A 136976-nucleotide genomic window follows, 5' to 3' on the forward strand; every position below is an offset into this window, starting at 1 on the left:
TACACTCTGCATCTCGACAGAAAAAAATGAAATGTAAACAAGAAAAAGTGAAATATCACATGGTCACAAGTATTCAGCCCCTTTGCTCAGTATTGGGTAGAAGCTTCTTTTGAGCTAGTACAGTCATGGGTCTTCTTGGGAAGATGCAACAAGTTTTTCACACCAGGATTTGGGGATTCTCTGCCATTCTTTCTTGCAGATCATCTCCAGTTCCCTCAATGTGTCCCTTGACACGCCGGCGGACTTCAGCGCAGCAGCGAAACCTGGTGAACTTCGGGCGCACTACCTTAGTGAATCGCCAGAAGACACGAATCAGCGTCGGAGAACCCGCGGCTGGATTGCGTATGGGCCGGGTAAGTAAATCTGCCCCAGTGCCTACAGAATTGGGTTGCACGTCCAATGTTAAAGGTGCACCAAAAAAAAGTTGGTGCATTCTGCCGGAGAATTGCAGGAGGCACCAGATTCTTAAAGAATGTGCCACACATTTCATGAAACTGTTGCACGCTGCACACTCCACAGGCAAACTGCACATTGCACTATTTTTCATAAATCTGGCACATTTACTAAGAGCTGTGTGCCAATTTTCTGTTATACTTTGCACATTCTTTTTGGCACAAACTGCTTGCACAGGTATTTAAGAAGTGTCTGCACCACATGTGTGTCACACCTGACCCTTTTGTGGCGCAGCTGCACTATTCTCCATGCAACACAAATTAGGGGGCGTTCCAGTGCTTAGTCGGACCGTACACCGAGATTTATCATGCAAAATTGAATAGAAGTGTATCGCACACCCTTTGTTAAAGGTGTTGGTGCACTCTGTAGGGGCAGTGCAGGGAGCGCCAGATTCATGAAGAACGTGTGTTCAAAATCCTGAATCTGGCGCACACTACACAGGCAAACTGCATTTAGTGTTTCTTCAATGTGGCACATTTACTAAGAACAGTTACTAAGAACACTAAATGCAGTTTGCCTGTGTAATGTGAAGAAAGCATCAGATTCAGGATTTCTGGCACACATTCTTCATGAATCTAGCGTCCCCTGCACTACCCCGACATAATGCACCAACTTTTTTTGTGTGCACCTTTAACGTAGGGCTTGCGACACAATTCTGTCAGACTTTGCATGATAAATCTGGCACACGGTCCAGCTGAGCACCGGAAAGCCCCCTAATTTGTGTTGTAAGTAAACTATTGCAGCTGCGCAACAAAAGGGTCCGACACAATTGTGGTGCAGGAACTTCTTAAATACCCGTGCAAACAGTTTGCACCTAAAAGAACGTGCAAAATCCGACAGAAAACTGGCGCAAGGGCCTTAGTAAATGTGCCACAAATTGTCTCACAGAAAACAAAATAAAAAAAAAGCTTTTTGGGAGGAGAGGTAATGATTAATATAGGTCCTGACACCAGATACATAATACATCCTAGTTCATATATGATTTTTTTAATCTCACAAGCGCCAAATTCCAGAATCTATAACAGATACGTTTGGTAGGTTAAAATAGAAAAACTTTGTCAAACTGCACGACACAAGAGTTCATGACAGGTCAAGAATCGCCTCATCTGGGATGTGACATCATCCTCGCACTATTCTAACTCTGCGTAGGCTGTTTTGAATCAAAAGGGGGAAAAACTTAAATATGCAAGGTAACAATATAGAAAATTACACTTATATATACAAGCTAGTTTCAATTACATTAATCAGTATGAAATCCCATAATGAAACTCAGATAGTCACAAGCGTGATTGTCATAAGTACATGAACTGTATGATTATATCTGAATAATAGAGGATTCTAAACTTGCAAATGTCTAAGAAGTTTTTAAAGCCTATTGCAGGACATCATATGTAGTCTTGAATAACCAACTAGAGTTACACAAGTTTCCATGACTCCGGCATTTCTTAATATGATGGAGCAATGAAACTCCAAGGAAAATCCTTTGGTACTTTTCTCAGCAGATACAACAATAGGCAAGTAGTGAATGATGCCTCCCCCGCCCCCTCTCCAACCTCACTGCCTCTCTGAATGGGACTGTGAAGAACAGTGACAACAGACACTGAGCTCTGAGGTCTGGAGGCTGCTTCCCAGTACACAGATCATCACATCTCAGGACCAGCAGGAGCCTTCCTGTGCTCAGCACACATCTTGGGACTGCAAATTAACTCTGCTTCTACTTATTTTGTTCCTATGGTGGAAAAGTTCATGAAAATACAGAAAGTTACAAGGGGATCTTCATGATCCAGAGCTTTGGGGACCATAATCAAAGTGAATAAGTGAGGTAAGTAAAGTCTGCAAGTTTTTTGGCTTATGTAATGACTATGTACTTGTTTCAAACGCTCTGTGATAACTTTTTACACTTTACAAGGGTCTCAATCTACTCACTATTAGGGTATTTGCACAATACTTTAATCATCATTATATAGTTTGTTTTTGGTCCATTTTGTTCTTACGGTATGGTAAATGATGATTATGTACACTTTCAGTTTGTCTGTATATTAACAGTGTATAACTTTTTCATAGAAAATGTTAACTTATGGATATTCCTGATGTTCACTATGTATATAAATGAAGCAGTCATGGTATATGGAGTAGCCTCGCTTGTGCTGACGTCTATCTTCAGTTAATGTGATGCATTGATTGCTGGAAAAGTGATAAATGATCCTACCGCCTACTATAAATCTTACATAGCTATACGCTGGAGTATAATTTACACATCCCTTTGTATGCAGTGATGATAGTCAACAACAGCCCTTTATTAACAAAATTGTAACATTTTTTTTCTAAACAATGTAGAATGTGGCAATTTTGTATCCCAACCCTTCTACTTCTGGAGATTGAGCGTATGTTTTGATTGAAATCTTTTCTCAAGCTCTACACACAATAGGATAAACATTGTTTACCCTAATAATATCTACCTGGCGGCTGTTCCCATGGATATCAGTGTGAAATGCTCAGATGTTTTTTTGTATATATAAAATCTAAGGTAGACAGATGCCTTCAAGTAAGCAAACTCCTGGAGCAGACAGATGTAACTGATTGTTCTGAAGCGTCACTACAACTTTACAGGACATTTTTTTGTATTTTTGGAATATTTGAGGCTTTTGTAGGATACAAGTTGTGACTTGTGGTTCTGTAGTCCAGTATATGATAGTGTATATGAGAGATACAGTGACGTTGTTTGTGTTTACACCTGCTGGAGGACAGCTGTAGAGTCCGTCACAGTAGCGCAGCGCTCCAGCCACAGCCCACTGCCTGGCCAGTAAGAGGTGGAAACACTTTTTTTTGGCAAAAACAAGAAGTATCTTGAGCAAGGCATGGAAAGTGAATTAGAGACACCCACTGTGTGGAAGCAGGTGTAAAACACATTAGGCCTCTCTAGTTTTCCAATTAGAATAATGGTGAATGGCTGGTGGGTAGTAAATGAAGAGCATATTTCATGTGCAGAACTGAATCAGGATCAGTTATGGAAATTTATTACTACAAATAAGGCCAGCGAATATTATATTTTACGTAAGAAAGCAATATATACATATATTTTTTTTTTCCATTTGTTACAGATCGTTTTGCTTTCTATCCTGACTAGCGGGGAGGGGGCAATTTACCAGAGATAGATTGTGCCTCAATAGCAAATTCGAATTTGATGTGTCTCAATAGCCCAAAGGGGGATGTCTGGAACGCAAAACTAAAGGTCTATGCTTTGGACAGCTCTCCATTTGGAAGTTGGAGGAGCTCCAACAACCAGGCCCCACACCAGTCAGCTGTTTTCTGCATGGAGTCAGAAGCAGATGGCGCCATACACTGTGCCATGGCCATGATGTGTTATTGCAACTTGTCTCCTATTAAAGGGAGCCTACCACCAAATCAGGACTGTATTCAAATGAGCCTGAGGGACTCCAGGCACCATAGGTGTTAATGGAGCCCCTCAGGCTCATTTGCATACAGTCTTTCATCCTGGTGGTAGATTTCCTTTAATTGAATTGGAGATAATTTGACCAAAAAAACGAGACCACCACACAGTAAGCAGAGCCTTCTACTCCTGCCTCCATACACCAGGTAGGAAACACTTACTAGATCCCCACTGATCTCCAACTACTGACCTATTACAATTACAAATGACAAATTCTTTTATTATATTTTCCAGTTCTTTAAAACTCAATTCTGGACAAAAAGAGTGACTTTTACCAAAAAGTTAAAATATCTATTGGTTGAAGTGAAGTTTTTTAAACCTAAGGATAAATTAATAACGTAAAAAAAAAAAAATACTCCTTAGTTTATCTCTAATGTTATCCCAGCTTTCTTTATATCTCAAATACATGGCACAGATTTAGGCCTTTATTTTACTTGCGGTACCATGAATCTGAGGGTCTTAAAGAAAATACTTGTTTACATGATGATGAGATAATCTCTATATTATCCAAACAATGTCCATCTTTAATCAAAGACTTCCCATTAATGTTTCCATTCTTTTTACAGTATTTATAAGCATCTTAAATACTAAATGGGGTTGTCCCATTTAGATGTCATACTGGTACTATGCCAGAACCACTTGGGTATTCTCTACCTATTTTTAGAGAAATATGATTTATGTAATACTGCATTAATGGTACGTAGCTTCTTAAAGCAAGGAAAAGAGAAGCAGGACCTATGGTAATCATGTATAAGGGGGAACGTGTCCCAGTAGTGCGATCTGCAGGTAGCATGTTATAGAGCAGGAGAAGCTTAACTTATTCATATATTGTTTTTGTGGGGACAGATTCAGGATCAGACCTTCTGCAAATGAATGTATAATGGTATGAGTGCTAGCTGCATCCCAATGTCTTTCTACAGGCTCATGCACCCCGCAGTAGTTCCATGACCCCGTGCATGAGCCAACAGAAACTCAAATTATAGAGCAGGTCCTTTTCTTCCTTGTGCCTCGAACAGTCTCTGCTCAAGTCATCAGTTTGTGAGTGGATCTGATGTGCCGATGACACGCAGGTCGCAAACAACGGACCACTGGCCCTTTTTTATGGCCCAAGGAAACCACAAGTTCATATGCAAGGAACCTTAATTTGTCTATTTATATTTCTGCTGTCCTATCAGTGATTGACAGCTTCTCCTCTATGACTGTGAGAGATATATGTTAATCACTGATCACTGACCGACTCCCTGACTTTTCAAAATGACCAGTGGTAGGGTATAACCCCTTGCCCCACTCCCTGTCCCGATCCCTTAACACCTCTCCAACAATCCCCTTAATGTTTTGACAATGCTAATTTGCAGTTGGTTCCGCCCATAAAGCTTCTTTGAATTGGATATATGGACAACTGACAAGTTATACAGAATCTTTTTCCACAGCCCTACATAACAACTCATCTCCTCCTGTTCTATAACACACTGCCTGCAGTTCTCTATAACTACTTAATAATAATTTCTCATATCTTCTTCCATGTGACATTCTATTTATTTCTATCTTTGCCACTTGGTTTGGGGTGGGGGCACAGGCATAAGGCAAATGGTTGAAAAGGGTTAACCAATTTCTTCCATTTAGATGTGTTAAGATGCAGAATGACATCAACACTACACATGATCTTTTAGTAGATCTTCTTTTCCATTGGGATCTATTTATTTGATGCCTTTCACATAACTGCTGTAAGTAATTTGCAGATGTTAGGGAGGAGCAATTTGTGGCTATATTTGCTTACTCTGATGTCTTTGAACCGTCACATAATGTGCACAATTTGGGGTCTGACATAAATCTCATTCTATAGACTGATTTTTAGGATGCACAGTATATGGCACATGATAACGTTTGATTTATAGGTTAGGGATATCTTCGGCAATTAACATAGTTGGATATTTAACGTTTCTAGTTCCCTGTGCTTAGAAATGCCTGGCCTTTCTTATCTCATTCGGATATGTGTTCCAGATTCCATTTACACAGGATTACAATTTTAGCAACCAAGATACAATGTGGATGGTAGAAGAACATTTATTCCTGTTCTGAGTAGGTTTTGGTAGCAATAATATGCACTAGAAGGGAACGCTTTCTTCTTTGATCCTCCTAGCTGAAAAGGTTAATCCAGAGTTAACAGGAAGCTGATCATGAGATTGTTACATCCAGTTTTGTTATTTTGTAATCTGATTATGCTGTGCTTTAGCTAACAATGTGATTTAAGGGGGTTACAAAGGTCTCTGATATTGAAAGCCTATCTTTAGGATAGGTCATTAATATCAGATTAGTTTGGGGTTGGACTACTGGCACGCATACCATGAGCCCCCTTCATTGTTTAACAGCCACATCTTTGTACAATTTGCAGTGGCTGTGCTTGGTACTGCGGCTCATTTCTACTCAAGTGAACAAGACTGAGCAGTTCAGGACACAAACATTACCAATTCATCAGATGGGAAATTAATGGAGAAGCTGTAAGTTCACTGAGGTGCTTACAGGGGCGTAATAACAGCGGTAGCAGCCATAGCAGCTGCTATGGGGCCCACAGTATCAGGGGGCCCCGGCATCAGACCTGACACACTAAAGAATGGAGCACTATTATATACATATTATGCTGCACTTTGTACAGTATTATATGTATGTAACACAGCACATCTTCCACAGTACACAGCATAAATCGGCAGCTCTTGTAGGAAATGAAAGGGGAATGGAGGGTGCAGCAGAACGACAGCACTAATTCCTGCCATTTACTTCCCCAATGCAGACAGCAGCTACTTGGACAGATCTGTGTAAGTGTACAAATGTGTATATAAGTCTGTGTATAAGTTTGTGTATAAGTGTATAAATGCGTCAATATACAAAAATATATATATTCTGAGGTAGTAGGGGGGCCCAATCAGAAGTCTGGAGTATGGGGCCCAGCCTCTACTAGTTATGCTCCTGGGTACTTGGTATGGGTAAGAGTCTAGGTAGTCAAAAACAATATGTGGCATTTACAGATTTCTTCTTTACCTTCCATCACAAAGGCGGATTACAACATATACACATTATCCCTATTTTCAGTATATAGGATAGATGGGTGACAGTGAACAGACCTAGAGTGATGAGACATTGAATAACTTGTAACTTCTAATAAACATAGGCTACATTCACATCCTGTTATTGTCCTTTGTTGTAAGAGTATGTTGGGTGGATTCATAGCATTCCCTTACAACAAAGGGCTATGATGTATCCCACTGTATGCTCATATTGTGGGACATATCCACCTCCCCACTGGAAGCGTGTTTATGGTGGTTCCACAGTGATGTAACTGCCCTTATATGGATAATTAAATCATTGGGGACCTTCTAAAGCATATGCTCAGCTTAGGGCGGGGGATGGTTGCTATACTTTGCATCTGTCCCCCATAGGCTATTATGACCTCTGCTGAGTTTATACATCTTTCTACATGAAACATGTATACTTTGCAACATCTTTCCATCCTGTGTTTCATTTATGCTTGATAAATATCACACAGAGATGAAGAACCTGGTTAATATTCCCTTGTTATTATGAAGAATAGGATAGACTGCCTGGCTATAAATTACAAACACATCTTAGATATAGGAAACCATCAGCATCAGGAGGGGAACATCAATTTTGCATTTATTATATTAGTTTTAGTATTGCAGATCATACAGAATGAAATCAACACTTTTATGGAGCCACTGAGGAAATAAATTGAGCTCAGTATAAACATTTAAAAGCGCACCATGATGTTTCTGATCATTGATCACGTAAATTAGTTTTTCAATATGAAACATGATTTGATGCACATAATGATTTTATCTAACATACCGCAGATAAACTGATGATGAGAATGTTAAATAAGAGCCACAGGCATCAGAGAGCAATATCATAGAAGAGTGATTATTCCTCATTCATATAAAGCAGAGAATGAATGATTATTCTACGCCCAGAAGAGGCAATCTCAGGTATCCACCTGTCAGATGTCTTTCTCTTATTTCTACATTTGTTATGTGGTTTCCAACTTTGGTGAATTTTTGCGAAAGTACATTTCATAATAGAAATGGCAGTCAAAACGCCTAGTTCCAGTTTACCTATTGGCGTCTTGTCACATTCACTGGGCTCCAGGTAGATGAGACACAGATTCACAAAAAACTACATTTTCTAATGCAAATGAAATTTTTCCTAGAAATCACTTCTTGATTTAGACAAAAACTCACACTGGGAATATGGTTGCAGAAGAGTCATGGGAATCACTTAGCATGTAATTGGAAAAGAATGTAATTTTACCAAATACATAGAACTTCATAATAGGACAGTCTATTATACTTCCTCCACCCGGATCACTTTACCAGTAAATGAGTCTTGATTTCCAAGGAGATTCTGCGTGCGCTGCCTTGTACAATTGAAGCTATGAGAGCATGACATCTAGAGGCAGCCGTGCATGGACACCATTTCAGCCCGCTTAAAGCTGCTTTGTCAGAGGTCACTTTGAAGAAGATACCTGTTAAATCAGCATTTCTACTAAACACACGGCTTTCTCGACATAATGTATCCGTGTTCCTGATGAGAGAAGCGTCACGTGACCTACAGTAAATCTCACTTTGCTGACTTTTGCAGGAATAGGAAAGACATTGGGGCTCATTTACTAAGGGTCTGTCAGACGCATTTTCATCGGGTTTTTATGATGATTTCCGTTTTGCGCCGAATTGCCCCGGGATTTTGGCGCACGCGACCGGATTTTGGCACACCGGCTTGCACACGTCAGAAATCGGGAGGTGGGATTCGGACAAACCGCGGAATTTAAAAAAGGATTTCGGTCGCAAGATCCTGCACTCACATACACCAGGAAGAAACTTCCCTTCTGATTTAATATCTAGGCTCCTGGACAGAAGCCATACCCTGCAAACTTACAATTTAAAGGGGGTGGGGGGGGGCAGTTTAGTCAAAGTCCTGCTAAGGTCTGATCCCATTTTTCACAATCCTGCTGCTACCTACAACAATCACAAAGATGTTGTACACAGCTGTGTATGGTCAGAACTGATGGTAGACTCCCTTTAAGGAATCCATGGTTCCTTTCAGATGGCTATTAGATGTTTGACATATTATGAATCTGGAAAAGATAATAAGCCCCTATATCGAGAGATTACTACAGACAATAAGACATATATGCATATGTAATGTAGCTATATAAACATGCTATGAAAATCTTGAACTGACTTCTAAAATCACTCAATGCAACCAAGTCTCTGTCGGCTGACAAAACATGTGTAGTAGCATTTAAGTGACAGTCATACAATAGAAGCATCATTAATGGCTGACTGGTTATAGTGCCCATGTGAGCTTCGTTCTTCTATGGTGTTGTAGTTTATAGGTCAGTGCAAATATATTATAGTGCAAATGTATTGTTCCTCTGTTTTGGTGTCAGAGAACAGTCCCTTTCTACTTCTTCTATATCACTGTCACTCATGACACTCGTGATACAACAAATCTAACGTTTATGAATATACAATATGGTACACTGCTGTACTTTTTCACAGTATCTGCTGTCTGTTGTACCGAACCCTAGAATTTATAGTAGAGGATGTAAATTCTAGTATGTTTCCAATGCATTTTGCCATAGAATTATGATTTACTGACACATTTGGCTCATGTCTTCTAATTTCCCATGTGATCAGTGTAAATCACAGTACTCTTTGGTCAACACACTTTTATTTCTGTAAGTTTATATTTGGTAGCTATGTCACATGAACAAATAATAATAATTATAATAATAAAAATTTGTTTATTTATATAGCACCTACAGATTACACAGCGTTGCACAGAGCTTGCCAAATCGGTCCCTGTCCCCAATGGGGCTCCCAATCTAATCAACCTACCAATATGTTTTTGGAGTGTGGGAGGAAACTGGAGGACCTGGAGGAAACTCACACAAACAAGGAGAGAACATGCAATCTCTTTACAGATGTTGACCCTAGGACATGTACCCAGGTCCGCAGTGCTGAAAGGTTATAATGCTAACCACTAAGCCACCGTGCCGCCCCTTAACAAAGTGGATATAATATAAGATTTGTCACAATTTACCCATGTGACCCACATATTTGAAGGGTGATTTAATCTTGGTATAGGAAAACCCCTCAGTCACCTATTCACATTGTATGATTGCTGGAGATGTAGTCATTTAGAACCCACAATCAAGAGAGTAACACCGCTCCAATCATATCAGCCCTGAGTAGAATGAATAGAGACTCCCGTAACTGCTAACTTCAGTTACATAACGTAATTACTGCTTTTAGCTATAACAAAATAGAATAGTTAATCAAAAAAAATATTTTTTTATCTATCTCTCCCTCACTGCCTCTCACTCACTCTCCTTGCCTGTCTCTCACACACTCTCCTTTTCTGTCTCTCACTCTCTCTTCCTGTCTCTCTGTGGTGTCTCACTCTCCCTGCCTGTCTGTCACTCTCCCTGCCTGTGTCGGTGTCTCTTACTCACTCTCTGAGGTGTCTCACTCTCTCTGCCTGTCTGTCACTCTCCCTGCCTGTGTCAGTGTCTCTTACTCACTCACTCTCCCTGCCTGTCTCTCACTCATTCTCTCTGTCTCACTCTTCCTGTCTCTCTGTCACTCACTCAATTTCTTGTCTGGTTCTCTGTCACTCACTCTCCCTGCCTGTCTCTATGTTACTCCCTCACTCTCCCTGCCTGTCTCTCTGTCACTCATTCTCCTGTCTGTGTCTCTGTCACTCACTCTCCCTGCCTGTCTCTATGTTACTCCCTCACTCTCCCTGCCTGTCTCTCGGTCACACACTCTCCCTGCCTGTCTGTATGTTACTCCCTCACTCTCCCTGCCTGTCTCTCTGTCACTCACTCTCCTGTCTGTCTCTCTGTCACTCACTCTCCCTGCCTGTCTCTATGTTACTTCCTCACTCTTGCTGCCTGTTTCTCTAACACTCACTCACTTTCCCTGCCTGTCTCTCTGACAGGAGAGTGAGTGACAGAGAGAGAGGCAGGTGAGTGTATGACAGAGAGACAGGCAGGGAAAGTGAGTGAGTGATAGAGAGTGATAGAGAGACTCTCACTCTCCCTTCCTGTCTCTCTGTCTCTCGCTCACTCTACCTGCCTGTCTCTCACTCTCCCTGCCTGCCTCTCTGTTTCTTACTCTCTCTCCCTGTCTCTGTCACTCACTCTCCATTCCTGTCTCTTCGTCATTCACTCACTCTACCACTCTGTCTCTCACTCTCCCTGCCTGTGTCTTTGTCACTCACTCTTCCTGCCTGTCTCTCTGTCACTCACTCTCCCTGACTGTCTCTCTATCACTCATTCACTTTCCTGCCTTTCTCTAATTCTCCCTGCTTGTCTCTCTCACTCTCCCTGCCTAACTGTCTCTCACTCACTGACTCACTCTCCCTGCCTGTCTCTCTATCCCTATCCATCTTACCTCACACATTAATTGTCTTATGTTCATTGCCTATAGTAACCAATCAAAGCTCAGAGCTCATATTAATGACCTGTGGTAAAATGTTAACCAATCACGGCTCAGCTTCTAACTGCCACAGCAGCAGGAGCACATTTACTTACCCAGTCCCTGAACGATCGCCGATCCGGACTGTCTGACGAGGATGAACTCTGCTGTAATTCAAGAAGGTTGTGCGCCTGATCTCCTGAATGTGTCGCTTTCCCAATCAGGTCAGCCGGAGTTCACCTTCTTCTTCCTGTTGCATGTAAGTGCATAGCTTGCGACACAAATTTAAATGTTAAATCCATAATCCGAATCCGTCGGATTGTCCGTCTGCCCGTCACCCAATTTGTGACGCATGAAAGCTGGCGCGTCTGCAACACAAATCAATCCAGTGTGACACAATCTCCGGTGCGATACCAAAAAAGACGGGAAAACCGACGAAAATGTGGCCACGGGACCCTTAGTAAATAATCCCCAATGGGTCCAGTATATGGTTCTAAATAAGTGTATTATGGAAAGCGGGGGTGGAAATTTTGACGATCCCTGAGTCACAGAAAGCGACTGTGCAAAATTTGGTGATTGTAAATGCAACATTGCAGTTTCCTTTAGGGGACATACATACACACACACATACACTCAGCTTTATATATTAGATTACTGATCATATACTAGGCTGCCCACAAAAGTAATATGACAGATCCTGCTGCATCCATATTAAAATGACTAGAAATGGATTGCTGTTGTTTGACAAGCAGCAATATCTTCTGCCAGATCCAAGACTCTAGTGATATGTTCTGGTACACAATAGCCCTTTGCTACTGGATTAATCCATAGCACATGCAGTTGACCTATGAAAACCCTTTCAGAAAACAGAAAGTTTGTTGTACGTGTAAGTAACAGTTGCTGCTGTCCAGAAGAGGCAGCTGTTGTGCAGCTTGTTAGGAAATAAAGAGAAATCTGATCGTTTAATCTTTTCTGTTTTTCTCAGACATAGTTTGCAAATGGCAACTGTTTTAGTCTGCTGTGTTATACATATTAAGTAGAGATTGGGACTTTCAAGTAAACACTTCAGTGTGTGACTAATATGACCCCTCTATTGACAGGGAACAAATGCGGCACAGTAAAATATGAGTAGGTTAGTGCCAATGTAAGTGGTTGTTCCAGAAATGTAACACAATGGGGGTCATTTACTAAGGGCCCGATTCACGTTTTCCTGACGTGTTACCCGAATATTTCTGATTTACGCCGATTTCCCCTGAATTGCCTCGGGATTTTGATGCACGCGATCGGGTTGTGGCGCATCGGCGCTGGCATGCACGTGACGGAAATCGGGGGGCGTGGCCGAACGAAAACCCGACGGATTAAAAAAAAAAAGTGTTGCGGAGCTTGCACTTACCTTCACTAGGAATAGGCCGGTGAACTTGAGTGCATTCCGATGCTCTTCAGCGCAGCAGCGCCACCTGGTGGACGTCGGAGGAACTGCCTTAATGAATCCCGGCCGGACCCGAATCCACCCCAGAAAACGCGCCGCTGGATCGCGAATGGACCGGGTAAGTAAATCTGCCCCAGTGGGTTGAAGATGCATTTTACTTTTTTATTGTGGTACATTTTTAGGAAGAATTATTTGCAACTTTTTTTGTGGTGGGTAGAGATAAGCAGACAGGCCGTTTGCTTTTGGGGTTCGTTGACCGCACAGACAATCCGGCAAATTGATGCCCCTAGCAACTGTTTGACGCCCCTAGCAACTGTTCATGACTATGATTGGCCAAATGTTTCCTCCTGGCCAATCATAGTCATACTGCACAAAAGAATATAGTTCACTCCGGCACCAAAAAATCTTCAATTTCAATTTCTTTATTTTCTCTAAATCCAATGTTACATAATAAAAGTCAGTATCCAATAAAACATCACTGTGTATTTTTTGTAGGATGCAGGCCTACATGTTTCGAGTGTAGCATACACCCTTAGTCATGGTGCTTTATTGGTTGCTGACTTTTTAATATAACATTGGATTTCGAGAAAACAAAGAAATTGAAATTGAAGATTTTTTGGTGCCGGGGTGAACTAGATTCTTTTCTGCAGTTGTGCTGACATCGGGGTCTGGACGTACTCCAGGGCACGAATTGGGATAGGGGTGAGTCATTGAACCCTCTTTTCTTTATCAATCATAATCGTGGCTGGAAGCTAGGGGCGTCAATTTGTCGAATTGGCTATTCAGCTGCCATTCTGGCAATATGTTTGGATCACGCAGGGCCGAACCCCAAACACAAACGTTGGGTCTATTCATCTCTAGTGGTGGGTAATGAGGAGGATAAACCAGTTTGTATTGGCCTTTAGATATGGGCTTAGGGCATTGAAGTTAATGTTTCCTTCAGTTATTATTTTTTTTTAAGTTATTGAACCTACATAAATTAACTTCCCTTCATGAACCAACAAGTAAACGTGCCAAGACATCTATAAAACCTGTAGCCCAAATATTTGTTCAACTCCACTATACAGTATGACTGGGCATGGATGTGTTATCAGTAGGGAAATCTACTGGTTTATCTTCCTTGGAAATAGTAACATTTGGTATTGAAGAACAATCTATCTGATCACTCTTTCCTGCTGCATCTCTATTCACATAAGATAGTAGGGTGAGTTAAATGGTAAAATAATAATTTATATTTATATAGTGCAATCATATTTAGCAGTGCTTTACAAATCATGGGAAACATATACAAAAAAATATGACATAATAGTCATAGGAAACAATAGTGATATTTAACTGTTGAATGTGAATGCACACCTAAAATTCAGCCATCAGGGAATTAGGAGTATAGGGGTAAATAAGACTGTAGTGACTCTTACAGGACCCAAGAAGTCCGGGGGACCAGCAATCTTGACTTGTCGAACACATAATAATGATGATTGAAGTACTTGCAGAATTACTGTACACAATGCTCAATCTTCAATCCCTCTATTCTGTTCAGATGGTAATGAAGACAACATTGTAGGTATGTAGGTCATGACACTATTTGCCAGGCTGCACCTGTACTGGATTTTTTTTTTAAAGGGAATGTGTCGTCAATTTTTGTTTTGATTCATTAAAACCAGATAACAAAATACTGTGCATCACAATATATCAAGTTTGTTCTTATTTTCCATTTGACTACATGCCAGTGCCCATGACTATAGGGGCAGTGTGTTTTTGAGCATGTATGGTCCAGTGCTAGATAACTGAGGTATATGGGAAGTTTTATAGGCGTGCTCTGTGCAGAAAGAAGGTGTAAATACGTTCAGTGTCGGCCTGGGATAAATTGGGCCCACCAGTAATATTTGCACTTGGGGCCTATAAGTTTGTTACATAATCTGTTAATATAATCATATAAGTACACAGGGTGGTTGAGATGCTCTATGCTAAATATATGTATAAATTACAAAGAGGGTACCTTGTCCAGCTCTGCTTATGCAGAACATGAGGGCCCACCTATCTTAGGGGCTCACCGTTGGATCCACCTGTTCACCTCTGGGCCAGTCCGAGCCTGAATATGCTGTGAAATCTCTGCCATAATATGGTGTAATGACTTCTAATTTGTACATGTTCAAGAGGGATCTCGACACCTTTCTGAAGAGCAAACATATTAAAGATTACAGGAACAAACCTGCCATATTAGGGTTGAGAAAATAATTTCTAATTACTATGGGCCGTTTGGCATCGGCCTTTTAGGATTTTTTTTTGCCTTCCTCTGGATCAACACTGTAGGATTTACAGGTTGAAACTAATGGACAGACAGTTTTTTTCAACTTATCTCCTATGCTACGATGCGGTTTTCTATATTTTGTATTGTAATACTGCTGTGTTTTGTTTGTGATGTAACTGAAGTGTCTACTGCAGTCCAGGGAAATGTTAGTAATATGTTTTATAGCAATAATTTATTACAAAACAATATACTGCGGAAATACATACTGCCTATTAACAACTAGTGATAACGTTTACAAGCACATCATTTAATTAAGAATTTCTTGGAGGATGTGAAAGAGCAACTTTTATCAAATCATAGTAATTAAAATGCCCTATGGAAAACACTGAGCCAGTTACCAAGATGAGTAAGGGATGTGTATTTGCATCAAATACTCTTCCTACCAAGGCATTTTCTATACATTCTATAGACTCTGTATAGGTACAGTGAAGACATTTCAGCACACGGCTGACAGTAATAGTGAGGTATTATTAGGAATATAAAATCATGGTGAAATCCTTTGTCAGTTGTTCTGCTATAGAAGAAGATGCAGCTGAACTAGAGAAAAAGCTCTTTAGATTTGGAGAGGCTTTGGCTGTCATCTATCATTCTTCAAAGACACCTGCAATCTTTGAATTGCCTGGCTTTCCATTGATTTAGAGAATCCCTTTATACGTTTCAAGCCAACTGTGAGCAAGGCTTTTAAGTGATTGTTCTTATACATTTCAGTTACCATAACATAAAGGGAGATCAATGGAGACAAGACAAACATTAGCTCTGTTTTATGTAACATTACTGCAATAAAGGGGATGCTATGAGGAGTATGTATTGATGACACATTTCATAGGAATCATGTTCATACTTATTATGTAAAGCAAATGATTTGGATACATTTGTCCAACAGAGAGCATTTGCAGCTGAGATTGAGCCCTGAATATTTACAGGTCTATAAAGCTAAATACACCCAATCAGTTTTGTACCCTCATGCAGTCATAGTGCCCACCACATAGTGCCCTCTTTGTGCGGCACACAATAAAAGGGCCAACCGCACAGTGATGATGCTTTCCTATTACCTTTGCATTAGACGCTGGTATGTGCCCCCTTAAAACAAGATCCATTCTTCTTTATGTTTTAAATAGCCTGGGTTTTTTTTTAGAAAACGTATTTTAAAATTCTGGAAACATGGAAAAGCTTCAGGGGCTTCTCTCTTCATCATAAGACCCTTCTGGTTCCGTCATCAGAGCCGGCTCTCTGGCTGGGGATGGGAAGGAAGGAAGGAGGGTGTCTGAAACACTAAATGGAGATGTAAATAATTAGCAGATGACGGAGCTAGAAGGGGCCTCGATGATGTAGACAAGAGACCCTGAGGCTCATTTGTCTAATTTTAAAAGATGTTTTTCTCAAAAAATTAAACAAAAATAACAAGGGATCTTATTTCAGGAGACACATGCCAGAAGGTAATTGTGCTTGGTTTAAGACTGCTGATATCTTATCCCTTATTATAAGATATCCTATTAGCACCACCCACAACGCGTAATACCCCCTTTTCACAGTATGAGGTCTCCTTTGTGCATATACATTTCAACTTTTTGAAAGTGGGTTAAAGCCCACCCCTCATACAGATATAGTTAAAATGAGGACAAGGACCAAGGACACCTGGTTAATGACTGTTTCTTTGGACACCTATGTGCTGTGTTTTTTAATACCGCAATTGTCTTTTTGACAGAATGTCAACCCCATCTACTTTCCAGGGCACAATGTCCATACTCTGAGATGTGCCACAATATTCATATACATGTTACAATACATCAGATTACAACCAGTTGTTTGATCTTTTGGCACCACAACCACATTAAGCTATAAAATCTGATAACATTAATTGTATGAAGTGCACGTGGGAGTGTGTAAACACACGAATAAGTAGATCTTTCTACTTTGAAGGCTTTATTGTCCATTGACATTGTGTGCGTCTCTTTGTCATGTTTTCTCCACCTGCACCGAACATGTAAAGGAATGAGCAATGTCACTTGTGTTTGATGTCAGATAGTTTTGTGTACCTACAAAGCCCAGGTGTCTTGAACCTGCTTAGATCTCAGACTTGTTTGAAAACATTGCAAGATATAAAGTAGCTTCAAGTTTCACAACACATCTATGTTTCAATCCATCTTCCGAATGCTCAGTCCAAAGAATTGTCAAGTATCAGTGATGTTCATAGAGGATAGCTGGTGAATAAGTATCCGAGTAAATAAGAAAGAGTTGTAGATGAATATTAATGACACAATCCCTCAAGTACAGCATTGATTTTTACGAAACAAAGTCTTTGCATGTATCAGTGCCTGTGTTATGATTATACTACCGTACTTGAAGATTTCTTACTCATCAACACTTTGGTTCTTCTAATATATCAGAATATCTTGAGAAGACAAACTCCACTTTCCACAGTTAGATTAGATAAGATAAGAAGTGTTTCCACAATTAGAAAGATTCTTGTACTGTAATGGCTATGTAAAGTGACATTCTTTACATATGTTGTCAAATTAGCAGAGAAATAACAATAATAAATCTTAATTTATATATCACTACCATATTCTGCAGCGCTTTACAGATCATGGGTTACATATAAAAATAAAATAAGAGATTACCGAGAAATAGCATGGTCAGATGAAGTAAATGGAATGAGGGCCCTGCTCACAAGAGCTTGCAATCTATGAGTAAAGGAACATACAGTATACAATGAAGTTAAGCTCCACTGTACAAGTATATGACAATAAAGGGTTAATAAAATGGGTGGAAAACCGCTCAGCAGACCAGAGTCTAATTAATCATTGACCATTCACATCCCCCTTTGGGAAGTCTGTGGAAGGGATGCTCAGTATTAACCTGTTATTGTCACCCTTTATGGATGTCTGAGATAACAGTAAAGCTTAAAGGGGATTTTTAGTTAAAAAAAAGATCAAACTTAGCGGTGCAGGAATGATTTCCCAAACAGAGGTTTTTCATTTCTGCATCCAGACTTTGATAGGAGTGAGTCACCACAGTGAGAGTGATGGTCTGCAGCCTTGAGAAATCCCTCTGTCAGGTCAACATTGGTAAACCATCAGGCAGCGGGCAGGAAGGGGAATGGAGTGCCAGGGGATCAGTGCAGTCAGAGATGATATATTCTGGGTAAATAAAAATTATTTTTTTCAAACCATTGGTGTGCTGCCCATTCCTTTAAAGGAAAACTTCCACTTGGGTAGTCAGGATTTAAACTATTTATACATGCAGGTCGGGCTTTGGTTCTATTTAACAGAACATCTTTACGTTAAGTTTTAAATAGTGGCATCCCAGAAAAAAAAAATACTTTAAAAAATATTCTAACTACTGCCGGGTGCTCCTGTGAACATAACACAGGCGTCCTGGAGTTTCTTCGTCTAGTATGCACACCTCCATACTTTTCTGCCTCCTTCCCACCTGCCCCAGAGCGCGGATGATGGTGACATCATTCAGCTCTTGGGAAGTCTCGCACATGCGTGGTGTACATCACTATGACTTCCCGGGACATCACGATCTCTCAGGGCAGATGAGTGGGAGGGAGAAAAGAATGGAGGCGTGCATAATTACTATATGAAGTAAAGTAGTTTTTCTCCGGGATACCACTTTTTAAACCCAAAAACATGTTCCATTAAATAGAGCTAAAGCCCGACCTGTATGTATAAATAATTTAAAGCATGACTACCCAAGTGGTAGTTTTCCTTTGACTATTTTAGAAGGGCTCTAGTCCATATCCTAGGGTGTACTCCTATTTTTTTTGGTGAATTTGAAGTCAGTATGGTTTAGGGCTGAACTTTTATTTAAAACTGTTCCAAGAAAATCAAGTTTTCACAGAGTTGTTGGTCAGTACTACACATTTTACACAGTGCAAGCAGGAGGCTTGCTTGTACAGGGTAGCAGCTCTGCTTGGAAAGAGAGCTTGCTGTTTTTGGCATTAGAATGTGGGTGTGAATTTTAATTGTAGTGTAAACCATTTCTTCTGTCAAAAGCAGCATCATGGTAACATTTACCTTGAGTTGCTAGATAAAGTGTCATCAGCTATCTCTACATCACATACATGAAATGAAGCATAATTAGAGGCATTGATATCTAACCTGTTACTTTAAGAGCATATGTCCCATCAGTGAAAGCTTCATTATGTTCCACAGAGAGACCATTGTTAGCCATGAGTGTGACATACATTGAAGTCAATCACCACTAAGTGTTAACAGCAGTTGTTGCGTTTTAAATAGATGTTAAGCTGCTACAAATTATAAATTCACACACATACATATTGCTCCTAGTAAACTCCACATCCTACGAGTAAACTGAAACAACAGCTTTATTACAGACATTCAAGTGTTTTATGCCAAAAACAACCCCATTCCAAAAAATGGAAGAGGTTTATCATGGTAGAATTTTTGGCAACAATCTGTCTAGGGAATATTCGAGCAGCTCATCATTTATATGAAGTGATATGTGTGGAAACAATGGAATTGTGTTATATTAACAATAATGCCCATGAGCTGTTACTGCTGATCAGAACCATTGACCTGAATGGGAACAAGCTGCTATGTAAAATACAGGCCAAATGGGGCCAAATAGTGACAGGTCTAAAGTTAAAGTATACATTGTGGTGAATTATATTTATATTACTAAGTAAAACTTCCTGTAAGCAATGAAACTAAGCAATACATATTTTGTATAGGATCCCAATTAAAACACTCATTGTATTGGACCTATGAAATTTCTCAGCAAGGAGGAGGAGCTGTGACCTAAGAGCACAGCGTGGTGAGAACATACCCCTAGTGCAGCTGGAGACGCTACAATCTTGGAATATAGATGCATTTTATCATAATCATTCTGCTACTGATATGTTAAATGTGTCAAAACTGCATATTCCCTCTGGTTGATGGGGTTAGATTGGTTTTATAGGTATGAAAAAAATATACATTCTCCCCCTTTCCTGCCATTGCAAATTACAGAGCAATGAATAAAAACTTTTTCCTGGTCCCCTGTTCTGCCCATGTCAAAAGCTTATTTTTTCTTAAAGGGATAACTTCTTGTGACTGGACAACCGCTTTAACTCCTCTTCGGCTCAAATTGCACAAATTACTATTACAGATTATATTTCTATGACCCCTGTTTACAAATCACTGCTTTGATTTGTGACTCTAAATTAGAAATTGATAAGGAGGTGAAAATAGCCACCACTTGTATTTCCCACAGTATAAGCTACATTACTGCACATGGAATAAAGGCTTAGGAAATTATAGAGAGCAGATGCTTTGTTATATTTTGCTGCTGCTGTGAACAAGCTGAAAACACATTCTGAGATATTTCTAATTTGAGTTGTTTGTAGAATAATAGCAGCGTGCGGGATACTGATCTGTAATTTAACCCAGCGGTAAACATAATAACAGACAACACATTCATGAAACAATTTTAACTTTATGTGAGTTAGACTTTTCACAGAAAACAATTGTTGGTGATGTTGAAAATGTAACTAAAATCTTAACTTTTGGCCATATATATGTCCCCAGAGGCGGCTATGGCACCCAGACAATGTGCTGTGCCCGCAAAAAAGATAGAGCCTGCTCTATCATTGGCTGTAAGAGCGGTTGTGCGTCACTATTTTCTATGGAGAGGGGAGGGGGAGCAGTACTTACAACCCCTCCTCTCCAGCGTGCCTACTGCATGCGCATCTGGCTACGAGCGGGAGTGCATATGTGTGTGATTGTCGTCTTAATTCTATAAATCAATAATTATAATACAATGAAGTAGATGGGTAAATGGTTTCTCCCAGACTAAATTTACCTCCTTTACACAAAATTCAAATGGTGAATAGTGTATCTAAGACTTAACTTTTAATATGATCAAAATAGTAAAAGATAAATTCCTGGTGCAAGGTTATTGGCCAAAAATATCCAAATGCAGCATACATACACAGCTAGAAAACTACCAACATTGGTAAGTTAGTTGTTGACCATTGTTGGTAGTTTTCTAGCTGTGTAGCGATGTATGCCGATATTTTTTTCAATATACCTTGCACCAATGTGATTTTAAGGAATTTATCTACTACTATTTTGATCATATTAAAAGTTAAGTCTTAGATACACTATTCACCATTTATATTTTGTACAAATCAATTATAAATAGTAAAGATTGTGATACTTTAATATGTTCCTTTGTCCCTTTTTTCCTGCCTTTCTTCCTTATTTAAGCAATTTGTGTAAATCAGCGTTGTAGCTTTTGACAGTACATTGCAGTCCATGGCAGTGGCATAGCTAGAAGCTGATGGGCCCCAGTGCAAAGTCTGTGCCAGGCCCCGATTATAATGTATGGTTTATAGTAATAGTCTTCTCATATGGGAAAGTGACACCATAAGGGCCCCCTAAACCCATTGGGTCCGGGTGAGACCGCAACCTCTGCACTACCTTAAGTTACTCCCCTGGTCCATGGGCCGATGTTTGTGGCTTGTACGATATGGGCGTGTGACCAAAGCTTACACCGCCAATGTCAATTGAAAAGACTGCTAGGGGCAGGAATAGGACCTGCTCTATAATTGGCAGTGCCAGGAGTCAGCGCAGTCAAAGTACGGTGCATGCACTTTGAATGTGCCCAATAGAAAGCTATGGTGCCATGAGTTAGTCACAATTTGCGCAGCTAACTCACGACTGACTCACGCATACATGTACATGAGGCCTTATACTTACCTTGCTCTAGAGCTCTCAGCACCTGCACAGTCACCCACAGTTGTACAGTGAAGCCGGGGTGCACTAATCCAGCTTTATTAAATCACTGCACAGTTGCTGATGATCAACTCAGCAGATAATCTTTTAACAAATTTAGTTACATTGGAAAAAAATATATATTACAGGTTTAGACATAACAATTCATCTCAATAAAACCTCTTATGTATTGCAATGAAAATGATAGTAATGTATATTATACCCTTCATGTATGACATTTATATAATGTGTAGGCACAAAATGCAGAGTGTTACAGTAGATTTTGAAATGTGGGGATATCCTGTTCATCCTTTATATAAAGCTATTTTTCCTGCTTTGTGCATAACAAATGGTAATATCATGTAATTTCTACATTATCATTCTTGTACTTTTAACAGGTACTTGCATGCAAGAAGATGTTTTCGATATCTCACTGCTATGGACTTTTTGCATTAGTTTTGTACCAATGGCTTGGATTGGCATTTTCTCTTAATCTTGAGGATCCAAACGTGTGTAGCCACTGGGAAAGGTAAGTCTGTATTTCATGGAAAAATTGGTGTCAAGCTGATATGATTCTAACAGAAATGACAACACAGTGCCAGATACACCCCCATTGGGGTAAGAACAAATCAGTCACTGACTCTAATGTTTAGACAGTAAAAATCAAATGGAACCCCTAAATCAAACTTACATATAGAATAATTATACATTTTCCATTCATTGCTTTGTTCATAATAATAGAGAAACATAAACGAGTTTGTGTGTTCTCTCCATGTTTGAGTGGGTTTCCTCCGGTTTCCTCCCACACTCCAAAACATGCTGGTAGGTTGATTAGATTGTGAGTCTCATTGGGGACAGAGACCGATTTGGCAAGCTATGTGCAGTGCTGTGTAATATGTGTGCGCTACATAAATAAAGGAATAATTATTGTTAATTGTTATTATTAATAATCTACAAGTATTTTATCACTGCCGGGCAGGAATCCTTGGTACTCCAGTGCACCAGACTGTAACTATTTACTCCAGAAACAGCATTGGACAGTGCAGCAGAACAGATCCTCAGAACTCACATGTAAACTGAAACGTTGCATTCAAAGTTGGACATAAAATTAAGGACCATTTATAATGGTGTCTCACTCTCCATCTGTTTCACCATTTCCCATGAACTGATTTGTGTGAAATGTTTCTGTAAACAGAAGCATATGTTACGGGAAGGATCTCCAGGGATATGTCATTCCCATATATATATCCTACTTTATGGCCTTCCTATACCAAGGTTCTGGGTGTAACCAGGTATAAATCATATGATCAAATCTTGCATTTATAATAGAAAGCTTTGGTTCCATCCTAGCATATCCTGGAATCAGAAGGTCTGGCGTGGTAATGAACAAAAGATCTTTTGGTGTTTTAAAATTTTAAATGGAAGCTTTGATACATATATGCTGGATAACTTTATCTCACCAGTCTTTTATCTAAGGATTCAAGTCCCAACTAAACATGAAACCCCTATGCAGCTCCATGTTAAATTAAAATTTGGATCCCAGTGTAGAGTGACCAGTGATCTCCCAATTATTAGTTTCCCTTATATCAGTAAGGGGCAACGAGATTCATAAAAAAGACCCAAATCAGCATGACTGTGGGCATTACATTTCATTAGTGATTAAAGAGAAAGTAGTTATATGAAGCAAATAACTGAGTTTTTCTAACTGAAATTGATATTCCATACAAAGCAATGCTGTACTGTACATGTAACCCACTTATTGTACATCTTTTCAGTTATTCTGTAACAGTTCAGGAATCGTATGCACATCCATATGACCAGGTTTATTACACCAGCTGCACGGATATTCTGAATTGGTTTAAATGCACAAGACACAGGTAAGCCATTCATTACTGTAATCTTTACATAGACATTCCATTTTCCCATGTATATTTGCATGTAATGCCTTACATGGATTTGAGAAAGCATTCTGGAAATGTGAAAAAATGCATATTTGATTTGGTCAAGCCACTCCCTGTTGCATTTGCAACATGTGAACGTGGCCCCAGTGTGGGGATCCTTAGGAAATAGTTGCACAAAAATTTGCAACTTTTGAAAATAGTTGAAAATCCAGTACAGACATTAATACTTCATGTTCCACATTTCTCAAACTGACATGCAAGAAACATCTGTAGAGCTCCTAAGACACTATAAAAAACTGTTGCAAGATGCCTACCTAATGATAAATCCCCCCATTGACTGCCAGATAAAACTTCTTTCAGACTGAAGTACCCATGCATTCCGAACTAATACAAATTGTTCATCATTTCCCATTTGTAACTTTTTAGTCCTCTCATTTTAATGTTTCATGATTGCTGATGTTTAATTTTTGTTAATCGAAAAGGCTCAGATGTATTTATACATTTTGTAGAAATGAAAAAAAACAATAAAAAACAGACCTAACACATTTGTTGACTCCACTTTCAGGGCCATCAAGACCCTGAATATGGAGTGCTTTTGCACAAAAATCTGCGAAATTTCAAAAGGTGCAGTTGATAAATGTAAGAACTGCTTAGTGAGTAAGCCAAGTCCACTTCTCTGAAAAATTTCTATGATGTGGCAAGTCAAACCAAAATTAGATACACACCATAGAAACCATTATAAAATTTGCAAAAGGAAACTAAACTTCTGTACAATTCACTTACAAAATGGTTCCTCCCCCAGTGTATTTTCTAGTATTTAATTGGCATGGACTTTCTTAAGAAAAATTAAATAGGACTTAAAAAAATAAAGAAAAGACTGGATACAAATGTACCAAAAAATCATCCATTAAATATGGAGGAAATGTATAACATTCTGATAGAAGTGCAAAAAGATGGAATTCTAGTGATATATTTTTTGTATTTCTCACAGAATTAGTTACCGCACTGCATATAGACGCGGAGAAAAAACTATGTATCGGCGCAAATCTCAATGTTGTCCTGGGTTTTATGAGAGCAAGGACGTGTGCGTGCGTAAGTATTTCTTCAACTATGTGAAGTGTATGTGCAGTTGTCCTACAGAAAGCACCTAGGTTTGGTGAGGAAGCTGTAATAACATTATAGTCTAACACTATAATTGCCTTGAGAGATCCCACATTAATGTGGTATATAGTGCAGTGACCACTCATTATTTATAGCATGTACAGCTTGGGGCCATGATGACATGGTGGGTTGTGAGGTTTTATTGATGCCAACGGCTTATGGATGTGGTCGTGGATGTGACCAAGGAACATTTTTCAGATCATACCAGATGCTACACATGGAATTTCCCACATCCCTTACTGTGGGCTCATAACAGACACTTAATTTATTTCTCATACACAAATGACAACATCTTCTAAATTCAGTGGATGGTTTCCGACTATGTCCAATGGCATGGTCACATTTCTGGTTATTACTGACACTGGGGGAGATTCATGATAAGTTTCTAAGGTAAAACTGTTCCAGTTGCCAATGGAAACCAACCAGAGCTCAGCTTTAGTTTTCTGATTGGTTCCTAGGGGCAACTTGAACAGTTCTGCTCTAACAGACTTCTGATAAATAAGTTTGTAAATGCCAATGGACATCAGATTAAGTATCTTATTTTGTCAGTGTACATATATGTTTGCAATAATTATTCAATTATATGAACTATTTCACTAAGATCCTCTATGATCTACCAGGCTTATTGGGTCCTCCAAAGTGGTTCCCAGAAGCGCATCTTCTGTGCAGTACACCCCACTGTATCACATTGAAGGGGTTTTCCCTCGTCTATTAGAAGCTGGCCTACTGTAGCAAAGTTGTGTAAAAACAAAACCATCGTCCCAGCAGCTGGCCTTATGCCTTATATGACTGAAACCAGTGATTGGTTGCACTGATACACTTTGTATACAGTCACCTACCTGCTGTTATCATGTAAAAAGTCCTAAAGAGGGGCATTGGTGGGCAGTTTTGCATCTCTTGCCTTTATGAGCCTTGGTCCTAGGAGTCCTGTCAGTTACCTGCTCACTGGTTTTTGTCTTGTACTTATGTTCTCTTAGCTTTGAGAGCCAAGAACACATGTCTAAAGAACTGCTTATAGAGAGCCAAGGGACCCGCCTACATCAGGGCCCCCCAGTGGATTTACCCGTGGACCAGGTGTGCATTAGACAAGCCAGTTATTTAGGAAATTGGTGAATTCTACTTTTTATCATCCCTGGCATGTATTGTGGCACAGCACTGCTACTTTTGAAAGCTAAACACATAAGTAATAAGCATCAATATCTTAGAAGAGACTGCAGCAGACAAGTGCTTGATGGATATGATTGACACCCGCGAAGCTGAATGCATCCATTATAATCTCTAGCACAGAAATAGGGAAGTCTTTATTTCCTTCAGGTTGGATGTACACGCTTCTATTACGTGACACTCAGGCAGTGACTGACATGAGCAGATGTCTAGACAACAGCAGCGTCCCTAGAGTTCTGTACAGGATTTCTACTAAATGTGTAAGCATACTGATCACAGAGGAAAAAGTACAGAGGGTATTCTCACAATGTGTACTTGTAATAATGCACAGATTTAGTGACATCCATCCTTGTCTGTGGAACTATAATGCTGGCTATAAACTTAAGGTAGTTGATGAATACTTATACAAGCCAAAACTATTCCAATCCAAATGCATATGCACATCCTTTCTCTGGCATCTGGGAGAGAGTCAAGAAGTCCTATTCACATTACACAGTTTCTTCTGGCTGTGTGCTATGTGTATGGCCAGCCTTAGAAAAGAGTGTAATTTCCTAGGACTTGTAAATATAACCATATAATTGATATGTAACATCTGTACAGTATAATACAGAATAGTCTGCAATATAAAATCAGGTTATTACTAAATACAGATTGGTACCAATGTTTTATACAGTTGTAGTTGTGTGCGTGATCCTTTGTTTTTATAGAATACTGAAGGGTACAGATCAGGACACATTGCTAAGAAATACCATAGCTTAAAACCACATAACAATACATTTATATAGCACCATTATATTTAGCAGTGCGGTACAGGTCATTTGGCACATATGCGTATGCTATACTGATTTTAAAAATGTCTTTGTCAGAATTCTGAATTATTGCAGTAGTTTATATAAGTTTAATTCACTTTACCTGTCTCTCTGCCAACCGAATGTGGGGAAACTGGGGAAAAGATAGGGGGCAGCTGCAGCCTGTGTGTGCCTGTCTCAGTCTTCCCCCTCCCCCACCCTCATGCAGCTCCCTCCACCTCTCCACTTCCTGTCATGTGCATTGAGCAGACAGGTAAGGGAGGGGAATGGTGTGGAGGAGAGGAAGAATGCATGAGGAAACGTAAGCACACATAGTTTGTTTACATTAGGGAGTAGTAACCCCTTTAAAGAAAATCTACCATCAAAATTCATCATGATAAACCAGGGACACTTACTCATAAATTCAGGCACCCTGACTTGGTAATCTTCTTATATTTGTTATCCATGGCCTTCTTCTTTCTAAATTCTACTTGTATAATTATGCTAATGAGTCTGAGAGGCTCTGGTGGGTGTTTCCAGAGCCCCTCAGTGATGTCTTTTCTCTGGCTTGACAAAGAATTGTGTCGAATCGAAACCTTGCAGTTTTTGTCATTGCAGTTTTTGGCTGTTACAATGAGCAGAACAGGTCTCCCCTCCCCCTCCACTTCCTGCTGCTGCTAGTTTACACAGGGAGAGTGGGGAGGGAAAGAGCAGGGGAAGAGAGAGACATGTTCTGCTCGTTATAATAGCCTTTGGATCTGCAGCACTGAGAGGCTCTGAAAACACCCACCAGAGCCCCTCAGGCTCAAGCATAATGTTAAGTTTATTATACAAGGAAGGAGGCCATGGCTAACAACTATAAAAGGATTAATACGGTCAGAGTGCCTGATTCTAGTTTTTCTGTAAGTGTGGTTTATCATGACAGATTTTGATGGTGGATTTCCTTTAAAGTTCTGTACTTTGAATTAGAGCAAATGTTATATTTTTGTAATGATACATTTTACATAGATTGAAAAGCTGAGCTCATAATTGGTACAATTTAATGAAATGGATTAGTCCTGCCATATGTAACAATAGAAGCACATTTAATACTACATAAACACAACCATAGTGTCCACGGCCAGCTGCTGTGCCCAAGCTTTCCCCTCCGATGGTGACTCTGGATGGCAGTAGGCCAGTAAAGTGAGCCAAACTCAAATAATAAGCTAACTCACAGTGAGAGGGGGAACTGTATTAAGTTCTGGATTAACCCTTTAGTGCTAGAGGGAAGCTACTGACTCCCACTCCTTTATTATACGGATCACATAGTCCTGCTCGGATTTCAGAGAGAATTCCTAGTAAAAGTCTCCTCAATCTGAATTTGGCATTGTGAATATTATTGTATAAGCAGCTGTTAAAACATAACGCTTCATGCCGTATCACATCCCTAATCGTCAAGCTGGAAGCTACAAAGTGCTCATTCACCTAAGATTTTGCAATGTACATTATTTAAAACAGACACATTAGCATAATTTACATAAACTATACCAAATTGGGAGTATTTAAGGATTATTCTCATAAAAACAACTGCAGCGTATTGCGATTGGGACAGGAGTGTTGGTTAATAAATTATCCTAATGTTAATGTAGTGAAGCTGTATTGCTGCATCTCCCCCTTTTAAATGGGGTATCATTTACTTCTCTATAAAGTGGGTGGTCCCAGTGCTACTAGGAGGGCAGATGCACTATTTAGAGGCATTTAGAAAGGTGTCATGAATAACTATGCTAACTTCACAGTAATTTTATGTCTGATTGATTTGGGAAATAGATCTTATACAGGGGTAGCAGGAGCCCAGGTTAGTCCATGCTAAATCTCTTCTTCTAGAAAGCTGACTAGAGGTGGAACTACAATGTTGCCATGTGCCATAGGGATTAGCACAAGCTTCTGTAGAAGATGCATGGCTGCAAGACAGAAGTTCTTCCCGATCTACAGGATAAAGAATTGCATGGTGATTGTGTGATTCTAACTGCAGAGACCACCAATCACTAAAACTGGACCCCAACAATTTGGAAAATGGGGATCTCGTTCTCACAAATAGGCAGAGCGGAACACATTTCGGGTTTCTCTATGTGAAAAGTGAAGATCCCAGCAGTTGGACCTTAAGTGATCACCTTGTTATTCCCTATCTTGGAGTCTCATCGGTATCACAACCCCTTAAAGACTGAGAATGACTTTGACAGGTCATAGTCATCCTTATCTCCCAACCTTGCCTGTTTAAAGGACTGTTTGGCAAAAGAGACCTCAGGGTGAAGGGAAATAGCTTATATCAATATCGATGAAAGTTGTCACTCCGACTAGCTCTTGTAGGTTTTTTTTTGTCAAATATACTGGGGCCAAATCTTGAACATGCACCACATATGTTAGGGGGTATGTAATGCTGCATATGTAACACTCATGCACTCTATGATATGTAAGGTGCTGCCGAAAATGTTGGTGCTATATGAATAAAAATTAATATTATTATTACTGTGATAGAGGCCTATCTATCAGGCATCTATATATGATCAAAGCAACAGGCACTGAATTATACATTACATTAAAAATTATTCTCAGATTCTTTCCAGGAGTCTCGACCATTCTTACCCCTCTGATTGTAATACTGTTTTATTTTACAGTGTATTTCTATAGTCACATTTTTGTAGAAAATAATAGAGTAAAGGTCGAAACTAAGGAAAAATATTTAAATGATAGAAAATTACAAAGAGATGAGCGAATGTCATGTAATGAAGTCCTGATGTGCTGTAGAACATTTGGTGCTGTTTGATTTACCCTTCTCTTTTCTTTGATGTGTGACAGCTCACTGTGCTGATAAATGTGTTCACGGCCGCTGCATAGCTCCCAACACCTGTCAGTGCGAGCCGGGATGGGGAGGACCCAACTGCTCCAGTGGTAAGTACAGCTGCTGCTGCCTGTCTCCTAATGTCCCTGCTCTTCTGTCTGGAAATAAATCTGTGTTTACAGTGTAAATGATTTACTGTGTATTCAGAACTTTTTTATATACTGTATACTGGCTATACAGTCCATAGTAGTCCCAGGTTAAAGCGGTTCTCCAGAATTTTAATCCCAATAATGCTGTAGGTCTCATTTCCAAACTTTTGGTGACATCGGTCTTATTGTATTGTCCTACTTGATTATATGTCATCACTTAAGAGCAAAGTTAAGGCAAGGCTCACATCATCCCTCCGTTGGAAGGCTATGTCTTGATATATTGCTGCGGATGTCCTTATGTGGGGATACACCCAGAGGGAACGCTTAGCAGAGGCATAAGGATGGGTGCAATACAATTGTATCCATCCCCCATAGGCTATTTTGGCATTTGCTGAGTGTCAATTGCGTTTTCCAGGAGGAATCAGGAAGGAAAGATGCAGCCTGGTGCATTTTTTCATCCTGTTGGATCTGTACTATGCTGAGAAGACTAAACATGCCTGAATCTGCCGGCACATTAAGAGTCCAAAACATGTCCAAAAATCGAGATGTGAACCCAGCCTTATACACAGGTTGCCTCCAGCACTATGTCTTAGCTGCATGAGATGTTGTCAGATGGCCCATGTGATGTGCATGTGATGGAGAGCATGTACAAGCTCATGCTGGCTAAGAATAAGAGAACTAGATATTAACCACACTGCTGCTGTAAGAGGGCGCAAAGCATTGTGGGAAAAGTAGTTTGTAGACAAAGTGAAACAGTTTGCAGCAGATACAATGGATGGATAGAATGCACAGATTTGTGAACACATAGGGGCAGATTTACTTATCCGGTCCCGTCCCGATCCCGCGGTGCGTTGTCCGACGTGGATTCAGGTCCGCTGCGATTCACTAAGCTCGTGCATCCGAGTTCCTTCCTGTGTCGCTGCTGCGCCGAGGTCCGCCGGAGTTCACCTGCTTCTTCCTGGTGCATGTGAGTGCTTGATTTTGCAACACAAAATCATTTTTAAATTCCCCGGTTTGTCCGAATCCGTCGGGTTGTCCCACGGCCACGCCCCCCGATTTCTGTCGCGTGCGAGCCGGCGCCGATGCGGCAAAATCCGATCGCATGCGTCAAAATCCCAGGGCAATTCAGCGCAAAACGGATATATTTGGGAAACCCGACGAAAGTGCAACGTTCGGACCCTTAGTAAATGAGCCCCATAGTGAAACATCTTAATTACACTGGTTTAATAATGGTTTAATAACCTCTTTAAGTGAATGTGAAAAATTGCTGTGTGCAGTCCAGTATTTTGCCACATGGCTTAATGAAATGCAATATTTTGTAATCATCGCTATGGCCATTCTATTAGACAGGAGAGCATATTCACAAATGCAACTCGGCCTTGAAAATCAAACTATATCGTCAGTTTTTTGCATTGTATTGTCCGTGTAAAGATACCTTAACTTTTAAAAAGTATTAATTTATGGGCTAATAATCTATTAACCTGATATATAGTTAAAAGTTCATATTTCAGTAATGAGTGTTTGTGACTTTATCAGTAATGGGATATACACAAATATTTTCAGGAAAATCATTAGTACAGAAATGCCATTAAATTGTTTAAAAAGTGCAGTGTTTTTCATAAAAAGCTTAAGAAGTCTGAAAAAAAAAGTAGTGTAAAGATCTAAAGTTGTATTTGTGTTGAGTCCTGTGTAATGGTACAACCTGATTGTGTATTTGTTTATTGATTTGTACACAGAATGATTTATTGATGTATAATTTATGTACTATGTATTACTTATCTTGGTGTGTGGTTCTTTTTTTTGGCATTACTCCATTTCATCTGTAAAAATATCAGCCACAAATTGCTACAGAATTAAAGCGTAGCTGTCTTGGTTAAGTTGTTAGTATGACTCATGGATATTTACTGTAGTTTCCTGCATTTAAGTTATGGACAAATACTTGCAAGGTTGTAAAGGTTGAATTAAAGGGTTTGTCCAGGACCTATCCCCCTGCAAATCAGGGATATAGGAAGAAAATGAACCAGGAAGCAGACAGCTCCGTTCTCTGATTAGTGGTCAGACCGGGTTACTCCAGATCAGGTCTAATGTACCAGAATGGGAACCGAGTTCTGGTGACTAGTGTTGAGCAGTCCCAAACTTTGCTGCTCCAGGTTCGTACAACCCACCTGCCGTTAATGCCCTCAATCAGTGCTGGCACCAATCATGGGCATTAACTCTTGAAATGACACTGGCAAAGTCACCATCAGCATTTAAATCACAGTGACCTTGTGTGCATTTTGTGAAGAATTGTCACTTTCTGATGATTTCACCTAGAGGGACAACCCTCCACAAAATGGTGGCTCTCAGCGGGTGCCACTGCGGGTGCTGCCGCAGTACTTTAAACAGAAACTTTGCCAGCGGCACCTAAACAGTTAACAGTTAAACAGTTTACACCCGTGATCAGGGCACAAACAGGATTTAAAATTTGGGTTCGCCTGAACTTGATGGGTCTGCTCATTACTTGGGGTTAACCCTTTAAGCCCCTACACTGAGAACGAAATTGTCTGCTAGGTGTCAAATCCTTACAAATCTAATATTAAAAACCTATCTTTAAAATACATCAACAATATTTTTAACCCAGAAAATTCCTTTAACTAGATATTAGAAAACATTCCTAAAGAGGTATGTGAAGTAATTCTATGTTAAATTGTCCACAGTCAATCAGCTGCAGGAATATATTCGGTTCCAGCCCCATCTAGAGCCACGGGGATCCTGTGGCACCTCCATAATGTGTCTGCATTCCAGACTATGTCCTGCATTGACATCTTGTCATTCAGTAGAGGATTATAAAGAAATGAACAAACTGCTCACTGGGTGCTGAATCAGACTTCGAGACATTGGTTTGGAAAGATTCCAGTGGTTGCACAGACATACAAATTCAGATCTTGTTTCATTGACTGGGTTTTTCTAAATCTCTCTATGTTATACAGCAGTAACACAACTAGCAACTAGACAATGGAGGCTCCTAATTTGGTTTTACAGTGTTAATGTTCTACTTCTGAGGTCTTGTCTGGAACGGCTCATAGAAGTCTTATATTTACAGTAATAAAGCACAGGCTCCTGGCATGTTATAGGCCCATAAAATATATGTCATGAATATAGCTTAATAACAATACAACAAGAAGTCATCATTGTTATTATTGAAAAGTAGTTGATCCCACATAGCCTAATAGTCCTAGCAAAAAAGGGCAAATCCAGATAACAAATTCAGCTCTGCATCATTAGGTAAAGATGCAAGAAAGTTGTGGCATCTCACAGTCTATTGCTTCTTCTGGTCTTTTTTACCTGGTAACAACCAAAAAATCATAGATGCACTAAATTTACTATAAAGGAAAATAATACTATAAGGATTTTAGATGTCGGCAACATAATTGCCCCTTGGAATAGCAACATATTGCAACTACCCAAGAGAAATATCTTTTCCTCTCACCATGACAAATTGACTACTGTCTGGACCTATGACCTAAAGGTATTGGATAACAATAATTACAAAATATGGGAGAGGGTTAACTTACCCAACTCTATAATGATAATTAAATAAAGGGTCCATCACTGAAACAGCAGTATGCATTCTGTGCAAAGACATCATTCTATTGTCAGTAATAAGCAACAGAGATGTAACAATATATTTATAAGTCTCCATATTAGGTTATAGAGTAGATTGCCCTGTACTTCTGTCTCACTCATATGCTGTGATCTTAATATTATTCTTTAAATTACAACTTTTTGTAGATTCATTGTGATGTGCAATTCTAAAAGTTGTAGTCAGCAGCATAGTATAAAAATGAGAGTGAATGATGGGTGGATAATAAGGCTTCTAATAAAATATGCTAACACTGGAATACACACGTTGACATGAATGTGCAGTAAATTAGTCTAATAAAGATTTATTGAGCAAACACAATAGAGCGGTCGATGTAATGTGACCAGATAGCAGACGTGTTGAACTCATCCCTTGGAGGGATTCTATCGAGCCATCCATCAGGCAGGATCAGGATCACTTAGAAAATACTATTCATGAACTTTCAAGGCTCTAACATTGATTCGGCTCATTCTATTTGGTATCAGAGAAGTAAAAACAGAGGAATCAACAAGACCTGCTACAGGATCTATTGTTGCTGTATTCATATTGTTGGGAGCTCACTTACTTGTCATCCAGTATATTCTCAAATTATTGCTAAATACAACAGTGAAAAATGATTCTAAGATAGTTCACATGGAGAACTACCGTAGATACTCGAGTATAAGCCGAGACCCCTAATTTTACCACCAAAAACTGGGAAAACCGATTGACTCGAGTATAAGCCGAGGGTGGGAAATGGATTGGTCACAGACCCCCCGCCCCGTATATAGCCAGCCAGCCCCTATAGTATACAGCCTGCCCCCAGTAGTATACAGCCATCCCAGCCTGCCCCCAGTAGTATACAGCCACCCCAGCCTGCCCCCAGTAGTATACAGCCACCCCAGCCTGCCCCCAGTAGTATACAGCCACCCCAGCCTGCCCCCAGTAGTATACAGCCACCCCTGCCTGCCCCCAGTAGTATACAGCACGGCCCAGCTTGCCCCCAGTAGTATACAGCACTGCACAGTTTGCCCCCAGTAGTATACAGCACTGCCCAGCTTGCCCCCAGTAGTATACAGCACTGCCCAGCTTGCCCCCAGTAGTATACAGCACTGCCCAGCTTGCCCCCAGTAGTATACAGCACTGCCCAGCTTGCCCCCACTAGTATACAGCACTGCCCAGCTTGCCCCCAGTAGTATACAGCACTGCCCAGCCTGCCCCCAGTAGTATACAGCACTGCCCAGCTGGCCCCCAGTAGTATACAGCACAGCCCAGCCTGCCCCCAGTAGTATACAGCACAGCCCAGCCTTCCCCCAGTAGTATACAGCACTGCCCAGCCTGCCCCCAGTAGTATACAGCCCAGCGTTAAAAAAAATAATAAACTTATATACTCACCCTCCGGTGGCTCCGATCTGTAGCGCTGCTCCCCCAATGTCCGCGCGGGTCCTCTTTTGGCTTCCGCGCCCATCTTCTGTACGTCGCGCTGGGCGCCGTCATTGCTGTCTCCCGGGCGGCGCCTAGTATGACGTCATCAGCGGCGCCCGGGAGACAGCAATGGCGGCGCCCAGTGCGATGTACAGGAGGCAGAACAGGCGCCGGGAAGCCAGAAGAGGACATCGGGGGAGCAGCGCTGCAGAAGAGGCATCGGGGGAGCCAGAAGAGGACATGGGGGGAGCAGCGCTGCAGAAGAGGACATCGGGGGAGCAGCGCTGCAAAAGAGGACATCGGGGAAGCAGCACTGCAGAAGAGGACATCGGGGGAGCAGCACTGCAGAAGAGGACATCGGGGGAACAGCGCTGCAGAAGAGGACATCGGGGGAGCAGCGCTGCAGATCGGGGCCACCGGAGGGTCAGTATATAAGTTTATTATTTTTTAAGTACTTTTTAACTCGTTGTGACTCGTGTATAAGCCGAGGGGGCGTTTTTCAGCACATTTTTTGTGCTGAAAAACTCGCTTATACACGAGTATATACGGTATGTTCATTACTGCTCAGTTTAGATTTATGTTATGGATCATGAGTATAAAAAAGCTTTAAAATATAAAATATCTTTGGTACAATAAAATAATTTTAAAAATTCGAAGGTACTTACTAGCCCTGTCTATCTTGGACTGTTTGCAATCTTGCCTGGTCTCCTTTTCCTAAAAGATAAGATGTTTTACATACTGTATACTACATGCTTATGTGCTGCATGCACTCCAGGGGGCATCACCAGTACCCCTCCAGGCTCAGGCTGCACAGGTAATAAAATGCTCCTTTTTAAAGACCCTGCATCAGGGTGCAAAGTGGAATCAGATAGTACATTTCCTTAAATATGGCTATACATATACAAATGTGTGGGATTCACAATAAATATACAATTTGGACATATATGACTATTATGTAGGTAATAAATCCCACAAGAATGACCTCAAACTGTTATTAATTCATCATCACTTTATTTTACTAGGCATGAATAAGATGTAGCATAAGGAAAATGTAGCATGCACAGTGTTATAATTAGGCCTCACCTAGAACATATAGTTACTTGCAAGTACTCATTTTCAAACTTCTCCTCCAGACTTTGATGTGCTGTGATCACATTTCCCACCTGTTCCCAAAGTGCCACACACAGATTGTATCAGTTTAATAATGCACCTCATAAACCACAATGTCTACAGCTAATCTTCAGCAGCCGCTACAGAGAAATTATATGGCTGTCTGCTATTCTATGGAATCCAAAAGCTGGACCTGTGGTTATTGCATTGGCAAGTGGGTGTTGTCATGGTGAGACAAATGTTTTAAAGACATTTTCCAAAATCAATGTCCAAATCCGGCCAAAGGGAAACAATGGAGGATATGTATTATCGTATCAGCGCCTAAAAAATGCTGGGATCTTTCATTTTTTTGGGACGCAGAATTGTTTGCTGATTATTTATAATGAGTTTGCGCCAGAAAGAACAGATGTTTCCGACTATCCCGACTCCTCCGTCTTTTTTTTGGCACAAGTGAGCATAGCCTAACTTTTCCACATTATCCTCCACATTTATGTGTATTTTGTCGACATTTTTAGGTGCAATTTTTGGCACACAATAGATCAGGAAAAAAATGTTCAGAGAACAAAATTATGGTGCAGTCCATGTAAGATTTTGACGCACATCTCATTGATGTCAGCATTTTTATTGCGCACAACTGATCAGTTCCGTCTACCCATTATTTACTTACAGCTGCGCGCTGTGCTTTCCAGAGACTGATCTCCGATGCCGACTGTCATCACATGGCCTTCTGGTATATTTTGGTATATAGGTGTGAACCCAGTTAGTGTCTGAATTGGGGGGACAAGAGGTTACACTAGTTCATGAGCTATTCAAGCTATTGCTTGAAAAAGGTGATTCCTCACTGAAACCATGGAATAAAATATACCCTCATTTTTTGATGTGACCATGGGGTTTTGCTTCTTTTTTGGACTATATATATATAATTCAAAACAACATATTTTTGTCCCAGTAACAACTGGATTTTCAAAATTTTGCGCTGCCATGGGAACAAGGATTAGCAAAAAACGTAATTACAGACACTTTACAGCTGATCATTGCAGCCTGGGTCTAAAGTAATATCATCCAGAGAGCTTCACCAGAGGTCACAGTGGGCAAAGAGGTCGTCTGTAAGTCAGGTGTCCTTAAGTCGGGGACCACCTGTATGTGTATATATATATATTTATTTTTTTTTACTAGGTTGCACTATAGAACATTATATGCTAATATTATGCTAATAATAATAATAAGTATTTCTCTTACTTTTTTCACATATCATTACAGTGTGGTTGTATTCTGCACACTCATTCTCCACAGTAATAAAATTGTGATAGTAAATTTATATTTTCCTCTTCAGTCTACAGAATAAGAATTGAATTCCTTTATACAATAGACACATGTTACAATACATGCACAAGTGAGTAATAAAATTCCACCTCAGGAAATGGGTTTGGAGAGCATACTAAAGAAAAGGGACTACAAATCTTCAAAGAAGAAAAACAAAACTGCACATTTCTTTTGTGTGTGCCTTCATGGCTCAGAAAACATTGACAAAATGACAAAATGGCCTAGATTCCTCAATAGAAATCCTTCCATAGAAAACAGGACACTGCATGAGGGCACAGTTGCCACAGGGGTAGAAAACCTACAGTGCAGTAAATGAATCTGGGAGAAACAAAAGGTTGGAAATCAAATCCACATTTTCATATTGTTGTCTTGAGTTTCAAAGCAGACGTTGCTTTTATATAGGACATGGATTGTTTTTCATGCTGTGGCTCTAGATATTATAGTATCCTACTATTGGGTCAGTATCGGGTCTTTACTAGTTATACTACTAATTCTTTATTTATATAACGCCTACAGATTATGCAGCGCTGCACAAAGCTTGCCAAATTGGTCCCTGTCTCAATCTAAACAACCTACCAGTATGTTTTGGGGTGTGGGAGGAAACCGGAGGACCTGGAGGAAACCCACACAAACACAGGGAGAACATACAAACTCTTTGCAGATGTTTACCTGGGTGGGACTCTAACCCAGGACTCCAGTGCTGCAAGGTAGAAGTGCTACCCACTCAGCCACCGTGCTAACTAGGTTCACTGAAAAGTATAGTTTAGTTGTGCATCTGTAATGTAAGTAATCATATCCCAGTCTTTCAGGGCATAAGTGCCAGTCCAACCAGGCAAAGTACCCCATGACCCATTGTAACACATCATTAATATGAATGCATTATATATGAATTATCTGTGCATATTCCTGTTCCACATTTTGCCACCTTATCCTACAGAAGGTTGAACATGAATACATGTATCCCGCACATAACATACACCATTTCTGTTTCCATGTGAATATAACATAACACACAACCTCATTTTCTGCAGAGGAGCTTGGATTTGTATGGCTGGAAATTTGGAAAGCCTGGTCACGTAGGAAGACACATAAGCGGAAATGTGCAAATTACATTTATGTTCCTTAAGAGATCATAACTGTAGACTACTTTCCAAGGGCTGCTCTACTGCCAAAGAAAATACTGAAGTGTAATGGAGTAAGACCATATGAAATAAGACTCGTCGGTACAGGGTGGTAGACAGGCAACAGGAGGTTCCTTCAGGGAATACATTGTCGCCAAGAGGATAAATTACCTTACCATAATGGAGCGCTCAGCTACAAAACGAGGGGAACACAGACAGAGACAATTGGTTATAAGGTTGACCTTGAAGTTATGGAGCAGACCTCGTGGTCCCAAATCAGCTTGAATTGCATATGACTACTTGTAACCCAAATACATCTTTTCTTCAGATAAGCAGCTGTACTTCTTATGTTACCCACCAGCCATTACCAGCGCGCATCTGACATATTTCTGATAATAAGGTTTTATGCATTCGTTTTCAACAAATGGCCTTACAACAATTCAGTAGTAGTTATGATTAGGATATGTGTAGTGATTCTGAACTAACGCGTTATAAAAACACAGAAGAAATACTATCACTGCACTATTACCAAATAATCAGTCAAGAGTCTGCCACCCATTTGAATCTATGCCAGAGTCAGCTGCATCTTTGATAACTGGGAAATGAGTTTTCCAGGGGATGTTGTCTGTTTTAGTATTACTTAAAGGGAAACTTTACCAGGTTTGTACTAGATAAGGTCACCCATATTGTACTTGCCCTGGTAAAGTTTGCCTGTAGTCTGTAGGAACTGTGGGTCACATGATCCGCTGGCAGCAGGACTTTCTGTGATGTCCAGTGTCCTGCTGGTTTCTGGGGGATGAGGGGGTCCGTGTACTAATTACTGTTTGCATGTCCCTGAATAATAACCACTACCACTAGTGATTGGAGGGACATGCCAAGGACATCCATGTGCCACTAAAACCACTTATATGGGAGTGCCAGCAGGACACGCACAGGAAATACTGAATCCTGCTGTCAGTGGCTCATGGCAGACTACAGGCAAATTTTACTGGGGTAAATATAATATGAGAAACCATAATAGGGTCTTATAAATTTTGTTATTAGTGGTCAACCGTTTTAAGGTTATTATTGAAATGAATGTCCATATACATATATGGGAAGACTAAGCCCATGAGGAGAAGAGGTGATAATTAATTTAATATATAGTTCATTTTTGTTGCTTATATAGGGAAGCACAGGTTATTTGTATTATGGAATAGTGTAAATTCCTGTGTAACCTGTTATGCAAGTTATTAGCTGTTTGCTATTTTGGCACATTTTTCCTCCGCGATATGGTAATTCTAATGCAGCCTACATTTGCAATACGGTCACTTACAGAGAGCTCATAGGATAGTCAGGAGGGTTTTATAACTTTGCTATAATTATTGCATGGTCATGGCTGCTATATCACTGCACTCCTGCTCACATGGATGAGACCAGTATAATAACTTCAGCAGTTATCTATGGAGTGACATATGTACATGATGATCCATGTATCCTATATTACAGTGATAAAATCGTGCCATCGCAGAATCTGTTTTTATGTACGAACCATGTGAATTATTATTAGGTTAAAAAAAAGGAGTGTCAGTGAGGATGCAATCTAGGGACCACCAAAGCCCCTTTAATTTTTCAAGTACATACCTGTATTTTGCCTGTCGTTGTTTGTACTAATGAAGAATCTAGTTTCCAATACAATTGTTGACCATAAAATAATAAATGTGAAAGTATAATAATTAATATTTGCCTGCGTGGGTTAGCAGATTCTATTATTAAGTTATCCTTTACCATAGAAGAGATTCCAGAGATTAATTTTAAAACCCTTTGCAAAGCTCAGTAGTAATGAAGTGATTAGAAAATGTGAGAGGTTTGCATGCCAATAATACCACACCCACGCTGGTACTTAGCAAAGAACTCAACTATAACTGAGTCATCTCTGCCCACTGGAGGTTTGGATATTTTATTTGGAACAGCTGAACCTTCTATGCTGTGCAGTGGTCATGTATAGTCCCCAGACTGGGCCGAGAGCAGGAATTTCCTGTCTGTCACTGCTATTTGTGAATTCAATATAAGAATTCAAATAAGAGGTGTAAAGTCCATAGACCAAAAGAATGTGCTAAGAAGATTTCCGGTGAGGAGATTTTAATACAGAATTTGAATGAATTACTGAACTGATTTACTTAGGATTTTTTATGAACATAAGTCTCAGTTCATTGCTTGCGATCTAACAACTCTTATATGGTTGATACAAAATCCTGGTGTTCATTGCAATTCGTGCATAAAAAAAAAAAACTTTGCCATTTCACCTGAATTTTATGTATACCTGGCTGCCATCAGCATTTATGGAAAATGGCACATTGAAGAAGACATGTAAACTGTAAAAAAAAGTGCAAACCCTGTGCTTCACACATAGCATTCCCTGCCTACTTTCCGTCACTATGCCAAATCACAGGCAACTGGGCAACAATCCTTATCGTGGATATATAAACTGTAAGACAAACAGAAGAGATAAGATAGACGAAAAGCAAAGTCAAGCAAACTAAGTCCAAACCAATATGGTAGTGAGGTACAAAATTGTAAGGCATTAGAATAGTCAAAAGGAACAAGCAAATCACCAAATAAACAAATCACAGAAAAGATGGGTAGAGGTAAGGTATGACAAAGAGCCAGAAGACTTGACTAATAGGAGCATGCATAAGGGAGGAAATAGAATATATGAAATGATTGGACACTGTACTAGGAGCTGATTGGTTCGGCCATTCACAATTTCAAATGGCACATGTGACAAACCCCCAGCTTCAGAGAGGCAGAAAGATGCCTCAGCTCTCTTCAGAACATACACCTGCGTGTGGTCCTGAGCCAAAGGAACACAAACTGCATAACTAGAACCTGCAGGAGTTCTTACATCATATCAATGTGTGTCATGCCTACAGTATTTTTATTTCTTTTTTATACTAGAAATGTATAAATACATTGAAAACTGGATATTACCGTACAAGGGACATGTCCTTGCACAGTCTTAGACTACATTCACACTACCGTTGCCTGCCATACTGTAGCACAGCGGGTACACGGTAGTGCCGGGGAGAGGAGGAGGAGGGGGAGTGTGCTACTCACCCCCGCCCCTCTCCATAGCCTAACATAGAGACCGGCGCTGTATTCCGTTGAAAGATAGGACATATCCTAACTTTCTACGGGGTAAGGAGCGGTACAGTGCCACATGCGTGCAGCACCTTACCGCTCCTGTATGGTGCCATGAGGTCATTGCAATGTATGGGGGGCGTATATACGCCATATATACCTCGGCCGTATATATGTCCCACATACGTTCGTGTGAATGTAGCCTTACAGTGTAGAATGTAAAGGTACTGTATACACTCACACTTAGTATCACCTAGTCATCAATGTATTCATGAAATTCTATTTAGAATAACATAAGAACAACACACAACATGCAATCGTGATCACAGATATTTATGAAGAATTATCCAGCATTTCATAAATTTTTCAAATGTGCTATCTGTCACTATATTAAGTGATAGGTATATTAGTTATAATAACTTAAGTTAGTTATATTAAGTTAAAGAATTCTTTAGATTGCCCATGTTGTACGTCACGTTAGTGGTATATATTGGCTGATATGATTTGCATTTATTTATTTAAAAAATTTTAATTTGGTGAAGAATTTGAAAAATGTGCCGTTTTTTGATATCTAAAAGTTATGCTTATCATGCTTATCATACAGTTAGTCTAGCAGCTCATATTAGTTACTAATTAACATTTGTCCTATGTTGGCTTTTGTTGGTTTTTTTAACATTAATTTATTAGGACGTTTGGAGACTTACAAATCAAACATCAATTTTCCATATTTTCACCTCTCCTCATCTGTTGTAATAGGTTTCAAAATGCTATTAAAGCGGTACGTGTGACCTCACCCTGAGGGTGCAGTCACACATCGCGTTTAACGCACACGTTTAAAAACGCTTTGCAACAGCTGAAGAAAGATTTGGCTAATTCAACAGCTGTTAACACTTGCATTTATAAAACTCAACAGTTAAAGCATTGTTAACACATATGTTAACATCATGTTAACACATGTATTTGTTAACACAATGTTAACTCATGTGTTAATGCAAGTGTTAACAACTGTTTAATTAGGCAAATCTCAGCTGGTGCCATACTTTTTTAAACGCATGCGTTAAGTGCGATGTGTGACTGCACCCTCAGAAGTAACAAATTTATTTTTAAAAAAATGTAAATGCAAAAATATCTGAATTTTCAAAAAACAGGTTACTGTGCAAAATTGTAAACATTTAAAGCATGTGAAATAATTCCAATTTACATGTTAAAACAGGGTCCATGAAAAAAAACCTTCCTTTGCACCTGCCCTGGACCAGGGGCAGATTTGCGCCTGAAAAGTCGCAAAAATAAGCAAAAAAAAGTGATACATAAGTGAAAAATCGCACGGAACATCTGGAAAACAAAGATACATATGGCACACTGCACAGGGTGCAGCCAAGGCGTACTTGAAAAACGACAGCAAAAGTCGCAGTGAAAAGTCGCAAATAACGACACAAAAATGAGACAATTTGACTAGCAGAAATAATGATACATGTCCCCCTATGACTGATTTGATGGACTTGCATCTTTTATTTTATCTACTGTAAAACTATGAAAATACTGATGACTGTGATTTAAAAAGTATACACATTTTCAGTAAAACGTACAGTAGCTGAGATCAGCTAAAATGATATCCTTAAGTAGCTCACCAGATCATTGCATTTCTTCTACTACTCATGCTTTCATCACCATATCCTGGAACAATTAGGATCTCGAGTTGACATTCCAGGACATTAGAGTAATCTTTTCCTTGGTTGGGTGGTGCGTGCAATGTTGGCTGAGCAGGAACCAGATCCATAAAATGACATATGTGCCTAGACTCCACTGATCTAATGCTTTGTGCCATCCACTCATTTACACTGCTGAAAGATGGAGAACATGTGAAGTTTCAGTATTATTCTCGTTCTTCAACACATTGGTCATTTGTCAGGTGTTTTTTTTCACTGTAGGATTCTGTCCTGTAACTCAAAGACTATTTGTATCCACTGTATAATGTTTAATGTCAAAGTTTTTATACATAATTCAAACCATGTTTCAAACCTAGCTTCTTGATTATAAACAGATGTCAGTGTTAGTTTTCTATGTAGATGTTAGTTATAATTTTACCTACTTTTTGGCAGCTTGTGATGCCGATCATTGGGGGCCACACTGTAGCAGCAGGTGCCAGTGCAAAAATGGAGCGCTTTGCAACCCGATTACTGGAGCGTGTCACTGTGCTGCTGGATTCAAGGGCTGGCGTTGTGAAGAAAGATGTGACCAGGGGACATATGGAAATGATTGCCACCAAAAATGCCAATGCCAGAATGGAGCAACGTGTGATCATGTAACTGGGGAGTGCAGATGTCCCCCTGGTTACACTGGAGCCTTGTAAGTATCTGTAAAAGATGAACATTGGGGACATACATAGTGCCTCAATGTCAGTCTTCATCAATACAGGCATAAAATACTGGTATTGGAAAGATGAAAATATATAGTTATATAGTTACATATTCTGCTGTTGTATTCATGTGATAATAAAGATTGCTACTGTGGCTTTGAGGCTAAGAAAATCCTCTTTCAATGACAAGTTTGCTAATGGCTTTCCAACACGATTTATTATTTCTACTTTTGATAAAAATTATACAAAGCTAAAAAATCGGTGACATGTTTTAAAGGGAACCTGTCATCAGAAATTGGCCTAGTAAACCACTAGCGGTGTGTTGTAAAGCAGCTGAGCAGCTTCTAGATGATGTTTCTTTCATTTTCGGGTGTGGTGGCAAAATCAACTTTGGAGTGAGATGTAAATTGGTTTTATGAAGTCAAGGAGGTGGAAGGTTTACCACTGAAGCCAAGCTTTCCCTGCCTTAGAACGTCCCTTTTACTGTAATTGATGGTCCTGTGTAAGGCCCCTTCCACACTAGCGAGTGTGATGCGATGAACTCGCATCACACTCGCAACGCAAGCTGCCGGGAACGCACGGCCCGAACGCTGCACCGCGGGAGTGAACTGACATGCTGAGTTCACTCCCGCGGCGCAGCGTTCGGGCCGTGCGTTCCCGGCAGCTTGCGTTGCGAGTGTGATGCGAGTTCATCGCATCACACTCGCTAGTGTGGAAGGGGCCTAAAGGGACATCATTGATAAGATCTACTAAAGTCCAGTGCATGATATTAATGACATGGGAAGAGGTGTTCAGAGGAAGGGAGAGTTGGTGAAAAACTCCCCTCCTCATCTAACTTATATCTCACTTTAAAGTTCATTTTCTGGATGATGCCACCACATTGGGTCATGAAAGAAACATCATCTAGAAGCTGCTCAGCTGCTTGACAACATACTGGTAATGGTTTATTTGGTCAGTTTCGGATGATAATAATCACCTGTAATATTCATAGGCATATGAGGAGCAGTGAGAGTGCTGAAAGGGGACTGTCCCCCACAGAAGGGAGGAGGAGCATTTCTTGCAGTTTGAGAGATACATTTTCTCACTAAAGAAAAGGCAGAAAACCATGTGTTTTTATTACATTATATGAGAAAAGTGTTCATTTGGCAGTAAGCTATGATTTTTTTTGTTCTACAAGACAGACCCTTTAATTATCTTATGTTATTTGGAGACACTTTGGTATCAAGAGTTAATTCCTGTCTAACTGGATTTACATAGGAGGATATAAAATCCAAGTGTTCATTACTTTTAATGTTGCTCTTTATTATTAAATGTTCATACTAAACACGTAATAATAGTGATTGGTAAATCTAAAACATAAAAAGTTAATAGAATTTGTAATGTTATTTGTATAATATGTAAAACAGGTGTGCTTTAGTTAAATTAGTTTTTTTTTTTTTATCTTAAGCTATTATCAATTCTACGAAGCTTGGTTGTGATACTAGACCAAACTTACAGATGTTGTACTGTTTTTAGAAGAAAGTAGTCATGTTAATCTATGTATAAATCCTTAATGCAGTCTATTTAAGTGCATTTTTTACACCCTTTTAGCTGTGAAGACCTCTGTCCACCCGGTAAACATGGGCCTCAATGCGAGGAAAGATGTCCATGTCAAAATGGTGGCGTTTGCCACCACGTCACAGGAGAATGTAGTTGCCCTGCGGGATGGATGGTATGTCTCCTAAACTCATTACTCTAGTTAGATGTGGCCAGCTTTTACTATGCAACGCAATCAATGAAAAATAATTAACTAATTCAGTCAATAACCCTTTTTGCTATCATGCTGAATGACCTTTGGTTAAAAAAAGTAATTAATTAAGAGACACAATGAAAGAGAATGCTTTCTTAATCCCTTTATTGCCTGGAGGAGTGTGAGTCCATTATAATATGATGTGAGACTGATAATTACATTTAAAAGCTAAATCTAAGGTGATGTATTTATTTATTTACTTGAGACCTTTCCGTTCACTAATTTTTTGTACATAAATATATTGTCTGGATGTGTTATAGCTATACAAGATATACTGATTACACTATATATATATATATATATATATATATATATATATATATATATTTATATATATATAGATCACTCACTATAAAGAAGCCTTTGCATGAACCATGGAGACATTTAAAGCAAACCTGTCACTGGGAATGTCACTTTTAGCTGTGACAAGTTCCAATAGCCTATGCTGATTTTAATAAATGCCTTTGTCATCATTATGAATCATTGCAGTATTTACATATATTTCATTCACATTACCTGGCTTCTTGCCAGCAGTATGTGGTGATTTCATCAGAGGAAGTTGGGGTGGGGGGAGGCATCTGCAGCCAGTGTGTGTCTGTGTGAGTCCTCATCTCCCCCACATTCATGCAGCTCCCTCCCCCTCTACCCCAGGACTAACCACACATTGCTGTCAGAGAGCCAGATAATGTGAATAAAATTTTTATAAACTATTAAAAAGATTCAGAACGTGGAAAAGGCATTTTTGAAATCAGCATAACATAGGCTAGTATATACAACCGCAAGCTTATGGCCGTATATACATCCCTCAACGAACGTGTGAATGTAGCCGTAGACTTGAGCCTTAAACAAAAAGTCCCGAGGAGCCATCGAACATATCTGAACAAATAAACAGATTACATGAGTTTACAGCACACCAATTTTGTCAGTCATCCTTAGTGGCAGTACAAATCTAGATACAGTCCTTAGGATGTACCTATCTTGGCACATCAGGAACACCCTGTGTCAGATATCTTACAGTCAGTAGATATATAGCTGGCCAGTCACAATAGATTTAAAGGGAACCTGTCAGGCACATCTAGCCCCCCAAACTAAAGTTCCTACCTCATATACTGTAGTGAGTTTCTGTGCATAATGATTTTGAAATGAGTCTGTGGCTCCTGTGAATTATAGAATGAACCCCCCACTCTGCAGTGTAATCCTGTGAATTGAGTCAACTGGGTGTTCCTGAGATGTCCTGAGTCAGGCTACAACACCCCCTTCCTCCCCTGTCCTCTTGCAGCTCCCCTGCACATATCACTCACACCTCTTTGTGTGCTGCAGCTTAGCAGAGGTGTATGCAGGAGGCATGTAGGGGGGGGGGGTGTTTACCAGAGGTCAGAGGAGGACATGGGTGATGCAGCTTGTATCAGGCCAGGTCCAGAACAACCGGCTCAATTACTTGCGTAACTATCACAGAAATAGAGCAACATAGACTAGATGTTACATTTAAATCCATGGCCACATACCGGTGTATTCTATGGCTTAGGATAGGTCATCAATATTAGATATGTGGTGGTCTTACTTATCAGCTGTTTGACTATGGAATATGAATGAGCTTGCCGTACCTTTCCCAGTCGCTACACAGTGTAGAGTTAGGTCCATTGTACCTACAACTTTCTCAAGAAACTGATCAGCTGAGGTGCTTGGGATTGGCACCCCACTTGTCTGATATCGATGGCCTTGAATATTCAGGTTGGAAAGCAAAGTAAAGTAAAATTATATCAATATAATGCTTGCATAACTTCTAGAATGTTAACATTTATTAAAAATAAATGTTAGCATTAATAAGTTTCATCCTTTGCATTAAGACAGAATTGTGCACCACAATTCATGGTTCCAACCATATGAAGTGTAAGAGTTTGTACTTTTTGTGCTTGGGGCATTTGTCTGTAATTGATGGGTCAGGTGCTTATTTTAATTATCTGCCGTCACAGTGTGTTGATCATCTTTTGACGCTGCATGATTACCTTCTGTTTTAATTTAGGGCACAGTCTGTGGTCAGCCTTGCCCTGAGGGTCGCTATGGTAGAAATTGTAGTCAGGAGTGCCAGTGTCACAATGGCGGTACATGTGTCTCTGCTACAGGCCAATGTCATTGCAGCCCTGGATATACTGGAGAACGGTGAGAAAAAGTTACAAAGTAATTGCAGAACTGCCTCGTAGATTTGTAGAATGCAGAATAAATAGAATCGGAGGCCATTTATTTTACAGGTCCCCTACTTAAGGACACTCGACTTACAGATGACCCCTAGTTAAAGACGGACCTCTTTGACTACTGTAACCTCTGGTGAAGCTCTCTGAATGCTTTACTATAGTCAAAGACTGCAATTATCAGTCTGTAATGAAGCTTTATTGATAATCCTTGGTTCAATTACAGCAAAAAATTTTAAAACTCCAATTGTCACTGGGACAAAAACATTTTTTGAATTACAATTATAAAATATACAGTTTCGACTTACATACAAATTCAACTTAAGAACAAACCTGTGGACCCTATCTTGTAACCTGGGGACTGCCTGTATTCAGTAGATATGTGGATTAAATTAAGTTTACAATTTTAAATAAAGCCCACAAAAGAATATTTTGTGGGCTAAAAAATATTTTTGCATGCCTGTTACTACTGTTTAGTATTGAATAACTTTAATCAAATTGCTAATCCTAATAAATTATATTTGTTTCCAAATGTGTTTAGATGCCAGGAGGAATGCCCCTTTGGCATGTATGGAATGAACTGTGCTGAGACCTGCCAATGTCGTAATGGAGGAAAATGTTACCACATCAGTGGTGCCTGCCTATGTGAGCCAGGGTATACCGGGAGACACTGTGAGAAGACTCTGTGCTCAGAGGGGCTCTATGGGATGAAGTGTGATAAAAAGTGTCCATGTCACGGAAAGAACACACAAAGGTAACGGATCCCTTGCTTTCTTGTTGTATTACAAAATCAGAGATGGTTACCTAGACCTCTGTATACTGCATTATAGTGCTCCTATCATTATACATACCGGGAATGTTAAGGTGACTAGACAAATTCAATGGTCCTTGGTCCAATGCTAATTTGGAGGAAAGCTATTCCTGGTATACCCTAAGTCCCCCTATATACACATGGTTGGTTTCATTCTGTCCTCTCAATGGAAAGAGATAAGCATGTCACAGAAGACTGATAGACTGATAACAATCTTGTCAGACAGCTCTGAAGGCAACTTACCATATTTTTCAGACTATAAGGCGCACAAAAAATTTCTCAGAAATCAAAGATGCGCCTTAGAGTCCAGTGCGCCTTATATATGAACCGTACTTACAGACAATAGCTGCCTTGAACTGTGCCACCTGCTGGTCATTCAACCTTATAATCAGGTGCGCCTAATAATCCAGTGCGCCTTATATATGAACCTAGACTTTTAAGCAGGCATTTATTGATGGTGCGCCTTATAATCTGGTGAGCCTTATAGTCTGAAAAATATCTCTAGGTAGAACAATATCCCCAATCCTACTTTTCTCCTAAAATCATAAATTGGAGTTTGGAGCCTTGTTGCTAATGTTTATGGGGGTCTTATGTCATTGGCACACATTTTAAGAGACAGCTTTTCTCCTGGGAAACATGGAATAGGGCATGTTACCAGGATCATGCTTTCGGACCAACATCATCTGTTGCTAAGAGTCAGGAGGCCTCCTTAGATAATAATAATATAGTCAGTTGGTCTCAAAGGAATCACCAAGCTCAGCTGAGCTTTCATTTATGTGCCAATATTGTAACTATGGATGTATACATGCACTGTATTCAGTTTACTCTTGTCAGAATAAAAGTTATTTTTCTAAACCACAAACATTCGGACATGGTATCCCAAAATTAATCTGTAATAAAGGAATAAACCCATGACAAATATTTATTTTTGTATATTGAAATTATGATTTTATATGATTTAACAATCCAAATCCAGAATAATTGCTCCTAATGTTCTAAGTGTAAAAATAGAATTTCAGAAAATAATTAGTATCTGAAGGGAAGAGCACTTTATTTTGAGAGTATCTCCCAAACTGGGAACTGAATTTTTGGATAAACCCAGTAGTGTATATTATCATATTAGTATATTGAGTCGCCTACAATAAATGAATGTTTTGGCTAGTAAAGAATTTTGTGTAATTGGGAGTGTAACATTCTGGGAAAGACTGCTGTAAAGATGAAATGTCTCTCTTCCTATAATGAACTGGACTCACATTAGTTTATTTAATATACAGTGTATTCAGCAATTCCTGGATCTTACTGGATGGTAGAAGAAGAAAATAGCAAAATCAACAGTCCCCATTAGGGAAAGCAATCTCATCTATTGACTTTATGTGCTGTGATTAATCAGCGTTAAGACAATAGTTAATGCTTTGCTGGCTCATCTTGGATAGAAATTATTTTGACTACTCATTCCAGACACATACCCCCAAGCAGGTCTGGCTCAGAAACAATGTGAAAAGACTGGGATGCCTGGTCATTACTCATGCCAAACCAAACTTACCACAAAATAAGCATTGCCCCTCTTCCTGGTATGATTAAGCATCATATCTGTATCACAAGATGGGATAAAGACTGTCAGGAAATTGGGTTCAAAATAAGTTTCTTAGTTCCCCACTGCTTTAATTATTTTGTATGATTATTGCAATTTTTTGGTGTGTTATTATACAATGTCAGGTCTTACTGTGTATATATCCTCAATGTATCCATTGACATAGAATTGGATGTCGATCCAAGTGATCATAAGGTTCCACCATAGCAGTGACGCCTAAGCTGTCATTAGATGTCACAATTATAGTCACAATGATTCACATTTATTAAAGTGTTTGCGCCAGTTTTCTGTCTGAGTTTGCACTGAAAAGCAAGAACGTATAAACTGCTTGTATATGTATTTATAAAGTGTCTGCGCCAGTTTTGTGTCGCGGCTGCACTGTGTCCAACAAGACAGAAAAATGTGCACCTAAAGGGACATGTTAGAGCTTAGTCGTGCACCATAATTGTGTGTGAGCCACAATTCTGCAGCATGAACAAAGTGCACCAAAAAAAATGGTGCAAACTTCCAGAGCAATGCAGGGGGCGCTGGATTAAAGGGGTATTCCAGGAATCAGCATAATTCTTATACAAATGGGTACTCAAAATATAAGCTAATGTGTAATTAGTTGTTATTCAAAATTTTGCTCCCCTTAGCAGAAAATGCTGGTGACATTGACTGTAATGAAGAATTAAAATGTTACTGGCCCTTTAATCAGTCCGTAAATTTCCTCCAGGCGCTCCGTTGCAGAGCAGACACAGGACACAAAATGGCCGCTGGTCACATGTCCACATCACATGTCCTGCACCTGCCTGGGCAGGTCTTGTGATCACCACTACGTTTGGCTGTAGTTGGTTGGTTGCAGTGCATCCAGTAACGCCAATGTTTTGGTAATGGCAGTTACACATCATTACTATGGTAACAGAGCAAGAAAACCTGTTACATCATCACTGGGAGCAGAGCACAAAAGGGAGGAGGAGTTACTGAGAACTAAAGGATCATGGGACCTGTAGGTTCCTGTGGCGGCCATCTTAGTGATAACTTCACCTACTTTAGAGAGGCCATAAATTTTGTAAATCATAAAATCAAACTATTTAAGCTCTGTTTTGCAGCTAATTACATTGAGTATTGGTGTATTCATTTATTTATATATTATCATGGGTTTTTGTGTCAGACGTTCATATTCCTGGAATACCCCTTTAATAAAGACCATGCGCCAGTTTTGATGGCTCTGGTGCCCTCTGCACACTCCACAGGGAAACTGCACATAGTGACCAACTGTTGAAAATGTTAACCACGATTAAAGCAAAATTGAGCAAACACCAAAGTCCAGCTATGTAAAAAAAAATCACGTGAATATGAACAAATCTAGAAAAAGAGACTTCCACTAATCCTGCTGGTCATTCCCAGTTTGCTCATGTATGTTTTGTGTAAGATCTGGTACATACAATAGAATCTTTGATTTGGCTTGTACAGATATTTATATAAAGTGGGGAAAAAGTATTTAGTAATCCACCAATTGTTCAAATTTTCCCACTTAAATAAGATAAATGAAACCTGTAATTGACATGAGACAAACTGAGAAAACAAATCTACAAAATCACATTGTCTGATTTTTTAAGAATTTATTTGCAAATTATGGTGGAAAATAAGTATTTGGTCAATTACAAAAGTTAATCTCAATACTTTTTATATATTCTTTGTTGCTGGTATATTGGCTCATATCCACTAAAGCAGTGATGTTTTGGGGCCAGCCCATGTCCTCCAGTATATGACACCTCTGGGGGGGTGTCATAAAGGTGAGTACAAAACATTTTTTTAGACCCGGGTATAAGCGGAGTTTGTTTTTTTTTCAGCACATTTTTTGTACTCAATATATACTGTACTTATTTTCCAGCATGATTTGCAGATCAATTCTTTAAAAATCAGACAATGTGATTTTCTGGATTTGTTTTCTCATTTTGTCTCTCATAGTTGATCTACCTATAATGCCAATTACAGGCCTCTCATCTTTTTAAGTGGGGGAACTTGCACAATTGGTGGCTGACTACCTTTTCCCCTGTACATATTTATAGGTCACAATACAGAGCATTCTCTGTAAAAAAAAAAAAAAAAACTTATATCAAGGGACTATAACTGCTTACTCTGTGTAATCACTCATGTCATTCACTTTTCATTACTTTACCTCCCATTCAGCATGTTAATTCCACAGAGGCCCAAAGGAGACTCACAGTCTGAGGATCCTCATAAAACAATCTGTACTTTGACAAGACATTTGATTTGGTTCTTAGACCTGCCCTTATAGTGAGTGGGAGGATTGGCCCAGAGAAGGGGGCACAAGTGTCCTATTGTACTTCATGTGTTAGCCGCTTCTTACTACACAGCTGACCATGTCAGTTTGTTATGTAGCAGCAGCTGCCGTTTGAGGAGTCTCTATGGGGCTGCTGTTTCAGGTAGAGACAGATGGCCTCCTAGCCAGGTAATGGATGTATGGCTGGAGCCTGTAAAAGCAAAGGTCACTGCAGAAATTTGTTTCCTTGCCATGTGCTCAACAGAAGATAAACTCATTAGTGCAAAAATACTACTACTTAATCCTCATCATTGAATGTTCACAGTGACCCATGAATTTAATTCAATGGGAAGTGAGAAGTGTTGAGTGGACCCGAACTGCTAAGTTCAGGTCCGTACCAAACTTAACGGTTTCAGGTCCCCAAACTCAGACCCAAACTTTTGACTGAGCCCAAACTTTCTCGGGTCTGCTCATCATTAGAAGTGAGTTTTGTAACAATTATTAACTAAAACCATACTTACATCTTTAAATAGTAGTAGCAATATCCATATGTACATAATACAATTACCACAAGCTACCCAAAGAAATGCCCCAGTCACTACATCCCTATAAAACATGCCACAGTTGTTGTGGCCAGTGTCATGGATAAGGTTATGGGGGCAATATTAACTACATCCCTATAAAATGTAATGTAGTCACAGGATAAATTGCCACATCTTAATCTGACTACTTTAACACCCACTGTCACAAAATCATTCCAACTTCCCAGAATAAATGAGGCAGCAGCTCAAGCATTCATCCTGAAGCTGAAATCATTCTATATACACTGCAAGAGATGGCTGAGAGCTGTACTTAGACCCATAGACAGTGAATAGAGAGGCTCTGAAGAAACGGCGAAGCACAAGTCTTCTGATTGGTGGGATTATTAACAAATAGGCCTCAACCAATCAGAATTTTATCCCCTATCATATTAGAAGTTCGGACACTTGGATTAACTTTTAATTCAGGGAAAATAAAATGTGCTGTGGGGTGTCGGCAAGTACTGAAACTCTTCCCTCTAATAAGAATGCATATAAGCTTGGTCAGGGAGAATTGGGGGTTAGAAGGATTAGCAGGTTATCTCATGTGTACGGACAGTCGTAGGCTTAGCAGCCCTATAATGAGGTGTACTGTGTCATTATGGTTGAAGATTCCTCCTGCTTAAGAAGAGTTCAGAGAAAATCCAAACACGCCACAGTTGTTGTGGCCAGTGTCATGGATGAGGTTATGGGGGCATTATTAAGGTCTCTGACAACCCCTTAAAAAAATCGTATGTGGCCGTTGTCTCGGGCTGTAGTCACTCCGGTCCATGCCCCTGTATGTTTACAGGGGCATGGAAGCTGTGGCCATCCATGCCCACCCGTCCCCATATTTCAGCGCATGATACAGTGTTGGGAAAAGGGACAGGTGGACGTGGCTGGCTACCTTGGCTGGCCGAAAGCTGAACTCAATGCAGCTTCCCTGCCCTTCCCTGTAAGCAATCAGGGGCACGGACCAGAGAGCCAGCAGCATGGGATGCCAGGAGCAACCACGGAGGTAAGGAAATGTTTATTTAAGCAGCCCCTTTGGCCACATATGATTTTATTTAAGGTCTCGGCCAACCCCATTAAACTATTTTATATTGTGTGTGGCAATGTTTTTAATTACTTTTCTTGTCTTGTTTGTGATTGAAATCAGCTTATTACTTAATAAATAGATTACAACCTTTTGTTTGTGGAATTATATTTTAAAAAGAGACTACAGTATGTCAATGCCGTAAGAGTGTCTGTTCTGTTTCCTCCCCACTTTTGTCCTAAAACAGAGTTGGGGAAAATGAGTATACTGTGCCCTTGGTGTCAAATTCAGCCTCAGCTTCATTTGTTGACTTGTCTCTTTCATCCTGTCTTCTCAGCTGTCATCCCATGTCTGGAGAATGTTCCTGTAAGCCAGGCTGGTCTGGACTCTACTGCAATGAGACTTGCTCTCCGGGCTTCTATGGCGAATCCTGTCAGCAGATCTGCAGCTGCCAAAATGGGGCAGACTGTGATAGCGTGACTGGAAAATGCATCTGTGCTCCGGGTTTTACGGTAAATCAAGATTTAAGCTGCTCTATTTCCTGCTCTCGTATGTTTTCAGCCTGGATTCTGTGAGATGTAAATGACTATAGGGTGTTACTTATGTGATTCATAAAACACTGAATAAGAGGACTCCGAATTGTGGTACAGTTACAAAGTACTTTATCTACATTCTTTTTTTTTTTTTTTGAAAAATTCTTTATTGAGGCCACAATGTATTATGCACAGTTACAAGAGTATGATTCAGGTATATAATGTGACAATGTAGTATAGCATACACTGGCCCCTTTTCCACATTTCTTCACATCTACATTCTTTATCGCCACAGTAGCTTTTTTTTTATTTATAAACCCAATAATTCTAGGCTACACCCCATTATTGTGGTAGACATGTTGTCTGTATACTTGAGGATATAATTAATTAGGGTGTCATTACGATGGAGTTTAATGTTAGTGAAACCTATAGATGACATCTGTGTCAGCTCATAATAATGGTAATGTTACAGCAGGCTTTCTAAGTTCCTCACTGTCAGGACTTGCATGGACTTGCAGATAAGCAGCTGTTTTACCCTGAACTGCATATGGATTATTGGAATATATAAAGACCAATCATCCGAAATTCGATTTATAGCCCTCTAGCATTCTGAAACACAGATTTCTCATAAAAAAAATTTTTTTTTATTTTTTAAAATTTCTCCTTACCCATCCCCCACTCTGGGATGAATGACAGTAATAGCTAGCTGCCATTAGGAACAATTCTTCCAAAGCGAATACAGGCAGTCCCCTACTTAAGAACAACCGACTTACAGACGACCTCTAGTTACATACGGACCTCTGGATGTTGGGAATTTACTGTACTTTAGCCCCAGGCTACACTAAACAGCTATAACAGTTATCAAAGGTGTCTGCAATGAAGCCTTATTGATAATCCTGGTTCTTATGACAACCCAACATTTTTAAAAGCCAATTGTCACATAGGCCAAAAAAAGTTTGGCGGGGGTTACAATTATAAAGTATACAGTTCTGACTTACATACAAATTCAACTTAAGAACAAACCTGCAGAACCTATCTTGTACGTAACCTGGGGACTGCCTGTGAATGGAGTTGAATATCGGGATATCAGCTCTCACGATAGAAGATCTTTGTTTTAGTGGTAACATTATTGCCATAAAGGCCACTGTGTATAACATAAGGCTGAATGGCACAAAAGGCATGTTCTTCAGTCATTGTATGAAAGCAAGATTGTTCTAGGGACTTGAGCAATTTAGGCTTTAAGTGTTTTATGCTTGTATTAGTGTTAATAGACTTCTAACAACTCCCTGTGTGTCATGAAATGATGTTGTTAATGATCTCATAAAACTTTGCTGTTCTAGGGTGGGGATTGCTCCATAGCTTGTCCAGCGGGTACACATGGGAGTAACTGCTCTTCCATATGTATGTGTAAGAATAATGCTGTATGCTCCCCAGTCGATGGTTCATGCACATGTAAAGCAGGTAAGATTGCTTGACATTTTCTAAAAGGTCACTGAATACCAAAATGTGTGTCTTGTCTTAACAGACTGAATAATTGGTGTTGATTAAAGAATTGCAGCATCCAGAAAACAGAATTATGTAGAAACAGTAAAGTTCTAAAACTTCACAATTCTATACATCTATATCTAATAGTAAAAAAAATGTCATTTCACCATTTGTCCACTCACATTCACTTCAAGTACATAGACATTTCTTACAATATTTTGCCTTCTTTACTTGAGTCTGCTGATTTAGTTGACCTATATTCTTTTAGACTGTTGGAAGTCGGAAGCTTCTTGACTTTTCAATGTGTTTCCAGAAAGTAGCAAACAGGAGTACCCAAAAACAAAACTCATACTCAGACCTAAAATCATAAAGATAGCAAAGAATAATCAGTACAAATTATAAATATGGAGGTTATCCAAGCATTTTGTATGTAAGATATTTAGATATGACAATTCTTTCTTCTCAGGTTGGTATGGAGTGGACTGTTCTATTAACTGCCCCAGAGGATCTTGGGGCTTGGGATGTAATTTTACTTGCCAGTGTCAAAATGGTGGAGCATGTAATGCATTGATTGGAACATGTACCTGCTCACCTGGATGGAGGGGGGTAAACTGTGAACTTCCATGCCAGGTAAAAAGAAGTCTTTGTATTTTCATTCTTTCAAAATATAAGTTACCTATACATTTTCACCCCAAAAATTTTTATGTAAATAAATTGAAATTTGTAACAGGTAAAATAAATCCTGCAAATAGTAGACTCTAATGGAGCAAAGCACTTAGCACTGACAATAATTAATAATATATATATATATCAACCCTTCACAATAACTACTTCTCCATTGTTGAGTCCCTCAGAGACTGAATTATGAAGTGTCTTAAAAGCTGGAATGACAAAATGTTGCCAGACTGTATTTATTGAATCTTGTGATAATTAGAGAAGAAGGAAGAATAGAAATAATGGGTTGTTATATTCTAGAGACCACATTACTTCAACATTGGTTATTTTGATATCTAGAGGATAAGTGGAAGCACATTTATGTTACATGCCAACAGTTACAAATTGGAAATATCACAAGAAAATCCAGTGTAATTTGTACATTTCTATAATTGTACATATTGTATTTTTTGAAGGATGGCACCTATGGAATGAATTGCACTGAACGCTGTGACTGCAGTCATGCTGATGGTTGTCACCCCGCCACGGGGTACTGTCGCTGTTTAGCAGGATGGGCAGGTATGTTGTATGTTTGTAGATAGAAAGAACTGTTACCAACAAAAATTATTATATTGAAGGGAATCAATTGTTAGAAAAAATAGCTTATCTCCTTCCAAGTATAGTGGCTCCAGGTCACATACCTGGCTCACAACTCCTGTTGCAGACGGTGAGGTTTCTTGTACATTGGTTGCTGCAAGTTGCTGGGAAAACTACAGTTTACAGCTCAAGCAACATAGCTTCCCCCCTCTTGTCCACCCTGGAGAACATACAAGTATTATGACCACATAGCATTTGAACAACTCTCAATGGAGAAGGCAACAACTTTTTGCTGTAAAGTTCTGTCATTCTATAACCCTTAGACATATCGAAACTAACTTGAATTGTTTATACTGAACCTATCTGAATTTTTTACTCACATGGGTATTAATGAAAACATGTAAATATGTTGAGTCCGTTGATAATAAAAGGCTCAGACTGACTGAATGCTATATTCCATCCATCCACACTATTCCAGAATAGTGGAATGGTGCTCAGACCATTTCAGTGGCCATTTTCTCAGTACTGCTCATGCCTTACCATGAGAGATGTGAATCATTCTAAAATACAGGCAGTCCCCGGGTTACATACAAGATAGGGTCTGGAGGTTTGTTCTTAAGTTGAATTTGTATTTAAGTCGAAACTGTATATTTTATAATGGAAGTTCTAGACAATTTTTTTTCTTTTGCCCCAGTGACAATTGGAGTTTCAAAATTTTTGGTGTAATTGGACCAAGAATTATCAATAAAGCTTCATTACAGACATCTTACAGCTGATCATTGCAGTCTGGGACTATAGTAAAGCATCCAGAGAGCTTCACCAAAGGTCACAGTGGGCAGAGGGGTCCGTCTGTAACTATGGGTTGTCTGTAAGTCGGGTGTCCTTAAGTAGGGGACCGCCTGTAAAAGCATGTTCAAAAACATTGGAGAAAAAACTATTTAATTACATTTTTTTACTGACTCTCTAGGAATACGACCTTCATCTCCTATCTTCATCAACCTTTAAAAAGTAATTTTACTTGTAACAGTTCAGTCAACAAGTTATGTATCTTTTGAAAAACTTTTATATTACTTTTATGATGAAGTAGAAAGAAAACGCGGGATTGCTTTAATGATATTAACTGTGCTTTACTAACCCCTTACCGACGTGTGACGTAGTACTTGCAGTATATTGCAGCAAACACCCACTGGTATCACCCGCGAATGTCGTTCTCCGCCGGCCTTAAAAAGCCCCCGGCATGTGGATGCCGCCATTTTGGCTGAGATTGTTGCTTCCCGTGACTTTATCCAGGAGCGGCAATCTGTTGTTATGGCATCCTTGTGTCACACAAAGACTTTCACTTTGCAGAAGTACATTCACCCTCAACACCTGTAGTTGAACCTGGGAAAGAGTGATGGAATAATGCTGTACATATTTGTAACATATTTTGGTAAAAGTTACTACTTATTAAAAAAAACTTTTATCAGAAAAATGACAAAAAAGTTTATTTTTTCACACTTATAGTCAATTATTGGCAAATTTTATAAAGGAAAAAAATGTTTAATTAACCCCCTAACAACCAGGCACGTTTCCTTTTTTTCCATTTCCATTTTTCACTCCCCTCCTTTCAAAAAACTATGACTTTTTATTTTCCTTTTAAAGAGTTGTGTGAGGGCTTGTTTTCTGTGTAACAAATTGCACTCCGTAGTGACAGTATTTAAAGGAAACCAACCTTTTAAAAAAACCTACAAATACTCACCTCTGCTTCACCTGATGTTGATCCCGGCAAAAAGAAATGCCAGGAAAAAAAAGTTATAATTAGCAGAATTGAGCACAGGGATATGTCCGGAATTAATGCTGCTAATGCTGCTAATTATGCACGCCCCACCATGCTGAGAGCATGGGAGAGGGAGGTGATGTCACGCGAGAGGTGTGAATCGATGGCCCTCGCGATACTTCACCTCCTTCTCCCAGTATGGGAGAGAAAGGTGCTGGGGCGTCCATAACTAGCAGCCCAGAGCTCCGAACATCTTATCCCCACACTGCATGCTGCTAATTATAAATTTCTTTTCTAGGTGTCAGGCTTAGCGGAGAATAAGAATTCATAAAATAATCTAGAAGTACTCATGATCAATGTCACATTTTGAGACATTTTTTAAAAATTATTAACTGTTGATGATCTTTATGCTGACCTTACCGTACAGATTTTACAAACTCCCTGTAAAAAAAAACAACCTCTTTAATCCACCTTGAATTGTCTTATTGTCTCTTATTAATGAGCTGAAGGCATCTTGTAGGTTTGTTGTGTTAGTTGGTGTCACATCCAAAAACCCACACTACTGGCCTGCCAGGAAAGAAAACATAAATGTCAATAAAATACAGTTGAAGATGTGAATATCTGCTTCAGCAGAGGATTTACATTACGGTCTGTTGGTTTCGAGCTTTATTAGAGCTGCGGCTCGAGTGGGAATGTTGATTACACAAGACAGTTACAATAGTGCAGCAAGCATAAAGACATGAGCACTTCTGAACAACTGGGTGAAGTTTTATCATGAGCTTTCAGTAATTGCCTAGCAACTTGTGCAGGCCATCAAAGACCTCTTTGTCCAAAGGCCTGGCAAAAAAAAAGAAAAAAAAAAACATTCCTTCACAAATCTCCTTATCGACATCTAAACAGACCAAAATGTGTCAGAAAACCAGTTTTGCTGTAGAAGCTTCACGACAAGCAACTTATTGTAGATAACATCCAAAGCATCAAGTCTCCTTCACACTGTATAGGTCATTCTGCAGGCGTGATACAAGGGGCTTCACACACTTTGTAACTTTGCCAAGTTTCTGTAACTTATGGAAGGTGAATATTTATCGACTTTCTTTTTCTACAAAAGCGCCCATCGTCTTTTCACTTGTCAGGCAGCTTTGATTGTTAAAGCGGAGCAGACACAATTAGATTCAAGATGCTTGCTGGGATGTAATCTGCACACAGAGCATTCACAGCAGAGTATGTTACTCCTCCTAGAAAGCCCCCATTTTACTTCTTGCTCCTCCGTAGGACTCAAATATAGCATCCATTAAAGCAGGTCTAAGCCATAATTAGGAGTTCTTGTTATTGGTTTGTTCTTGGCCAGAGATTAGTGGCTCGGTCAAGGATTTTCTTGTGTGCAGTTTTATAACACAAGAATAAGAGTTTAACAAAACCGAGGCCTATGAATGAGCTTCTCAGTGCAGCGTTCTGGAGCGGTCAAATGACGAGATTTCCTTTGTGGCCTCTATCATTTGTTATAGGATTAATATTAATCTGCTTTGGGCTCAGCAGAAATTAACCCCCTGGTTATACCCTGACATAAGAGACAATATTTTACTAAAATAAACTGTAAATTGTAGCATGAAAAGTCAAAATAATTTGATTGTATTGTAAAATTGTATTACTGATAATTCTGTATTTTGGTATTGCCATTGAATTTGTAGTTAGGTCGTTCTTAAAGAGTAGTTGTCATTTCAAATATGCTTTGTCAAAGCATAATTCAGGTTAATGTACAAAACTTTGTAATATATCTTATCAGAGGAAAATGTCTCAATCTAGTCTTATCAATCCTTTCTTTTCTGCTAAACTGCTTACTTTATTGCCAAGATCTGCCTACAGTAAATGAAAGAGTGGAGAGAGACACAGAACTCTTGGGGCAGATGCAAGTAACATATCTCTCTCACCACAGTATTATTTACAATAATAATACAGGCGGTCCCCTAATTAAGAACACCCGACTTACAGATGACCCCTAGTTACAAATAAATTAATTTACTGTACTTTAGCCCTAGGCTACTATAAACAGCTATAACAGTTATCAAATGTGTTTGCAGTTAAGATTTATTGTTAATCCTGATTATTATGACAATCCAACATTTTTAAAATCCAATTGTCACAGAGACCAAAAAAAAATCTGTCTGGGGTTACAATTATAAAGTATACAGTTCCCACTTAAATACAAATTCAACTTAAGAACAAACCTACAGAACCTATCTACGTAACCTGGGGACTGCCTGTACTCTGCAATATGAAGTACAGGCTGACATTGCTCTATGAACCTGTCACATAAAATAATTTAAAGCTTAGCTTTTATTAATCATTTCAGTAGTTATATAAGTTTATAAGTTATATAAGTTTATAAGTTTCACATTACTTGGCTCCCTGTCAGCAGCTTGTGGTGAGTCCCAGGGGTGGGGGAGGCAATTTCAGCCTGCATGTGCCTGTGTCAGTCTCCTTCCTCCACACAAGCAGCTCCCTTCCCACTCCCAACTTTCTGATATGTGTACTCTACCGGTGGAGAACAGGTAGAATGCATGAGGAGACAAAGGGACACATGGGCTGCAGATGCCTATCCCCAACAAATGCTGCTGGCATGGAGCAAGGTAATGTAATTTAACTTATATACTTAATTACTAAAATGATTCAGAATGCCAATAATGGCATTATTAAAGAGAACCTGTCACCAGGAGACCCATTTTTAGCATATAAAAAATGTATAAAAAATAGGTTTTACAGAAAAAAAGATATGTTATATTGTACCTTTTATAATCATCTGCTGTGTGACTAGGCAGTTGCCTTTTGGGAGGAGCTGGAAAGGAGCAGTTCCCCCCCACCCTTGGGAAACATGTTCAAACACCTTTTCAAATATATGAATAACTCCCCTCACTCGGGATTGGCTGTAGAGGAGCAGGGGGCGTCGCTAAGCCCAGTGATAGGTGTTTTCATATATTTGAAAAGGTCACATAGAGAATCTGTTCCCCAAGGGTGGGGGGGAACTGCTACTTTCCAGCTCCTCTTAAAAGGCAACTGAATAATCACACAGCAGATGCTAATGAAAGGTACAATATAACATATCTTTTTTTCTGTAAAACCTATTTTTAATACAAAAACACTTTGGCAGTGTATGTATTATGCTCTGTGGGGACTGGGGGAGTGCTAAAAATGGGTCTCCTGGTGACAGGATCCCTTTAAGTCAGCATAGGATATTGGAAACTGTCACCAGCTAAAAATGACATTCCTGGTAACAGGTTCGCTTTAAGGCTGTTGACCCTGATCTAAAACCTGAACCACAGTCCCCTATATGTGTATGCCATTTATACTAGTGACATCCTTTTATAGGGAAAAGTGGATATTATTTCTTACTATACCAGGGTTTGTGTGCCTGACTGTCCGATGTTTAGTGTGTATTGAATACAATTAACTTGACATGTTCTTTAGATCTGATACATTGTTTTGTCCTCAGTATTTATGAGTTAATATTAAATCAATTGTTATGGTTTGTAGTTCAAGCATTCTTGAGTAAGGATATTTTTATTTATCTTGGTTTTACAAGGTATGCGTTGTGACAGTGTCTGCTCTGGAGGACATTGGGGACCAAACTGCTCAAAGTCTTGTAACTGTATGAATGGGGCCTCTTGCTCCCCAGATGAGGGTATCTGTGAATGTGCACCAGGATACAGAGGGCCTACATGTCAAAGGAGTAAGTATAACATGTCTTATGTGTGTATTCCTATAATACTGAGAGTGGTTTATATCAGCACTCACAGAAAGGCTTTATGCCATGCTTTATGTATCTACAGTTTGCTCCCCTGGATTTTTTGGACATCGTTGTAGTCAAGCTTGTCCACAATGTGTCCACAGCAACGGTCCCTGCCACCATGTAACGGGCATGTGTGACTGCTTAGCTGGATTCATGGGCTCACTGTGCAATGAAGGTACATGCCTTTCACATTATTCCCTTGCATGGTATGGGAAATGATGGAGGAGGAGGCCAGCAGAATAGATTACATTTTTATGACATTTTCTTGAAACAACTAAACTCTTCTACTATTTTCCCTATTAGTTTGTCCCAACGGCCGCTATGGAAAGAATTGTGCTGGCATTTGTACATGTACCAACAATGGGACTTGTAACCCCATAGATGGTTCCTGCCAATGTTACCCTGGTTGGATTGGCAGCGATTGCTCCCAGCGTAAGTCTAGTTTGTTTATTTGTTTTATGTAGTGACTTTATTTTATGTGTTGCCGTGTTATATTTTTGCTTGTAAATGTCTTTTTCCAGGAAAGTTTAGATCATCGGAACACAGTATTTGTCCAATGTTGCTTCGGTAACAGGCTGAAATATCATGAAACTCATTTCATCACCCCAAAAACACAAAAACAGATTCTGTAATGAATTAGAAGCAATTAGCAAATGAGAGAAAACTAGGACACCATTGAGTTAGCCAGTTCTGTACATTTTAACTTATATGAGACTCGTGTTCCAAATAAGAAAATCTTAATAGACTTTATCAGTAAGAATTTCTGCCCACAAGGAAGGAAACCAACATGAAATGAAAGAGTTATGGTACCCAGCTAATAGCAGGAACTAGAAGGAGCAACATGTAGACAAAGGACTCCCATGTAAAATGATCCAATTCATGCAGAAAAAAAGAGGTCTTTCAGTCTCTTATGATATAAGCCATGGCTTTCACAGAAGAGGGCATGACCTAAAATGTTACATGGACATTCCAAGCATCCTTGGGCTTAAGAGCTTATAACAAGATGAATTACACATTGGCAAAGCGTGAACTTTATTCATAATTAATAGATATTAATTACATGATTGTCTCTAGTAAGTTCTTTTTCCTGAAACTGCAAATTTTATGGAATGCATCATAATACATTTCCATGATCTGTGTCTAAAGTATCTACTGATAATGTACTGGTGTTTGAGAGCAGGAGATGATAGAGGCACAGATGTTGTGCTCTGTGATATGTAAGGTTTTTGTTTTTGTCTCATACTTTTTATATTCTTTTTTCCATTTTATACAACAAGTGCACTGTTTTAATATGATCAGGCATCAATCATCATGAAAAAGATATATTACACAGTGTTGATCTTGAGATAATAGTGTAAGGCTGATATGCTTTGAAGCAGTAAATAGCAGAGGACTCCTAGGAGAGACAGTGAGAGTCCTGATTACCTTAGACACACAGTGATATACACTATACAGGATTTGAACCTGTCTTTATATATAAATATAGAATTTTAGGAATTATGCTATATTATTTCTTCATTTTTTTTATTAAATGTGACTAAGATCGAAAAATAACATTTTGGTAATTTAGAAGTTTAGAACTTATTTAAAATATTTTTCATTTTAGCATGCCCTCCTGGTCACTGGGGTCCAAATTGTATTCACACCTGTAACTGCCATAATGGAGCCTTCTGCAGTGCCTATGATGGAGAGTGCAAATGTTCTCCTGGATGGACTGGACTATACTGCACACAAAGTAAGATTTATAAATCTTAATTTTAATAATTTCACTATACTAAAGAAACATTAAAAGAATGCATAAAAACAAATCTAAGGTCAATGTGTACACCAATTCCTTACCATTCACTATAAAGTTGTGTGGTTTCAATGTGTTCTCTAGTATGTAACTGTCTTCGAGGAAGTAGATTATGCGTTAGTTGTAACCATGTCTATGCTTTAACACTTTTATATAATAATGACTGAAAGATTCCATTGAAACATTCAATACTATAGTAATTGTTTTCATTCACATGTAAAAATAATATGGAAACATAATAGTTCAAGAAAGACTGTAGTCCCACTACTATAGGAAGTATTACAGGAAAACATGGCCGCCAATAGTATTTTAACGGATTCTTTACTTTTTAACAACACGCTATTTTATTTCAACATTCCCTTAGGATGCCCACTAGGTTACTTTGGAAAGGAGTGTTCCCGAGTGTGCCAATGTCAGAATGGTGCAGACTGTGACCACATTACTGGACAGTGTACATGTCGCACAGGATTTATGGGAAAACACTGTGAACACAGTAAGTTCTGCCTTACACTTTTGGTCGCACACAAGTTCTCACTTTTGGTTACATATTAGGCCTTACTTACAAGTTAAGGACCCTGTCCCTTTTTTTCATGGATATTCCATAGACATTTATACTGCAAAAAAATGACACATGCATGGAATACTCAATAATGTAAGAACATTCTTGGGACTGTAAAATTAAGGATACCATGTATGTGTGGTCTGTTTTCATGGACTTCTACAGCATCTATCCATAAAGGCAAATAGTGACATTTTCATTGACAGATCAAGAACTGACACAGAGGCTTTTGTCTAAGGTGCATCATTATAGGTTATACTCTATAATGTATATTTTCTACGTTTCCCCTTAGAATGTCCAGCAGGTTCTTACGGATATGGATGCCGACAGGTTTGTGATTGTGTTAACAATTCTACATGTGACCACATTACTGGAACCTGTTACTGCAGCCCAGGCTGGAAAGGTACAAGGTGTGATCAAGGTGAGGCTTTTTATTTGGTGAACTCCTGAGAAATGTGTAAGCCATAATGCGATTTTCTTTTAATAAATATTATAGATAAACAGTGTCAGACATGTGTTAATTATTTATATATATATATATATATATATATATATATATATATATATATATATACACTCACCGGCCACTTTATTAGGTACACCTGTCCAACTGCTCGTTAACACTTAATTTCTAATCAGCCAATCACATGGCGGCAACTCAGTGCATTTAGGCATGTAGACATGGTCAAGACAATCTCCTGCAGTTCAAACCGAGCATCAGTATGGGGAAGAAAGGTGATTTGAGTGCCTTTGAACGTGGCATGGTTGTTGGTGCCAGAAGGGCTGGTCTGAGTATTTCAGAAACTGCTGATCTACTGGGATTTTCACGCACAAGCATCTCTAGGGTTTACAGAGAATGGTCCGAAAAAGAAAAAACATCCAGTGAGCGGCAGTTCTGTGGGCGGAAATGCCTTGTTGATGCCAGAGGTCATAGGAGAATGGGCAGACTGGTTCGAGCTGATAGAAAGGCAACAGTGACTAAAATCACCACCCGTTACAACCAAGGTAGGCAGAAGAGCATCTCTGAACGCACAGTACGTCGAACTTTGAGGCAGATGGGCTACAGCAGCAGAAGACCACACCGGGTGCCACTCCTTTCAGCTAAGAACAGGAAACTGAGGCTACAATTTGCACAAGCTCATCGAAATTGGACAGTAGAAGATTGGAAAAACGTTGCCTGGTCTGATGAGTCTCGATTTCTGCTGCGACATTTGGATGGTAGGGTCAGAATTTGGCGTCAACAACATGAAAGCATGGATCCATCCTGCCTTGTATCAACGGTTCTGGCTGGTGGTGGTGGTGTCATGGTGTGGGGAATGTTTTCTTGCCACTCTTTGGGCCCAATTGAGCATCGTTGCAACGCCACAGCCTACCTGAGTATTGTTGCTGACCATGTCCATCCCTTTATGACCACAATGTACCCAACATCTGATGGCTACTTTCAGCAGGATAATGCGCCATGTCATAAAGCTGGAATCATCTGAGACTGGTTTCTTGAACATGACAATGAGTTCACTGTACTCAAATGGCCTCCACAGTCACCAGATCTCAATCCAATAGAGCATCTTTGGGATGTGGTGGAACGGGAGATTCGCATCATGGATGTGCAGCCGACAAATCTGCGGCAACTGTGTGATGCCATCATGTCAATATGGAGCAAAATCTCTGAGGAATGCTTCCAGCACCTTGTTGAATCTATGCCACAAAGAATTGAGGCAGTTCTGAAGGCAAAAGGGGGTCCAACCCGTTACTAGCATGGTGTACCTAATATATATATATTAGTGGAATACATTTTAGTTTTCTGGTCCAAAAAGTTAAAGGGTTATTCTAATTAGATCAAAAGATTACTTTTATATTAGATTGCATTTGAATCTCATGAAAATGTTATTAATAGGAGAATCACAATAGACATAATATATGCAGACAATGTAATTATCTTTTCTGTACAGCGAAGCGTTTATATTATAAAATAACCATTTATTGTCTTCTGTATGATTTGTTAATTCATTGTCTCAGCTAATGTCTTCTCTTAGACAGTTCACCCTCTCACATCTATGTGTTTTAATTGATATTCTTTCTCACTGCTATTGCCTTCTAGCTGTAATGATAATTGTAGGGAACCTGAACAGCCTGACCCGCACAAGTGCTGCAATCCCTGCTGATACTTACCAGATTGGTGCTATCGCTGGCATCATTATCCTTGTCCTGGTTGTCCTCTTTCTGCTAGCCCTCTTTATCATCTATAGACAAAAACAGAAGGGCAAAGAGACAGCAATGCCATCTGTAAGCTACACCCCCACTGTCCGAGTCCTCAGCACAGATTATACCATTGCAGGTAATAGCTTACATTGAAAGTGCATGCTTTACTCTATATATGAAAGATTTCAGAGATTCTTGGATGGCTGTGCCTCAAATTTATTTTACTATTGATTTAAGCTGTCCCCGAACCTGCACATTTTCATATGTGAAAATTTGCCAACTGCATTTATTTCATATTTAATGTTAATTATTTATCTCCAGCTTTTTGGAATCTTTCGAGTTTTTCGTTGTACTTGAATATATTATATATGTAGTAAACAAACAGAAATGAAAAGTGGATTGTACAGGCGGTCCCCTACTTAAGAACACTCGACTTATATACGACCCCTAGTTACAAACGGAGCTCTGAATATTGGTAATTTATTGTACTTTAGTCCTAGGCTACAATGATCAGCTGTAACAGTTATCACTGGTGTCTGTAATGAAGATTTATTGTTAATCCTGGTTATTATGACAATCCATCATTTTTAAAATCCAATTATCACAGAGACCAAAAAAGTTCAGCTGGGATTACAAGATAAAATATACAGTTCCGACTTACATACAAATTCAACTTAAGAACAATCCTACAGGCCCTATCTTGTATGTATCCCGGGGACTGCCTGTACTGTCAAAAAATTGCAAATGCTACAAATTTCAGACATTTTGAAGACATAAAACTGATGGTCTCCAAATGAGCCTGAATTATCTGCCCCAGGCTGCAAGTTGGAGGGGCTCTATTTCCGATGTGGGTTATTTTTTGATGCAACAAGGAAACACAAATAATGGTAGCAGGGTTATAGCCCCAAGCTCTGACTAAAGACTATGGCGGGATGTATCATTGCAGTTACATCAGTTTTCTATCTTCAAAATGACTCAAATTCTCGCATATGTCAATTTAGGCCTAATTTGGGACAATTTGCAACATTTTAGACCAAAAGTTACAAATCCACTCCCGACGTTAACATCTTTTATGCCAAAATGCACCAAAAGATATCCTAAGTATCCAATGATATATATGCGTATGTGGGGTGCCATAGGGGTTTCATGCAGAAAAGCCTTAAAGGGGTATTCTCATCTGGGCACTCACATTCTGTTCCATTAATCTAACATATATAAACATTTCTTAAATTAGATGTTGTTAAAAAAAATGTTCCTGTGTGAAGATAATTTCTCATAAAATTAGTCATATGGTCCCTTAGAAACGAGATTGTGTCCCTGGATACGGCCACCTCTGCTGGAGGGATTGCCCAAAGAAACAAAAGGTTTTTGTATATGAAATGTCTGGGAGTTACTGCAGGTCCTACAGCCGCTCTGTGGTAATCCAGGAGGTCATGCAGGTCTCAATAGTACATGTCTGGCCACTGCTGCCAAAATGTGATGTGGTCGTATCCGAGGAAGCTATCTCGTTTCTAAGGGACAGAATAACTACATTTATGAGAAATTATCTTCACACAGGAACATTTTTTTTAATAACATCCAATTGAAGAAATGTTGATATATGGCAGATTAATGAAACTGAATGTGAATGCCCAGACGAGAATACCCCTTTAAAGGAAACCTACCACTTGTAGTGGCAGGTTTCCGATGGCAATACCGAGCACCAGCTCAGGGTGAGCTGGTGCCGGAGCTTATTTTAGTTAGTGTTTTAAACCGCGGTATCGCGGTTTAAAACACTTTTTAAACTTTATAGCCGGCGCAGGCAGGACGCGCTCGGCGCTTACCGTGCGCGCGGCTACATAGGAAGTAAATGAGAGCCGCGCGCATGGTAAGCGCCGAGCGCGTACCTCCATGCGCCGGCTATAAAGTTTAAAAAGTGTTTTAAACCGCAATACCGCGGTTTAAAACACTAACTAAAATAAGCTCCGGCACCAGCTCACCCTGAGCTGGTGCTCGGTATTGCCATCGGAAACCTGCCACTACAAGTGGTAGGTTTCCTTTAAGTTATGCCTTCTGTTATAACTACTATAACTATAAAAATTAGTGAAACAGTCGGTATCTTTTTTTTCTACGATAGATAACCAATACGTACAAAAAGTATTGCACAGTAGTGGAACTGGCGTAAAGGATTGAGAGCAACAGAAATTCTGATTTCTAACTATGAGCATTTTTCTTTCACACAGATACTCTCCCACATAATAATGGAGGAAATCCCAACAGCCAGTACTTCTCCAACCCAAGTTACCACACACTGAGTCAGTGCACGTCAGGACCTCATCTCAACAATGTGAACAGAATGGTAGTTCCTAAGGTAAGACATCACATAAGAACTAATATACATATCTACAACAAAAGCAAATCTTACCTGCTAATTACTACTACTAAATAAGACTTTCTTCATATGTATTTCCTATCTTAGCTATTACTTACATAGGAAGATTATACATAAATGATAAACATACAATTCCACCCTCTTGTTTGGTGGCCACGTTCTGTTTGCATTTTCTGCAATGTCTATTGATGATCAAATTGATCTACAGCAAACTGGTCACAATGATAAAATACCTGCCACTCTACAGAAGTAGTGGATTCTTCTAAGTGATTTCCAAACTATTCCATCTCCAGTTGTAGTATTTAATTCCCCTAGCAGGGTCTTCATATTAGAGGACTGAGGTCTAGCAAGAAATCCTTGGCTCCTTGTAAAATATGTGAACGGGCCTACCATTTAATATGTGACAATATCATATTTACCATGTAAGATCCGGACTTTGATTTGCACATAGACACAACTATAGGTCATTTTTATGCATATATCCAATCCTCTAACTTTAACTCTCCTCATTCTCCATTTATATATTACTACCGGTAGAAGTAGAGAAAACTATTCCTCAAAGGACTTTTGTATCAATAAATCAATAAAAGCATTTAATTATTTGATATATCTCTATCAGAAGTTCTTCATGATAAAGCAATAACACTAAGTGGAGTTGTAGAAAAATAGAACTATTGATCTTATTGACTTATTGACTGACATCATCATGTATTAATTATGTGTTAGGATGACAGCCCTTGTCCTACACTTGCGTTTTAGTCGATGGAGTACATATTAGAAGAGTAGAGCAACTGGTATGGAATAAAATATTGTTTTTCCCTTTTCTATTTTTTGTTTAGTCAAAGAGTAGCCAGCTCTTTGTTAACCTCAAGGGTTTGGATCCTGGAAAGAGATCACACACTATTGATTACACAGGAACTCTGCCAGCAGACTGGAAGCAAGGAGGATATCTTTCTGAGCATGGTAATAGAAATATACAAGAAACACAGCTTTATATCATGCAGATCTAGCACATTGGGGCACATTTACTCACCCAGTCCCTGCGCGATCCCCGAGGTGCGTTCAACAAAATCATGCGCCCAAGATCCTGCATGTGTCGCTTCCCCGCTTCTCTGCCGGAGTTCACCTTCTTCTTCCCCCCGGTGTATGTGAGTGCATGACTTGTGACAGAATTTGAATTTTAAATAAGGCGCTCAGTCTGAATCAGTCGGGTTGTCTGACGGCCACGCCCCCTGATTTGTGTCTCATGAAAGTCGTCACGATTGCGCCAAAATCCGATTGAGTGCGCCAAAAACTTCTGTTAAATGCGGCACAAAATGGAAATAATTGGGAAGCCCGACAGAAATGCGGTCCGCGGACCCTTATTAAATGTGCCCCGTAGATTTTGCTTATGTTCTGGTACCCTGTGCTGGTGGCTGCCACTAAGCCTTCTAACAGTGTGTGTTCTAGGTGTTGGACCGCCTCTGATGTAATATTGATGACCTGACCTGTAGCGCATCAATATCTAAATGAGGGGAAACCATCTCAATTTGCATTTGTAGACTTTGCCAGCATTAAATATGAGTATTTTTTAAATTTCTATGCAGCTGGGTTCAGCCTTTGGTGTAGCATGTTGTGTTATAGTTATGTTGTGATAGAATTAGTTAGAGCCCAAAATTTATGGTAAAAGCCACATGACATATGAACCTAATGATATGTGATATATGATGTATACACATGATGGTAATTAATACCTAGTGAAAGGTCTTCCAATAAGTATCACTACATCCTTACATTGTTCTCCGCCTATGACTTACTCAAATGAATCTAATACTCTTACATGTGCAAATTGCGTAGAAAAATATTATGCTGACGGGAATATGGTAATGTGCTTTCAAAACTTAACATTAAGGTAAAATAACATGTAAGTCTTATGAAATACAACTATCTGATACTTGCAGGGAGATTTATATCTATTGAACCACTTAACAAACTATTTATTAAGCATAGTCATGTGGACCTTTGTGGTTTATGACTTTTCCAGGTCTCCTGAAGAGTTCTGCATATAGCATAAGCAGCTGTTCTTTGAGCAGTACAGAAAACCCTTATGCAACTATTAAGGATCCTCCAGTTCTTCTACCAAAACACACTGAATGTGGATATGTGGAGATGAAGTCACCAGCGCGCAGAGACTCTGCATATGCAGAGATAAGTAACACCAGCCTGGCCACCAAGAATGTGTATGAAGTCGGTAAGTGGCCCTTTACGTCTTTTCTGTTCCTTTACATACTTTTCTATCCTTTTAAATGGAAGGAATAATGCCATCTTATTTATGGAGATGCAGAGCTGAACAGATTTATTTATAATTTGTGGGAAAATATTTGACTTGTAATTTTTTTAAATTTTGGTTATTAGTTATTTTAGGCTTAGGAGTCCAAATAGACAGGGTCTTACTATCTCCAAATACAAGGAATACTGTCAATCATTATATGACCAGTGGACACCTAAACCTATGTACAATAGGAATTTAGAGGAATGATTTACTGAGTCTTCTCCTACCACAAAACTATATATCAATCTCCAGCTCCCTTTAACATGAAATTATGATGTTTTAGTGATCCTCATGTTTGCTGTTTCATACAATAAATGAGTGTTTTAAGGGTTGAAAGGCAAGCATTACTTTAGATAGTTACATTGTTGTTGCTTTTTATTGCAGCACATTATTTTTCAAGGCCACCTAAAATGGTAAGGCATTTTTGGATGAATTTTTTTTAGTGTGCATGAATGATTATCTGGAATTTTTTCTTTTTTTGTGCTATAATTGTTTTTATCTACAAGCTACATCTTATTTCTGAAATTGCACACACACTGTATGTGCAAGTGATTGATCTGTGCTTAGACTGGCATTAATCCAGTGTGTGCAGTCAACATGACTGCAAGAGACTATATAGTAGATCAGAGAGCAATGTACATTATTCTTTCTTAGATTAGAAAGACCTCTTACTACATTATGTATTATACTCAGACTAGGCCATGTAATCTGTAACCAACCCAAACCAGTTGGTTTCTTGCTCTGTTCACTGTTCAATCCATGGGAGCTGATACTTGTAGGGGGTCAAGTGTCCCATCAATCTGGTATTGGTGGTCTGAACTGAGAATAAGCCATAAATAGATTGCATGTAACATCCCTGTGATGACCAATACATTTTTGCTTTTGCCATAATAGCTATAAATGCATACATCCCTGGTTATTAGCTGAAAAATACATTTTATTAATTGTATGTACCTAAAGATCACTTCCATATTTACCTATTGAGAAATTCCCTTTCATTAGTTCAGTATTGTATTATTTTATATTAATAATCCTTCACCCATCATCAATATCAGATACTTGCAACAACTTGTCAAGAGACAAACTATGTGTTATAAAAAGTGAATATTTAAGACATGACTTGTTAACTACTAGTGATCTGATTTTGACCCCATGTCTCACCATTAAAATAAAGCAAATGTTTTCGGTGTGACTAACTGTAAAACTATGCATGTCACCCTTAGCCCTAGACTACCTAATCTCACGATCACATACCATGTAACGGAAATAAACTTTACTAATGGACATCTACCACCAGGATAAAATACTGTATGCAAATGAACCTGAGGAGCTACAGTCTCCATTAATACCTATGTAGCCTGGAGCCCCTCAGGCTCATTTGCATACAGTCCTTCATCCTGGTGGTAGATGCCCTTTAAGAAATTCTCAGGTTATAGAGGTCTTGGCAGTTTTGATACACTCTTTCTGCTTTCTGCCTGGCTATAGTATTCTGGGAGCACTATTTTCTAACAGAAGATCTTATCAATTTCTGCTCTGCTTGTCTTTCCCTATCTACTATAGCCAGAAATAGAGCAGAAAGACATAAAACTTACTGTTCAGAGATATGTAAACAAACAGAGGGAGAGAAGCAATAAACCAATAGCCTGACTGAAAGCCTGAATAGCCTATCAACAGAAAGATAAAAACTGCTACTAATGGCCACTTTGCAGCCTATTTCTTTACAATGAAAGCAGAAATTCTTAACATGGTACAGTAACGTCAACAGAGGAGCAGCATGTTGAGGGCCTAGGAGACACAAATGGCTCACAAACCAGTGATTCAAAACCACTGCCCTATTCTGTTTCCTGTTCTAGAAATAAGTTTCATACCTGAAAATACAGTGCATAAGAATATCTGATATTTATACATCCATTGGATTTTCAATCAAGTTTAAAAAACCAAAAATATAGTAGAAACTGCTGCTTTCACGTGAGTGCCGTGGCCTATCATTGGCCTCAGTAGTGATGTTTGTAGGTACCGTATATACTCGAGTATAAACCGACTCAAGTATAAGCCGAGGTTTAATTAATTAATTTTAATTTTACACAAAAAACTGGGAAAACCTGTTGACTCAAGTATAAGGCGAGGGTGGGAAATGCAGTAGTAACATCCCCCCAATATATAGCCCGCCAACCCCTGTAGAATATAGCCTGACAGCCCCTGTAGTATGTAGCCTGCCTGCCCCCCCCCCCCCAGTATATAGCCTGCCAGCCCCCATAATATATATAAGAGAATCTATGGGGGGCATCGGAAAGGTGAGTACAGTGTTAATTTTTTTTTTTTATAGACTCCAGTATAAGACAAGTTAGGGTTTTTCAGCACAAATTTGGTGCTTGTCACCCTTAGCCCTAGACTACCTAATCTCATGATCACATACCATGTGAAGGAAATATACTTTGTTAATCGTCATCTACCACCAGAATGAAATACTGTATGCAAATGAACCTGAGGGGCTCCAGTCTCCATTAACACCTATGTAGCCTGGTAGATGCCCTTTAAGAAATTCTACTTAGTGCACAGATTATAGAGGTCTTAGCAGTTTTGATACAGTTTTGGACTGAGACCAGTAAGGGAGAGCTGTAGAGCTGGGGACACCGGGGATTTATTGTTTATTGTGATTACATACATAATGGATAATACTCTAAATGGTTCTCATGATGACATCTGGAAAAATCTGGAAAAATGTATTCCTATATGAGCTAGTCTATGTGTGAATTAATTATGGTAATATGTTTAATTATTTCCTTAGAACCCACTGTAAGTCTCGCCCAAGGAGGATTCAACGGCACCTGTAAAGCTGGCCAAGATCTCTATGACCTTCCAAAGAACAGTCACATTCCATGTCATTATGACCTTCTTCCCGTCCGGGACAGCACTTCATCTACTAAGAATGAGGCAACCAGTGAATGATGGAAGTGATCAATCAAAGCCCTGAATACGAAGACTGACGCCTGCTGAACTGTATGCTTCAGTTCACCAGACTGATGCTCAGGGAGACTACTGTCTTCTGCGTGAAAAGACTGTATCAGCAAAGCTGAAAACATTGTTTGCTGAGGAAAGGACATCTGTAAAGACCCAATGGATGAAGTGGCAGAAACACTGAATTGACCATTTCCAAGGGCTCACCAATGTACTATATAGCAATAGAGAATATCCCACTCTTTGAAATACACACCACTAACAACTCCTACAGACACCAGCTGGAGGACTTCCATTCCATTGATCCTTATTGATGAGTTCTACTTTCCTGATGGCAAATTGACATTTTAGAGACTGTCCTTTGATTTGCACTGACCTGGCTGTGTCATAGCGGCCAGTCAGTGTTTGTATAATAGTACTGTGCATTAGTATGTTAGGGAAATTGTATGGGTATGACACAAATATGAATGCAGATTTGAAAACCACATGTAAAACCACTACATAAGCAGGGGTTTAGTCTGTGGCTGTGTATGTGTGTACATATGTATGAACTCTGCCCTAAGGAGATGTCTACAACATTTTATTAATGTATGGTAGTCCAATATGGGCTTTATTTATACTTGTTTTAGTGAACCCTTTACAAACTTAGCTTGATGCTTCAATATAAAAGATTGCTAGTGAATTTCAGTCCTACGTTGGCTTCACTTCGCTTCTGCCAGGAATTAGGAAAAAACTGATGACAAAAGAGAATAACTGAGTACAGTTGAATGTGAGATAAGCCTGTAGCACCTCGGAACAGCCCCTGCATAGCAGGAGGAGGCAACTGCTTCCAGCTCCAACCACTGTGAAGTGAACAGCAGATACTCAACAAATGATCAGTTGTGATCCTATGCCTCCAAAAAAGTTGGTGAAAAACTCTTCAAATCTTTCTGATTATGTGGAATGATTTAACTACAGATAAATTCCACATGGCTTTTCTCATACATTAAGGTTCCTTTCATATGGCCAAAATTGTGACCGTGATAAATTGCGCCAGACCATGGCCACAATAGAAGTCTTTGGCACCCGGTCACGTTGAGGTGAGCCGGGTGGCTTTCAATAGAGAGGGGAGAGGTGAGGAGTGCTCAATTTCCCTCCCTTCTCTACACGGTCTTGTGCTACAGCCCGAGTGAGGCCTGAGGCTCTTAGTATGTGTAATTATTACATGTTGGCAGGTATTGTTTTTAGGTTTGTGTTATCTTTCTGTCTATAGCATAGGCCATCAATGTGTAATGTGTGAAGGTCGTACCCTCCCAGCCCCTTAATCCATCTGCAAAATACAGTGAACAGGGTCTAACTGCAGTAGCATGCAAAAGCAGTATTTGATTTTTAGCAGATTGTTCATTTATGGAAGGTGCAAAGAGTAATGTATGATTGCATACAGAAGAAAATACCTTCTAGGAAGTCTTTTTGTGGACCAGGATTCTACATATAAATATAGCTTGTAATTTTAGGATTATTGGTAGAATCCACAAAATTGCAGCTTCTATTCTGGGTAATTACTTGGTAAACATCAACAGCACATTATGAGAAGAAGGCCGATAAATGCATGAAATACAGTTTTGGACCATCACTAGAAATGTACACTAAGAAATAATTGATAAAAAAATAAACATTTTTGAGCGAGAGACACGCGGTCTTCAGAGCACACTTACAGTGGGTTCGAGTACGAAACTTAGTCTCACCTTATCTGTTCTAAAATCTCATCATTAGAAATGTAAAATACTCTTGGTCTCATTGACAGAATATTGACTTTATGGACTGAATGAGATTTCTTCCATCTTTCTTCTACAAACTGTACATTATGCCGGTAAAAAAAATAAGAATGGTTTTGGGTCCTGCGTCCAAACAGAAGTTCCAGGGGAACTCACAGTACCTACTTTATCCTAGTGACAACTGGATGAAGCAGGTACCATGACCCTGCGGAACTTCCAGTAGAGTATAAGGCTTGAAACAGGAAGTACCACGCTTGAAGGTATAAGGCTTGAATCGGGGGTCTTCTTTCATTTATTCTTACCCTGGTCCCCTGGAGGTTTTACATATTCATGGAAACCCTTTTAAAACTAAGGTTATTTAGTTTTCTGACGGTTTGCCGATAATCTTCATGATTGTTAATATTACTTTAAACACCAATGATTCTGCACATACTTTGATGATTTTTATTGCATTATATAAGGTGCATATCAGATCCTATGTCCAGTTATTTCTCCTATAGATGTGTAGTAAACTTGCAGAGTGTCATACATGACCAGTGTTAGTATTTTTTTTTAAGATGTGTTATGTGTTGTAATATAGCAAATACTTGACAGTGCCATATGTAGATACCTTTTATGCTAACAAACTGCATTTCTATACATACTGAAGGTACCTTTTCTTTTCTTCTTTCATTAATAGTGAAATTAGATTTTATGCTTTATGCTTAAGCTGGTCTTTTGCATAGCATTTTAATGTTATTAATCCTTTTAACCTTTTTTATGATTTGCAATACAAGCTTCTTTTTTTGTATTCCTTGTTTCTGTTTTGTCTGCAAATACAACTTACCAGTACTTAGGATTCTAACTTTCTAAAGAGAAACTATATTGTACAAATATACAAAATTCAATTCAAACACATCATTTCTTTGCCAAGGTCTTGGTACCACAACGTTTTTTCTTTTCTCTGTGACTAAAAAGAAAATTTGGAGGACAAATTCAGTTAAATGAATTGTATATGTTGTGTGCAAGGAAAATGTATAGAATTGGTATAGGAAAAAGAATTGAGGAATCCTACGATCTCATAACACATTTCCAGCTTGGGCATACTTTAAGGTGCTTATATTATTGTAATTTATGTCATTTTATTGTTATTTTCTATTACCTTTTCTTTCTAGAAAGATAGAATGCTCTCGATGACTTTCTTATGATTGATTTTTGTATCAGCCACTAACTACAGTATTACGACTACTGATTGATATTATTCTTGCATGACAGTGACAGAGGTTTAGAGTGAGTCTATACTACAAAATCTAACATGGCCAAATTGTACAAATCCTACACTTCTACCTTCTTGATCCTACATAAACCGTAACTTATTTGTGACAGTACGACACCTTTTTTGTAGTTGTGCTGCTGTCTATGGAAGAAAGTAGCCATGTTTCACCTTTAATGTAAAAAAAAACTAAAAGTATTTTAATCCTAGATTACCTCTTTTCCGCAAATTCTAAAAAATGTGCATTTAGGAGTAACTACCCTTTAAATGATTGTTCTGTTTACTTCTATTATATACTTTGGATCTCTACTTTATGACGTAAATAATTAGTTTTTCTTCCACTGTAAATTGAAGGTTGTAATTTTTTGAGGGTCTGTATTATAAAAGTAACACAACAAATTGACTTTTCTAAAGTCAGTGATGATATGTACTCAAGGCCAGAGACATGTTATTTAAAACACAAGCCACTAACTCTGTTTTGGGGGGTCTGTTAAATGTAAAATAGTAAAAAAATCTCTTGGGTGCTTGAACTTTATTACACCTTTTAGATGTCTAAATATGATATTTGGAACAAAAGCCTACCAAGGGCTCAACCCAATATGGAAATTAGGTTGAAACCACTGTACTAGTGTTAAAGCAATACCGAAGGACGTACTGTAGATCTGTGTCATACTTCAAGCCTTAAACAGTACACACCCTTGTTTTATACAGTAGATCAAATAAACTTCAATATAAGGATGCAATGAAGCCATACCTGTGATCTCATTGTATTGCAATGTGGAAAAACAATGTTGTATGAGTGTGTTTTATTGTGTTAGCTCATTGTGTATATATACAACAGTTATTGTGTTACAAGATGGAGGACACTGTTTGTACTTCAGCCGGTTTGAGGAAGCTTGGTACTTTGTTCTTTTACTGCTCTTGTCAAAAAAAGAAAAAAAATCAAAACAAAAACATTCAAGTCTTTATTAAGATATTTTTGTATTTCTTCCACAATAAAATCTATATTGTTAAAACAAAATATATTATACATTTCCTTTCTTCCTAGAATTAGCTTTGGCCTCTGACAACCCATCTGCTGTCACAATATATAATAATAGTTTTATACGTTTGAATAATTTTTAATAAATCTATATAGAAGCAGATTCCTTGCCAACATATATAAAATTTGAACTGAGCTTAAAGGTCTTGTTAGCTTAGGTTCGATTCCCATCTTGTTTTTCTCTCGGGATATATCGGGAGGCGACTACATAGCTTATACAGTGGAATATGTTCTTCGGTACAGCCCCTTCTCCCCTCATAGTGGAAGGAGGACCAAACATTGCCAGCAAGCACTGATTTGTGCTGCCGATGCTCTAAGTGTCTCTTGAGTTGTGTAGCTGTCCTTACTTGGACAGTTATATCACAATATATACTCAGCGGAGGCCAGAGATGGATACCATACAATTACATTCACCCCCTTTCCCCCCCATAGCCTCTAATGGTGTCCACTGCATGCATACTGTACTCTCCAGCAGGAAGCAGGTTGAAGGAAAATGCAGCCTGCACTATTTTATCTAGTGTTTTCTGCTTGATGCGACATATGCTGAACAGACAGAGAGACAGACAAAAGAGCTGACAGTGAAGTCTATGCCAGTACAAGTCACATTAAGCATGTACTATAAGGCACATGAATCTTACCCATAATTACAGATTATGCATGCAGTCACAATCAATCAAGGCATAGTGGGAAATGATGCGACAGTAAGAAATTAAAAATCCTTCACAGAACTTTGCAAAATGACCTTCTAGTTTTAAATACAATGTGACAGACAATGTGCATACTCTCAGGAATTCCCTTTTCAGACCAGTAGAAACCAATCTATTTCCAGGATTGTCTGTATTGTCTATATGTTTTTGACCCTTTTATTTTCAGCAACCAAAACCCATTATTTATAATTGTTGCTTATATACTATTATAATATCATAATCAACAAGATTAAAGGAAGATACAGGTCCATCAACCCTTTCACTGTCAGGCATTTCCTGAAAATTTTGTGTAAATGGCCTGATAAAACCTTATATTTCTGAAAGCAGATACTTGTCCATTGTTACAAGAGAATTATAAATTTTTCACTACAATATGTACAAATCCAGACTCCTTAAAGGGGTATTTCCACGAAGACAAGATTCTTAAATATACTCAGGTTAACAAACTAACACATTTAATAATTCAATGTTATTAACAAAAAATACACCATTTCACAGATATAAGTCCAACCTATCAGTCCTGGTGTATACAATTTTGGTTGCCCTGGGATCCAACTGTAAATCTTCTTCTGACTATGGTCAGGCATGGCAGATTCTTCTCATGAATAGCTTCTCCTTTCTGCAGGATGCAGTGTGATGCATGCCCCTCTGCCCCTTCCTCCTACATTACAAGACAAGCTAACACACAGACACTTCCTGCCGGCAAGCAGCAGCTTACAGAGACTTACTCTACAAGCTACAGATAAGGTCTTTATCCAGGGGAGGGTGGCACTCTGTATGTATTGTAGCAGAGATGTAGCAGTGCTGAGATTGTCATTGTGTGTTATATCCATTTCAAGCATTTCATCATTTCTCATCTCTGATCTCTTTTTGTATGTGTCAGATGCTAGTGAATGTTCAGAAGCAAAAAAAGTTTAGATAAACCCTGTACCCTGATAATCTAATCACTTTGTTAGTGCACAGCATCTCACAGCACTAAAGAAATCATGAAGTGTCTGCTTAAAGAGTCCCCGCCCACCCTCTGGAATTTTACACTGACCATAACTGAGGTATAGGAGCTAATACTGAAATAAAACTTTAAATACTGAGCAAAATTGTTAAAATTAGCTTTATTTTATAAACATCAATATGGAAATTAAATTTAAGAACTTTATTTCATGGGCAAATCCCTTTAAAGAAAGTGCTTCATAAAATTTTATCTAAATATGTGCCAAACTATTTTTATGAGAATTGCACTGAGCTTCAAACAGATATATTATTGTACATTGCCTTACCAAATGGTAACCCAAAATAAAAACTTTATGATGAGCTAATGAGATAACAAAGGTCACTTTTAGATTTGTGTAGTATATGCGCCATTGTATTGGGAACACAATAACGGAATGTCTGGTGGTTGATTAATTATGCCATATCATAGATAAAAATGATGGGGTAAAATAAAAAAGTGTGCTCTCAAAATGTTCTGGGTAAGAAAAGGTTAATAACATGAATATAACTTTATGTTATCCCTTTTCAAAATGTAGGTACCGCTTAAATCAATGTTATTAAGCTATGTGCTCTTCTCTGCTCACCTATCCCTCTACTTCCTGCTGCCTGCCGACTAAGAGGCTGGCCTGGGAACACACTTCAGAGTCACTTTAAAAATAAATATCTCTGGATCCCTGGCACCTATAAGCACAATCATAAGATAAGATTCTTCACTTTTAGAGAAAAAAAACTGAGATCCTTGGTGCCAGGGATCCAAAGTTATGACTCCTAGATCCCAGGACCTATCTCATATGCCTTGGCCACTGAGGTACCACCATGTGAGGATGTATGATATATATGTTTGCCAATAAAAGGTTTAAAGGGGTTGTCTGGCTGAAGAAGTAAAAAATCAAATTTTTTACTTGATTGGGGATGTTGGGGATATCTTGCTGATCGCTGGTGGGACCCCCACAGATCACGAGAATGAGGATTTGTTTTACCCTAAAAGTACAAAATAGCTGGTTGCACAAGCACTCTGCAGCTCTTTTCATCTCTATGAGACATCCATGAAAATAGACTTAGAGTATATTCACATGGCAGATTCAGACATGGGTTTTCAGTTGGGAAAATTTGTGAAGAAAATCCTTCTTCCATTCTTGTCCGCATGTGGAAGCACCATGGCCTATATTCAGTGAATAATTCAGTGGGATGTTGCTTGGAATAGAGGGTATTTTGGTGAGATTTTGACTCATTGGAAAAACCATCAAGTAAATTGACCCTTAGAAAAAGGTCTACCTCCTTATCTAACGGGAAGACTATTGGTATGCTCCACTGGATGATAACTCCATATCTGCTTTCTTAAAGAGGACATGTCAGCCTAAATTATGCCCCCATTCAAATCACCTAATCCACTAATCAAGTCACCTAATCCACTCCCCAGCCCCTTTCTATTGATGTTAAATTTATCCTCCTGTCTTCAGGAATAGATTAGGAAAATGTACCTTGATTTTCTGACCTCTTGTCAGAAAAGTGGGCGTGCTGGCATTCGTCTATGTATTGTAGCCACAACCCCCCGGGTTCCAGTTCTCGCGCACAGGATCCCGGCATCTCTGGTGTCTTCTGAGCGGCGCACGTGCAGTAGATCCCCCATGAGTGCAGCCAGGCAGATGAGGGAGTGCACAGGCCGCATTACTGAGCCGGCTGCACTTGTGCAATACAAGCGATGCTGCCGGCCTGAGTGACTGACATGGCCCTGAACATGGCCTGGTTATGATGGCATCCAGTGCAAAAGTGAGAGAACTGGAACTTGGGGGGTGGTGGCTGCAATACATAGAGAAGTACCAGCACACCCCCTTATGAATATGCCTGACCAAAAGAACACAGGTCCGTGGATCTGACCTCTTATTTGGTAAGAGGTCAGGATATCAAGGTACATTTTCCTAATCATTTCCTGAAGACAGGAGGATAAAATTAACATCAATAGAAAGGGTCTGGGGAGCGGATTGGGTGACTATGTTTGAATAGGGCCATCATTTAGGCTGACAAGTCCTCTTTAAAGGTTGCTGTGCATCTGGCTATGAACTAGAGAGTAGACAGAAATGTGCCTTGGAGGGTGTCATGTACCACTTGGATGAGGTCCGGTTGGCACAAGCCAGCTTAGTAATTTTTTTAATACCCACTGGGGCAGATTTATGAGGAGTGCTGTAAAGAAAGATAGTGCAGAGTTAGATTAGACAGTGGTATGTCAAAGAATGGCACTCACCAATCAATGGAAAATGATCAGGAATCTTCTTTATTAAACAAACTGATTGAGACACTTAATAAGATCAGGAAGTAGGAATGTACAGGACAATAAAACAGTGCAATAACTGTTTCCCGTCTCAGTGCTCCGTGCGGCTATGCCTGTCTCAATTGGTGAGTTCCGTTCTATTTCTCCCTTGACATACCTCATCAATGCTTCTATGCCAGTTTTCTGGCGTAGAAGCAGTGAAAAAATACTTACAGCGACTACACCCCCTCCACGCCGTAAATGAGTGTGGTGAGTGACGGAGTGGATGGGCACTAGGAGTCCCCCGTCCTGTGCCTACATAAGTTAGAAAAGCGCAAAACTATACCTCGAAGTACCTACCATTGTTTTGCCCGGTGCCACCATCGAAAGTCGCACAAAATGACACCACCCACAGCTCCGTACACTGAAGTTTGAAAAAGTTATTAGTGGCAGACTATGGCAAAATCCCTAATTTTTGTAAAAGTATAAAAACATTATAAAACCTAAATAAATTTGGAACCCCCATGATCGTACCGACCCATAGAATAAAGTAGACATGTCATTTGTGGCGCACAGTGAAAGCCGTAAAATCCAAGCCCACAAGAAGACGGCCCAAATGTGTTTTTTCACCATTTTGAGTGCATTTGGAATTTTTTTTCCTGCTCTCCAGTACATGGTATGGAATATTCAATACCATCAATATGAAGTGCAATTTGTTACACAGAAAACAAGCCATCACTAGGCTCTTTATGTGTAAAAATAAAAAAGTTATAGATCTTTGAAGGTGGGGAGTAAATAATGGAAATGAAAAAACAAAAAAGGGCCAGGTCGTTAAGGGGTTTAGGCTTACGATGGGACATGGGGGACACTTCCACTATCATACACAACCACAGGAGTGCCGGCATATGATAAATCTCCCTCTATATTGCTGAACAAAGAGCACAACCAGCAACTTGAGGATCAGATGTTAATTCCACTCCTGTCACTTTACAGTAGGTATAACAAATAAAAGTTGACAATTGTGATGATATAACCATTGTCTGTGGATGCCATGGCAAAGGTTATCAGTGACCACTCATCTTCTTCCATCAATTAGATTAAACAGTCTTATGCTGCACAAGATTCATATAACAGTGATGGATGATAAATCTGTCGTAGTAGAAAACTGTCTAGTTATACAGGCGGTCCCCTACTTAAGAACACTCGACTTACATACGACCCATAGTTACAAACGGACCTCTGGATATTGGTAATTTACTGTACTTTAGTCCTAGGCTACAATAATCAGCTGTAACAGTTATCATAGGTGTCTGTAATGAAGCTTTAGTGTTAATATTGATTCTTATGACAACCCAACATTTTTAAAATCCAATTGTCACAAAGACCAAAAAAGTTCTGGCTGGGATTACAATGATAATATATACAGTTCCGACTTACATACAAACTCAACTTAAGAACAAACCTACAGACCCTATCTTGTATGTAACCAGGGGACTGTCTGTACTTTACACCTCCTATTAGTTGGCTTATTTTATGCCAGAAAACTGGGACAAAATTCTATCCAGTCACCGTTATTTTTGGCACTTGGATTTTTTTTGGGGGGTACAAAGTCATGCCCTGTTTTAATAGGCCACACCCAGTGCTTGAAAACTGTCCAAAGCCCTTTATATATGTGGTGCAGACAGTTTTTTAGTGCAAATTACAACAAAATTCTGTTCTAGACAGATGAATAAATCTCCCCTATTGTATTTATGTCAGGGCCTTTACCCAAGGGTCCCCCAAAAATAATAACAAGAAATTATTTTTTTCTAAAACGCTATAAAAATAAAACATTGAGTATATATTCTGAGCTATGTCCCTAGTTTATACTGTATACAATGCTGGCTATTCTACAACGCTGTTATGAAGGCTTATTAGCTGTGATAACTTATTAAGGTAATTAGATCACATATATAATAGCATTATGACAAGGCAGTAACATGAGAGTCAATGCTAAACTTTTCATCTCCATTCATCAGTCCACATCTGTTGATAGATTCCTGCTAGCAAATGTTTGCTGTCTGGCTAGACATTTGTTCATTTAGGTATAGAATATCTAAAATACGGTAATAAAAACTAAAGCATACATTCATCTGCAGTAAAGACTTCTCTGCCAAAAGGTCAAGTAAAACAGTAACATGTTGGCACAAAAGGATTTATAAGCTCTAAAAATAAGATTTATGTTATGCGTGTGTACTCCACTTGCTGAATGCATCAATAGACTAAATCAGTGAAGGATTGTGATCATGTGAGATTGTGAATTATTCATTAAAAATCAGTTTCTTATAGCAGATAATCCTTGTCATTTTACTGGTTACCTGCTAATAACAATACCACAATAACACAATTATGTAAAGAAGCAGATTCTCCAGTTTACATTGCTCCAATATATTCTGTAGCACTTTACACTTCTAAGTGTAAAAATAATAACCTTCAAAGACTTCTGAGAATAGTAATTTTTTGCCTGAGATGAGTCACTTTTAGAGGCTGAAGCAGTAGCACCACTTCAGATCACCATATCTTTGCTCTATAATATCCAGAACCATACTTATGCTATCATATTAAAGATCTGAATCTCATTTTCAAAGTTATCAGGTTTGTGTTTCTGTTCTGAACCACAGAAATGAGGATTAGGAAATTAGAAATGTGAGCTCCAGAAAAAAAAAAAATCAAATTCTTGCAGTTTCCTTTAACTGCCTGTATCTCGGTTCTGAGACAAATTGAAAGCTGATTCTTGAATTCTGAACTTTAATATGATACACGAATCGTGGTTCAAGGTGCTATAAAGCCCATGATATGGCATCTGAAGTAACACTCCACCTTCAGCCTCTAAAAGTGGTTAATCTCTGGCAAAACATGACTCCTCTCTGCTTATTTGCATATGAACTTGGGGGTGATTTTATGTTAAAGGTAAAAGGGTAAGATTTCAAATTAAAGAAGGAATTCAAGGCAGGACATTTCATTCCCTAATTGGGGGGGGGTTAATGGGTTAAAAACTGGTGACAGGGGACATCCACAAACAAGATGAAAACAACAATAAAGAACCACAGAAATTCCCACTTCTAGCAAATATTTGTATACTGTATAATGCTAAAATTGTGGAGCATTTTTGTGAAAAATGTAGCAGCTCCACTGCAAAATCAGGGTAAAACCCATGTTTGTCTACTCTGCTTCAAATGTGAAATGTATCTGTGTTCCTTAAAAGGGATTGTGTTAACTGATAACAAGTCCTCAGGACAGCAAACAGCTCCATGCTGTGTGTAGTGGCCACATGGATGGAATTTACTTCAAATTACTTCCCTTAAAAATCATGGACAATTCCTTTAATTACCTGCATTAAAACCCCATCCACATTCAGGTTACTGTGAAGTGTGTCCCTGTTTCAGTGTGAAATTTGCATTTGAAGTTACTAATATTGCTTTGCCTGTGTTACAGCAATTCTGACAATCTGTATATGTACCGTGACTTGTGCACACCGGGAAAAATATCTATATTGGTCATTTTGGAACAGTATTTGCCAAAATTAGCTCTGCATCTAGCATATAAGAACATGAGGGATAAAAAGTAACAACAGTAAACGGGAGAGAACAGATTAATTCGCTTTATATAAGAATATGACAATAATAAATGAATAACACTGGCTCTGGTCTTAATACATATTGAATAAGTGTCAGGATGATAAAATAAATTGGGACTTTTGGCTTTGCCTGTGATACATGCACTTAGCACCCCCTGCTGGTCATTGGATAAAACTGCGTTGCAATGTTTACACGTCTGTTGTTGCCAATGTCTTCTACTGAGCCAGATAACTCACATGGCTAACAATGCGAGGGTCACACTTGCTTTCGACAGGTTCCGTTATTAATAGAGGAAAATATGGCGTACCGGCTTCTGTCTTTTAATCCGCCATAAATAATAGATTATGATTAAAGGAAATCTATATTAAACCAGGGGCACTTACTCATAGATCCAAGCACCATGACAGTGATAATCTTATATTTCTCATCCATGGCCTCTTTCTTTCCTTCCTAAAAATCAACTTTTACAATGATGCTAATAAGCCTGAGGGGCTACCCTTGCCCCTCCATAATCGGGCTTTACAGGCTGTTACACTGTCTCACCCTGCCCTCGGCTCCATTAGCACTTGTGCAGTGAGCACTTCCTGCTGTATTCTCAGTCCCGAAGGAGCAAAGGGAGGGAGGGTGAGACAGTGCAACAGCCTGTAAGACCAGATCAAAGAAAGGTTAAGGTAGCCCCTCAGGCTTATTACCATAATTGTAAAAGTTGATTTTAGAAGGAATGAGGTCATGGATAACAAATATAAGATGATTACCACAGTCACGGTGCCTGGATCTATGAGTAAGTTCCCCTGATTTATCCATGCTTTAGTTTGATGGTAGATTTCCTTTAAGCTGTGATTTTTCTGTGCCAAAGGTATAAAATAATAATAATAATATATATATAATAATATATACATATATAAAATAAATACCGTATAATTTATTATGAGGGAAATATACCGTATATTCCGGCGTATAAGACGATTTTTGAAGACAGAAAAATCTTCCGTCTAGTCTGGGGTCGTCTTATACGCCGGTAATCCCGACCGCCTGCCGTGTATTCAGCGGCGGTCGGGTCGCGCTGCATGGAGAGGGCTCACGGGCTGATAGCACATTGTAATGTATGAGTAGTAAAATCCCCATATACTGCCATACTGTAGTATGGCAGTATATGGTAGGATCGATCAGAGAACCTAGGGTTAAAGTTCCCTAGGGAGTCTGAAAAATAGTATAAATAAAAATAAAAAAAAGTTAAAAAAAAAAATTATAATAAAAAAACCTAAAATTTCAAATCACCCCCCTTTCCCTAGAACTGACATAAATATAAATAAACAGTAAAAATCATAAACATCAGGTATCGACGCGTCCGAAAATGCCTGATCTATCAAAATATGATAACGGTTTTTCAATGCGTTTAACCCCGTAACGGAAAATAGCGCCCAAAGTCGAAAATGGCACTTTTTTGCCATTTTGAAAAATATAAAAAAATCTATAAAAAGTGATCAAAAGGTCGTACAGTCCTAAAAATGATATCATTGAAAATATTGTCAAATTTCGCAAAAAATGACACCACCCACAGCTCCGTACACCAAAGTATAAAAAAGTTATTAGTGCCAGAAGTTGGCAAAATCAAAAAAATAGTTTTTGTACAGGAGGTTTTCATTTTTGTAAATGTATGAAAACATTATAAAACCTATACAAATTTGGTAGCCCCTTAATCATACCGACCCAAACAATAAAGTAGACTGGGGCGCTAGTGCTATGGGGGCTGATCAGGGGTCAGCGCTTTAGCGGCGGGGCAGGGGACAGTGCTATTAGAGCTGGGCAGGGGAAAGTGCTAGGGAGCTGGACAGGGGACATTACTGTGGGGTCTGGGCAGGGGACATTACTATGGGGTCTGGGGAGGGGACATTACTATGGGGTCTGGGGAGGGGACATTACTATGGGGTCTGGACAGGGGACATTACTATGGGGTCTGGGTAGGGGACATTACTATGGGGTCTGGACAGGGGACATTACTATGAGGTCTGGGCAGGGGACATTACTGTGGGGTCTGCACAGGGGACATTACTATGGAGTCTGGGTAGGGGACATTACTGTGGGGTCTGGGCAGGGGACATTACTATGGGGTCTGGGCAGGGGACATTACTATGGGGTCTGGGGAAGGGACATTACTATGAGGTCTGGGCAGGGGACATTACTATGGGGACTGCACAGGGGACGTTACTATGGGGTCTGGGCAGGGGACATTACTATGGGGTCTGGGGAGGGGACATTACTATGGGGTCTGGGGAGGGGACATTACTATGGGGTCTGGACAGGGGACATTACTATGAGGTCTGGGCAGGGGACATTACTATGGGGTCTGCACAGGGGACGTTACTATGGGGTCTGGGCAGGGGACATTACTATGGGGTCTGGACAGGCGACATTACTATGGGGTCTGGACAGGCGACATTACTATGGGGTCTGGGGAGGGGACATTACTATGGGGTCTGGACAGGGGACATTACTATGGGGTCTGGACAGGGGAAGTTACTATGGGGTCTGGGCAGGGGACAGTGCTATTTGGGCTGGGCAGGGGACAGTGCTATGGGGGCTGGGCAGGGGACATTCGTATGGGGTCTGGGCAGGGGACAATGCTATGGGGTCTGGGCAATAATGAGTAGCAGTTGCATTTCCCACCCTAGGCTTATACTCAATTCAATAAGTTTCTGTTAGGATCGGGAGTAGTGGACCCACTGTAACACCGCGAGCAATGATGTAAGCCGACACCTGGGATGGGAATCTAAGTGGCACCCGGTTTTCACCAGAGCACGCTGCCAAGCGGGTTGGTCCCTTAGAGGGACTTTCTAAAGGACGATTTGGGACACTAAACCATAATGAACAGTGAGTGGTTAGTGTCCCAAATTGCCCTGACTGGTCCTTTTTGAGGTGTTGAAATGACCCAGCCATGGTCCAGACCTCAACCCAATAGAAAAGCTTTGGTACCAGGAACCTCAATGAACAACATTGTAGAAAAATTGGGCCAGATTTCCTTCAGAACAATCAGAGAGACTTATTTAGCAAATTTGTTACTTTTCTAGCTTTTCTACGTTGCTTTATTTTTGTGAAATACCAACACAGAGGAAGATGCTATTTGTTGTTCTTCCTCTGCATTTACCTCATTATTTTAGAAGTACCGTATATACTCGAGTATAAGCCGACCCGAGTATAAGCCGAGACCCCTAATTTTACCACAAAAAAATGGGAAAACCTATTGACTCGAGTATAAGCCGAGGGTGTAGTATACAGCCAGCTAGCCCCCTGTAGTATACAGCCTGTCCCAAGTAGTATACAATCAGCCTGCCCCCATGAGGTATACAGCCTGCCCCCATGAAGTATACAGCCTGCCCCCATGAAGTATACAGCCTGCCCCCATGAAGTATACAGCCTGCCCCCATGAAGTATACAGCCTGCTCCCATGAAGTATACAGCCTGCCCCCATGAAGTATACAGCCTGCTCCCATGAAGTATACAGCCTGCCCCCATGAAGTATACAGCCTGCTCCCATGAAGTATACAGCCTGCCCCCATGAAGTATACAGCCTGCCCCCATGAAGTATACAGCCTGCCCCCATGAAGTATACAGCCTGCCAGCCTGCCCCCATGAAGTATACAGCCTGCCCCCACAGGGTATACAGCCTGCCCCCACGAAGTATACAGCCTGCCCCCACGAAGTATACAGCCTGCCCCCACGAAGTATACAGCCTGCCCCCAGTATAATAAAAAAATAAACTTAATACTCACCCTCCGACGATACTCACCTTTGATTTGAAGTGGCGGCTCCCGGTCCTCGGCGGCGGCTCCTGGTCCTCGGCGGCAGCTCCCGATCCTCTGCGGCGGCTTCTCTCTTCGATCTTGACGTGCCGGCAGTCGCGTCCATGCGACTTGCCAGCGGGCGCACAGTGCGATGCGGCGGTGTCGCCGCTGATGACGTCATCAGCGGCGACACCGCTACATCATATTGTGCGCCCGCCGGCAAGTCGCATAGACGCGACTGCCGGCACGTCAAGATCGAAGAGAGAAGCCGCCGCAGAGGATCGGGAGCTGCCGCCGAGGACCGGGAGCCGCCGCCGAGGACCGGGAGCCGGATGGTGAGTATTAATTTTTTTTTTTTTTTATTACCTCATGTTTTTTTTTTATTAACTCGTGTATAAGCCGAGATTAGGTTTTTCAGCACATTTTTTGTGCTGAAAAACTCGGCTTATACACGAGTATATACGGTAGGTTGTACATATAACCATAGAATTTAAAGGGTCTGCTTTCTTTTCCTAAGGACTGCATCTGCATCATATCTGCAGGGCCAGTGGGGACGTGTGAAGTAACAAGTTTATATGCTATTGTGTATCCTCTCCATCAGCCTAACAACATTTGCAGCATAGACTTTTAATTCTGAACCACAGGGGACAATCAGTTTAATTATTAGGTATGAGAAAGATTGTAAGTCAGAGTTATTTACTTGTACATACACGTACCGCGGGTGTTCTGCATGTGAAGCGATATAATTACCACAGTGATATTCCTGTGTGACTGTCCTCTTACACGTGGGTGTGCACAGCAGGGGATATTAATCATTTGTACATTTTATTTTATATTATTTGTTTTCTTTGCTGATTCGTAGGCAAAAAGGTGAAACTTGAGTGATAAAGTTCATTTGCGCCTTTTCTTACTGAACAAATCATATTACAAAGAAGAACGTCCCTTTCAGACTTTTAGCTTGTTTCTAATGATTCTGGGCAAAAGTTGTTTTGCACAAAACTTTTTGGCCAATTTTCAGAAGAAGTGATTAACCCTTTCACCACTGCCATATGACTATATACCGTATAAACTCAAGTATAAGTCGAACCGAGTATAAGTCGAGGCACCTAATTTTACCACAAAAAACTGTGAAAACATATTGACTCAAGTATAAGCCTAGGGTGGGAAATGCAGCCGCTACTCATCAATAAAATGTCCAACAGTGTACCCCTCCAATTAATAAAATGTCCAGCAGAGTGCCCCTCCAATTAATAAAATGTCCAGCAGAGTGCGCCTCCGAATTACTAAAATGTCCAGCAGAGTACCCCTACAATTAATAAAATGTCCAGCAGAGTGCCACTCCAATTGATAAAATGTCCAGCAGAGTGCCCCTCCAATTAATAAAATAGAGTACCCCATAGATGTGTTATGTCCAGCAGAGTGCCCCATAGCTGTTTTAGGTCCAGCAGAGTGCCCCATAGATGTGTTATGTCCAGCAGAGTGCCCCCATATATGTTTTATGTCCAGCAGAGTGCCCCATAGATGTGTTATGTCCAGCAGAGTGCCCCATAGCTGTTTTATGTCCAGCAGATTGCCCCCATAGCAGTTTTATGTTCAGCAGATAAACGTGTATGCAATCGGCTGGCATAGAACTATGATGTCAGCAGGCAGCGACATTGCCGTGTCATAGTTCTGTGCAGGCAGATCGCACAGGCGTGCATCTGCCGGCATGGCCAGGGAGCCGAAGAGGTGTTGCGGGGAGAAGAGGACGCCAGGGGACAGCACCTTCTGTTATGCTTCCTGGTAACCATTAGAATCCGTACTGAACAGCTGGAGACAAGAGGAGGGTGGGTTTAGCTTGTTGGTAGCATCTGCAGCCTGCTATGTGCAGGAGAATAGCAATCCTCATTGTTGCCTGCAGCAAAAAAAAAACAGGACCTTGAGTGATGTCACAAGCATTACAATTACAAACATGCTGTCCTGATTGATGTGAGAGATCTTAGTGCTCTGCCACAGGACCTTGAGTGATGTCACAAGCATATGACTCATCACAAGCTTCAGGTTACCCAATTACAAATATGAAGCTGTCCTAATTTATTTGAATGTCCTCAGTGCTCTGGCCTCAGTGCCCTTGTCAGGCTTGCGGGTTGTGGATCCACTGGACCACTGCAGACGATGACACAAGCCACTACCTGGGATCGGAGTCTAAGTGGTACCCGGTTTTCACCAGAGCCCCTCGCAAAGCGGGTTAGACAAGCTGCGGCGTGGTACCACCAGGTCGTTCCTCAGGCGTGACTTGTCTGCAGTGACGGCCAAGGTTGAGGTACAAGAACGGCAATCAATCTTGTGGTTAAAGTCCAGGCACAGGGTCAGGGCAGGCGGCAGAGATGCAACGTCAGAGTTCAATCCGGGGTCAGCAACAGGAGATCCAAGCAGAGGGGTACGGGAACACAGCACACAGGACAGCAGCACGGAGGATCATTAGTACACGGGAACATGGAGGAGCTCAGGTAACACAGGAACGCAGGTGAGACACAGGAACGCAGGAGACAAAGGAACGCAGGCTAATCGCAGTAAAGCTTTCTCTCAGGCTGTGAGGCACAAAGATCCGGCAAGAGATACAGGAAGAGGCAGGCTTAAGTAGTTTTAGTGAAGGGCGCGCTGGCCCTAGGAGGCGGGGGCGCGCGCGCCATGCTGCCGGAGTTGGCGTGGGAACGGGACAGGGTAAGTAAGAAGCCGGGGGACCGGGGCAGCCGTGAAGAGCGGCACGGGTGCCCCTGCGACCCGGGAGGGAGGTCACAGAGGCACCCGTGACAGTACCCCCCCCCCTTCGGCCTCCCCCTCTTTTCGGACTGAAGGAACCTGTGGAGAAGAGCACGATCCAGTATGTTCTCTTCGGGTTCCCATGACCTCTCCTCCGGGCCGAACCCCCTCCAGTCGACAAGGTAGAATCGTCTCCCTCTGACTGTCTTCATATCAAGGACTTCTTTCACCTCAAAGACATCAGAAGTATCAGCTTCAGGACCAGGAGAAGGTACATGCCGGGAGAATTGATTCAGGACGACAGGTTTCAGCAGGGAGACATGAAAAGAATTCGGGATGCGCATAGTGGAGAGAAGGCGGAGCTTATATGCTACTGGATTAATGCGCTGTAACACCTCGAACGGACCCAGGAAACGTGGACCCAGTTTGTAACTGGGGATCTTCAACCGAACATATCTGGAGGAGAGCCACACTTTATCTCCAGGAGAGAAGATGGGAGGGGATCTGCGTCTTTTATCAGCCTGACGAGTCTGTTCCCAGATGGATTTAAGGTCCACTACCAACTCTTTTACAGCAGGAACATCAGCAGACACCAGGTAGGGGTGAGAGGTAGGGGTGGACGTGGAAGTCTCCCATACACAACAAAGAATGGGGTGGAGCCGGCAGACTCCGAATCCAGGGAGTTATAGGAGAATTCTGCCCATCGGAGCAGAGCGGACCAGTCGTCCTGTCGGGCGGAAACAAAATGGCGAAGATTTGATTAACCTTCTCGACTTGTCCGTTGGACTGAGGATGGTAAGCAGACGAGAAGTCCAGTTTCACTTGTAGTTGATGGCACAGGGACCGTCAGAAACGGGAAACAAACTGGACCCCTCGGTCCGAGACTATGTGTAGAGGTAGTCCATGTAGCCGGAAGATGTGCTGGAAGAACAGGCTGGCAAGACGTGGGGCTGACGGCAGGCCTGGCAGGGGAACAAAGTGGGCCATCTTGGAGAAGCGGTCGGTCACCACCCAGATAACGGTATTACCCACAGAGCATGGAAGATCGGTAATAAAGTCCATTGCCACGTGAGTCCACGGGCAGCTGGGTATTGGTAACGGCAAGAGAATACCAGCTGGTTTAAGACGAGATGGCTTGTTTCGAGAACAGGAGGTGCAGGCGCCCACAAAGTCCCGTACATCCTTGACCATATCTGGCCTCCAGTAGTGTCGGGAAATGAAGGCGAGAGAGCGCTGCACCCCAGGATGCCCAGCCACACGGGAGCAATGTCCCCAAGTCAGTATCCTCCTCCGAAGGGCAGGTCGGACATATATCTTGCCTGGAGGAAGTTGCCGAAGATCCACAGGAGCAGCAAGAACCAAGCGTTCAGGAGGAACAATATGTCTAGGAGCAGGATCCTCCCCAATCACATCCGAGGCACGGGAGAGAGCATCGTCCCTCACATTCTTCTCTGCAGGACGGAAATTATGAGAAAATTGAAACGGGAGATAAAGAGATACCAACGAGCCTGTCTTGGATTGAGACGCTGGGCAGTCTGGAGGTACAGAAGGTTTTTATAATCGGTGTAGATATTAACTGGAAAACGAGCACCCTCCAGAACATAACGCCATTCTTCCAAGGCAAGTTTTATGGCCAGAAGCTCTCGATCACCAATAGAGTAATTCCGTTCCGCAGCTGAAAAGGTCTTGGAGAAGAACCCACAAGTGAGGTTTCTGCCCTTGGGGCCCTTCTGTGTGAGTACGGCTCCAGCACCAACGGATGAGACGTCAACCTCAACAGGAACGGCTTCTCTGAGTCAGGTCGAGTAAGAACGGGAGCAGATGAAAAAGCAGATTTTAACTGTGTGAAGGCGTCTTCTGCCGCCGGGGGCCAGTGTCTAGGGTTGGCGTTCTTCTTCGTCAGGGTCACAATGGGAGATACCAGGGAGGAAAAATGTGGGATGAACTGCCGGTAATAATTGGCGAATCCCAGGAATCTCTGGATAGCTCGAAGCCCTACTGGACGTGGCCAGTGAAGTACTGCAGACACTTTTGCAAGATCCATCTGAAGTCCCTTGTCCGAAATAATATATCCAAGGAACGGGAGACTCTTCTGATTAAATAGACACTTCTCCAGCTTAGCATAGAGGTGATTGGCCCTTAGGTGCCTGAGAACCTGCCGTACATGGGCCTGATGGGATGCAATGTCCGCAGAGAACACCAGAATGTCGTCCAAGTATACCACGACACAGGTATAGAGTAAGTCTCTGAAAATGTCGTTGACAAAGTCCTGAAATACCGTCGGAGCATTACAGAGACCGAAGGGCATAACAAGGTACTCGAAGTGCCCATCTCGAGTATTGAAGGCGGTCTTCCACTCATCACCTTCACGTATGCGTATGAGATTATATGCCCCTCGCAGATCTAACTTGGTGAAGACCTTGGCACCCCGTAGACGGTCAAAAAGTTTGGTGATGAGAGGCAAAGGGTAACGGTTTTTCACCGTGACTTTGTTGAGTCCGTGGTAGTCTATGCACGGACGAAGGGAACCATCCTTTTTGGCCACGAAGAAGAAGCCAGCACCGTCGGGAGAAGAAGACTTCCGGATGAATCCCTTCTGCAAATTTTCCTTAATATAGGCCGACATGGCCGCAGTTTCAGGCACGGACAGCGGGTAAACTCGACCTCGTGGCAGGGATGTTCCTGGCAGCAGTTCAATAGGGCAATAGTATGGATGATGCGGTGGCAAGGTCTCTGCTTGCTTTTCAGAGAAAACATCAGCATAGTCCAGGTAAGCAGCGGGAAGACCCTTCAAAGACTTGGGAGACAAGGTGAAAGGTATAGTAGAGGCTGGACGAAGAGCCTTGAGACAGCGGGACTGGCATCCAGGACCCCAGCGAAGAACCTCCCCAGTCTGCCAGTTAAGAACAGGTGCATGTCTCTGCAGCTACGGAAGTCCCAATAGGATGGAGGAAGTGGAACGGGGAAGTACATAGAAAGACAGTCTCTCAATATGCAGGGCACCAACTTGCAGACACAGAGGTTCAGTGCGATACTGGACTGGATAATAAAGGATCTGACCACTAACCGAAGAGATGACCAGGGGTTTGTCGAGGTGGATCACTGGAATGTGATGCTGCGAGACGAGTGCAGCATTCACAAAATTTCCTGCGGACCCGGAGTCCAAGAAGGCTGCTCGTACCAACGCTGAGGAGCACAGGAATGGTCAAATGTGGAGAAGCTTCGCACAAATCTAGGGACGCTTCTCCCAAGAACCTTAGGTGGTGGCGTTTCCCGAACATTGAGGACGGACAGGACACGTCCTGATGAAATGTTCAGGACTCGCACAATAGAGGCAGAGGTCTCCCTGTCATCTTCTGTTGCATTCCTGGGAAGAGAGGCTGGCTCTGTCCACCTCCATAGGCTCTTCGGCAGAAAGTACAACCGGTGACTGGAGCGGCCTCTGGAAGACAGGAGCCAGACGAGGAAGACGTCTTGGACGAGCTTGAGGCTGCTCGAGGAGAGACTCTTCGGCACGCTCTGTAAATCTCACGTCTATCCGGGTGGCCAGAGAGATTAGACCATTCAGAGTGGACGGCAGATCACGAGCGGCCAGAGCGTCTTTTACATGGGGGAGAGTCCCTTTTTGAAAGCTGCGGACAGGGCCGCGTCGTTCCAAGAGAGCTCCGAGGCCAGGGTACGGAACTGCACGGCGTACTCTCCAACAGATGAATTTCCCTGACGCAGATTCAACAATGCAGTCTCAGCAGAGGAGGCCCGAGCTGGTTCTTCGAAAACAGACCGGAATTCTGCCAGAAATGCCGAGAGTGTAGCAGTGACCGGGTCGTCTCTGTCCCAAAGCGGAGTAGCCCAGGCCAGGGCTTTCCCGCAGAGGAGGCTGAGGATAAATGCCAGCTTGGAACGCTCCGTGACGAATTGGGACTGCATAAGCTCTATGTGTAGAGAACACTGGGTGATGAAGCCCCTGCATAGCTTGGGATCCCCGTCATACTTGCCGGGCATAGAAAGACGTAGCCTGGGTTCGGTAGCTGGAAGGACAGCTGGAGTAGCAGGAGTTGCAGGAACAGCTTCAGGGACCTGTTGCTGATGCTGGGTAGTTAGCAACTGTTGCAGCATGGCGGTGACTTGCTCCAGCTGTTTGCGCTGTGCGGCAATCTGCCGGGATTGATGCATCACAATTGTAGCAAGATCGGGCCAAATGGGAGACGGAACCTCAGCGGGATCCATGTCCGGATCTGTCAGGCTTGCGGGTTGTGGATCCACTGGACCACTGCAGACGATGACACAAGCCACTACCTGGGACCGGAGTCTAAGTGGTACCCAGTTTTCACCAGAGCCCGCCGCAAAGCGGGTTAGACAAGCTGCAGCGTGGTACCACCAGGTCGTTCCTCAGGCGTGACTTGTCTGCAGTGGCGGCCAAGGTTGAGGTACAAGAACGGCAATCAATCTCGTGGTCAAAGTCCAGGCACAGGGTCAGGGCAGGTGGCAGAGATGCAACGTCAGAGTTCAATCCGGGGTCAGCAACAGGAGGTCCAAGCAGAGGGGTACGGGAACACAGCACAGAGGACAGCAGCACGGAGGATCACTAGTACATGGGAACACGGAGGAGCTCAGGTAACACAGGAACACGGAGGGACACAGGAGCGCAGGTGACACAGGAACGCAGGAGACACAGGAACGCAGGAGACACAGGAACGCAGGCTAATCGCAGTAAAGCTTTCTCTCAGGCTGTGAGGCACAAAGATCTGGCAAGAGATACAGGAAGAGGCAGGCTTAAGAAGTTTTAGTGAAAATGGCCAGTGCCAATTAGTGGCGCGCTGGCCCTTTAAATTTGCCGAAGGTGGCGCGTGCGTGCCCTAGGAGGCAGGGGCGCGCGCGCCATGCTGCCGGAGTCGGCGTGGGAACGGGACAGGGTAAGTAAGAAGCCGGGGGACCGAGGCAGCCTTGAAGTGCGGCACGGGTGCCCCTGCTACCCGGGAGGGAGGTCACAGAGGCACCCGTGCGTCTTCCGGCCACATCACTCCACCTGCAGTAATAATGCCCGAGCGGCCGTTTCCGGCCGCATCGAGCACTGTACAGTGACGGGCAGGAGCTTCCTGTCCCAACAGATGGCCCCTGCCCGACTACCAAAGCCATTGCCGCTATTGAAGTGCCAGCCTGTGGGCCCCCAACCAATAAATCCAGATCCAGGGGGTTGGCGCTGACACTCCAAGAGCACCAATGATGACAAGGGCCAGATAGAAACGGTCCCCGGGCTGCATGTGGCCGTACACGGGCCGTAGTTTGGGTCTCTCTGATATAGTGGAAAGAAAATCATCCCAATCGTTTGGTATGAATAACACAAATACATTTTTGTTGACCTCCTCATATTCTGGCCTTGTTAGGAAGACACCTCTTCCTATATGAGCATAACATTTACTGGCCAGCTTATATTGCACCCCAGGGCAACGTCCAACTAGATTACATAACACAGTCACTCACATAGTTCCTCGCCATCTTCTTCTTTTCATCTCTTATCTTTGTTGCCTTGTGGAGGTTTTCCCCCAGTCATTGCCGTTGAGGATGGCCGTGGACTGGAGCCCCCTTTCCTGCTGATCCTCTCTCCCTAGGTATTTCTGTCAGTGCCCGATTCTGCCAGGCTTGGATCCGTGAATGTGTACGTTGAGGCTGAAACTTTCACTGCCTCTGGAAAAGCTTGGAGCACAAGGGACTAAAAGCTCTTCTATTTTTTGTGAGTTCCGCTGAATACTCCACGAGTGATAACATCTTTGCATTCTCTATCACTAGGGGCACCCTCCTGCGCCTGCGCCTTGATTATCTGCATAATCGAGATATTTTGCAATCGCCTGTCTTTAGACTATTCTGTGGGCTCGCTCAATTTATACCGTTCCCAAAGCCCTAGTAGTTGCGGCAGCGTATCCGAAGAGATCTTATGTAACTGTGGCAGTGTGGTCCTTTCAGGCAAGCCCACTAGACGTATATTGCTTCTACTAGACCTGTTTTCGAGATCTTCTATCTTGTCCGCCATTTTAGCTGACTCTGTGGTGGCTGCCGTTATCTTTATTAAAGCCACTGCTAAGTCATCTTCCAAGGTGGATATGTGCCGTTCCGCTTCATCGGTTAGAATGAGAGTCAATCTCCGCCTGTAAAGCTTCTAATGTATCTTCGATTGCTGTGGAAACTGTTTCCTGTATACTTGGAGCTATTGTCTTAGCTTCTTCCATAGCCAGCTTTTTGTAGTTTATAGGAGCCTTGGGCTGGGTCTGAGCTTGTGTCTGACTCTCGCATGTCGTCTTCAGACATTTCTCCTCCCTGTGCCCATGGTTGCGGGGGCACCATTACTATCTCCTGTCAGTCTTGTAATGTATGCTGGTGAGCAAGATCTACAACCTTTTTTCTGGGTCTATAGTTCTTCTGTGCTTTAATTTATGCCAGTGGAGGGTGGTGTACATGGAAGTCCCCCGATCACAAGGGGGGGGGGGGGGCGGAAGAAGGGGTGCTGCCACCTACTGCTTCTCTGATGTTGTGAGCTGTTCTCCTGCGCTTTCACCTCGGGAACCACCGCTGCCCTCCTTTCCCCCTTTAGCTTTCAGGTACTGGCTGCCTTACGCAGTCTTTTGTAGTAGGTTGACCGACCCAGCTGGATCCTGAATTCAAGGGGGCACCTCAGCGACCTGCCTCCCCACAGATGGCGTGGGATGTTCAAGTCCTCTCAGTCGCATGGCCCGCCGCTCGATCCAGCAGCCGCCGCCGGACTGCTTTGACATACTTTGTGCAGCACTGTGTAATCTGAGTGTGCTATATAAATAAAGAATTATTATTATTATTTATTAAAGTTTTTGTGCCAGTTTTCTGCCTGACTTTGCATTGAAAAGAACGTACAAGATGCTTGTACCTGTATCTCGCCAATTTCTGTCAGCTCCATACAGATTAATGGAGCAGAATGGTTATGCACGGCCAATGGAGGTACGTGGGACCCCATTGCACCCCTCGTTCTTGTGATCTCTGGGGGTCTCATCACTGAGACCCCCACTGATCAGCAAGTTAGGCCCTATCCTGTGGTGATCGTCGCTCCCTGTGGCGCCATTGAGTGACGATTGGTCGCAATGACAGCCTTGGGTCTTCAGAAGACCCGAGGCCGCCTCGTTTAAACTCATTCATTACGATGTGCAATTTGCACATTTTAATGAATGAGGTGAAAAATCCCCATATATTGCCATACTGTAGTATAGCAGAATATGCTAGGATCAATCAGACAACCTAGGGTAAAAGTACCCAAGGGCAGTGATGGTGAACCTTTTAGAGACCGAGTGCCCAAGCTACAACTAAAATCCACTTATTTACCGTGAAATGCCAACATGGAATTTTAAGCAGTAACTTATTACTACTTTTTCTTCCACATATTTCAATCGTATCAGCCCCTAATACCACCAATACAGTTGAAATAAGGAGGGAAAATTCAGACTCTCATTGTAGCTTTTCTCCAGATTAAGAATGAAGGGTCCAGCAGGATGACCTCCAAAGATAAAACAGCCACTTTCACACCTTCTTACTTTTCTCGCAGTTCCAATGGAGTGTTTCTTTAAAATAGCGCTGAGAGCAGCATCTCTTAAGTTGCCTGGGACTGCAGGAAGATTTGATGGATTTGTTCCTGTCTGGGTATTGATGATTACACTATTATGGGGGTCGGGTATTGATGATTACACTATTATGGGGGTCGGGTATTGATGATTACACTATTATGGGGTCGGGTATGGATGATTACACTATTATGGGGTCGGGTATGGATGATTACACTATTATGGGGGTCGGGTATTGATGATTACACTATTATGGGGGTCGGGTATTGATGATTACACTATTATGGGGTCGGGTATGGATGATTACACTATTATGGGGTCGGGTATGGATGATTACACTATGATGGGGTCGGGTATGGATGATTACACTATTATAGGGGTCGGGTATTGATGATTACACTATTATGGGGGTCGGGTACTGATGATTACACTATTATAGGGGTCAGATATTGATGATTACACTATTATGGGGTCGGGTATTGATGATTACACTATTATGGGGGTCGGGTATTGATGAATACACTATTATAGGGGTCCGGTATTGATGATTACACTATTATGGGGTCGGGTAGTGATGATTACACCATAGCACTACAGTCGGGTATGGATGATAATCTTATGATGGGATCATTTATTAACGATTACACTTGGATAGGTGGTATTTGGATGCTTATACGTTTCTGGGGTCAGGTTTGGATGATTACGTTGCCTGTGTAGTAGTGATGTGAATCCCTCTATTGGGTATAACCACAGGCCGCACTCCTCGGCCGCAGCCATGACGCCCCCCCCCCCTATAGTTAGACCCCGCCCTTTCCCTCAGTGAGGCCACGCCTCCCCCAGCCGGCTCCCGGGATCCCAGTCTGTGGCCCCGCCCTCTGTGCAGCTCACTCTCCGCCTAGTCCGGGTTACGTGGCAGCGCTACCGTCAGCAGCAGAGCGGCGGACATATTACACGCCGGCCTGGGTAACCGGCTGCAACAACACTACCAGTGCGGCGGAGCTACACGGAGCTGAGCGGCGGTGCACAGGTGAGGAGGCGCGACATGTGCTGCAGGAATCTCCCCCCGGCTACACATTCAGGAGCTGTCGCTTATCTCTATGACACAAGCCTCATCTCCATTGTACAGGGGACCCGGGGGATGGGTGCAAGGCATGCTGGGAGATGTAGTCCTGCACTGTAGTGCCAGGCATGTCACTGCCGGTGTCACAGATGCTGGAGACAATCAGAGGAAGACACGGGCAGCAGTGTGGACAACCCCTTTAAGGCCGGGCACTCGGTAGTCACAGCAGTCAGCTGTTCTGTACCCTGCCAGCAAATCAGATGCACTCAGGAAGGTCATGTGACCTGTAGGGCCATCTCTTTAATTCCCTTAAGGATGCACTCTTAAAGGGAATGTGTCACAATAGTATTTATTATAGTATAATATTTTATATATAAAGGAATGAGTTAGACATTATTGATATATATTATAACTCTGTGTATGTAAATCTGCACAATACACGATGTTTAGATGTTGTGCAGTGCACACAGAGCTAATGAAGGTCATATTAGGTCTGCAGCTTTTAAGATCGGCTTTTGACCCCAAAAAGAAGCCTCATAAGTGCCTGACGTAACAAAAATGTAGTGCTGTGTACGCTATGCGATAAATGTACAATGTGTGTATGTAAGAGTCCTGGTTCTGATCCGTTTCTACCTGCAGTGCCCCATCCCAGAAAATGATGGAAGAGAGCGGCATTGAGACAACTCCTCCTGGCACCCCTCCTCCCAGCACCCTGGGGATGTCGCACCCAGCTACTACAGCCATCACCACCCCAATTCCACCAGGTAGTAACCCTGCACCCCTGTGATGTGCCTGTACTGCAAATATTCACTCCCTGTATCTTAATGTGGGGGTTCTCTGCACACTATACAGAACGTGTAAGAGGTTGTCAGCTTCCTATGTGGTAACTGTATTTTTAGTCTTCTCTAAGTGAATGAAAACATTCGCGTTTACATTCGGAGGCAGTAAAGGTTGTTGCACTTGGCCTTTCACGGTGGCTTAGTGGTTAGCATTACAGTCTTGTAGCGCTAGGGACCTGGGTTCAACTCCCAGGGTCAATATCTGCAAAGAATTTGTACATTCTCTCCGTGTTTGCATGGGTTTCCTCCAGGTCCTCTGGTTTCCTCCCTCACACCAAAACATACTGGTAAGTTGATTAGATTGTGAGCCCCATTGGGGACAGGGACTGATTTGGCAAGCCCTGTGCAGCGCTGCGTAATCTGTGTGCGCTATGTAAATAATTATTATTTCTTATTTCCATGGGGGGATTGTCCGCTTGCTAAAAAAAAGAAGTGGTCTGTCCTATATTTTGAGCAATTTGTTCTGAATTTGCTGCAGATTTTCCAACTAAAATTTAGCCAAGTAAAAATACCCTAATAAATCAGGTGTAGACAGCTTCATAAATCCCCCAATGTGTACAATAATACAGATACTCCTTTCCCTTTTGTCATACATATGCCATAACCTCACATTAGACCATTTTTAGTGATTACTGTATCACACATACAACAGTTGTCTGCTCTCTGATATTTACCACACTCTGCAAAATATTGGGACAGGATGTCAAGTCCTATATTACAGTGGTCCCCAACCTTTTTTTTTGCCCAGGGACCGGCTGTAAACATATATTTTCTCCAGGGACCAGTAGGTGGGGGGATACAGTCTGGTCTCTGTTTCATAGCCAAAAATGTAAGTTTGCATGCCCCATAAAACTCCCTGTGTGTCTAGCTTATATTGTCCAATTTCCCGAAGAAGCCCCCCCCCACTCTCTACTTTCCCAGCTGAACTAAAAACAAAAAAATACTCACCTTCCTTGTTCCCCTGCAGCAGTCTTCTCTTAGCTCACCGTCAATAGAACAGTGCATTTACATGGAAATTAAGTAATGGGAGAGAAGACTGCTGCAGGGGAACGGGGAAGGTGAGTATATTTTCTTTTGTTTGTTTTTACAGAGGTCCAGCGCGGCCTGGAACCAGGTGTTCCATGGCCCGGTCTTGGGCCATGGACCGGTGGTTGGGGAACACTGCTATATTAGACTCATAAAATAAATGCTCAACTCCAGCCTTAGGTTTTATGTCTTTTCTGAAAATGTCATACAAGTATCCCGTTAAATTCACATATGTCTCTGTTTAGGGTTTGCTTGTTGTGATGGAAGACAAAGGCCATTTAACCATTGATGTGTTCTGTTTTTTTTATTCACAGTTTTGTCAAGTCCATTGGCTGCTCCGACAATCCCCTCAGCCCAATCTTATTCTCCTCCTACTTTCTCTTCTCCTCTTCCCACTTCAACCATTCCTCCAATGAGAACGTCAGTTCCTCTACCATTTACACCTCCACCTCTGGCCTCAGGGGGGTTGCTGCCTCCTCTTCACACCTCAGCACCCGCAGGTTTCAGCAGTCCATTGCCATCCCTGTCTTCCCCTATGTCTTTTCCTCCTCCTCCACTCAGCTCCACTCCTGCACCACCGGTCGTCTTATCTGCACCACCTATGGGTCCTCCAGTCACAGGATTTTCTATGGCCTCCACCTATGATATTACAAAGGGTCATGCGGGGCGAGCACCACAGACACCGTTGATGCCTTCGTATTCTGCACCCCCTGTCTCAGGTTGTGTCTTTGGAATGTTTTGTATTCTTACTTTGTTCTATTGGGTTGATACATAGAAAACCTCTTTCTGGCATGTGTTATTGCTGTTGTAATTTAGTGAAAGCAGAGTATATGAACATGGGGGATGGTCTTAAAGTTATGGAAAAACTATTATCATTGTAGTTCTATATTCCCAGCTCTGGCCTGGCTGGACCTGCTGGGGGTAAACAAGTTTCATTTTATAGCAGTCCGTATTCTGCAAGTGAATTTGGGTGGGGGTGGGGGGGTTTAAGCACCTGCTTGAGTTTCCTGTATATATTTACATTAGGAATACTTTTTTTTTTAAGCGCCCAGACAGTAAAACTTTAAAAATATATTCATCATACAATTTTGATACAGGCAGAGGGGTCCCTCTGTAACTAGGGGTCGCCTGTAAGTCGGGTGTCCTTAAGTAGGGGACTGCCTGTACTAAAAAATGGTGATTTAATATCTTATCCTGGTCTTGTTTTCTTTCTATTACATAGCCCTGCCTTGATGTCTTTGAGTAACCTGTGTGATAATAACTTTATTCCCTAATGTACCAGGATCAGGTGCTGTCAGACATCAGCAACACTAAGTAATATGTGGCAAAGCTAAAAATGGCGCTAAATAACTGAATGCAGCTGGAGAATTCATCTCTCTCCATGCTAGTATATCCTGCCTGTGTATACATGATATAAGAAGAGAGGTTAGCATCCTTTTTAGAGATTTTACGTTCTCCATGTTTTCCAGTAGTAAATATTTAAAGGGCACCTACCACCACAAATCTACCTATAAAGGTAGATCGGGTGGTAGGTGGATCAATGGGACGTGAGGATAGCCCTTTTAAGGGCTAATCCTCACGTCCCCGCACTGTTTTGTAAACTTTTATTACCCTAATATGTTAATTTACTTATGCGGCTACTGGGGCGTGGAGTAGCCGCATCTGAGGTTACACGAGGCGGCTACTCCACGCCCCGGTAGCCACATTACCCCTCCTACTCACCATGTTCGGCGCGCAGCTGCTCGTAGCTGCGCGCCCTCGTCCGACGATCCTGCCGCCTGCGCATGCGCGGAACAGCAGGCCCGCGCCTGCGCGGTCACTGCTCTGAAGCCGGGGCTGCACAGACGCGGGCCTGCTGTTCTGCGCATGCGCAGACGGCAGGATCGTCTGACGAGGGCGCGCAGCTACGAGCAGCTGCGCGCCGAACATGGTGAGTAGGAGGGGTAATGTGGCTACCGGGGCGTGGAGTAGCCGCCTCGTGTAACCTCAGATGCGGCTACTCCACGCCCCAGTAGCCGCATAAGTAAATTAACATATTAGGGTAATAAAAGTTTACAAAACAGTGCGGGGACGTGAGGATTAGCCCTTAAAAGGGCTATCCTCACGTCCCATTGATTCACCTACCACCCAATCTACCTTTATAGGTAGATTTGTGGTGGTAGGTTTCCTTTAAAGCGTATCTAAACATTTCACTACTGTTTTCTGAAACAAAAAAAAAAAAAGTTTGAAGTTTATGTTTGTGCTCACCTTTATTATAGAAATCTATTGTACCTTATTTTTTTCCTGTTTGTTATGAGAGGTTGCACTAACATTTTGCCAGAAGGGCATTTTGCCAGAAGGGCATTTTGCCAGAAGGGCATTTGCCAGAAGGGCATTTTTTTAAATTCATTTTTCGCTCTCCACCCTCAAAAATCTAGACCTTTTCATGTACGGTGTATTTCGCCATCTTCTGACGCTAATAACTTTTTCATACTTTGTTGTACGGAAATGTGTAAAATGTAATTTTTTGCTAGACAAGATGATGTTTTCAATGCTGCCATTTTGAGGACTGTACAGCCTGTTGGTTAAATTTTTATAAAAAATTTTATGTGATGTAAGATGGTGTAAAAGTGGCATTTCACACATTTGTGTGCTATTATCTGTTATGCAGTTCACCACCAGGAATAACCGTTTTTATATCTTAATAGACCGGGGCATTTTGTGACCCGGTGTTGCTTAATATGTTTGGGATTTTTACGGCTTATTAAGTTTTAAATCAGTTCTAGGGAAATTGGGGTGATTTTATTTTTTATTTTTTTACAGGGGCAAATTTAGCAAAGAACACATTATATATGTGTACCCTGCTTTTCTTATATATAGATCACAGATAGCCGTGATCTAATGATAACAACCCATTGGATGACTGTTATCAGTGATCTGTATAGAGAGACCTGCAGAGGGATTGTATATAGCATTCTCCCTGCAGCCTTTCACTGTAAACAAGGGTAGGGTGACAGGGGATTGATAATATTGGCCCCCTGTCACAGTAAAGGATCGGGCTGTCTCATAGACAGTGCGATCCTGCTGATGGCACTGTGTGCATGATCACACACAGCCATGGGGATGGGCGGAGCTACTCCCTGCGGCCGCTGTTGCACGTCATGTGACCTAAGCTCCGGTCACATGACCTTCTTTCTGGCGCAAGCAGGCCTGGCAGGGGGCTCTGCTGACGGCACACACTGCAATCCGATCGCAGTGAGCGCTGGCACCGCTCTGAGTCATCAGCCAGTCCCTAAACAAGAAAATCACCAAGCCGTATTTATACGCTTGATGAATTTTTTGGAGGAGTAAATCAGCCTCTACATGCATCATAGACGCTTGTAGAGGCGTTAGCTAGACCTCTGGTGGGCAGTAAAGGAAAGCTGTTCTGAGGTCATACACAACTACTGATAAGGAGAGGAGGCTACAGCATAACTCCTTACACACCTACATGGCATTCTTCCATTTGATAATTCAGTTCTGTGCAGGAAGAAAATTAATTATTTTCCTTAAAGGGCACCTACCACCACAAATCTACCTATAAAGGTAGATTGGGTGGTAGGTGGATCAATGGGACGTGAGGATAGCCCTTTTAAGGGCTAATCCTCACGTCCCTGCACTTTTTTAATAACTTTAATTTGATATTTATTCAAATTTACTTATGCGGCTACCGGGGCGTGGAGTAGCCGCATATGAGATTACACGAGGCGGCTACTCCACGCCCCGGTAGCCACTTTACCCCTCCTACTCACCCATCTTCGGCGCGCAGCTCCGCGTAGCTGCGCGCCCTCGTCCGGCGATCCTGCCGTCTGCGCATGCGCAGAAGAGCAGGTCCGCGCCTGCGCGGTCACAACTCCGAAACAGGCGCGGGCCTGCTCTTCTGCGCATGCGCAGACGGCAGGATCGCCGGACGAGGGCGCGCAGCTACGCGGAGCTGCGCGCCGAAGATGGGTGAGTAGGAGGGGTAAAGTGGCTACCGGGGCGTGGAGTAGCCGCCTCGTGTAATCTCATATGCGGCTTCTCCACGCCCCGGTAGCCGCATAAGTAAATTTGAATAAATATCAAATTAAAGTTATTAAAAAAGTGCAGGGACGTGAGGATTAGCCCTTAAAAGGGCTATCCTCACGTCCCATTGATCCACCTACCACCCAATCTACCTTTATAGGTAGATTTGTGGTGGTAGGTTCCCTTTAATAAAGTGTACTACTAACAATGCTATTATCATCTGCCATATTAATGAAGTCTATTTTAGGTTACATGTATCACCTAATACATGAACACCTGTCACCTCTCCTGACACTTCTTCCCTTTTGTCAGTTTATTCATATATTTCTAATAGAAATAACAGAAGGACGGCGCAATGTAGAGGTAGTTAAGAAGTAATGTGAAATCCAGGACCTGGTGTATTATAGATCAGGAATGCTTTAATGTAATTGGTGTTTTATCTTTTATTTTATAGTTTTATCAAATCCTGTTACCCAGGTTGCTCCTGTGGTCCCTGGTGTATCTGGCTCTTCCATTACATTTCCAGAGGAGCCTGAAGATCCTAGGGTGCTTGCCGCACATAATGAGCCGCCTGCCGGAGGAATCTGGGGCTTTATTAAGGTAAGACACATGGGCTTATGTATTTTATAACATTATCCAATAACTTTTTTTTCTGCACCATTGTTAAAGGCTGTTTTCCCTAATCATTTCTTATCCACTTTAACTATTGGCTTCACAGACCTACCACTAAATACAGTACTTACTGTGTAAATAAAGCATGGATGAACCAGGGACACTTACTCATAGATTGTTATATTATATTCATGTTTGTTATCCAACTACGGCAGGTCTGTAGTTTTTTGCTACAGGCAGGCACAGGGCAGGAACACCACACACTCACTCACACACTCACTCACACTCACTCACTCACTCACACTCACTCACACTCACTCACTCACACTCACTCACTCACACTCACTCACTCACACTCACTCACACTCACTCACTCACACTCACTCACTCACACTCACTCACTCACACTCACTCACTCACACTCACTCACTCACACTCACTCACTCACACTCACTCACTCACTCACACTCACTCGCTCACTCACACTCACTCACACTCACTCACACTCACTCACTCACACTCACTCACACTCACTCACACTCACTCACACTCACTCACTCACACTCACTCACACTCACTCACACTCACTCACTCACACTCACTCACACTCACTCACTCACTCACTCACTCTCTCTCCACTGGTGCCGTTCCCCTGTCCACAACCACATGACCTAAATAGATAAATATCTCTCGATCTTAGGATGGTTATTGCTTTTCTATAAATTGTAATTAAACACTTCCATTTTTTTTTTAGGGGGTCGCTGGGAATCCAGTGGTGAAGTCTGTACTGGATAAAACCAAACACTCTGTGGAGAGTGTGATCACTACATTGGACCCTGGGATGGCGCCATATATCAGTGAGTAAAAAAGAAATGACAAAATCCACTCCATAGGTTTTATTGGAGCCGCTCAGACTCATTTGCATAATTTTTAAAGCCTTTTTAAAGAGCATAATCCGGCCAGAGGGAGCACACACCACAATGTCAATGTGCTTGGTTTACAATCCTCAATCCTGGTGGAAAATGTCCTTTAAAACTAATAAAATTTGATCTTAACCAATTTGGGGCCAGATTATTTCAATTTTTTTGCATTTTCATTTTCTACTCCCAGGCTTTAAAAATCCATAGCTTTTTATTCTTCCGTTCACAGAGCTGTACGAGGCCTTGTTTTCTGCCTAACAAATTTTACTTCCTAGTGACAGCATTTCATATTCCATACCGGTTACTGGGAAGCTGGAAAAAAATTCTAAATGCGATGAAACTGTATGAAAAAAACGCATTTGTGCCATTTTTTGTGGGCTTGGTCTTTACAGCTTTCACTGTGCACTCAAAATGACACATCTCCTTTATTCCTTCAGTCACTACAAGCCGATATCCGAAATTTGTATAGATGTTGTTATATTTTAATACATTTTAAAAAATGTTAAACTTTTGTAAAAAAAAAAAAATAAATAAATAAATAACACAACTTTTTCGTGATGACGTTTATGTTGCTACCCTTTTGGGGACTGTATGACCTTCTGATCACTTTTTATTAAATTTATTTATGCGTTACAAAATGGTGAAAGTGGCATTTTCGATACTGGGTTCACCGTCGCAAATAACTGTTTGGGACATTTGGGATATGGCGATACCTAACATGTTTATGATTTTATTGAGCTTTTTATATCGGTTCTAGGGAAAAGGGGGTGATTTTGAAGTTTTATTTACTTTTTTTTTTTTTTTCTACTTTTACAACTTTTTTTTTTTTTTTTTTTTTAGACCCCCCCCAAGGGTCTAAAAATAACCGATCCTACCGTACCCTGCAATAATTTGCTAGTGCCAGGTAAATGATTACCTGGCGGGTTTCAGCGATGGGTCTGCTGCATAATGCACCAGCCTGTGAGCCCTTTTAAGGTTTTATTCATGTGTCTTTTATTTGTTTAGGATCTGGAGGAGAGCTTGACCTAGTGGTAACGTCAAAGAAAGAAGTGAAGGTTTCTGCTGTACGAGATGCTTTTCAAGAAGTTTTTGGCATGGCGCTTGTAACCGGAGAAGATGGGCAGTCAAACATTGCTCCGCAGCCGATTGGCTATGCTGCCGGTCTGAAGGTACAGTAACTTATGTTACTTTATATAGGCTTACAGAGAAAGATGTGGAATTAAAGTATTAAGGGCTCATTCAGATGGGTGGTTTTTTTTACGTCCCCGTGCTATCCGTTTCTGACGGTTTTCAGTGGGTCTTTTTATATGTCCTTGCTTTTTAACGGATGCGTGGACTGTAATAAAAAAAATTGCATCATGCATTTTTTTTTTCTCATAAGCTAACCACCGATCTCCATAGAAATAAATGGAGCAGCAAAGGAAGGTATCCATATGGAGTCTGCTTCCTTTTGCAGATGTGAAAAAAACAGAATACGCACTGCAAATGAACACCACATGTACACATTTTTAGCAGACACGCTTGTCTGTTCTTACACTGTTTGAGATCATAAATTTTGAGTATCTAAAGGTTAGACACTGTAAAAGTAGCCCTAAAATGCACAATTTTCAGCTGTATCACGCGGAAAAGGTCTATGGCACCGGTTCACAGTGCGATAAAAACATGTCTCGCCGAACTGTGACTAAGCCTGGTTTTCTATGGAGAGGGGAGGGGTGAGGAGTGTTCACCTGGGTTATGGCCCGGGTGAGCACACAGCCGTCTGCATGAGGCTTAGAACTGTAACGTGCTTAATAATAAATCTCCTTAAGTTTCAGACTGTCTATTCTAAGTTTGCACCTGGTTTTTTTTTTTTTTTGTATAAAAATTAATTTTTTTGCCAGAAAAATTCACCAGAATTTTCACACATTGGCATAATTTTTGACACCACTTTGGTCACGCTTCTTTCCGGTGTGCAAAGACCTTGTTAGTTGTACAAGTAGTAAAGTGTCAAAAAATGGACCCTATGTCGCTGGTATGTATGGTCCACTCATGCATCAATTGACTAGAAAAGATCTGCCTCAGCTGAAATCTTGGGCATGAATAGTAGCTACCCTAAAATAAGTGCTTCAGGCAGGCGACTCACCCACGTGGCTGTAGAAACCACAACCATGTGCATAAAACCATACTTGGGACCAGTGACACAATGGATAGCATACTGCAAAAATATACATTCAATGAAGAAGCAGGATGCATCCACAGCCTCTTCTCTATCAATTAGGGAGAAATGGACTTGGGCACCAATGTTCAGAGCCGCAATCAGATTATTGTCCCCCGAAAATCAGGAAATTTAAAAGTGTATATCTCTGATTCTGTTTCACCTAGAAACACAATATTATATTAAAATGGAGAGTTCTGTTTCTAGATGGTATTGTTCAGGAGATATGACCATATAAAATTTGACACTGTCATGATGTATAGCTACGTGCTATCTGCGTGGTGCATGTACAAATAAGTATAGTAGCTGTATGGCAGTCATGAACGGGTTTAAGTGTCAAATATTTTTTATAATGGTAATTGGCTTCTGTATAATCTATTCATGAATAAAAAAACAACAGTATGAGTTTTCAAGTATTGTTCCAGTACCTTAACTAATAATACCTGTTGTCTGCAGGGAGCTCAGGAAAGGATTGATAGCCTGCGCCGGAGCGGAGTGATCCATGAGAAGCAGCCTGCTGTGTCAGTGGAAAATTTCATTGCTGAGCTTCTGCCAGACAAGTAAGCACTGGATATATAGGCAGAATAACATGACTTTGCTGATGTTCACCATTTAAAGGGGAAAAAAGTGCTGTCCATGTTCTTTTGTATGGCATCAGTCACATATAGGCATTTGTCATGGATATTGCAGTTATAAGTGGCAATCCTAATCCTGTGCTTATTTGTGTACAAGAATGAGTTTTCTGTGTATGTCACTGTGGAGGTTACAAATCCATATTTTTATTTTAGGTGGTTTGACATTGGCTGTATAATTGTTGATGACCCAATCCATGGGATACGTTTAGAAGCCTTCACACAAGCCACGCCGGTGCCTTTAGAATACGTACAACAGGTATTTCAGATATTGTTTGTCATTCTATGTTCTGTGACATTGCACACAGCCAGGTGGCGTGCCATAGACTGGTAAATCGGTAAAAACCCGAAACAAAACCTGTTGACAGTCCCTGGAGTAACTTTGTAGCAGACTGGCTGGGTGGGATAGAGGCAGAAGTCATCTCACACTTAGGCTACATTCACACTAACGTATGGAGGACGTATATACGGCCGATATACGTCCTCCATACACGTCAATGGGCGCACGGTACCGCTCCGTACCCGGAAAAAGATAGGACCTGTCCTATCTTTTGCCGTAATGCGGCGCCGTGCCCCATTACTTCCTATGGAGAGGGGCGGGGGTGAGCTGCGCTCACCTCCTCCTCCTCTCCCCGTGCACTGCCGTTGCCCGCTATGGTACGGGTGGGCAACGGCAGTGTGAATGTAGCCTTAATATACCTTTATACCAAATTATACCATAATATTACTTTATGCTGAGAACTTTCTGGTTACATGATAATAGAAGAGATGTCCCACTAAACACTAAAAAAGTTCAGTCTCTACATTATTTTGAAGTTCTGCTTACCATACACATTAGATGATTGTCAGCTGAGCACACTGGTTTTGGGGGACAGTCCTATTGTCTGATGTGTGCGAGAGCTTTACAACTCTCCTCGGTGGTGGGGGAGATGAGGATGAGGATGAAGATTGACATACTGAATTTCATCTCAGCTTGATCCTTTTGCTTGTAAAGGAAATCTTCCTCCAACACCTAGTATGATAAACCAGGGACACTTACTTGTAGGTCCAGGCACTGTGATTGTGGTTTCTTTTTATAGTTGTTATCCACAACCTCCTTCCAGGAGGCCATGTATAACAAATAAAAGAAGATTACCACAGTCATGGTGCCTGGATCTATGAGTAAGGTTCCTTTCACACGAACTTGTGATATGCCTAGGCTGGAACCTGGCGTAGCACACATTCGGCTGGTGAAGCGGGGGGATGAGTGCAAGGGGTGCAGCCATTATCACAGGAAAAGATGGAGCACGCTCTATCTTTTTACCTTGGACAGTACAGAGACACATGTTGTGCTCACCTAACTGCGGCCAGGTGCCATAGGCTTCTATGGGGACTGGATATCGGTCCTTCATGTTCGTGTGAAAGAGGCCTTGGTGTCCCTGGCTTGTCATGCCTTATCTTGGTGGTATATTTACTTTTAATTATAGCATTAAAATGATGCCAGTATCCAGATCCATAGAGCTGTTTTTGGACTATAACTGTGGGATAATCACTGTTAATTATAAGGATTTTTTATAAGGAGGATTGGGTTCACAACATGGAAATTTTACAGATTTTTCTCTTTAGTTTACTTAATTACTAATTCAAAGTACTGTGTGAGGAAACACACAATTGTGATAAAGAAACACTAAATACACATAATGCCCCACACAATAAAAAAAATATTCTCACCTTTTCCATCAATGATATTTGTTCTTAAAGGGGTTGTCCCGGGTTTATAAGTTGTAACAAAGTAATCAAGGAGGGTCGAACTGCTGGGACCTTTACGATGTGGAGATCGGGATCCTGTTCTCACTATTGGGTGGAGCGGCAGACCGATCAAGCTGCTAGATTCACTGATGTTGTGCCACTATAATCTCGAACAGTTCTTGGCCATCTCCAGCACTCGTATAGAATGGAGTGAAGTGGCGCAGGGTACATGCTTGGTTGCTTCTCCACCCATTAGCACGAACAGGATTACCATTTATGTGATCCCAGCCGTAGGACACATCAATCACAATGTGATCCTGTGGATAAAGGGATTGTTGCAGGTTTATAAATTATTCCCTAAGTTGCACTTAATAAAGGAAATATACCCGTTGGGAAACTACTTTTTGAAGTAGTTTCTAATGCAAAAAGCCTATTGCTGCATCCTGTTTTTGGCTTAAACTTTCTGCTTCTGGCAAAATAAACTTAAATACCTTAATACGCAAGCGCAGTAGCTCCTCTGTATCCTTAGCAAAGCTTCCACCAATGCCGGAACGTCCCTTGTAGCCACTGAAAGAAATTTGTATATTAAGGTATTTAAGTTTATTTTGGCAGCAGCAATAGGCAATATACATTGGAAACCACTTCAAAAAACAGTAGAGCTTTCTGTGTTCCAGGAGTTCAGCCACAGACCTTGTTCTCCTCAGTGTCTTGTGTCTGTCTGTAAGACTACTGGCTGGAGCAGGATCCTCCCTGTTGTGCTCTTTTTAGGAATCCTACCCTTTGATAAGTTTCATTCCCTGGCCATATATCAAAGATTATTTCCTAAGTTCTCTCTAGGATTTCTACAAGACTTTAGCCCACATTTATTAAAGCCCCTGCACCAGTTTTTTGTCTGGCTTTGTTCTTTTCGGTGCTATATGCTTATACTTGTATTTATAAAATGTCCACGACACATCATGCAGTGTTTCACGCTCAATGTTAAAGGTGCACCCAACAAAAAGTTGGTGCACTCTATCGAGCAGGGGGGCCAGATTCGTGGAGAATGTGGGACACAATCCATTAATCTGGCGCACACTACACGGGCAATCTGCACCTAGCTCAGTTTGCACTGTTTTTGATAAATGTGGACCTTTGTCTGGATCATGCAGAATGTACTGTCGGCCGACAAAGTGAGGATAACAGTTTCTTGTTCATTTTTATCATTCATTTCGAGGCATGTTGGGGGAGATGTATCAATGTAGACCAGTGCAGAGTAGAACTGCACCAGATTTATCACTGTGTCTGAAGCTGGATGATTAATCTGTATACCAGTACAAGACTGGCGAGTAGTACTTTTCCTTTCCTATTAATTGGTCTAGTTTGCTGCGCCAATATATTAATTTTTTTGCCGTGCAGACACACCCCTTTTACCGATGAACATGCTCCTTTTTTGTAGCAATAAGAAAACAGCCTGAAACTGGTCTAAAACCTTCAGTAAATGCGGCACACATAATTTTATGTGCAGTTTTCTGGTGTAGATTGATACATTTCCTCCATTGTTCATATTACTTTTCAGTGTGTTAACCATTACTACATTTTCTTTGGATTCCAGCTCTCAATATATGACAACTTGCATCCTCAATTAATACATGTCTTGTTTTTTTCTGAAATTTTAAATGGGTACAGTGCTAAATAACATGTTACTTTCATTCCCTTTACTTTATAGGCACAAAATCTGACCCCACAAGACTACAACCTGCGGTGGTCTGGCCTGTCAGTAACCGTTGGCGAAGTGCTGGAGAGAAGTTTACCCCATATCAGCAGGACTGATTGGCACGTGGCCTTCACGGGCATGTCCCGCAAGCAGATGATTTACAGCACAGCCAAAGCTCTTGCAGGAATGTATAAGCAGCGTCTCCCACCAAGAATTCTTTGAAAGCAAAACATTTTTTTTTTATATAATTGTGTTTTTCAGATACCAAACTTAGACCAAACAACATGGAAGAATAGTTTTCTATTGTTAAAAGGAAACACGCAAAGCTGCACAATCCCTTTATATTGAGATATCACATTTTTGTACAATCAAGAGGTTAAAACATTTGTTATAGAGATAAAGATCTGGAAATGCCTGCCTCTACCGTAATAGCTATTTTCAGCTGCTATAGAGGAAGCTATGTAGTAGGCTAGGCTTCTGAACAGAGGATTATACAGTATATACTGCCTATACATTCTTAAAGAGATACTTCATGAAATAACTTGTTTGTTTCTTATATTTACTCCATTGCTAAGCTTTAATTTCTATGTATGTCAGTGTATATAATACAGAATATCTGTGTGTTCATTTTGTGTCGATCAAATGGCAAGGATTATACATTGGGTAAAATTGCACCTTAATTGTCCATTTGTCTTCTTAATCATTAGAAGTGCATAGAAAATATAAAGAATAGTGCTTCCCGTTCTATAACCATTCTCTTAGAATTTCCTTGTCATTCCTCCTATAAATGTATGAATGAATAGAAAAAGGTGTTTCCAAATAGTAGTGAACATCCATTGAACTAATGGGATGACAATGCCTTGTTGTCAATTTATTTATCCAGAGTTAGGGCTCATGCACACTAACGTGTGCCCCTTGGCCGTAGCCGTACAGGCACATATCATGTGTGCTGGAGAGAAGGAGAAGCGAGCATAGAAAATAGAGCCGCACCCCCGTTCTTATGGCCAAAGATAAAGAACGCTTTATCTTGTTTGCGGGAACGGTACGGTGAGCACACTTTGTGTTCACCCTACCGAGCCCAGGCGCCATAGACCACTATAGGGGACGTATTTGCTACCGGATATACGCCCCCATACGTTAGTGTGCATGAACCCTTAGGTAAAATGACAGGGACCTTGCAGAATTCTAAATAGAAGTGCAACACAAGTTAAAGATTGTATAAAGATTGTTAAAAAAGTATATACGGTACATGTAGCCTGAAAATGTACCCTTCCGCTAATTGATAACACAAGACTCTATTTACCACCAGCAGGTTATCTTGGACAGATCCCTCTATTTTAGTCCCCAGGGGCTTATCTTGTATGGATCGTCATTCCTTTCAGTCCTGAGGGATTGCAGAGTTGTTAAACAAGCATATGATCTTTGGACTGATCCTTTCCACCATATGACTGTAATGAAACCTACTTCCCTTTTTATCCTATTGTACATATCAAGCTATTTCCATCTGTTTTTAAAATAGAAGGCTGTCAATGACTTTGAATGTCTGTCGTACATGTAGAACCTTATATAATGAACAGATTAAGGATTCCATAATCCAAAAGTAAATGAAGGCATCCATTACAAAGTACAATGCATAGCTAAATATGCGGGGCCCTTATTTTTAATATTTCTGTTCTTATGATTCCCAGTCACCTATTTTTCTCTATTCTATGCAAGTTGTATAATATTTATCTGAGATGCTAGCCCCTGTTTACAGATAGACCGCTCTTGAGCAGAGGGAATGTCCCCGTATGCTATTGTTTGTTTTTCTGCCACAAAAGGGGCATGGTTACTCATAAATCCAGGCACAATGACTGTGATGAGCAATGATCAATTACCTCCTTCTTTTTAAAATTCCTTTTAAAACTTTTAGAAGGAAGTAATGTGCCTTGAGGACTCTGAGGAAGTTACCAGAGCCCCTCCATGCTGTAGCTTCACAGGCTGTAGCACTGTAGGAGCAGGTCTCTGGGAGGGGGGATGGGAAGTACTCCTGTACTCTGTAACAGCTTGACATTAACACTATCCTGTAATTGTTATAAACAGTATATTAAACAATTCATAACTGGGCAGATACTTTAATATATTCTTATCATGGTGCAAATAGTACAAAAAATATCTATTTTGGACTCTTTTCTGGCTTAGATACAATTTCCATGGTTGTAGGTATTTTGCAGTGTAAGACCAATGTGTGACATGTGGAGTTACTTTACCGAAATATTTTTGGGACAACCCTAAAGGGTAATAAATTGCTCAGCATTGGGTAAAACAAAATCTCTGCTTCCTTTCCCCATAAGCCGCACCTCTGTGGGTTGTTTCTGGTAACGTAAAATAACCCCATTCAGTGAAGACATAAAAGATCTACATCTATTGTAATCCTGAACAACTTTTATTCATCCTAGTAACATATTGTCACTAGAATTGTTACCTCTTTTGTCCTTCTGTCTTTTAAAAATATCATTTCTAATCTTATCTCTGCTAGGAAATTAGGTAGGATTTCTGCAACCAGTTTTTTATGGCATTTGATAAATGGTGCGTCCAAGTCCTAAATTACAAGTGATAGCATCAGTCTTGCGTTTTACTGTCCTTGCAGAAAGCGCAGTACAAAGACTTTTACAAGCTTCACTTTCCTTTTTTATACATATTACATTTCTTTGTAATTACAAGGCTAGCGTGGTGATCCTTATACTGTGCACAAGAAATTGCTACCCCCATTTATTGCTCTGTCTCCGCTACAACCGTATGAGGCCACAAAATGATCGTGTAGTCTTGGTGTGGATGGTGGAACAGCTTGCGAGCAGCCACTATTTTCACATTTGCTGTGTTTTCTAATATTGCTTTTCCTTTGCTTTGTAGACTTCTAACATAAAGGGTAAAATGCTAAAGGGGTGTTCACATTTCAGCATAAAATTATTATTTTTATTTATGATGAAAAGTTCTACAATTTTTTAATATACTTTCTGTTGAAATATCTAAATATCAATTATTTGTTGAAAGTGGACAACCTCTTTAAAACCATCAACTGAAACATAAAAGGGTGTGGAAGCACCCAGGCCTTGAAGACTTAGGGGGCTCCTAGGAACTAGTATTTTAGGAATACACTCTAGTCAAAGGGGTTGTCCTCTTTCAGCAAATAATTGGTTTGCGTAATGAAAAGTTATACAATTTTCCAAAATACCTTCTGTATCAATTCCTCACAGTTTTCTAGATCTCTGCTTGCTGTCATTCTATAGAAAGCTTCTATAGTAACTTCCACTGGATCGAAATATGTCCATGGTCACACAGGTGCACGACTCGTTAGTATTATAGAGAGCAATCAGAGCCATGTGTTATAACGAGCTGTGCACCTGTGTGACCATGGACATATTCCGATCCAGTGGAAGTTACTTTAGAAGCTTTCTATAGAATGACAGCAAGCAGAGATCTAGAAAACCATGAGGAATTGATACAGAAAGTATATTGGGAAATTGTATAACATTTTCTTACACAAAGCATATCAATCATTTGCTGAAAGTGGACAACCCCTTTTAAGGGGGCTGCTACACATTCTGCATTGAGGCCCAGCAAATCAAGTTGTGCCTCTGTCTACAATTTATAAGGTCTCTTTAGAATAATTTATTCGAACTATAAGGGAAATAGTTTGCAGATTCCCTTAACTTAAAGAAAAAAGTGGATTTTTTTCCCTACAAAAACACACTTTTAATGTCTATAATCATCATCTATAATAACTTGTTTATTAGTCTGGCGGTTTTCAATTACGTGGCCAGTTTTTGTTGTGTAATGTGAGATTGTTTTTTCTATTTGATGAATAAAAAGGATAAGAACAATGTTTTTGATGCAGACACTCACATCACCACTTTGGGGTGAATTTATTGCCTTGGTCTTATATACTAGTTTATGTTGCTTTTTAACCTAGGTGCCAATGACTGATTTTTAGTATTTTTTATACCCAGTTTGAAAGCAGTACGCTAATATATTTGCCACTAGTGACTTATTGTGTGTATCAGCATTAAATAAATGTTTTCAAAATTCTATTTGGTTTCAGACTTCATTTGTTTCTCAACTCGGTAAAGATAATAAGGCACATAATGCTTTAGAATATTTTAGTAGCCGGTGTAAGTATTCTTTACAATATTAATCTGCCACATGTATATAAAAAAGTGGAGGACAGCTATTTTTGTATCTAAGGATACCTAGATTGTGAGCCCCATGGGGACAGGGACCAATTTGACATGCTTTGTGCAGCGCTGCGTAATCTGTGTGCGCTATATAAATAATAATAATTATTATTATTATACCTACCTACCTAGCAGTATAGAAAGTACCCAAGTTTTTCTATGGTATTAATTGGTTTGCCATTTGATTTAAGCTGCATGCACATGACCGTATTTTTACCAATGATTGGTTATTTCAATTGTTTACACCAAGAATTGCGGATGAGTGATACTGGCATGCGTCAGCCTGCAATGCGACTGCTTGTCAAATTTGCCTACTAGGTTATTATACATTGGGTTGTTTACTGTATAATGTTATAATATTGAAAAGAAAAAGACCTCCCACATACTGAAAATGATTAAAGTCTTACGTTAACAGATAATAATTCAAAAATGTTGCAAACTTTATCCCACAAAAAAAAAAAAAAATTGGATATAAATGGAAAAAATAAAAAGAACACTTCATGGGTTTAAATCTCTTAAATAAAGTCAAGGTACCAGTATAGATGCCAATATCTTGATCTTCTCCTGCTCTGTGTCCTGATTCTACACCTCTGCCGCCTGCCCAGACCATCTGCCTGCTTCTGACCACGAGATGCCTGCCTGCCATACCTGTACCTGAACTGCGGACTAGCTGCACCTGTTGAACGACCTGGTGGCACCACGCCGCAGCAAAACTATCCCGCTTTGCAGCGGGCTCTGGTGAAGATCAGGTGCCACATAGATTCCGGTCCCAGGTGTCGGCTAGTGCCATCTCCTGTGGTGGTCCAGGGTTTTCACTTCCCCGAGCCCTGACCATGACCACAAGGCTGCTGTTAATAGAAGCCTCCATATATACATGGAATAAAAATCTGAATCAGAAAATTAATATTATTTTTAGAAAAAAAATTATATATTTTCTTTGGTTTGAGTGAGGAAAAACAAAAAGTTTCCCTTTAATACTTAAAGGTAGGAGCACAGACAAATACGTCCTACATAATGCTATTTGTCATCTCTACATGTGATGTACAGATGCTATTTTAAGCCCACATCATTTTTACAGTTGTGATCTATAAATCAAAAGGTTAACTTGTGCTTTTGTTACAAATACAACTCCGCGGGAGAAGCTGCTTTACTCCGAGTGATTAATGGCAACCAAGAAATTCTATTAGTAGATGCTTTAGGCAGGACATGCAAACCTGAATATAAATCCCAGTGGTGGCTCTCCGGATACCTATAGTTAAAGAATAATCGTGTTGATTAATAGCTGAGGGCTAATCATAAAACAATTAATGGCTGTCAGATGTCATCCCACGGCATACACAAATATGTGCTCAGGTATATTAGAAAGAAACATTGCCTGCATGTTCACTGATGAAATGGGAAATGCTTGGAAAAAAATCCTCTTGATTATTATCTATATTATCTATAGAGCACTATATTTAATATTAGAGATACCCACAAGGGCTCACGTAAATATGGGAGTGTAGATGGAAACACTAGGTAAGGGAGCACAGCAGTGGGATATGTACTGTTGGCAATTCTAAAGAGGTGTGTTTTCAGGTTTTATTTGAAGGCTTGGAAGGTGGCAGATAGTCTTCCGTGTTTTGATAGGGTGTTCCACAATTATTGGGGACGCAGGGAAGAAGTCCTGGAAACAGAGATGACACGAGGGAAGGAACTGGCTATTTAGGTCATGATATCTGTAGGGAACAGGTTATGGACAGCTTTGTTAGGCAGGGTTAGATGAGAAAAAAATGAGATAGATTGATTGGCTGGGAAGCTAAGGATGTTAAGGGGTTGTCCAACTATTAGAAAAATGTATCAGGTGGGCTGGGGAGGGCTTTTAAAAAAGAAAAAAAGCTTTACTCAACTCCTCTGGAGCTCCCGGTGTCCCACACTGCAGTCTTTTGGAGCTGTGCTCCTGTCCCAGCACTTGAAACAGTGCTGGTACAGAGGAGTAAACAAACAGGGGCACTGGAAGCACCGAAGGATGCGAGTAAAGCTTTTTATTTTTTTAATAGCCCTCCCCAGCCCACCTGATACATTTTTATTCTAAAGGTCAGACAATCCCTTTAAGGATATATTGAAGGGGTGTTCCACAATTGTATTAGAGTCGATAATTTGAGGGAAGCTACAGCATTATTTTTTCTTCTCAAATAACTAAAAGTCCATCAGTGACCTTGGTTAAGGAAGCTTTAGTGGAGTGATGGGTTTAGAAACCAGATTTTTGCTTGTCAAGAGTAAGTTGGAGAAAAGTGCGGAGGGATAGTTCCAGGCTGACATGTTTTTTTAAGCAAATAGAAGTAATGAGATGGAAAGTTCAGGATGGAAGATGGACCCAAAGGATTCGTAGAATGGGTGTGAGCACAATGCTACCAGCAACATCATACCTTTAATTGGCAAGAGATACTTAAGCAATATTCATTTTCAAAATTAACATGCAAAGCATTCATAGTCCAAGACATCTCAATGTCCTGGATAAATAACCTTGTAAAGTAGAGCAGGTCATAACTATGAAATCTCCAAACTCCAGCTAATGAAGCGCATTATATTAATCACACAGGATGCAATATATGTTTAATCAGCTTGAATTGATATATCAGAAAAGGTTATTTTCAAGCACACAAATTATATTCCTGTCGCATAACTAAATGATTAGGCATCATAATTGCCAGGAAAACCTGCAAGTTATATTGGATAATAAAATAAACCTTAAGTTTCCACAAGACTATTATCACAGATTTAGCTGTGATTATGGGAATAAAAGACATAAATGTCTGGTCTGGCTGAAGGAAAAACTGTTCATTTTTATAGCAAGATTATAACCTTTGTGGAGATCTGCACCAAAGGAAATTTTTCTATGTTTGATCATCTCTCCATCATGCTTTATTGTCAAAATTAATTACAAAAATATCATATTTTTTAAACATTAGAATAAACTTGACCATGAGGTCTAAAAACTGTATTTTTACAGTTCACTTCCAATGAAAAATATTTTGGCGATATAGTCAAAGTATGGTATAAATACTGTACTGCGGTGATCCTACTTTACCGGATGCCAGTGATAGAGTCCACCACCATACCTGTCCCCTTTAATTTCCTGTCATAGTACTGTCCACCGTAGTCTCCTTGATAAACAACCCTTACCCTTCTCGAATAGATTCTCTGAGAGTTGGATGTTCCCCATCATACCCTGGTTTGATTAATCGGCTTTTGAACTAACAAAGGTTTACAGCATCATCCTAAATAACCCATTTAAGTAAAAATGGTGTTTTATCATGTAAGGCTAAGGATATGTTTGGTGGATTATCAACATATCCTTACGATGGTGGGCTAAGATATATCCCATTGTATGCACTGTATGTATCCCACTAAGAATCTCCCAGAGCGTATACTCAGTGGAGTCTGGAGATGGATGCAATACTTTGCATCTATCCCGCATAGGCTCTAATAGCCTCTGCTCAGCAGAAAGGATGTTTTTCCATCCTGTGTTTCCTGCTGGATGTGATGTATACCAATCAGCCAGAGGGAAAAGTTAGTCTATGTCTAATGATCTGTTTTGCATATGAGCCTATAAAAGTGCAAAATAGTATGTTCTGTATGGTAAATATTCAGGTATATAACAGTTAATTTATATGTATATTTTTTGTACGTATGCCCGCCAAGTACGCTCGCTGCGCTGAAGAGGAGGAGGGGTGACCCCTCTCCATAGCAATGCATGGCACACGGTGCCGTAACACGGGAAAAGATAGGACATGTCCTATCTTTTCCCCGTGTACATAGCGGTATGGTGCCACACGTGTGCTGCATCGTATTGGTCCGTGCGCCCATTGCTGTCTATGAGGGACAAGCTCGCGGCCGTATATACGCCCCCCCCCCCCCCGACGGTTGTGTGAATGCAGTGATTTGGCTTAATGTTTTGGACAATTCTCCAGGATAAAAATGTTATATTTTATAAAGAATGGTATGTAACAACAGTTAGGCCAAAAGTAGTACCACACGTCAATGCACACAATGCAAAGATTTGTACATCTTTATTCATAATTTGTATAACAATATTTGCCAAACTTGCTAAATACATTTAAAATCATGTGCATAAATCTCTACAGAGCAAGCAGAAATATTTGTGCATGAATAAGCACTATTTGCTAAAGCAGCCTTACAAATATGTGAAAAATAAGCAATGGTTACTATTCTCCCTACTCCTGTTATTAACCAAAAATAATAGCTAGCTCCTACTAGAGCTATGGCACAATACTACAGATCAAGCAGCATGATGAAATAAGAAAATAGAGTAATAAATGAAAAATATCACCAGGTAATAAGAGGGGACTGGCTCCCCACGCGTTCCGCCACCTAGCCCTGTGGCTTCTTAAGGGATACATGATGCTAGACCAGTGATGGCCAACCTATGACACGCGTGTCAGTGCTGACACGCATAGCCATTTTCAGTGACACGCGGCCGCCGGAGAGTTAAGTTTCATCCTCGGCTCCTACACAGCCAGGTGCAGTAGCCGGGAGGCTGAGAGATTGTCCAGCACATTGGTCACATGACCGGCCCAATCCTCCTGCCTCCAACTTGGGCCGGTGATGCAACGTCACAGCCGGGCACAGCCCATCCAAACACGCCTAGAGATTGGGGGAGGGTGGGGACTAGACTGGTGAGTAGTGTACGCTATGTCTGAGGAAACAGCTGATCGGTATTACACTGCAATGTCATATGTAAAGAACTGGATGCTGGGAGAGACTGATCGCTACTGGAGGAGGCTATCATCCATTAGTCATGTATTATGAAGTCCAATCTTAGTAATGTCCAAAGAAATGGTAGTGGGGCATTATGAATGATGGGGATAGACTCCAAATTTTGAAGGAAATCCATATGTTGAATAGATATTTAGTATGCAGATGTTTGTAGCCCTTCTTCTTACAAATCAAGAATTCCAGAGTTGAACAAGTCCAAAGGCCTCCGTAGGTAAATACTTGCTTCTTTATATTGTCCTCTGATTTGAGGTGTCATAATCCATATCTCCAAAAGTGTCCTTAGTTGAATTTCAAGTGGATCAATGATGCGCCTATTCTGGATTAGATTCCAGATGTTTACTTAATAAGTCGTGAAAAATAAGCAGTACTTCATGTCCGGTTGTCTGTGTGCTGACGTCCATTATATATTTATTAGTGTCATCCTTGGCAAATATTGTTATACAAATTACGAATAAAGATGTACAAATTTTTACTTATCTTTTCATTGTGTCAGTACCTTTTTGTTGTATACGATATTTTATAAAGAATTGTTCATCTTCCTGAAATGTTTCTTGTTGGAGTGCCAGAGACCTGCAGCATTAGCAATCACTTTCTAAAACTTTAAAAGTATAATTCATCCAAGGAAAATAGAGACCTTTATCTGTAAACAGGCCAAATGTCCACAAAGTTATTCAAGAAAGTGTAATAAAAATATTTTATAGGTCTATTTCTGTGGTCCCGGGTTATAGCACAATTGATCATAATGTTCATGGTTCCAAGATAAACTTTAAGGAACAGTGGCTCCGCTTGTATCTGGCTTGATTGATCTGCTGGATGGATGGGCAAGCTGGCAACATTATACCAATCAAACACTTTTATAGGTGTACATAAATATTGTCTCTTATTTTACCTAAATATTCGTAAATGAATAATTAATAGTTCCTGGACTAAAGGGTTTTATGTCATATAGAAGGAAATTGCAAGAATTTTTGTGTGGTTTTTCCTGCTTAATAATGAAGGAGATTTTCTCAGCACTTCATGAGTCCTGGTCCCTTTGCTTCTTATGCTGCACAAAATACTGGAGTGGTTAAATGCATGTTATTAAAAGCAATAAAAGATGGTGGATGATAGGAGTATATATATATATATATATATATATATATATATATATATATATAGGCAAATATTAAGACACAGCAAACTGAATTACTAAGAAACTGCTTCGTTCAGTGCCACAGTATAAAACCAAGCACCGAGCAGATTGACTTACTGTATATACTGTTGTAGGAAAAGATTCAGTAGAATGTATTCCTTCTATACCTTTGTTTTTCTGTGTTTAGAAGCAGTTCTCTAGTTACAGGAGCCGTCCTGTCACTGAGTTACAACCAACTTTTCACAGCCATGGAGAGGACACTGTAGTCACTAATAGGAATGCCCCATGACCTTTCAGTTAAAATACAGAGATAGATTTAAGGAAAACTACCATCTAAATCCAGCATGATAAACCAGAGACACTTACGAATAGATCCAGGCACCATAACTGTGGTAATCTTCTTATATTTGTTAACCATAGTCTCATTCCTTCTCACTGGAGGAGTGTGTTGGGGGGGGGGGGGGTGCGTTACCACAGGGTCGGACTGACCCACCGGTGTGCCGGTGAAAGCCCCGGATTGCCCGAACCTTTTTGGCTCACAATGAGAGATGGTGAGGCTCACAATGAGAGGTGGAGTTGTGAGTGGGTTAGAAAAAGAGGGGGAGATAAGAGAGGGATATACCAGGGGCCCCACAATAAGAAGGGGAGGTACAAGGGGACATCATAGTGTGTTCTAATGGCGGATGACGTCATGACATTAGCGATGGCACCGCACGGAGACACAGAACCGAAGCTGGAACAGAAATAGATAGAAGAGGATCTGTCAGGGGGGGAGGGGTGGTTTTTGTTGGAAGGTGAGTACACTTTTTTTTTCTTTTATAGACTCAAGTATAAGCCGAGTTAGGTTTTTCAGCACACTCTTTGTGCTGAAAAACTCGGCTTATACTGGAGTATTTACAGTTAATATTCCCATGTAGCAGTAGGTGGGCCCCCAGAATCAATTTCACCGGTGGACCCTTGGTTCCCCAGTCCAAACCTGCATTACCAGAACCCCTCTATGCTGTAGATTCACAGACAGAACATGCAGCAACATGTCTACTCCTCCCTTTGCTACCTTAGCACTTTCTTCTTCCTCTGTCTGCTGTAATCTTACAAAGTGTGAGGGGGGGAGTGCACAGTGTAAAGGTCTGTGTAGCTGCAGTATGAAGGGATTCTGGCAACATACCCCAGAGCTCTTCTGTCTCATTAGCATAATTTATAAAAATTGAATTTAGAAAGAAAGAAGCGATGGATAACAAATATAAGAAGATTACCACAGTCACTGTGCCTAGATTTAGAAGTAAGTGTTTGTGGTTTAACATGCTTAAAGGTGTATTCCACAAAGAATAAATTCTTAAATGTACTCAGGATAAAAATATTAACAAAATAACAAAAATACAGCATTTCACAGATATAGGTCCAACAGTCCCAGTGTATACAATATCGGTAACTCCGGGATCCGACAGTAAATCTTACTACCTATGGTCGAGTATGGTAGTTTCTTCTCATAAATAACTTCTCCTCTCTGCCTCCAGCCCCTCCTCCCTGTATTACAAGAAGAACTCACACATAGACATTTCCTTCTGGCAAGCAGTCGTGTGCAGAGACTTATTCTACAAGCTACAGATAAGATCCAGGAGGGGGGCTCTCTCTGTGTTATAGATCAGATAACTGACAGTGTTTGTTATAGCTTAGATGCAGCAGAGCTGAGGCTGTCATTGTGTGTTATATGCATCTGCTCTCAGATACTTATCTGTGTCAGATCCTAGTAGAATGTTCGGAAGCTAAATAAAAGTGTAGATAAACCCCTTACCCTGATGATCTAAGAACATTGTCAGCACACAGCATCTCATAGCACATAGGAATCATGAAGCGTCTGCTTATAGAGTCCCCGCCCACACTCTGGAATTTTGCACTTACCATCACTGAATGATAGAAGCTTAAACAGCAATAAAACTGGGTAAAATTGTAAAGTGAGGGGTTAAAAATTAGTTTTATTGTGTAAACATCACTAGGGGATTGAAATCTGAGAACTTTCTTTCATTAAGTTAGGTTATTTCTATTAAAGTTACTATGTTTTTTTGCAAGATGAGATATTTTTGAATAATTTCCATTGTTAGTTAATTGTTAGTACTATTATTATTAATTATTTGGGGACCACACTGTGCCCCAATATTAAGCAAAAACAATATGTTACCCATCCAACATTTTAAAAATGGACGCTTTAAAAAAAGTTCCTTTAATGTGACCAATGATCCCCCCTTTGTAATAAACAATGCCTTTGCTGTGTCCGCTAAATAAATGTACGCCCCACACTATTCTGACCCTCACACCTGCTGAGAATTTTCACTCCTTTATGTCACTCGACCAGTAGACCTGTGGCTGGACTCCAGCTGAACACCACAGATGGTGTGATATGACATTAACATACTGCTTGGATAACAGAATAGCCAGTATATATATATATATTTGTATATATATTTTAAGGACATGGTTACAATCGAGGTCAAGGTACAAGTGATCACATGATTCCAGTTTAATCCAACAGAAAGCACATATTTATATCAGTAAAATAACAAGGTGAATCAAACAACAGGACAGAGATTTATCTGTCTACACCAGAATTCTGAAAATAGTTTATAGAGACGAGTTGGCCTGAAGTTTCCATTCTGGTTTGAGGTTCTTGTTCGACCCTCGCAACCCAGCTTAACAGCCTATCTGGCAAATTGAGGCTCCTAGAATGGAAACTCCACTAATCTCTAGTAGTTTGTAACTGAAATGGATTGCATCACATTTATTAAGGGTTTTAGACCATTTTCGTCCCTTTTCCTACTTGTCAGGGAAAGGGCGTAGCCTCTGAAAAAGGAGGCGTGGCTGCGCTGTGCACAAAAACATTTACTCTATGAGCCACAACATGCAGTCAGAAACTAGACCAACTGAAAGCTGGTCTAAAGTAGACTCCACAGTTGTACACTAATAATAATAATAATCTTTATATAGCGTCATCATATTCCGTAGCGCTTTACAAATCATGGGGGATATATGCAAATAAAAGAGTAGTAAGTCATATGGAACAAAAGGAGTGAGTCTATGAGGAAGAATGGGGTGACACAAGAGGTAAAAAGCTTATAAAATGGTCCAGCCATTGTTTATAAGGGAATAGAACGAAATATAATATAAGAAATAGAGGTGCTGCTGCTTGACCCATCAGCCGTCATCTCATATGAGTCCTAGGTGAATGGGACTGCAGAGAAGCCTGAAGCTTGGTGTCTGGTGGTTGCTGGATAACAGACGGGAGGAAGACACGATGGGTTAGTAAAGAAAGTTAAAACTTCATGCAGTTAATAAGTGTACACGACTCTAGATCACCCAGCAATGATTTCTCCGCTACATAATGCAACTATGTGGTCTAACTCTAACTGGATAAATCTCCACCGAAACTTCTCCCATTGGATCAGAAGGTGGTGGTTGTGTGAAAAGTACAGTTCACAACAAAGTATAAGCAAGCTTCACAGAACAGTTTCTAGCCTTCAAACTATTGCAAATAACTAATATAATTCTATAGGTATAATGACTACAATTAATCAATTCTAGCAGTGTATACTGACACAAATCATATTTTTTGGAATTTTTAAATCATTTCTTCACAAGGGTGACCTGCTTGGAGACACTGGGGCAGATTTATCAAGTGTCTGAAAGTCAGAATATTTCTAGTTGCCCATGGCAGCCAATCACAGCTCAGCTTTCATTTTACCAGTGCTCATGAATATTTTAAAGGGGAGCTGTGATTGGTTGCCATGGGCAACTAGAAATATTCTGACTTGCAGACAGCTTGATAAATCTGCCCCACTGAGTACTGTGAATGTACGCACCCCTTAGCGGTTCAGTAAATAGTGCGACAGCATGCCTGGCATAGTCCCTTCCACACGCAGGTTCAGTATGGCATCTCTTCCTACATTTCTCGTAAATTGTGTAATATCTCACTCTACAGACTCTCTCTATGTACTGCCAAGTTCACCCCTTTCTACGTCACAGATACACTTCTGGCAGGATTAGACAGGTAAAATTCCACAGAATTCAAATTTTCAGCCAACATTATTCACAATTTTTTACAATTCAAGTTTCCTTTGTGTTTGTGAACAGTGTGAGAAGATATTATTGTAGTAAATGGGCTAATGATGGAAGGTCCTGGTTCGCTTTTCTCAATGGGGTCAATGGGGATTAAGTCAATGGGTCTATGGGGGGTCTGACCCCTCAAAAAAGCAAGTGATGTGCCATAACTTACGAAGACAAAAATATAAGATGAAGGTGTTGATACCCAAAATATATGTTCATGACATTGCAATGAAGCTTCATTTTATTACAGATGTCCTCAGCATAAAGGTCAGACTTAGAAGACGCTGCATGGTATCTATCCTGGATAGATGTGTGACATATGTTTATAGACTTATAATTGCTTGGCTGTTAAGGTCTCATTAAAAGTACATTTTCAGTGGTTCCAAATTACACATGGTAGAAATCTAAGATGAGTGGGGAGTGAAAGAAAGGCATTAGCCTTGAGAAACAGACAAGACTGAGATTTATTTATAGTATTGGTGGCTGTATGTGTTCTCCACGTACAGTCATTCATGTATTAACTTCTAAAAAATGCATGGCTGGGGTCCATGAAAGTTTTTACTCCTGTGGTTTGAAAGCCATTATCAGACTACTACAATGCAGAAGTTATACTGGCTGATACATAATAGTGGATGACCAGGAATGTGAAACTTTCTTATACAGGTGGTCCCTACTTAAGAACACTCGACTTACATACGACCCCTAGTTACAAACGGACCTCTGGATATTCGTAATTTATTGTGTTTTAGTCCTAGGCTACAATAAACAGCCATAACAGTTATCACAGGTGTCTGTAATGAAGCTTTAGTGTTAATCTTGATTCTTATGACAATCCAACATTTTTAAAATCCAATTGTCACAGAGACCAAAAAAGTTCTGGCGAGGATTACGATGATAAAATAGACTTACATAGTTCCGACTTACATACAAATTCAACTTAAGAACAAACCTACAGACCCTATCTTGTATGTAACCCGGGGACTGTCTGTATCTTGAAAAAATGTGCATGTAACATAAATGGACTGATTGACCCAACTGACTCACTGGGATATGTGTACCCCTAGGGTTGTACCTGCTTTTCTTCGATTTTCTTCTTCTTACACAAGGATGAATGTAAGACATCGGCCAACAGGTATGTTTAGCCTATTTCTAAAAGGGACATAATTATATATATATATCGTTGCACCTATCTACTGATATATTTTTCATTTTACTACTTGTGCTCACATTTTATACTACAGGCCGTCCCCTACTTAAGAACACTCGACTTACATACAACCTCTAGTTACAAACGGACCTCTGGATATTGGTAATTTATTGTGCTTTAGTCCTAGGCTACAATAAACAGCTATAACAGTTACTACAGATGTCTGTAATGAAGCTTTATTGTTAATCCTGATTCTTATGACAACCCAACATTTTTAAAATCCAAAAGTTCTGGCTGGGATTACAATGATAAAATATACAGTTCCGACTTACATACAAATTCAACTTAAGAACAAACCTACAGACCCTATCTTGTATATAACCCGGGGACTGCCTGTATCTGTATAGTAATATGGCTTCCCCTGCCTCACAGATTTTCATCCATACTTGGAACTGAATATTTGAGTCCTGACTTTCCAATGTTCTAATAGATTCTGACATGAAAAGCTATTCTGATTATATTAAATAAAAAGTGATTGCTTCCCTGTCTGAAGGTCATTCTGACCTTCCTGGAAATGCCAGACAGGAGAAATAACAATGCTGCTTATAGCCTGCTTATAAATGAAGGAGACAGCAGCAGGCTTCCCTGTGCCACTCATCTGCTGAAAGATAACACTTCAATCCCCTTGAGTAAGAATGACACAACCTCATTGGACAGGGAAGATATGTATAATAAATGCGACTAATGTTCACTCCTTCTAAGATATATGTTTTATGTATTTTTCAATCAATTCTGTTTTTCCGATTTTACATATGTAAATGTAGGAAAATATTGGACCATATGAAAGTTAAGGAAAAATCTACAAAGCTGAAAACTACAATCCCTAAGGCTTAGGTACTTAAGCTCCCTATAGGTCACTAAAAAGGTTAATGGACCACCTTGTTTCTACTTTGTGAAGACATCAAACTATCACAAACTACAGACAGGTGTGCATACATCCCAACTTTCCTAAAGTGAAAAGAGGGATGGAAGGTTTCAGCAAAGCCATCCCCTAGTCCATGTCCCTAACCCAACCCCCTCGTGTTCCCACACATTATTATACCCTTAATACTCCCCCCATGTAGTATAATACCACCCTTTCCATGGCACACCCTTCCTATAATGGATGGCTGCACTTACTAATTTATACATTGTACACCATTCCTATAATAATCAATGTTCCTTATCTCATCCACAATGCCCCAAGACTTCCAAAATGTGTTTTTTCATAGTAAAATTTCCATTATTGTATAATATTTTGTGAAAAGCCTTCATACCAGTAACATAAAACCAGAATGGGGTGACCTCCAGAAGGCTGCTCTGTGAGCTGCGATGTCAATTTATCAGCAACTCCCGATGACATCACAAGGTAGTCTCCTCCTACTAACACTGAGCTGCTGTGGTTGGGTCCCACTACAGAGGATAACAGGTTAATGGCAGGTGTCTGTTGTGTAACCCTGTATGTAGAAGCTTTAGCATGTGAGTCCTCTACATAAAGTTCTTATCGCAACATTGGCCTTCAGAACAGAGCATTGTGGCACATTTACGTAGGGTCCGTGGAACGCATGTTCGGTGGGTTTCCCATCTTTTTCCGTCTTGCGGCGCATTTAACAGTTTTTTTTTTGGCACACACGATCGGATTTTGGCGTAATTGTGACGACTTTTATGCGACACAAATCAGGGGGCGGGCCGTCGCACAACCCGACTGATTTGGACTAAGCGCGGGATTAAACATTGATAATTGTGTCGCAAGCCATGCACTCAAATACACCGGAAAGAAAATGGTGAACTGCGGCGGACCTGAGCGGGGGAAGCGACACATGCAGGAATTTGGACGCACGATCTAAGTAAATCGCGGCAGTTCCGAATCCTCGTTGGACAACGCACCTCGGGGATCGCGACAGGATGGGTAAGTAAATGTGCCTCATTATCTCTTTTGCCTGCTCAAATTCAAGAAGGGACAACTTTTTGTTTCATATGAAATAGGCATATAAGGACTTATTTTTGCGGTAAGAGTTGTATTTTCCAATGGTTTAATTTTTAGCATAAAAATAGCATAATGATAAAAAGTGTATAACTCTTTACTGCGACTTCCGGGCGAAGGCAATAGGCATTGCCGAAACGTGTGAAAGCCATAGGTAGACGGCATGTGTATATACTTGTTGTTACTTTATCATGTCATGATTTTGTATACTAGTTGTTAATGAATTTTTGTTATTGTATATGTCATTATGCCATAATACTGTTTATATATGACTTAGTTTGATACTAATATCCAGGCACTCTTTTGTATGTGTTGCAAATGAACTATATACCTGTTCCCCTATGTGCTAATCTTATCTGTCAATGTTTTTATGGACCTGTTAACCACAATGTGTAGATCCCTGAGTAATGGAGGATGGGGAGCTTGTGATTTTGAAAAGCCTGATCCAGGGATCACACGGAAGCATGATGATATGAATCAACTCACAGTTCTTTATTGGAACTTCAACAGCAGGCAGCAGCCTTAAACAGCAGCAGGCTTCAGCTGGATGGAGATAGCTGGTCAGGAAGGTGTGCTCACAACTTCAGGCTGGGCTAGAAGAGATGGAGTTGAGTCCAGATAGTGGACCTCTGCTTTCGCCTTAGGACTCCTGACTGGCCCAGGTGTCAGGCAGGTTGCCTTTGACACATCTGCTTCCTGGTCTGGAACACTGACTTCTGCAGCACTGACATGTGCTGCACACTGGGTTCTGACTCAAAAGGTCTGGCAAGACTGGTCCTTGTCCTCCCACCCACAAGGGGTTTTATGAACTCCCCCTTATGAGATGGCAGGCACTTGTCCTTCCTTTACAGCAATTACAGAGCATATAATTGGTTAGAACAATTAACTCATGACCTCCCAGGCAGAATCGTACAGGTGCAATTACCAAGTTTCTCATGCTAGAGATCTACTAATGAGGTGATCAGTTTCACCTGGCAGTTTCATATGGAGAGAGACACTTTCCCAATACCTACCTAATCCATGCATTGGCAGGGGTGTTGCATATGTTTCACCATGTTTTGGGAGGGCTATCATTTTTATTATTCCTCAATCAAAAGAACTTCATTTTTCGCTCTTCATCTACAAAATTCCATGACTTTTTCATTTTTCTGTGTACAGAGCTGTGTGAGGGCTTATTTTCTGCATAACCAATTTTACTTCTCAGTGACATTATTTATTATTCCATGACTTGTACTGGGAAGCTGAAAAAAAATGTGGTGAAATTGGCAAAAAAATGCATTTGCGTCACTTTCTTGTGGGCTCAGTTTTTACGACTTTCATTGTGCACTCTACTTTATTCTATTATTTGGTACGATCATGGTGATGCCAAATTTATATATATTTGATTTGGTTTTAATACATTTTCAAATATTAAATGAATGTGTAAGGGAGAAAAAAGTTTTGCCATCTTCTGATGCTAATAACTTTTTCATAATATGTTGTACGGAGCTGTGTGAGGTGTTATTATTTTGCAAATGGAGCTCATATTTTTATTGTTACCATTTTGAGGGCTGTGTGACCTTTTGATAACTTTTTATTTCATTTTTTATGTGATATAAAATGGTATAAAAGTAGTGTTTTGGACATTTGGATGCTATTTTTTGTTTACTGTCGGGAATAACCGACAGTTATATATTTTGATGGATCGGCCATTTTGAGACGTTGCAATACCTAATATGTTTGTATTTTTACTCGTTATTACGTTTTATCGTTTTATACCAGTTCTGGAGGAGGGGGGGGGGGTTGCTTTGCTGCTGACACTGTTAGGGGATTTATTCAAAATTGAAGGCATACTGAAGCATCTTGCAGGGGCATGCTATTCCATCCAGTTTGTGTATAGTTGGACCATCATTTATTTTTCAACAGGACAATGACCCCAAACACACCTCCAGGCTGTGTAGAGGCTATTTGACCATGATGGAGAGTGATGGGGTGCTACGCCACATGACCTGGCCTCCACAGTCACCAGACTTGAAGCAAATAGAGATGGTTTGGGGTGAGGTGGATTGCAGAGTGAAGGCAAAAGGGCCAGAAAGTGTTAAGCATCTCTGGGAACTCCTTCAAGACTGTTGGAAGACCATTCCAGGTGACTACCTCTTCAAGGTCATTAAGAGAATGGCAAGTATGTACAAAGCAATAATCAAAGCAAAAGGTTGCTACTTTGAAAAACCTAGAACATAAGACATATTTTCAGTCTGAGTGAGCCGAGTGCCACTCTGAGAATTGCTGGCCCAGGTCCTTTTCCTACCTAGTATTTTTGTAATTCATTTGGAGTCTGTAGCAAAAGGATATACCTTTCCTTGCAGAATTTGGGTTTGCCAACCAAATTGCCAATTTAGATGTATTGCTGGACAGGGGGACATTTGTTTTATTAGTTGAGAAATTTGCAGATATGTTAAGAATTCTGCAGGGGATATCATATGTCCTGTGTAAGAAACTTAGATTGTTAATTGTTGAAAACTCATAATCCAGTGGACAAGTGTTAAAATGAAAAATATTAGCACAGCTTAACATGTAGCCTTCAGGATTCCAGAGCATGCATAATAATAACAGAACATAGTGCTAGGAGATTAAGCAATTGGCGCTATTTTAGGGATAACTCCTGGTTCATACGTCTAGATTTACCGTGTCTTAGTAAAGCAGCCAGACAAGCATCCTCCTCCAAAGGGATTAACGTCTGTAATGGGCAACTGTTGTAAATATTTCACAGCTTCCGTCCCCTGGTCATCCCAAGCTTCTGTCCACACGTAGTAGTCCTGCATTAGTCACTGTGCACCTAGGGCAGAACTATGCAATCGAAACCACATTCATTTTAAGTAACATTCATCAATATGACAGAAACTTCTGAAAAAAACTTTCACTGGCAAAATGCCTTTTGTTTTATTGATTTTTACTTATTTCAGAATTTCAGAATTAACCTTTGGGTTCTTTGTTACAAAATATATGTTATTTTTTTGCTGCAAAATCCCTGTCATACTTATCACCGCCAACAATAAACAATCTTACATATTGCTGCCCTGTGGTAAGAGATTAGATAGCCTTATGGCTAATTTTAGCATGAGTGGTGCGCAGAAATCACTTATTATTATTTTATTATTATTTCTCCACTTTTTCTTAAAGTAATCTATCAGCAGTCTGGACCAAGCAAAACTACACACATTGTACAGTAGCAGCCCTGGAGTAACCATAACTTTCTGTGTGTTGTAGCAGCGAGACTGTGAAAAAATATTTTTATTCCATTGTACTGTAGCTGGACTTTTGGACTATTTCTGCATAGAGCTACGTCACAAACTGCTTTGAGTAAAAGCTGTAGCAGGCTTCTCATTGGATACTACAGGAAAGGGGAGGAGCTGGGTGCACCAACTCCACCTACATTGTGAATTACTTATAGTTTTCACAGTCCTGCTGCTACTAACCACAAAGGGTGGTTCCATTCCATTTGTCTTTTAAGACCGGTTTGTCATGCTGCAATAATATGGATAAGTTAGATTTGAAAGACATATCTATCCACTTAGTGCTGTCTTTGAATATTTGTTGCAATGGTGTTTCAGCATAGGAAGTTATCATGCTGTAAACCAATTTCATCATTTATATTCCCATCTTAGACATTTATGGCACAGCCATAGGATATACAATAAATGGTCTATTGATGTGGTTCCTGTATCTAGGACCTGTATCTATCCGCAACCCTTATCTAGCGTGGTTCTCTCTATTCAATTTTTTGGCATTTAAGGTAAATGTCCAAGATTGGAAAATTTCTTAATTCTCATAAGTGTTCACCAAGGTTCACAGAGCTAAGACAGCTATAAAGAGATTTATATTAGTATGTCTAAAATTGCATTCCATACGCATACATGGGTGATACACAAGGCATAACCCTTGTTAGTGTCAGACTGTGAGCATGTAGTCATAGCGCTGCCTGTCCAGAGTATGAAGAGAAAGAAAGGATGTAACGCCAGTGGAATTTTT

General features: G+C 40.6%; 2 protein-coding genes across 4 annotated transcripts; both read left to right on the forward strand.

Annotated features, from left to right (window-relative positions):
• Positions 1–2012: 2012 nt before the first annotated feature.
• MEGF10 (multiple EGF like domains 10) lies at positions 2013–75644 on the forward strand. Of its 2 annotated transcripts, XM_072141654.1 has the most exons (25): positions 2013–2275; positions 22258–22388; positions 23635–23736; positions 24752–24852; positions 29709–29801; positions 43640–43886; positions 45487–45607; positions 47709–47845; positions 48416–48628; positions 54476–54650; positions 56012–56132; positions 56623–56786; positions 57287–57389; positions 62741–62887; positions 62988–63122; positions 63251–63379; positions 64554–64682; positions 65107–65235; positions 65594–65722; positions 67400–67636; positions 69723–69850; positions 70711–70834; positions 71895–72101; positions 72567–72595; positions 74971–75115. In XM_072141654.1, the coding sequence occupies exons 2-25, from the start codon at positions 22276–22278 to the stop codon at positions 74980–74982; spliced, it is 3225 nt and encodes a 1074-aa protein (XP_071997755.1). In that variant the 5' UTR covers positions 2013–2275; positions 22258–22275; the 3' UTR covers positions 74983–75115. The 2 variants fall into 2 exon arrangements, with proteins under 2 accessions (XP_071997755.1, XP_071997744.1); XM_072141643.1 differs by lacking the exon at positions 72567–72595 and having other exon boundaries at positions 2016–2275; positions 74971–75644.
• A 26023-nt stretch (positions 75645–101667) lies between these two features.
• On the forward strand, positions 101668–116429 carry PRRC1 (proline rich coiled-coil 1). Of its 2 annotated transcripts, XM_072141667.1 has the most exons (9): positions 101668–101878; positions 102551–102675; positions 104091–104495; positions 108254–108399; positions 109166–109268; positions 110337–110500; positions 111982–112085; positions 112314–112416; positions 115591–116429. In XM_072141667.1, exons 2-9 carry the CDS (start codon positions 102567–102569, stop codon positions 115798–115800), a joined length of 1344 nt encoding a protein of 447 aa, XP_071997768.1. In that variant the 5' UTR covers positions 101668–101878; positions 102551–102566; the 3' UTR covers positions 115801–116429. The 2 variants fall into 2 exon arrangements, with proteins under 2 accessions (XP_071997768.1, XP_071997778.1); XM_072141677.1 differs by lacking the exon at positions 104091–104495 and having other exon boundaries at positions 101670–101878.
• The last annotated feature ends 20547 nt before the right edge of the window (positions 116430–136976 follow it).

Source organism: Engystomops pustulosus, chromosome 1 (assembly GCF_040894005.1).
Source record: "Engystomops pustulosus chromosome 1, aEngPut4.maternal, whole genome shotgun sequence".
Classification (NCBI taxonomy): Eukaryota; Metazoa; Chordata; class Amphibia; order Anura; family Leptodactylidae; genus Engystomops; species Engystomops pustulosus.

Excerpts from the sequence above, each read along its gene's own strand:
- MEGF10 (XM_072141643.1), top strand. The coding sequence starts at position 22,276 with ATGTTTTCGATATCTCACTGCTATGGACTTTTTGCATTAGTTTTGTAC. Across the intron at positions 56,133-56,622 it reads TTCATGCACATGTAAAGCAG|GTTGGTATGGAGTGGACTGT; the intron begins GTAAGATTGCTT and ends CTTTCTTCTCAG. Across the intron at positions 64,683-65,106 it reads TGGACTATACTGCACACAAA|GATGCCCACTAGGTTACTTT; the intron begins GTAAGATTTATA and ends ACATTCCCTTAG.
- PRRC1 (XM_072141667.1), top strand. The coding sequence starts at position 102,567 with ATGATGGAAGAGAGCGGCATTGAGACAACTCCTCCTGGCACCCCTCCT. Across the intron at positions 104,496-108,253 it reads TTCTGCACCCCCTGTCTCAG|TTTTATCAAATCCTGTTACC; the intron begins GTTGTGTCTTTG and ends TTTATTTTATAG. Across the intron at positions 108,400-109,165 it reads GAATCTGGGGCTTTATTAAG|GGGGTCGCTGGGAATCCAGT; the intron begins GTAAGACACATG and ends TTTTTTTTTTAG.